The sequence below is a fragment of the Sus scrofa genome, chromosome 17 (genome assembly GCF_054392235.1).
Source record: "Sus scrofa isolate SSC_HxYL_T2T_F1_AM1 chromosome 17, Sscrofa_HxYL_maternal_Yorkshire_Landrace_v2.0, whole genome shotgun sequence".
NCBI lineage: Eukaryota > Metazoa > Chordata > Mammalia > Artiodactyla > Suidae > Sus > Sus scrofa.
Window position 1 is genome coordinate 59,114,142 of NC_139399.1, and position 142,472 is coordinate 59,256,613.

Genomic DNA, 142,472 nt, shown 5'->3' on the forward strand with positions numbered 1-142,472 from the left:
TTTAAGACCCACAGCAAACAATGGAATGTAAGAACTCTTCTTATTTTAAAAGAACTGAGGCACAAAGATTAAGTGACTTGCCCAAAATCACATGGAAAGTGAGAAGAGGAGTTCCTGTTGTGCCTCAGTGGAAACCAGTCTGACTAATACCCATGAGGATGCAGGTTCAGTCCCTGGCCTCGCTCAGTGGGTTAAGAATCTGGCGTTGCCATGAGCTGTGGTGTAGGTCGCAGACGTGGCTCAGATCAGGTGTGGCTGTGGCTGTGGTGTAGGCCAGCAGCCAGCAGCTACAGCTCCAATTTAACCCCTAGCCTGGGAACCCCATATGCCGCACGTGTGGCCTTAAAAAAAAAAAAAAAAAAGGAAAGAAAGAAAGTGAGAAGAATTTTATTACCCATTGAATCCATCACTGGCAAAGAAGTGAAAATGAAAGACATTAATGTGATTTGCTTGGACCATGTAAGGGGTGTGTGTGTGTGTGTGTGTGAGAGAGAGAGAGAAGATAAACAGGTATACGTGCACATCACTTGGACACAGAAACACCGCGGATGGGGAGAGGTCCCAGCTTCCCCTTAGACACATGGCAATTCAATCCCCACCTACCCCACACTGACGTTCTGTAAGCAAGAAGGGAGGGGCAAGACAGTTACTAGACAGGCAACCACCAGTTTCTGCCACAAACCCCCTCATGTTATGGATGGGAAAGGCCCTACAACAAGCCATTTGGCAGGACTGGATCCTGCACCCATGATCTGGGCCAGCAGACTCCACCCGGCCTGTTAGGACTGGGAGCTGATTGTCTATTGGAGGCTGTTTCCTGAGCAACAGCACTCAGCTGCTGGCCACGGTCACCCAGGAACCCCCTGTCCTTCACCAACCCGGTCCATAAGAAGTCTGATCAGCACCCCCTGCTTGGAGAACACGGGGTAACCTTCTGGTCACTAGGGGACTCTGTCCACAAAAAACCATGTGAGTCATTCTACAAGGCTGGGGCCCAATCCAGAAAGAAATAAAACCTTGGCTCAAGGCCCAGACTTTCAGGGAAACCAGCTGGCCTGCTGGGGTCAGGCAGTTGCGGGGGAGAGGTCACCTTGAATTGAGGCCTTTGGATGGAACTGTTTTCTTATTTAATCATTCATTCATCAACTATTTATAGTTATGACATTTATTCCTTTATTCAATAAATATTTATTAGGAGAAGCAAGGTAACTCTCAGTTTTAACCATATACTTTTGAATTGTTTGCATTTGTTATTACAAAGAACATATGCTGCTTTTGTTTGTTAAGCTTGGGTTTTAGTTAATTTTTAATAATGAGTGATACCTAAGTACACGCTCGTTGTGACCTCCATGATGTGAGCTAACTTACACCATGACGCATAGATGGTATTTTTCCAACATTTTTTGTGCATTTCCATATAGACCCATAGAATATTATAGAATAATTTTGTGTGTACGTGAATATACGACACCATGAATTAGTTTGTAATTTTTTTGCCTTTTTAGGGCTGCACTTGCAGCATATGGAGGTTCCCAGGCTAGGGGTTGAATCGGAGCTGTAGCTGCCAGCCTATGTCACAGCCACAGCAACTCGGGATCCGAGCCACATCTGCGACCGACACCACAACTGACTGCAATACCAGATCCTTAACCCACTGAGAGAGGCCAGGGATCAAACCCATATCTTCATGGATACTAGTTGGGTTCACTAACCACTGAGCCACGACGGGAACTCCCTAGTTTGTAATTTTTTTAAAGGAATGAAAGTTGAGAGTTCCCACTGTGGCTCAGCAGGTTATGAACCCAAGTATAGCCATGAGGATGCGGGTTCGATTCCTGGACTCGTTCAGTGCGTTAAGGACCTGGCATTGCCATGAGCTGTGGTATAGGTCGCAGACACAGCTCAGATCCTAGGTTGCTGTTGCTATGCCTGTGGTGTAGGCCGGCAGATGCAGCTCCGATTTGATAGCTAGCCTGGGAACTTCCATATGCCACAGGTGCGGCTCTAAAAAACGCAAAAAAAAAGGAATGAAAATTGAAAATTGAATTTATTGAGGCGCTATTATGTGCTAGGGATGGCTAGGGCTAGAGATACTGAAGTAAACAAAGTACAACTGCTCCTTGACTCCTGTGGGGGATACAACTGAACAAAGAGATCATTATAATATAATCTAATAAATGTAATGAAAATGGAGAAAAAAGAGTACGGAGTTCCCATCGTGGTGTAGTGGAAACAAATCCGACTAGGAACCAAGAGGTTTCGGGTTCAATCCCTGGCCTTGCTCAGTGGGTTAAGGATCTGGCGTTGCTGGGAGCTGTGGTGTAGGTCACAGATGCAGCTCGGATCCGGCGTTGCTGTGGCCGTGGTGTAGGCTGGCAGCTGTAGCTCCGATTGGACCCTTAGCCTGGGAACCTCTGTATGCCGCAGGTGTGGCCCTAAAAAGACATACCAAAAGAAAAAAGAGTAAATGAGTGTCCCAAAGGGTATCCACCCCAGCTCAGGGTGTGCATGGGGTCAGGGAGTATTGGTCAGGTGGACGCGTGTTGGAAGAGAAAGAATATCTACCAAACTATGAAATAAAGTGGGAGAAGGTGACTTACTATGGTTTAGGAAACTGAGATGCAAAACTGCCTTCAGGCATGACTCGAGGGTCTCGAATAATATCAAAAATATATCTCTTTGCACTGTAAATCAACTATAATAGAAAAAATAAAAAACTTTAAAACATTTTTTAAATTAAAAAAAATGAAAACCTTTTGCCAGGGAAAAAAAAAATATATGTGTGTGTGTGTGTGTGTGTGTGTGTGTATACATCTATGTCTCTTCTGTCATCTCTGTCTTCATCTCTCTCTTTATCCCTCTCTATCTTCCAGCTCTGCTTTTCTCTGTTTTGGATTTTCTTTTACACAGGCTTTCTGCTCATGGTGGCAAAATGGCCAGCAGGAACACCAAGCTTGCTTTATTCTTGTAACTAGTAACCCCAGAGGGAAGGGAGATCACCTGTCCCAATAATTCCAACAAAACTCCCAGGAATGAGTCGCATTGGCCTCAGTGGAAAGACATGCCATCCAGGAACCAATCACCGTGGCCGGGGGAATGGGATATGCTTGTTGGCCAGGCTCCTTCATGGAGCCAGGGGCCCCTATCTGAACCCCATGGATAAGAGTTGGGAGGGAGTGGTTCCCCAAAGGAAAACTGAGATGCCGTTTTCTGAGCCAGAAGATATAAATGTCATGTAGGTAAGACAGAAGATCCCCACTGCAGAAAGCTTCCTGAGAAGCTGATTTCTAATCCCCAAACTCAAGGATGAAGGGGACTCTGCTAGGTGACAGGGAGAAAACGAGAAAGGGTACGCCTGGCAGAGGAAACAGCAGGTGCAAAGATCTGGAGAGCACTGCTTGCTTGAAAAATTGCGAGTGGTTTTCTCTGACGAATGGGTCGTGTAGGAGGAGGGAGAGGAAGTGATGAGGTCAGAGAGGAAGGCGGGACCTGCGATTTCATCCAGCCCCTCCCACTCCTTCCCCGCTTCCACGCTCCCATCCCACTCCAGGGACCATGACTCAGTCATGGGGTTTTCACACTCTCTTGCTTCAGGCCGGGCACTGTTTCTATATTTCAGGGAATGTGTCATTCATCAGCAGATCATGTCACCCCACTGAAACACTCTCTGGGTTCCTGAATGTCAGCTGATCATCACAGATTAGGCCACAAATCTTCCAGAGTTATGAAAGGCAAAGGAATTTCAACTTGAAAGTCAAGGGAGCAGTAATACGTACGTTATAGCCCAGTGCACAGAGATGTTCAGGCGAGTTTTGCTCAGTTGGAAAGAGGAAATCGCATTATAACTACAGCCGCTTTTCACTGTGTGTCCTCTCTAGCAGCTGAGTCTCCTTTCTTCCCTAGAAAAACCCTATGAAGAAAATGCTTTGGGAGTTCCCGTTGTGGCACAGTGGTTAACAATCCGACTAGGAACCGTGAGGTTGCGGCTTGATCCTTGGCCTTGCTCAGTGGGTTAAGGATCCGGCGTTGCAGTGAGCTGTGGTGTAGATTGCAGATGTGGCTCAGATTCCGTGTTGCTGTGGCTCTGGCATAGGCCAGCAGCAACAGCTCCAATTAGATCCCTAGCCTGGGAACCTCCATATGGCGTGGGAGCGGCCCTAGAAAAGGCAAAAAGACCAAAAAAAAAAAAAAAAAAAAAAAAGAAAATGCTTTGGCTTTCCCCACTTCACATATGAGAACTGAGGCCCAGAACTTAAGATACTTGCTCTAAATCTTATATGCATGAACGCTTTTTAATTCTCACAACAATGTATCCCCATTTCAAATAGGGAAAGCTGAGGCCCAGAGACCTGAAACAACTTGTAGAGTTACACAGCAAAGGTGGGGACGGGGGCTCATGCATTGGCTGGTGGAGATATAAAATGGTGCAGCCACTTTGGGAAACTGTTTGGCAGTTCCTCAGAAGGGTAAACAGAACTACCAGATCACTCAGCAATTCCACTCCCAGTTTCACACCCAAGAATGGAAAATACATGTCCACACAAAAAAATATGAAACTGTAGGTTTACAGCAGCATTATTTACTATAGCCAAGAGGAGAAACAGCCCAAGGGTTCAACAACTGGTGAATGGATAAATAAAACGTGGTAGGAGGAGTTCCTGTCGTGGCTCAGTGGTTAATGAACCCGACTAGCATCCGTGAGGATGTGGGTTCGATGCCTGGCCTCGATCAGTGGGTTAAGGATCCGGCGTTACTGTGAGCCATGGCGTAGGTCGCAGACGTGGCTTGGATCTCACGTTGCTGTGGCTGTGCCATAGGCCAGCAGCTATAGCTCCGATTAGACCCCTAGCCTGAGAACCTCCGTATGCCGCAGGTGCAGCCCTAAAAAAAGCAAAAAAAAAAAAAAAAAGTCCAGAAGAGGTATATGTATTGAGACAGAGGTTAGATTGCCTCTGGTCTCAGGTGAGGTGGGAGGGTTGGAGGCAAATGGACAGTGACTAATGATGGATACGAGATTTCTTTTTAGGGTGATGAAAACATTCTAAAATTGTAAAGATGAAGCGTGGCTCTGAATATATATATTTTTAAAAACCCACTGAATTGTACACCTTAAATCACTGAATTACATGGCATGTGAATTATACCTCGACAAGGCTATTAAAGGAAAAAGTTTAAAAAAGAAAAAAGGGGAAGGGCCTGCATTCACGACCGAAACTGCAAGTGTTGTTTGAACATCTACTCCTACTATGTGCTTAACTAGCCTGAGTCAACAAAAAGGGGAGAGGGACAGAATATATCAACTCAAATAATGCAAGAGTCCACAGGCATTTCAGGTATGGCTGGATCCAGGATTCAAGCAGTGTCACTGGGCTTTGCTATGCTTACATTTGCATGTATTGCCTTTCTTCTCAAGCAGGTGACAAAGATGACCTCAGTAGGCTGCTTTGCTCTTATCACCCCACCTTTTTCTTTTTACCATCCCCACAGTTTCTTTCTGTCTTTCTGCCTTTCTTTCTTTCTTCCTTTCAGCCATGCCCACGGCATGCAGAAGTTCCTGGGCCAGGGACTGAACCCATGCCACAGCAGCAGTGACCTGAGTCACAGGAGTGACAATGTCAGACACTTAACCACTAGGGAACCTCTCTACATGGTTTTTAATAAAGGTTTGAGGGAGGGTTCTCATGGACCTGGCTGAGGTCACCTTTGCATCAATCACCATGGCCAGCTCTGAAGGGCCGGGACTGGGTGGCCAAGGGGCGTGGTCACCTTCACCCAAACCACATGGTCCAAAGTGGAGGAGGGGAGGAGTTCCAAAGGCAAGTTGGGATTGTGAACAGATGCAAACTGCAGATGCCCACAGTACTGGATGACCGTCAATGCACTGCCCAAGTTCGATTCCCGTTTCCTCCACATGCCAGCTCTGTGACCTTGGCAAAGCACTTAATCTTCCCATGCTTCGAAGTCTTCACTTGTAAAATAGAGGTAGTAACAGTATGTCCCTCATGGGACTATTCTAAGGCTTAATGAGATGAATTCAGTAAATTCAGGCTTGGGGATGCCTTGCATACAACACATATTCATTATATTTTCATTATATTTTCTAATGCTACCACACATGTAATATAGAGCCGTTGCCAGTTGCCCATGTCACTTTGGGGACAATAAGAAAGCAGATAATAAAAACATCAACTCCTAGTCAAATAGGAGATTGGGGGCAACTGTGAGGAAAGGGAGGAAGAGAGCCTGACTTTGGGAGTGGCCAGGTCAGGTCTGTCTACGGTACCTCTACTTCCCCTTGCAGAGCATGTGCCCCTGTGTTATGTGGTTACCATGGTTTTATTTATTTATTTATTTGGCCTCACCCATGGTGTGTGAAAGTTCCAGGGCCAGGCAAGGGATCAAACCTATGCCGCAGTTGCAGCCAGAGCAACAGCAGTGACAACGCCAGATCCTTAACCCACTGAGCCACCAGGGAACTCCTGGTTATGAGTTTTGAGGTTCACGCAATTCTAGAAAAAGAACACAATCTATAATATGAAACAGATAAGAAAGTATTTATTGACAAAACCCAATAACTCACCCCAAATTATTAGACACTTGAAGAAGCAACACCCTTTCTTCTGAAATCTCTTTAGGCAGTTTACGCGAAAGGCTTCTCAATTATGCTCTGGCTGCCCCTTACTCACTCTGGAAAATTTTAGAACTCCCAATACCGCCCAGTACTTGTAAATCATAGTAAATTTGCCTTTGAGCCCAATAAAGATTTTCAATAAATGTTTGTTGAATGACTAATTGGTCAAACAGCTACACCCCCCAATTAATCTTCACAATGGATAACCCACACCCACACAGTAAGAGCCAGATGCTTTTTTTTTTTTCCTCATACTTTAAACAATGAAGAAGGTTTTGAGAAATCTCTTCTTTAAGGCAAAGATCCTACCCAACTGACTTTCAGGCCTCTGAGATAAAACGGACCTGGGTTAATTCCTGGTTCTGTGTTCTGCCTTGGGTGAACCTCCCTTCTTGGCGACTAAGTTTCCTCCTCCACGCAATGGGCATAGTTAAGAGGAATAAATGAGAACCATGGAAGTGGTAACACAGTGCCTGGAAAGTGTGTCTAATACATGAACTTTAGGTATTTTTCACTTTTAGTTATTTATTTGACCAGGTAATACGTCCAGAAAGTATAAAAGGGTAAAAAGTGAGTCTCCCCTCCTCCCTGTTCTTTCTACACTCCAGACGCAACCACAATTATAGGCTGCAAGATAGTTTCAAATTTATAGGAATGTTGCAAGAATAATTTAGAGAACTCTAGTACGCTCTTTAATCAGATTTACCAATTTTTAATATTTTGCAACTTTTAAAAATCTTCTCTTTCTTCATATGTATGTATTTATCCATTGCTAATATTATATATAAATACATATATATATATATACATACACACACACACACATATATATGTATATATTTTTTTAGGGCTGCACATGCAGCATATGGAAGTTCCCAGGCCAGGGGTCGAATTGGAACTGCAGCTGCTGGCCTACACCATAGCCACAGCAATGCAGAATCTGAGTCTTGTCTGTGACCTACACCACAACTCACGGCAATGCCGGATCCTTAACCCACTGAGCAAGGCCAGAGATCAAATCCGCATCCCTGTGGATACTAGTCAGTTTCATTACCACTGAGTCACAATGGGAACTCCTACTAATATTTATTTTTCAGAAACATCTGAGAATAGATTATATACATCATCCCCCATTTACCCCTTAATATTTCAGTATATTTTCCTAAGAACAGGATATTTTTTAATGTAACTTAGCTTGGTTACCGAATTCAGGAAATTTACCTTGATATAATACTTTAATCTGCCATCCACATTCTGATTTTGTCAACTGTTACAATAACATGCTTTACAACCTTTTTTTTTCTTTCAAGTACGGGATCCAGTTCAAGACCATGTTTTTAGCATTTAGTCGTTGTCTCTTTGCTTTAATTTGGAATGATTCCTTAGCTTTTCCCTGTCTTTTATGACATTAATGTTTTTGAAGAAAACAGATTAGTTATTGCATAGAAGGTTCCCCATTTGAGATCTGCCTGCTTATATCTGGGCCCTCTGCTGGAAACTGAAAGGCCAGGAGCTGAAATATCTGAAGGCTCATTCACTCATATATCTGGCAGTTGACACTGCCTGCTGGCTGGAGTTTAGCTGGGGCCATTAGTCAGAACACTGACAACAGGCCTCTCCATGTGCACTGAGCTTCCTTAGTGATGAAGGGAAGGCTAAGTATAAACGGAAGAAGTCCTGCTGCCTTTTATGATCCAGCCTTGAAGGTCATGCACGGCACATTCACTGCATTCTATTAGTTGAAGAAGGTACAATGTTCTGCCCAGGTTCAAGGACAAAGAACAGGGAGCCTACCTCCAGAAGAGACATATCAATGTCATCTCATTAGAAAAGCATTTGGGATGGGATATAAATGGTGTGACCTGGAAAATACAGTCTGCCCCAGTTTGTTTCATGCTATGCATCCCTGGCTGAAACATGACTTAAGTGATGTTGCATCTTTCTCAGGGCATCACGTTTGGACAGCCGTGATGTCATCCGCCTCTCCTTGGTGATGGAGATTTTGATTTCCTGGTGAAGGTATACCAGTTCTCCTCGAAACTTATAAGTAATCTACTAGGGGCCATGTGAAGACAATGGAATCGTTTGTTCCTCATAAATTTCTTCAGATTAGCATTCGTTAATGATTTTTGCCTGAATCAATTTATGATGATTTTAAAACATATATTTTTACTAACATAAGTAGATGCAGAGCTGCACCTGGGATTTTGGGGGGTTTTGTTTGTTTGTTTTTGTAAAAATGTGTGTTGGATTGCATTCCACCTTGACACAATCTTTTCCAAGGGTGGCTATTATTTTATTTTATTTATTTATTTTTGTCTTTTCTAGGGCCGCTTCCCGCGGCACATGGAAGTTCCCAGGCTAGGGGTCTAATCAGAGCTGTAGCCACCGGCCTACGCCACAGCCCCAGCAATGCAGGATCTGAGCCGCGTCTGTGACCTACACCACAGCTCATGGCAACGCCAGATCCTTAACCCACTGAGCAAAGCCAGGGGTTGAACCCACAACCTCACGGCTCCTAGTCGGATTCCTTAACCACTGTGCCACGACGGGAATTCCAAGTGGCTATTATTTTAATAATGAGGAGTCATTTTTATTTTAATGATGGTTGCTCCTGCTCAGCCTCCTATGCTGGTTTTCTCCTGTCTCTCTGACCTTGATTGTGTTGCATGTGCCCCACAGCTCAGTCCTCAGAAACCTTGTCCCATCTAGTCTCCTGCCTTGAGATACCGTCTAAGCACTAACATCCTTGAATGGATGTCTTTGGCCCAAGACCTCTGTCCTGAACTTCAGGATCAGATCTTCATCTGCCTCTTCCCCATCTCCACTTAGAGATCTAACAGCCATCTCAAAATGAACATGCCCAAAATCCAGCTCCGAACTTTCTCCCCACCCAAGGTGCTCTGTCTTCTTACCATCTTAGTTAATGTCTCCTTCAGCCTTCTATTTGCTCGAGCCAAAATCCTGAGCACCATCTTGGATTCCTTTCTATCTCTCACCCCTCACATCCAGTCATTAGCCATGGCTCAGCATCTCTGCGTAATTTTTCGTTCATCACCATCTAACATGCTGTATATTAATTTATTGGTTGTCTATCTCCTGCCACTATTAAGTCAGCTCCAGGAAGGCAGGGATCATGTCTGTTTTCCACACAGGGGCATCCCTAGTACCTAGCACAGTACCTGGTAGGTGCTCAATAAATATTTATTGCATGCAAGAATGAAACATCTTTGTACCAACCACAAACCTTGTCTAGAACTACATACATAGTGGGTGCCCCCCCCCAAGTGTTTGGATTAATGAAATAAAGAACGAGCACCTCCAATGCCACTTGTATGATCAATGCAATAAGGCCACCATTCCTGGTAACTTATTGACATTTCCCTGTCCAAACAAGTCTCTCCCACAGTCCAAGAGCTGATAACATGGGCAGTCAGGCTGGCTGGCACCAGACTGACCCGGATGTGGTAATCAGGCCACATCACAGGGGAAGGGGAACTTTGTGGCCAGAGGCTCCAGGGGTAGAGGCCAAGTTGAGCATTTAGAGGGGAAGCTGATGCCAGTAACTCGAGCCGAAACAGAAACTGTGGTGACTGGCCAGGAAGGATGCCTCCACCTGTGCCTCTTGCCCCCCGCAGCCGCTGCTGTCTTCTAAAAGACCACAAATATTTTTCGGAGGAAACTTTTCATTGAAGTGTAACATACATATAGAAAAGCACACACACAAGTGACAACTCAATAAAATTTCACAAAGGCACCACACTAGGATAACCAGCCCCCAGATCAAGGAACACTTCCAGGCCCCTAGAAGCCCCCTCCAGTCTCTGTTGCCACCAGCATGGTAACTATCACCCTGATTTCCAACCCTAATGATTATTTTTGCCTGTTGTCGAACTTTATTGCTGGCATAATACAGCATTAATTATTTCACGTTATGACTTCTTTGCAGATTATGTTTGCAGGAACAGGCTTTTGAAACTTGCCTCTTCTTCCACAAACTCTAAATAGGAAAGTGAACCTAGTAATAACTCACCTTGCTGCTGGTTTCAATATGTCAGCAATTCCTTGGAGCCTGAAGCCCATCCAGGAGGCTGGAATTGTTATTGCTCCCATTTCACAGATGAGGTGAATGAGGCACAGAGAGGTTAAATAGTTTGCCCACCTAGGAATTAAGAGTCTGCGTTTGAACCCAGGTCTGTCTGATCTATGAGCTCATGTTCTTATCTATCATACACATGTCTTATCAATAAAATGACCATTTATTGAGAACCCCCTTTGGGCTGGACATTGTGCTTGAGCTTTATGTTCATTGATTTTCCCAGCCCCTGCATGAGTCATATGTCTTTATCCCTGCTTGACAGATGATGAAAGCAGGATTCAGAGAGGTTAAGTAACTTATTCAGGGTCACACAGCCTAGAAAGGCATGAAAATAGAGACTTAAGCCCTATTGCACTGATTCCAAAGTTCAATGCAGGGTGATATCCACATCCAGTATTTACGTGCATCTTTCAAATATACCTACTGGTTTTTTCAAAGAAGAGACAACAATAGCAGTTATCTTTTGTAGAACCTCTCTGAAGCAGATGCTTTGGGCAAAGATTATGAATAATCCCTCTAATATCTGTTCCTGCCTCCTCTTTCCTAGTGAGAGAATGCCTGATTTTTAGCTGGACCCACAGCTTCCCACAGCTTTACCACATATCCCAGGCTTCTTTGAAGCGAGGTGGAAAAATGTGACTAAGTTACAGCCAATGGGAAGCTCCCCTCCTATATACCCCCTGGACCCACTTCTGGGTCCTTTTTATGTATATTTTATTTCAATTACAAAAACAATTTTTCCCTTAGTAAGCCAAGGTTACTTTGGGTCTCTAGTTTGTACTCTCATATACAGCACTTTATTATTCATAATCTTTATTTCTCCAATCAGCCTCAAGACGGGGGGGGGGGGGGGCGGGTCTCTCCTTTATGGTTGAGGGACTGAGGCTCAGGGACAAAGGGATCTGCTCTAGATCAGCACCAGAGTCCACCCCCTGGGACAGCAAATCTTCTGTTCTTCCATTCTACCAGGATTGGCACACTGTGGCCTGATGGCCCTTGCAGCTGAAAACGGTTTTAACATTTTTAAAGGGCTGAAGCAAGGAGGAGGACAACGAGAGGAACAGGCAACAGAGACCTTAGGTGGCCTGCAAAGTCTAAAATATTTACTATTTCACCCTTTACAGAAAGAGCTTCCCAACCCCTAAAATTTTAAACTCTCAGTTTCTCTGCCTGGGAAATGGGGGTTCAGACATGTATTTAACAAACGCAGGAGGACATGTATTAGAGTCACACAGGTGATGGAGCGAGGAAAGAAGCTAGAGCAGGAGAACTCTAATGAGTGTGCATTGGATAAACCAACCCTGTTTATTGAGAGAGAGAGGCCACCAGCCTCTGGAGGAAAGATGCTGGGATAAGATAGGAAGTTAGTCTGCTGCTGTCTTAACTGAATAAGGTTGGGCAAGTCCCTTACCTCATCTGGTGTGCTCTTTCTCATCTACAGGGGGGAGTTACAAATGTCCTCTTGGCTTTACCTACTCAGGACCCAATTCCCCATCCCCTTGTAATAGCATCCCGATTTCCCCAAGCTCCTTCTTTACTCCCTGTCTACATAAGGCACATGGAACTAATTCTGTCCTTGGCTCCTGAGACCAAATGCCCTACAGCAGCCAATCAACACCTCATCCCTCTGCCCAGAGAGACTGGCTCAGGGATGGGCATGTGCCCCAAGTGGACCAATGAGTCAACCCTTGCGTTTCTGGTGGCATCATTGGCAAAGAATTATTTCCTTCCCGCTGTGCTAGACCCATCTGAAAGCCTGAAGCTTAAAGGCAGCCACTACTGAGAGCATTAGAGAGAGACTGAGGTCTGATAATTTACGAGCCCCTGAATTTAGCTGTACGTGGATGCCAGCACATCCCTGCACCTGTTATTCTCTGTGAGCCAATATGTTTTGGTTTTTCTGGCCTAAGTCACTGCAGCAGATGATGCTGATCCTCTGCCCGTACCCCCTGCGCAATCATCATGTTGACGCTTGGTGACCTGATGGCTTCCAATTCCCAGCCCTGTGCTTCCTGTCTGAGGGCTTGTCCCTCCCGTGCCCTGAGTACAGACCAACTGAGAATGCCTGGGGCGGGGTACCCTCCCCAGTGACCGACAGGAGTTTGTGGACAAATATTCGGACTCCCTTGCCCCTGAGGGGACAGATGTGACGTGTGTCCCACCTTATCTCCAGGAGACCCACAGTGGGCTTGAGCCTCAGGTGCCCAGAGTGAATACCTGCTCAGTAACTCACTTTCTATTGGCTTCTTTCCCTTCCTTGTCGAACTTGCCACCTCCCCTGTCAGTGCTTCGGAGAGTCAGCTCCCAAACAAACTACTTGCGCACAAATCCTTGTCTCAGATCTACGTCTGCAGGACCCTCATTGAAGCGTCTCCTCAGATTGGTTTTCTGTCACTCACAGCCAAAAGGGCTCTGGCTGATAACAGAGTTCAAGCCTTCTTAGAACAGACCTGCCTCATAACTTATTTTTCTAACACGCTTTGCAGCTGAAAAGCAGTATGCGCACTGGCCTGTTGTGGGCCCCCTAAGAGACCCCCCCCCCCATGGCCCTGGGACAGCTCAGTGACCCACCCCGCCTCCACCCTCTTTCTCACATGTCAGCCTTCCCCAAGCCCAGTCCGTCCAAGGCTCCAGCCAGCTTCCCAGCGGGCCCTAGGGACAGCCCCAGTTCCTTCCTAGGATTCTCTTTCATCTACAAGGCCTGCCAGTGATAAGAGATTCCGCGTCATTCTCCTGTCCCTGACTTTTGAAAGAAAGGTAACTGCCTTGGGCTTTTGACGTTACCACTTGGGGATAAAAGCAGTGGGAAAGGGAGGTTCCTAAGAGGTTATCACTCAACCGTTCATTTATTTATTCATTCATTCAACCAACATTTACTGAGTGCTTGGGCAAGGCATTCAAAATTGCACACGATAGAATCAACTAGAGGCAGCTTAAGCCACAAGGGATTTATTAAAGGTGTTCCTACCGCAGATGCTAAACAAGCCCCGTGTGGCCAGAAGCATCAAAGCCAGGAGAAATCCCAACTTCACTGCTGAACTGTCCCAACAGAAACATCACGGCGGCCACTGCCCCCTCTGCTTGGGACAAAGGGAGCTAGGGGACTGGCAGCTACACCTCTGCTGCTGTTCCCCTAGAAGAACCAGATATCTCTACCACTGTGCTTGCCAGAAGATTCCACCATTTGATAGCTCACTATTTGAGTTTGTTTTTGCCTCTAAAGCTCACCAGGGGATCCTGGGCTACGTGAGTCACTCCTGCTTCAAGGAAGTCTGGGCAACGATGTCGTTTTGCACATTCTAGCTGTTTTAGAACACGAAGCCACATTAGAAGGGGACTGGGACCAGTGCTGAGTGAGCCCAGTCCGTGATGCCGGCCACAGGCCCACAACAGTGATGAAGTCAGAAAAGCACCCTGCTTTCCAAGAACTCACTGTTGAGGAGATCACTAAAGACTTGATTCCAGGAGGGATAAGCATTACTTAAGGGAAATTTGTAAAAGTTATCAGAACCTAGACCAGGAAGCCTAACCCGTTCCAACAGGGCCTCCTGAAAGATGTGTCATTGTACATGATTGCGAAGGTGTTCAGAAGCTAATCAAGTAAAAGAGCAGGAGGAAACCGCATTTCAGGCAAGGGAAAATATGTGCAAAGGCCCGGTGGCAGAGAAGGCCTGGAGTATGGGAGGAACTGGGAGAAGGCCAGCTGACTGGAGAAGAAAGAAAAAGGAGAAACAGGGGAATGAGAGAGCAGGGTGGGATGGGGACAGACCGTGACCTTGTAGTCCATGTTGAGGAGTTCACCCTGTCTCCTATGGGCACTGGTGAACCACTCAAGACTTACAAGCAGGGCAGTGACATAATAGTAACTGTTAATATTACTCAGTGCTAGAGTTTTCTAAACTCTTAACATGTATCATTTACTACATATTTGCAATTATCCTATAGGTTAAATTTTACAGACCATGAGCAAGTTCTCAGGCCCTCTATGCCTCCGTTTTCACACATACACCAATCACCAATGGAAGTATTAACTGACCTTACCACCCAAGCTTATTATGAGACTATGGTGAGGACGATGGGACTACGGGGAGAATTATGGCTGGCACATGGGAAACTATGTATGGATAGTTAGCTAAGTATGGAAAAGTTAGCTTTTCCAACTATTATTCCCATTTACAGATGAAAAAGCTGATGCCCAGAGAGATTAAACTTTCCTGACATCACACAGCTGGTAAGTGATAGAATGGACAGAACAGGGGTGGGGAGGCTGGGAGAGCTGGGGAGCACAGAGAAGCTTTTTTTTTTTTTATCCCGGAAGCAAGGACACCATGGAGCACCGGTTGGGGCCCACGTCGTCAGCCTCTGCTCTGATTGGTCAGCGCCTGGGTCATGCCAGTTGTTAAATATTTCAATATCACCCCTGCTATTACTACACATGTAATATGGTTTTGTGGCTTTAATATTTGCATAAACGGTATCAGCTAAGTTTCTCTTCTCATTCAACATTACGTTTTTTAAGACCTATTGAGATCTAGTTTATCCATTTTTACTGCTCACTGACATTCCTTTATGGGGATAAGTCACAGGTCATTTACCTGCTCACCTGCTGATACCTATCCGCCAATTCTACTTTTGGCCCATTATGGGCGAAGCCACCACACCTGTCCTTTCAAGTGTGAAAGCTTCTCTAGGGTGGATACCTGACAGTGGATTGCTGGTCACAGGGTGCATGCCTTTCAAATGCCAAAGGGCAGTGTATGAAAATGACTGTTTCCCACTTCCTCACCAATAATAATCCACCATCACACTAAATGTATCCCAAACAGCTTTCTCAACATTTAGCATGAAATCACCCATGTAACCCTCTCAAGATGCTTTGAGTTAATTATCATCCCCATTTGACAGAGAAATGGAGGCACAGAGATGTAACTAGTCCCAAGTCACCCAGCTGGGAATGGCAGAGCGTGGTATGAACCCAAAGAGGCTGGCTCCAGAGGCTGAACTGTTAAACAACTTGGTGTTTTGTGATTTTCAAATTGTTGCCAGCCTACAGGTGTGAACCGTCTCTGAGTGTTTTAACCTGCATTGCCTGCTTTGGAGGGACCTCGAGGCTCTTTCCAACCATGTGTTGGCTAGTCAGGTCTCCTCTTTGGAGAAATGCCTCTTTATAGGCTTGGCTACCCCTGCATTTCTGATCTTCAAAGCCAATGCTCCTGGAAGCCAGGACTGCAGGCGGGGCCTGGCACAGAGTGGACGCTCGTTAAAAATGGACTAACTGGCAGTGTCTCTCACCTGCCCTTCCTCCCAGAAGCCTGATGCTACTTAATAAAACTTCTGCTTGGATTTCTGCTGATCACCTGTATCCTGGGCACAGGAGCCACTGCTGGTCCCCAGACCCATTTCGCCCTCTGTAAGCTGACTCTAGTCTACCTCCCTGGCCTCGTCGCCTTCGACTCCTGCCTCCACTGTTTCTCATGAACCCCACTGACCACCCTCCTAACTCCTTAGTCAGCCAACTTCACTCCACCTCAGGGCCTTTGTAGATGCTACTCCCTCTGCCTTCTTCCAGTGGGGGGCTCCATCTCATCCTTCTTGTCTCGGCTCAAATGCTACCTCCACAGAAAGGCTTTTCTGACTACCCCATGCAGAGGAAACAGAAGCACCAGGGATTAAGCATAACTGTCAATAATGATACAGCTGGAGTATTGGTAAGATTTTTAGAGTATGCTATTATGTGCCTATATTTCTAATATTTATTTATTGCTTTTTAGGGCCACACCCACAGTATATGGAGGTTCCCTGGCTAGGGGTCGAATCAGAGCTACAGCGGCTGGCCTACACCACAGCCACAGCAACGCCAGAGCCCACTTAACCCACAGAGCGAAGGGCCAGGGATTGAACCTGCGTCCTCATGGATCCTAGTAGGGTTCATTAACCACTGAGCTACAAAGGGAACTCCCCAATATTTTCTAAAGTGGTGATGTATTCCCTAAACGAATTTTTTTAACCCAAATTTAAAATTAATGAAGAGTCAATCCTGAGAGGACACATGAGTTTCCAGGGGTCTACTTCCCAATCTTCCCGGCTTAACATGTCAGCAGGGTTGAAATAACGGCCTCACATTTCACAACCTTCAGGATTTCCTTACTTCCCAATGCCACCCCCATCTCCTTCCACTTGACTGTTGTCATAAATCGGGAATGAAAGCCTTAGATCCAAAAGCCCCTCCGCTAAACCACTTCCCCTCCCTTATGGAGGCTTCTGATCTGCAAAACGGGGATAAAAAAAACATTTATTTTACAGGGTAGTTATGAGGATTCAGTGCTTAAAAAATTATCTAGCAAAAGGAGGGCTACTGCTGTGTGGAAACCACACTGCCTGATGAGTCTGGAATCAGACAAATGCTGGATTAAAGCCTGGCTTGCTGTGTGACCTTCAGTGATTCACTTGATTTCTCTGAGCTTCAGTTTCCCCATCTGTGAAATAAAGATTTAAAAATCCACACTAAGTTGGGAGTTCACATTGTGGCACAGCAAAAACAAATCCAACTAGTACCCATGAGAATGCAGGTTCAATCCATGGCCTTGTTCATTCGGTTGGGGATCCGAAGCTGCCATGAGCTGTGGTGTAGGTTACAGACGTGGCTTGGATCCCATGTTGCTGTGGCTCTGGCGTAGGCCGGCGGCTACACCTCCGATTCGACCCCTAGCCTGGGAACTTCCATATGCTGCAGGTGGGGCCCTAAAAAGCAAAACAAAACAAAACAAAAATCCACACTAGGTCCATTAGAATGCCTTCTGCTAGAAAGGAGCTAACTCAAACTGGCTTAACCAAAACAGGCTATCCTGCCTCCCCTCCCCAGACATCCAGGTCAGGCCCACGGTGGGACAGAGCAACCTAATGATATCATCAAGGACCCAGGTTTTCCCCATCTCTCGGTTCTGCTGTCCACAGTGTTGCTTTCTTCCTAAGGCTGGTTCTCCTTGTCATTGCAGGATGACTGCCATGAGCTGTCAGTCATTCATTTCCAGCAGGAAAACAAGGTCACTTCCAGACCCTGTCCTGAAAGAGGGAGGACTGTCCGAGAATCCGGTGGCAAACGTCTCCTCACTTCTCATTGGCCAGACTTGGGTCAGACCTGGCCGTTCCCAAACCAATCTCCAGCAAGGTGAAGCAACTGGCTGACACCAATTGGGTCCCAGGGCTGTGGCTGGGCTGGAACGAATGTCAAGGAGTCTGCCACAAATGTCCACTACACCTGCCTCAAAGTGTTGAAGGGGGGATGAAATGAGATCATGCTTGCACAACGTAGCACAGTAGGTGCTCAACAAGTAGTAGTCCTTTTTACTATAGTTATCAGCATCAGCATCATCCTTGAGGGGCTTTGGCATCAGATGACTTCAATTAAACACCAGTTCCTCCATTTCTTAGCTATGTGGCCTTATGAAAGCTGCTGAACTTCAAACATACTCTGTAAAATGGAAATAAGCGTTGCTATTCCCTGCCAATACTGTGCGGCAAATAGTTAAAGCTCAGTCTGTGCGGATGATGCACTTTTTTCAGGTCCTTCCCAGTAACGACTTGAGTGGTCTTCTCTTCTCTGCAGATGTGCTCCAGACTCTCTTTTCTGGCTCCAGGAGTGGATCCATTATCTCCACCTGGCTGCCCACCTCCCTCAGGCCAATGTGATTGGCTCAGAGAGAGCATGTGATCCAAAGTGGGTCAATAACAGGCAGCTCTGCAACCCTACAGGTGTTGCCAGGGTAAAGGGTGTTCTTCTCTCTCGAGGATCACTGAGATGGGAACACAGTCACTGGGAGCCTCTGGAAACATCTTGGTCACTTCATGAGAAGAGCCCGCCTGAGAGTGAAGCCAACAGAAGGGTAAAGCAGAGATGGGAGATGAAGAGAGGCAAAGGGCTGTTGACACTGTTGAGCTCCTATGATACAGCCATGCCTGAACCAACTATATCCCTGGACTTTTCTCTAATGTGAGCCAATAGATCCTCCTTAAAACTAGTTTGAGGTCCTGTTACTTGCAGTGATGAGCCTGGAGCCCAGCCCAGTCCAGGTGATGTGGGGAATCAGAAAAGGAGGGTCCCTCTGAGGGCAGGACCATGCCTGCCTGGATCAGCTAGTGTCTGGGGAATTTTTCCCAGGCCAATGCATAGAACTCCAGAAACACCTGGAGTTAAAAGCACAATCTGATGACTATCTCTCTGGATTCTTACTCTACGCTTATAATAAACTTTTTACAAAAGTGGAATCACACTGTATATTTTCAGTTCAAACATCACCTCCTTAGAGGGGCCTTCCATGACCCCCCCTTCTAAGTAGCTCCACCTCCTTCCCACTCCCTTGTATCATAGCAATTTTCATTACTTAATTTATTTTGTTTTCTTGTGCACTCTTTCTCTTCTTCCAGAATTTCTGCTCTATAAGGGCAAGTGTTTTTCCCTGCTCATCACTGCTATCCCCAGGGCCTTAAACAGAGTGGCCAAGTATTTGATACCTATTTGTTGAATAAATATCATTCTGTAGTTATTTCCTTTATTTTCACCGAGTAGTGTGATCACAAACATCTTTTCAGGGTGGTGGATAGTGAACCTGCCTCGATGAACACATGGAATTCTGTCGTTTGGATGGAGCGTGTTTGTTTCCCAACCTCTTGAATGACGGTGAGTGAAATAAATGGCCAAGGGAACCAGGGGATGAGTGAGTCAGCACCTCCTCCCCTGCAATACAGAGCTGAGCTGGGAGCAGGAGAACCGCCAGCCTTTAACAGGCTGATTCACAGAGAGAGAACTTAAGCAAACAAGGATCACTTCTTATTCTCGCAAGAATTTCCCAGGCAAAAACAGTCCTCAAACACACAAAGGCAAAGACAGGCAAATAACTCATTGGTCACCTCCACAGTGGAGGGTAGAATTGTTTATTAAGACCCTACCTCCAAATGGAATTAGCTTAAACATTTTTTTTTCTGGTTACAAAAGTAGTATTGGCTTATTACTATTAAATTTTTTTTCAGACAGTACAGAAAAGCATGAAGAAGAGAGTGAAAAACAGTTATAATTTTAGAGCATTTTCTAAATTATCTCATAGCTTTTTTTTCAATGCATGGAAATATATTTAAATCCTAAAGTCTATTTGTGTTACTTTTTTTTATTCAAGAGTAACGGCTAAGTTGCTCCCTGTGTATTATTAATTCATTTTATCCTAACAACAGCTCTGTGTGAAAAGCACTGTTATTTACTCTTTCTTACCAATGAGGAAACTGAGACTCAGAGAGGTTAAGTGATTTAGCCAACATCACACAGCTATAGGTAGGGATTCAGACACAGAAAGACTGGCTTCAAGGCCCATGACCCTAACCACTATGCTACACTGCCAAGACAGAGCACAGGCCCTTTCCTGAGTTATTATCCACAGATGCGAGTCATCATTTTCAGTGTCTGCATATAACATCTGGGGTGGGGGTGGGGGTGGGGGTTACTTTTACTTGAGAAACATCCATAAGGTACTTACATGCCTGGCATGATTCTAAGACTTCATTAATATTAGTTCACTTAATCTAGAAATAATACCCTGAAGTGCATACTGGGGAAACTGAGGCATGGGGAGGGTAACTTGCCCAAGGTGACAGAGTAGTAGGTGGCAGTGCTGTGGTTTGGACCCTGGAAATTTGGCTCCAGCGTCTGGTTTCTTAACTCCTATTCTAACAGGCCTCAACCTACCTGCTGGCCCAAGTGAGCCAGCCAGCCCTGGGGTCCTCAAAGCAAGCCTGCATTTACCGGGGGACTGCAGGCAGAGAGGTGGACACCTTTTTTTCCTCTCTTCTAAACTACTTCCAGGAGTTCCCCTCTATCTCAGTGGAAATGAATCTGACTCACATCCATGAGGATGCAGGTTTGATCCCTGGCCTTGCTCAGTGGGTTAAGGATCTGGCATTGCTGTGAGCTGTGGTGTAGGTCACAGACGTGGCTTGGATCCCGTGTTGCTGTGGCTGTGGTGTAGGCCAGCAACTATAGCTCCAATTTGACCCCTAGCCTGGGAACCTCCATATGCCGCTGGTGTGGCCCTAAAAATAAAAAAATTAAAATTAAATATTAAAAATTTAAAAAAAATAAACTACTTCAGCTCAGAATTCTTAGGTCCTCAGTCCACATAGGCTCTGCTGTCTTCTACGTTCAGGGTCTCACAGGGTCAAGTCCGGATGGCAGTCTGTCTATGGCCTCATCTGGAGGCTCTGGAAAGAATCTACTTCTAGGCTCACTTAGGTTATTGGCAGAATTCAATTCTTTGCTGTCTAGGAGTGAGGTTCTGATTTCCTTGCTTCTCTCTGCAACTAGACACCTCTCATAGTCCCTGTCCCATGGTCCTTTCCTTTCTATTTTTGTTTTAATGGCTGCATCCATGGCATCTGGAAGTTTCCAGGCCAGGGACTGAATGCAAGCTACGGCTGTGACCTACACAGCAGCTGTAGCAACACTAGATCCTTAACCCACTGTGCAGGGCTGGGGATCGGAACCCACACTTCTGCAGAGGCCTGAGCCACTGCAGTCAGATTCTTAACACATGGTGTCGTGACAGGAATTCCCCTTTCACTTTTTTATTTAAGGTGAATATCTTAACTGTCCCACAGATTTGTCCTGAATAAGAATGAAAGGAAGAGGGAAACCCCTGAGAAACAGGTGCTCCTTCCTTGTTTCAGTATTGGTTGGGTCCCCTGTGCTGGTGTCAGGTGTCCCTTTCTAGAGAGAGCCAGATCTTGTCTGCTGGGCCAAGAAGGAGGAGAGACTTCCCCAAAGCAGCCCACTAATGCTTGGCCATCTCCTTCCTTAAGGATGTATAAGGGAGAGACCTGAAGATCACTTAGGAAAAAAATAAAGATTAGAGAGAGTTTCCCTGGAGAGAGCTTCCTGTGCTCCTGGGTACATAGCACATAATAGGGCTTGACTTATGCTGGCACTGTTCTATGCAACAGAGCTTCTGAGAGTCTAAAGGGGATGACGGGGAATAAGGAAGTAAATTTTTAAAGGAAACAGAATATTACGCGAAGTGTAAGAAGCCAGACACAAAAATGCCACATATAAGATTCTACTTCTATGAAATGTTCAGGAGAGTAAACTCATAGAGACAGGAAATAGATTCGTTTCTACCGAGAGGGGATGAGAGGAGAGAGAAAGACAGCTAACAGGTACAGGGTTTCTTGTCGGGGATGGAAACGTTTGGGAATCAGATAGTGGTGACAGTTATACAACACAACAAATATATTAAAAGCCACTGGACTGCACCCTTTTGAATGCGAAAGTTTATGTTATATGAATTACATCTCAATAATTATTTTTATTTTTTTGTCCTTTTTAGGGCCGCACTTGTGGCATAAGGAGGTTCCCAGGCTAGGGGTCTAATCGGAGCTGTAGCCACCAGCCTACATCACAGCCACAGCAACACAGGATCCAAGCCGAGACTTTGACCTACACCTCAGCTCACAGCAACGCCGGATCCTTAACCCACTGAGCGAGGCCAGGGATCGAACCCAAAACCTCATGGTTCCTAGTTGGATATGTTTCTGCTGCGCCACGACAGGAACTCCTTAAAACACTTTTAGGAGTTCCTGTCGTGACTCAGAGGTTAACAAGCCCAACTAGTATCCATGAGGACGTGGGTTCAATACCTGGCCTCGCTCAATAGGTTAAGGATCTGGCATTGCTATGAGTTGTGGTGTAGGTCACAGACGTGGCTTGGATCCCAAGTTGCTGGGCATAGGCTGGCAGCTACAGCTCCAATTGGACCCCTAGCCTGGGAGCCTCCATATGCCACAGGTGTGGCCCTAAAAAGGACAAAAAATAATAATAATAATAGTAAAACATTTTTAAAAGAGAAAAACAGGATAATTTCACATGTTGATATGTGCATTGAAGACAAGAAAGTAAAATGTTGGAGGGGACAGCAAACTGGTTGGAGTTCCCCAAGCTGACATTTGTGATGGAGTCTGAATTACGACTAGAAGGCACTATATAAGTATCAAGAAGAAGGCAGATGATGGGTCAGCATGTGCAAAGGTCCTGAGGTGGTGATGAGCTTGGCACATTCAATGAGCTGGAGCCCACAGAGTCTGGGTGGAGTAGAAAAGGCGTAAGAGGTCAGAGTCCCAGGGGCAGGAAGCAGACCACACCGGGCACTGTACACAACTAAGAGGACTTGAGGTTTTGCGTGCAGTAAAATGGGAGTCATAGGATGGTTTTGAGCAAAAGAGTAATATAATCTGATGAAAGTTTAAAAAGGGCCACTTGGACTGCCACATAAACAGCAGGTGAGTGAGAGCAAAAGTATAAAATGTTAGGTAAAGCCCTTTGACATTACTCTGTGACTAGGGACATTCAGTAACTGCCAGTCATCTTTCATAAACTAGAAATATGCCTGCTTGTCATATTTATTTAAAAACAGGAAGTCAAGGCCATGGTTACTTGATATTTCTGTCTGTGACACTGCCTCTCCTCCCTTTCTATGAGTCACCAAGCTCTGTCAATCCCCCCATCCCTCCCCCCCAACCTTTGTATCCTTTTCACTGTCCCCACTTTGAGACCTGATGACAGATGGAAACACTGGTTTCCAGGATACCCCCACACAGACCTTTCCTTTTTTCTCCTTTTAAAAAAACATCATTTTTTCCTCATTTCATGCCATATCATTTGCAAACCAAACTTATTTAAATAATAACAAATAAGAAAAAAGGGGGAAAAAGACCCATGAGCCACAACTTAGAAACAGCCACTATCAAAACAACACTTTAAGATACGGTACACCTGTCCTTTTTCATTTTTTTGATTTTAGATTTTATTTGTATCAAGGCTATACATGCACATGAACTGAAGAGTCAAATTTTCTAAAAACAGAAGTCCCCCTGGAGTTCCTGCTATAGCTCAGCAGGTTAAGAACCCAACTAGTATCCATGAGGATGTGGGTTCAATCCATGGCCTCTCTCTCTGTGTGTTAAGGATCCAGCGTTGTCGTGAGCTGCAGGGTAGGTCTCAGACATGGCACAGATGTGGTGTTGCTGTGGCTGTGGTGTAGGTGGCAGCTGTAGCTCCGATTCGACCCCTAGCCTAGGAATCTCCATAAGCCACAGGTGCAGCTCTTAAAAAAAAAGTCCCCAATTTACTTCCTCCTCCCATTTCCCCCTCCCCAAAGGCAATGATCTTGACTGCTTTTTTTTTTTTTCTTTTTTTTTTCTTTTTAGGGCTGCACCCACTGCATATGGAAGTTCCCAAGCTAGGGGTCAAATTGGAGCTGTAACTGCTGGCCTACACCACAGGCACAGCAACACAGGATCCAAGCCACGTCTGCAACCTACACCACAGCTCAAGGCAATGCCAGAATCGTAACCCACTGAGCAAGGCCAGGGGTCGAACCTGCGTCCTCATGGATGCTAGTCAGATTCACTTCCACTGAGCCACGATGGGAACTCTGTGACTACTTTTAAACTGATTTTTTAAATCTGTAATTCCATGCCTCTAAATAACATACTTCTACTGCCACTTCTAAATTCTTCAGTTTTCAGAACAACGTCCTTTCCCACTCTAGGATGAGGGTTCTGCCCTCCTTCCTGCCCTAACCCTTGGCTCCAGCACATGTATACACCCTTCCCGCTCCTCCACCCTCTCATTGTGGGTATATGGTAATTTGGGTGAGATCACTATTTCCTATTCACAGAATTGTGCCTATGTAAGTGTCATTCACTGCTAAACTCCATGGTAAACTATGATGTCCTTTTGTTTTTCAGGAAAGTAGTTTTTAAAGTTATTGTCTTGTCCCCTGCCCTCGTCCCAAGTGGACTTAATTTTCTCAGTACTTGTTATCAGTTCAACTCCAAACTCTGCCTGTGGTCCTTCCAATACATTAGAAATTCTATGGGTTCACCTTCTTAAGGAAGTCTCCCTGGAGCTCTCAGACCTGCTGGAATCTGGACTGACTCCCCCTCTGATGCATAGCTGTCATCCTAGGATCTCCTTTCACCACCACTGGGGATTCCATTAGCTTCTCCCCTGTGCTGGGTTTCTGTTTAAGGGGGTCCTGTGCCTTGTTCTTCCTTGTCTGACCACACCACACTCCTTTCAGTGTAGAAGAGCCTCCAGGAACTCCCTGAGAAAGGGTTTGTGGGAAGCAGGGATTTTTCGGCTTTCCATATATTAAAATGGTTTTTATTCTATCTGCTCCCTTAAGGTTTGGCTGGGTATAGAATTTTAGGCTGGAAATCATTTTCCCTCAGAAATCTGAAGGCATTTATCTTCTGCCTTCTCATGCCTGCTTTTTGGTGAAGTCCACGATTGTTCTGTTCTTGATTGCTTTAAATGTGACCTGATTCCCTTTGCTTTGCAAGTTTGTTCTTGGTATTTCGAAATTTCACGATGATGTTCCTTGCTATGGATCTATTTTTGTCCAGTGTGCTGGGCACTCAGTAAATTCTTTCAATCTGGAAACATATGTCCTTTAGATATGGAGAAATTTTGAGAATTATTTTACTGATGGTTCCTTCCATTTCTCTCCTTTCCTGATAAAATGCCTATTTTTCAGATGTGGGATTTCTTAGACTGGTCTCCTACGCAATTTATCTTTTCTCTCCCATTTTCTAGCTTCATCTTTTTGCCCTACTTTCTGAAACAAACCCTCATATTTATTTTCTATCCCTTTTATTAAAGTTTAAAAGTCTCCGCTTTTAATTTCCAAGAGGCTCTCTATGTTCTCAAAATATTCCTATTTTTGATAGCATCTTGTGCTTACTTCGGGGTAGCTCTCTGAAAAGTTGTTCTGGGTTTGGTTTCTTCTTTGTTTTGTCTTCTCCCTCCTGTATCATCTGTTCCTTCTAGTTACTTTCTTATATTTGTTTTGGTCTCAATTTTTCATTTAAGAGGGTATTTTCAGATGCCTGATATTTCTTGATTTTTTTGCTCATATTTAAGAGTAGGGAATCAAGAAGCAGCTCATGGTATATGTTGGGGAGGTAGGCTGTTGACACTGATCTGGGTCATTTGTTGGGGACCCTCTGATGTTAAAACACTTTGGAGTTCCTGTTGTGGTGCAATGGAAATGAACCTAATATCCATGAGGATGCAGGTTTGATCCCTGGCCTTGTTTAGTGGGTCGGGGATCCGTTGTTGCTGTGTGCTGTGGTGTAGGTCGCAGACGAGGCTCGGATCCTGCATTGCTGTGCCTGTGGTATAGGCTCCAGCTGCAGCTCCAATTCATCCCCTAGCCTGGGAATTTCCATATGCCCTGGGTGTGGCCCTAAAAAGCAAAAAACAGACAAACAAAAAATATATATATCTTTAGATGATTCCTCTGAGTCTAGTCAGATTTTTTGGAGAAGACTTTTCCAGCCTTCTACCAGAAATGGAATGGCCTGGGAAAGACCACCACATACAATTGCCTGGCCCCTGTATGTGAGCAACGGGGCCAGACCTGCTGCTGTGATAATGGACTGGAACCGGCTGTCTCAGCACTTAGGCCCCCGAAGCCCCCCCTCCCCCTGCCAAAGGTATCCATGGTAAATTCTTAGAACCAGTGAATATTACCTCATTTGTAGAAAAGGGTCTTTGCAGCTGTGATAAGTTATGGCCTTTGAGATAATTCTGGGATATAAAGATGGGCCCTAAAGACATCACAAGTGTCCCTTTTTTTTTTGGCCATACCCACAGCATATGAAAGTTCCTAAGGCTAGGGGTCAAATTGGAGCCATAGCCACTGTCCTACACCACAGCCACAGCGACACAGGACCCGAGCCACACCTGCAGTCTACACCCACCACAGCTCACGACAATTCCAGATCCTTAACCCAATGAGGGATGGAACCCACATCCTCATGGATGCTAGTCAGGTTTTTCACCTGCTAAGCCCTAACAGGAACTCTCCGGTCCAGGTACTAAATCTGAGCCACAGCTGCAACCTGTGCCACAGCTGCAACAATGCCAGATCCATGATCCACTGTGCCAGGCATTGAACCCATGCCTCCACAGCGACCTGAGCTGCTGCAGAGAGGCCAGGTCCTTACCGCGCTGTGCCACAGAGGGAACTCCATAAGAGTCCTTGTCAGAGAGGCAGAGGGAGATCGGAAACATGGAGAAGACAATGTAAAGATGAAGGAGACAGAGATACAGCCACAAGCCAAGGAATGCTGAGACACCACGAGCTAGAAGAGACCAGGAATGGAATCCCTCCAAGAGCCTCTGGAAGGAGGATGGCCCCGATGACACTTAGGTTTCAGGCTTCCGGTCTCCAGAATTGGGAGAGAATAATACACTTCCATTGTCTGTGGTAATTTGTTATAGCAGTCCCTGGAAACTAAGACACGATCTTCCTGTTTTCTTTTTCTTTCTTTCTTTCTTTTTTTTTTTTTTTTTTTGCTTTATAGGGGCACACCTGAGGCGTATGGAAGTTTCCAGGCTAGGGGTCAAATTAGAACTGTGGCCGCCAGCCTATACTACAGCCACAGAAACACCAGATCCAACCCACCTCTGTGACCTACACCATAGCTCACAGCAACGCCAGATCCTTGACCCACTGAGTGAGGCCAGGGATCAAACCCACCTCCAGCCTTTTGTGGAGGCAGGTGCCCAGTTACCTAGAGTCGGTGCCTAGGAAGATCTGGAAATCTGACTGCTTCGCAGACTTTCAGGCAATTTCCTCTATTTCACACCCTCCTCTCTGCCACTTGCTCCCCTCCTCCATTCAATTTTACTTTCAGAGATATCTGGTTCCACCAATTTCAGAGGCTTTGGGAGGGATTTTTGGGTGTAAATCAGGTTGGCCTGGGCTTTCCCCACTGCTACCTGAGAATGCGGCATCTGCTGATTAACTCATCTGCTTTCTGTTCTCCAAAATGTTTTTCACTATTGTCTCTTTTTTTCTTCCTTTTCTTTTCTTGCTTTTTAGGGCCACACCCATGGCCTATGGAGGTTCCCAGATGAGGGGTCCAATTGGAGCTGTAGCTGTCAGCCTATACCACAGCCACAGTAACACACGATCCAAGCCACATCTGTGACCGACACCACAGCTCACGGCAATGCCAGATCCTTAACCCTCTGAGCGAGGCCAGGGATCAAACCTGCATCCTCATAGACACTAGTCAGATTCATTTCCACTGCCCATTCCCTCACTATTGTCTCTTTTCCTGTTCTCCAGTCCTTAAGGGTTTATGTCTTTAAAAAAATAAATCCCTTGGAGTTCCCTGGTGGCCTAGTGGGTTAAGGACCTGGCATTGTCACTGCTGTGGCACAAGTTCCATCCTTGGCTGGGAATTTCTGCATGCTGTGGGCATGGCCAAAACAACCCTTTATTGTCAACCTAGTGGGACCAAAATGGTATAGCAAAAGTGAAGTCTGTGTTTAGTTGGCCCTCTTTTCCTAAACGTCTCAATGGGCTAATCTTAAAATGAAATGCTCCACATCTGCTGAAATTCCACTTCCTCCTTCCCTAGAGGGCCATGCCTGATTCATCTCTCCACCCCTGATGCCTGCCACATGGTAAGCACCAGGATTTCTTTTTAAACAGGCTTATCTTCAGAAGTCGTTACCACGTCTGATTACCATAAGAAATTCTTGAAGGGATTATCCTAGTTTGCCCAGATGTAGGAGTAGAAAATTAATATAGAGAAGACACAGAAGTTAGTACAGGTATGTTGTCTGTCAATTACATCTCAATTAAATATATGTGTGTGTGTGTATATATATATATATATATATGGAGTTCTCATTGTGGCTCAGTGGGTTAAGGATCTGGCATCGCTGCAGTGGCTCGGGTCACTGTGGAGGCACGGGTTCATGCCCAGGACAGTGTGTTAGGGAGCCAGCATTATCACAGCTGTGGCATAGGTCATAGATGCGGCTCAGACTCAATACCTGGACTGGGGAGTTCCTGTTGTGGCTCAGCAGGTTAAGAACTTGATGAGTATCCATGAGGATGTGGGTTGATCCCTGACCTCACTCAGCGGGTTGAGGATATAGTACTGCTAAAAGCTGCAGCATAAGTTGCAGATGTGGCTCGGATCTGGTGTTGCTGTGGCTGTGGCGTAGGCTGGCAGCTGCAGCTCTGATTCAACCCTAGCCCTGGAACTTCCATATGCCACGGGTGTGGCCTTAAAAAAAAGACCAAAAAAAAAATATATATATATATATATTTTTTAATCTGTAGAGCGAGCATAAACAGTCTTAATTTTAAGATTCTGATATCAATATGATTGTAAACTTCACAGACACAGAAAACAAACTGATAGTTACCAAAGGGAAAGAGCGGAGGATGAAGTAGGAGGATGGATTAATAGATACATGAAATAGATAAGCAACAAGGATTTACTATATAGCAAAGGAACTATATTCAACAGCTTGTCATAATCTATAATGGAAAAGGAAAAAAGAAAAAAAAAAAAGAGGGGCATTCCCGTCATGGTGCAGTGGTTAACGAATCCGACTAGGAACGATGAAGTTGCAGGTTCGGTCCCTGCCCTTGCTCGGTGGGTTAAGGATCCGGTGTTGCCGTGAGCTGTGGTGTAGGTTGCAGACGCGGCTCGGATCCCACGTTGCTATGGCTCTGGTGTAGGCCAGTGGCTATAGCTCCGATTCGACCCCTAGCTTGGGAACCTCCCATATGCCGCGGGAGTGGCCCAAGAAATGGCAAAAAGACAAAAAAAAAGAAAAAAGAAAAAAAAAAAGAACCAGGAGTTCCCATTTCGGCTCAGTGGAAATGAATCTGACTAGTATCCATGAGGACGCAGGTTTGATCCCTGGCCTCGGTCAGTGGGTTAAGGATCGGGCGTTGCTGTGAGCTGTGGTATAGAACCTCCATATGCCATGGGTGCAGCCCTAAAAAAACCAAAGAAGGTGGGGGGGATCAGAAAAAAACATAGGTATAACTGAATCACTTTGTTGTACCTCTGAAATTAACACAATATTGCATATCAACTACACTTTATTATTATTATTATTTTTTTGGTCTCTTTGTCTTTTTAGGGCTGCACCCATGGCATGTGGAGGTTCCCAGGCTAGGGGTCCAATCGGAGCTACAGCTGTGAGCCTACATCACAGCCACAGCAATGCCAGATCCAAGCCATATCTTCGACCTACACCACAGCTCGCGGCAGTGCCAGATCCTTGACCCACTGAGCGAGGCCAGGGATCAATCCCAACCTCATGGTTCCCAGTCAGATTCGTTTCCACTGAGCCACGACGGGAACTCCTGGAATTTTTTTTTTCCCCAAATATTTTTGATCTGCCATTGGTTGAATCCAAGGATGCAGAGCCCAAGGATATGAATGGCTGGTTGTGTGTGTGTGTGTGTGTTCAATGGGTCACCACTGTGGGCAGCTGGAGCTTAACCCCACTAGGAGGGTCTGGGAAACTATTTAGACTATGACTTCAGACTTGTCCCATCCAAGGGGCAAAGGAGTGGGGGTATTTAGCCTCCAAATCTTGCCAGTCACTGGTTGAAGGCTGTTCTGGGAGCCTCAACTCCCCAGCACTGTTGGCTTGCGTTGTGCTGAGAAGAAGGCCTCAGGCACCAGTGGGACCCTCCAAGACATTCTGAGCAGGCACCAGCAGAGTCTGGTAAGGGGAGGGGAGAACTGAGAAGAAATTCAGAATCCTAGGCTCCATGGCCAAGACCCAGCAGGTCTGTGAGAGGACTGAAATATGAATTTTTTTTTCCCACAAACTCTTAGGCATATCTGTTGCACCTGACGCCAATGAATTCTATAAGCCCAATTTGGTAATTCTAGTGCCTTTTACCTGCTAAGTGGTCAGGGCCAGATTACAACATTAATGTCCACATACTTTAAAAAATTATGTCCAGTTCTCCCCCATGTGTAAATCAATTTGAAACAATACTAAATGGTAACAAAAAATACAGGGAAAACCAATATAGAACATATTTTTCGCACGGTATGGTAGGCAGAATGATGCCTCCCAAAGATGTCCATGTGCTGATCCCTGGACCCTCTGAATATATTATGTCACATGACAAGGGGAACTTAAGCGTGCCAATCAGCTGACCTAAAGACAGGGAGACACTTCTGGATTATCTGGGGTAGGGTATGGATGGCCCAATGAAATCACTGGTCTCCTCCTAAAGGAAAGAAGGCAGCAGAGTCAGAGTCAGAGGTGAACTAATGACCAAAGCAGAGATGGGAGGGATGTCACTAATGCCTTTGAAGATACAGGATGAGACCACAAGCCACGGAATGCGGGCAGCCTCTAAGAGCTGGAAAAGGCAAAGAAAGACATTCTCCCCTAGAGTCTCCAGAAGAAATGGAGCCCTACTGACACCCTAGGTTTAGCCCCATGACACTTCTTTTTTTTGTTGTTTTTTGGCCACGCTCACAGTATGCAGAAATTCCCAGACCAGGGACTGAACCTGCTCCACAGCAGTAACCCGAGCCCCTGCAGTGAGAACGCAGGACACTTAGCCTGCTGTGCCACAAGGGACTCTGTCCCGTGACACTTCTAACCTACAGAATTATAAAATAATAACTCTGCAGTATTTTCCTTGCAGTAAATCCCTTAATAAATATCTCCCATTGGTTCTACTTCTCTGATTGAATCTTGACTGATAACTGTGTTGATTCCCTTTTTAAAAAATATGAACTATCAAATCTGTTAATAAGTTTTCATTAGTACCTCTGCTTTGTTGACAGCTTCAGCATTTTCTAAACTCTGGGAAAATAGAATGATGAACAAGACATCAGGTTTCCACAAGTGTAAATTGGGCTAATCAGAGTACCTCATAGGGTTAAATAAATTACCGAGCATAATGTACCTGGAATAATGCCTAGTGCAGAATAAGTGTTCAAGAAATGTTAGAAGAGATAAAGGCCAGAAGAAGGATAAGAGAGAGAGAGAGAAAAGTTCCCTGTTTGATGGCACTTATATTCTAGAGGGGGAAATGGATGATAAACTCAGGAAGGAAGGAAAGGAGGGAGGGAGGGAAGAAGGGAAAAAAATATCTGATAGTTATAAGGGTCTCAGAAACACTCATGTTTAAGACTAGACCAGGGTTCAACTATAATAAAAAAAATTTTTTTAAATACTTGGGAGTTCCCGTCGTGGCGCAGTGGTGAACGAATCCGACTAGGAACCATGAGGTTGCGGGTTCGGTCCCTGCCCTTGCTCAGTGGGTTAAGGATCCGGCGTTGCCGTGAGCTGTGGTGTAGGTTGCAGACGCGGCTCAGATCCTGCGTTGCTATGGCTCTGGTGTAGGCTGGCGGCTGCAGCTCCGATTCAACCCCTAGCCTGGGAACCTCCATGTGCCGTGGGAACGGCCCAAAGAAATAGCAAAAAGACAAAAATAAAAAATAAAATAAAAATAAAATACTAGACCAGGGGTCGGCAGCCCACAGTGGGCCAGATCCAGACTGCCACCTGTTTTCATATGACCCAGGAGGTTTCCACATTTTTAAACGGTTGAAAAAATAAATAAAAAGAACATTTCATGACATGTGAAAATCATAAGAAATTCAAACTTCAATATCCACAGAGTTTTACTGGAACACATCCATGCCTATTTAAATCATCCATGGCTCCTTTCCCACTGCAATGGCACAGTTGAGTGGTTGCCACAGATCAGAATGCCTACAAAGCCTAAAATATTTACTGTGTGGCTCTATACAGGAAAAGTTTACTGACCCCTGCTTTAGACTGAGTGGTCAGGGAGGGCCTCCCTGAGGAGGTGACATGTAAGCTGAGACCTGAATGGCAAGAAGGAGGAAGACTGGGTTAAGAGGGCAGAGAGAACAGAGAACCAGGGCAAGAGCTTTCTTTCTAATCCAAGGCTCTGAGGGTGCTGTGGTGTCCCAGGGTGACAGCGTCCTGAGTTGGGGTCCAGAGGACAGCCTGGCACCAGAGCCTGCATGCCAGCCCCTTCTCAGCCAGGCATAGCACAGGAACCCAGAACTGCAGGTTGAAAGGCTATATTTGCCTTCCAGGGGGCAATGACAAGGGGTCCTAGATTTATTCCCAGGAGCAGGTATAGAGGGCCCGGGATTGGCCCACAGTCCCGAGAGCCACTGTTCTATGGTCTCCTACTTGCTAACAGGTTCATGAGAGCAGCAGAATCTATGGTGAAGGCCGTGGGTGGGACGGCAAGTACAATGAGGCAGCCCCTCGATGAATTCTGGGCCCCGCTTTCATCCCGACTGGCCCACAGCCTGCAGCCTGATGCAAGGAAGCCAACACCCAGCCCACAGGGGCCCGACTCCAGCCAGGTGGGGTTTTCTGGGGCTGGAAGAAGAGTAACAGCCTCCGCTTCTTGGTTCATAAATGTGGTTCAGGCTCAGAGACAACCCCGTTCTCAGTACTTTACATGCCAGTTCATTCCTGCCAAGCTCTGGGCTAAGGGAGGAAAGTAGGCTGTTAGTCCCATTTTGGACCCAGAGAAATTAAGGCAGTGACGAGCAACAGGGGGTACTGGTTAAAAACAAAGACTGTACCTGAATCCCACCCTCGATACTTGCCAGCTGTGTGACTTCGGGCAAGTGTCTGGACTTCTCTGCACCTCACCTTGTGGGCGGAGGATAGTATCTGCCTGAAAGAAATGTAAAGAATTAAGGAAACAATAGCCCAGCACCACACCCACAGGAAGAACATCCATTTTCTCAATTAGATTTGACAACAGTCTTAAGAGGTCTTAGCGCAGCAGGGGAGTCCAGCTTTGAGCCAAACAGCTCTCTTCTCCACCCAGTTCCTCAAGGGCCAAAACCCTGACATCATCCCTGACTCCCCTCTTTCTTTTAGGTGACACAGTCCTTCAGCCAATCCTGCCTTCAATATCTACCCATAGTCCAACCATTCCTGCCATATCCATGCTGTCACCTTGATTCAAAGTGCCATCAGCCCTCACCTGGATAACTGGTTTCCATTCTTGCCCGTCCACTCCGCCACCCCCCCACCCCCAGCTTTCCACAGTACTCCTCTTTTCAAAAACTTTCTGTTTCCTAACACTTCTGGAATTGACTAACTTTTTACTTATTCAAGGATCATTTGTTCTTGAGTATTTACTACGTGCCAGGTATTGTTCTCAGCACTGGAGATAAACAGAGAACAAATGCCTCCGCATTCCCAAGTTTACATTCTCGCCGAGAGAAGAGACTATAGGAATACATGAGTAAAATATACAATATGCTCACTGTTATGGAGGAAAATAACACAGAGCAGGGGAGAGGGTTTCGATTTTAGATAGGATGGTCAGGGAAGGCATAACGGACAAGGAAAGGATAAACCGAAAGCCTGAAAGTGGGAAAAGTGGGAACCAAGGGGAAACCTAGGAGCCGAGTATTCTAGAATAAGGGCTCAGCTAGTGCAGAGGTGGAAGCGTTCCCGGTCTCAGGTATTCCAAGGAAGGCACTGTGACTACAGTGGAGAGTGTGCACCTCAGAAGGTAGAGGTGATACGGTTGGGTCCTGTAGGTTCTCCAAAATTTTTCCCCTCTGATTAAGACTGGAAGCCAGTATAGGCTTTGAGCAGCAGAGTGACTGGGAAGTTTAAAAGGATCACTGGGACAGCTGTGTGGAAAAGCTGAAGGAATAAGGGCAGATAGGAAGCTATCAAAGCTGTTGAGATGTGATGGTTTCAACCAGGAAGGGAGGTACCAACTCCCCTGATGGGGTCCTTCCTATCCCTCCAACCTCACCTTGTTCCTTCCTGTATCCCCACCCCTACAGACCACTGCCAGACACAAATAGGCGTCTAATGAGCATCTGCTGACACAGGGAAAAAATAATGAATGATCCATCTCTAGGTCATTATCATCTGCTTTAAGGATAGGCGTAGAGTGAGAACTCAACGTTGACAGAAGGATATTGCACAATCCTGCACAAACACAAGTGGCTAGTTCTCTTTACGGCTGGGGAAAACAGATTGGGTAAGTATACCCCTGGGGTCCCTCTACGTTAGAAGCTTCCTTCCCAATTTTAGCATGGTGAAGCCCTGGCACTGGATGGAAAGAACTTGCTCTTAGGGTGAGTCACAGTGACCTCACAGGTCAAACGTCCCCCAAACGTCCCTACCCTGTGGAAGGGCAAAGCCGGAACCTCGTGAGGCCCCAGGGTCAAGAGACGGAGGCCGGACACACATCCTGAAAGTTCCCACAGATTTCGCCCCCGCCCCCCACGAGTCTCCTCCCACCCTCGGGCCATAGAGACGAAGGGACAGAAATGCCGCCCTCGCGCAGCCGAGACCCCGCCCCCCGCTCGTCGACCCGCCCGCGCCTCCAGCGGAAGCCGGAAGCACAAGCGGGCCCGCTAGCCCCGCGGCTCCGAACTCGGTGGTCTCGGAGGCTCGGCCGGATGGGGGAGAAGATGGCGGAAGAGGAGTGAGTGGGCTTTTCCCGGGCGGCGGAGGCGGCAGGGCTGGGCCCCATCGGGTGACGGCGAGCACCTCAGGCCGCCCTCCGGCCCCCGAAGGCGGAGCTCCTTGTGCTGGTTGGCCAGGACTGACCGTGCCGGCCCCTGCGAGGAGGGCGGGAGGGACGGGCCTGGGCCCTGCAGCCTCCTTGAGGTTGGACCCTCGGGCTGGGGATCGGCTGCCCAGCGTAGGTCTCGAAAGCCGTCTTGCGCAAACTGCAACCCAAATTTCACTTTCCCAGTTTTCGGTCATCTGATTTCGCAGCGCTCCGCCGCCTCCAGAAAGTCACCCACGCGCTCCCCATAAGTAGCCAGCCGCCTCCTCCATTGTAACGATCATTTTTCATATGTTTCTTTTCACTGAATCTTATCTGTTCATTAACTAGCCATCTAATCTTTTGCGGCCCCTGGTCTCATGGTAGTGACGGAGGCCGACCAGGAGCGGCTCTCAGAGAGCTTCCGTGTTAGTGGGGAAAAAAGACCATAAATAGCATGCTTTCAGTGCTCTGAAAGAAACGCAGTGGCATTAGGGTGCAGGGGGCTTCTCAGAAAGAGGTGGTGTGCCAGATGAAACCTTTATGACCAGAAGGAGGGGTGGGAGAGGAACAAGCAGGTGCAAAAACCTAGAATCTAGAAAGAACTGAGTGCCTTTTTGAGGGACGAAGGCAGGATGGCAGGAGTGTAGTGAGCAGGGGGGCTAGCTGTACAAGATGAGGTAAAGGGAGTGGGGTTATCTGTCCTCCAGGTACTTCTGGAGAAGGACCACTCTTAGTCCATCTACCCACCTGCCAGGCACAGTCTATTGCAGGTTATAGATGCCCTATCTATGTTTGTGGAATGAGTATGTAAAAAGTAACAAGGAATCAACCAGTGGTTGAAATTTGACTTCCTCACCTGACAACATTTCATGTATGTCTTTTGGCCTGGTGGTCATTTTATTTAGTCAGCTTACTTCGGCATATGGAAGTTCACAGCAACACCAGATATGGGCTGCATCTGCAATCTACACCACAGCTCATGGCGACGCCAGATCCTTAACCCAGTGATCGAGGCCAGGGATCAACCTGTGTCCCCGTGGGTACTAGTCAGGTTCGTTGCTGCTGAGCCAGGATGCGAACTCTGTAGTCAGCTTACTTGTTGATCATCTTCTCTGTCCCAGACACTAAACTGGGCCTCAGCAGCACAAAGCAAAAGAGGTCATATGGCCCAGTGATTTCCAGTTTGGTTTCAGAGCTTGTTTCTGCCGATAACAGTGATATTTGCCAAGTTATATGTTTCAGAGCCTGCTATTCATGAGTGAAAGAGAGAAAGTAGTAGTACCCTACCTCAGACTTGTTATGCCTATTAAGTAGGTTATGTTAAGTAGATTGTGTGTTATCTGGCCCCTGGAATAAAACATTAGTTGTTCTGGAGTTCCCGTTGTGGCTCAGTGGTTAACGAATCCGACTAGGAACTATGAGGTTGCGGGTTTGATCCCTGACCTCGTTTAGTGGGTTAAGGATCTGGCGTTGCCGTGAGCTGTGGTGTAGGTTGCAGATGCGGCTTGGACCTGGCATTGCTGTGGCTCTGGTGTGGGCCGGCAGCTGTAGCTCCGATTAGACCCCTAGGCTGGGAACTTCCATATGCCGCAGATGCGGCCCTAGAAAAGACAAAAAAAAAACAAAAACAAAAACCCTGAGCATTAGTTGTTCTAATCACAATTACCATGATTGTTGTGTCAGTGTTGGGCTAGTTTACAGTCCCAGCACAATGTGAGATAACTGTGAGGAACACGGGGGTGGGGTGGAGTGGGATATTGCAGAGGGGCTTACACGTGGGCCTCTTGAACTCAGAGGAGGGTTGTGTAAAGTAGCGTGGGACATTCTGACCAGATCAGCAACTGGGCAGATTCAGGTGGTTTCTTCAGTTTGTAAGGGGTGGCGGGGGAATCCCAGGGAAAGAATGTCCACTGGAGAAATAAAATACGTAAACAGTAATGGGCTTCGGACTGTCACCGGATTCTAGTTTGCTTCCACTTAAATCCCCCGTTAAGTGCAAAGAGCAGGCAGCATTTTGTTTCTACACCCGCCCTGATTCCCCTTTCTCTCTGTCCTGTGGCTCTGTCAGAGCCCCTGAGGCTGCTGGTACCTTGCTGCTGTGGCAGGCAGGGATTTTCCTAATCATTTTCCCTCCAAGGCCTTCCTGTTGGTTGCAAGACTTGTGAGTCCCATAAAGCTCTGTGCCCCATTCTCTTTCTGGTTTGTGCGTGCATTGATCCTGTGGGGCCCTTGTCCCTTGTCTAATTCTGCTGCTTTTTATGTTCTCCAACAGGTTCCCCAATACAACTCACGAAGGTTTCAATGTCACCCTTCACACCACCCCAGTTGTCACTACGAAACTGGTGCTCCCGACCCCTGCCAAGCCCATCCTCCCCGTGCAGACAGGGGAACAGGCTCAGCAGGAGGAGCAGTCGAGCGGCATGACCATTTTCTTCAGCCTCCTCGTCCTAGGTGAATGCATGCAGAAACACCACCTGCTACCCTTATGAGTGTCTGTGTACCCTGTCTATATGGTTAACCCCATGTCCACTGCTGTTGACTTTTTTTTTTTAATTTATTATTTTTTCTTTTTTTTCCTTTTTTTTCTTTTAAGGCTGCACCTGTGGCACACGGAAGTTCCCAGGCTAGGGGTCGAATTGGAGCTGCAGCTGCCGGCCGAAGCAGCGCCAGATCCAAGTTGCGTCTGTGACCTGTGCTGAGACTGGCAGCAACGCCAGATCATTAACCCACTGAGTGAGGCCAGGAATCGAACCTGCATCATGGGTACGAGTGGGGTTCTTAACCCCATGAGCCACAGTGAGAACACTATCTGGTGTTGACTTTGTCAGGTCTTCCTCCCATCTGGTTCACTTCAAACGCTGAGGGTCAATGATCAGTCAGTTCATAACATCATCACAGGATACTCCTTTTTTCTTTGTAAAGTCATTGAACTTAGCAATTTTGAAGAGCCCTTTCTTTATGTAGCATCTTAGATGTCCTCTGAAAGAAAGAATTAAAGAATCTTTGATCTTGAAAGAACCTTTAACGTCTTCTAGTTTAGTGTACTTCAGACTCTGCTGACGAGTGTCCACCTATGGGGGGCCGGGTGGCTGGGTGGGTGGCAGTAGCTGGAGGGGGTGTCAAATGGAAGAGCCTCTGACTTTCTGACCAGAGCAGCACTTTGTCTCTTGTATCTATTAGGCCTCTGTGTAAAACTTTGATTAGTTAAGGGTTTTGCTGTTGAGTAAAAGATCAGACACCTTTGCCCTAGCACGCTGTTCGCGTTAACCTCTGTCATGACAGTTAACTGGTCGTGACTTTTGCTGTAGCTGTGTACCACCCGAGCTGTTACTGACTTACGTAATGTTTCTCTCTAAACGGATTCACTTTCCCAAGCTTATCTCATTTTATTCATCCTCCTTTAACAGGTGAAATTTAGGCCCAGAGAGGTTAAGTGATTGACAAACCTGGTTTGAGGGAGACTAGAGAGTGACATCCAGGTTGTCAGACATGGATTGAGAAGCTTAGATAGAAGGCAGTAACTTAGATGCCTTCCAGAGACTCTGGACAGTAGATAACTGTTTTAAACAAACAAACCAAAAAACCCCCAGTTGACACTGCACAATCGCTTTGGATTAGCTAAGAAGAGAGAGCTTAGAATATGAGCCTCCAAAGTCTTGTTTGAAAGTTTACACTTTCTGCTCCTCCATAATGATACTGGATCATATTTCTAATTAGATCTTTTCAGAAGAGTGGAAGGTACAATTGGACGGAAAGGTGCAAAGTATTTCTCTGATGTCTGTTAGGGCTGTGTTTTTGAGGAAAAGTGTAACTTCTTTCACATTCTCTTCAGACTTGGTTAATTATTTTTAATAAGATGGTAATTTTATTTAAAATCCCAGGATTTGTCCTTGTTTTCATAGATTTTTTTAAAAACTTTTGAGTTGGATACTAAAAAAGTACACCAACCACAAGTATACAATGTCCATTTAGATTTAGTATGCCAAGTAATTTTTTACTGTCAGTGTAATTGAATTCTATTTCTAGGATTACTTCTTGTTTTGTTCTTTGGTTTGCTTTTTCTTTTGAAAAAGGAAACTTTGTAGTTGAATACAAGAAGAAAAGCAGTTCTTTCCTTGTTCAAGAAGTCTTTAGTATCTTAATCCTTAATCCTAGTATTATTAGTCTGTTTACATTGTTGTCAGCATGATATGTTAGCGAATATAAAAGGCAGGCCTGGAAAAGAAAAACTTTTATAATCACTTTTTTCACAGGAGGGTGAAAAGGCTAAGTAAGACTTTCAAAGTAATTTTCAGGGTGTGGAGTATCTAAGATTAGCTTGTGCCAGAGACCAAAGAACAGGGTTTTTGGTTTTTTGTTTTGTTCATACCTGAGGCATGTGGAAGTTCCCAGGTCAGGGATCAAGTCCAGGCTGCAGCTGCAGCAGTGCTTGATCCTTAACCCACTTTGCCACAGCAGGAACTCCCCCAGATTTGAGGGTTTTTTTTATATATGTGTATATAATGATTTTTATTTTTTTTTCATCATAGCTGGTTTACAGTGTTCTGTCAGTTTTCTACTATACAGCATGGTGACCCAGTTACATATACATATACATAGGTTCTTTTTTCTCACATTATCATGCTCCATCATAAGTGACTAGATTATAATGAGCTTTTTAATCTAAACAAAATGCTGATGTTTGACTTGTAGAAGCAATGGTGAATCGTTGTTATTGACTTAGGCTAGAGCTAACGATTGTCGTCATTTGACAGATAACATTAATTTGTAGGCCATTAAATTTATTTCTTTTTTTTTTCTTTTTAATGCTGCACCTGCAGCATATGGAAGTTCCCAGGTTAGGGAATCAAATCAGAGCTGCAGCTGCTGGCCACAGCCACAGGCACAGCAACACTGGATCTGAGCCACATGTGCAGTCTACGCCACAGCCTGCAACAACACTGGATCCTTAACCCACTGAGTGAGGCCAGAGATTGAACCTGCATCCTCACGGACCCTATGTCTGGTTCTTAACCTGCTGAACCACTAAGGGAACTTGGCCATGAAACTTAATAGAGTTGTTAAAATTCACGTGTCTATGTTTCAATATATTTTCCATAATTATAATTTCAGGCATGAAAAATTAGAAGCACATTAACTTATTCTCATCCCTCCATGCCACACACAAGTTCTTGTCCCTTCTTGCTCTGGTTTTTATCCAAGCATACTTGAAGACATGAACTTGTATGTGTATATACGTATGTACATTCATACGCACATATAGATGAGCAGGCATATATAGTTCAGAGTTTGTTTTAGTGCAGGTGGGGTCCTGTAACTTGCCTTTTCATCTCATAGAACGTCTTGGAGGTCTTTCCGTGTTACTGCTTTTTTTATCAACCTCATTCTTTTTTTTTAAGAAAAAGAATGTGTATGTGGTTAAATAAACATAACATAAATTTTACCATTTTGAAGTGTATAATTTGGAATTTTCACTGTGGTGCAGTGGGTTAAGAATCTGACTGCAGCGGCTGAGGTTGCTTCGGAGACATGGCTTTGATCTTCAGCCCAGCATATTGGGTTAAAGCATCCAGCGTTACTGCAGCTGTGGTGTAGGTCACAGCTGCAGTTGGGATTCCATCCCTGGCCCAGGAACTTCCATATGCTGCTGGTGTGGCCATGAAATAAGTAAAGTCTACAATTCAGTGGCACTTCACACACTCACAGTGTTGGGCAACCATCACCATTTTCTAGTTCTAGAACTTTTGTATCACCCCGAAAGGAAATCTTAATTCCCGTTAAAAGCAGTCACTCCCCATTCTCCCTCCCCTCAGTGTTCTGCTGTCTCTAGGAACTGGCCTACCCAGAATATTTCCTGCAGGTGGAGCTGTACAGTATGTGGCGTTTTGTGTCTGGCTTCCCTCACTCTGCATGAAGTTTTCAAGTTTCATTTGTGTAGCACGTGTCAGAATTTCCCTTTTATGGGTGAATAATATACTCTGCTTTATGTTTATCCATTCCTCAGTTGAAGGGAATTGGGAATGTGTCCACCTTTGGGCTATTGTAAATAAGTGCTGCAGTCAACATTGTTGTACAGGTTTTTATGTGGGCGTATGCTTTTATTTCTCTTGGGTATGTACTTAGGAGTGGAATTGCTAGGTTAAATGGTTCCTCTGTGTGTACCTTTCTCAGGAACTGCCAGACTTTTCCACAGAGGCCACACCACTTTACAGTCCCACCAGCAATGCACGAGAGGTCCAGGTTCTCTACATCTTTGCCAACACTTGTCATTTTCTGTTTTGTTTTTTAAATTTTTATTTTGGGCTGTGCCTGTGCCACTCGGAAGTTTCCAGACCAGGGGTCTAATTGGAGTTGCAACTGCTGTCCTACAATCCTACACCACAGCCAAAGAAACACAGGATCTGAGCCGTGACTGTGACCTGTACCACAGCTCACTTCAATGCCGGATCCCTGACCTGCTGAGCGAAGGCAGGGTTCGAACCTGCGTCCTCATGGATACTAGTTGGGTTTGTAACCCCATGAGCCACAACGGGATCTCCCTGTTTTGTTTTTGATTATAGCAATTAGAACCATCCTAGTGAGGGGGAAGTTGGATCTCCCTGCAGTTTTGATTTGCATTTTTCTATGAATTAATGGTGATGAGCATCTTTTCATGGGCTTATTGGCCCTTTGCATATATTCTTTGAAGAAATGTCTATTTAACGTCTTTGCCCTTTTGAAAATTGTGTTGTCTTTTTGTTGTTGAGTTCTAAGAGTTCCTTATGTACTCTGGACCTACACCCTCACCAGACATACGATTTACAAATCTTTTCTCCAGTTTTGTGGGTTGTCTTCGCAGAGCTTTTGCATGGCTGGAGATCATTCCCTGGCATTGATCAGCTCCCTGGTAGCTCTGGTTGACAACCAGTTTTTTCTTTTGTTCCCTTTTTTTTTTTTGGTTTTTAGGGCCACACTCCTGGCATATGGAAGTTCCCGGGCTAGGGGTCGAATTGGAGCTACAGCTGCTGGCTGTGCCACAACCACAGTAGCACAGGATCCGAGCCTCGTTCTGTGACCTAGGCCACAGCCCACGGCAACGCCGGATCGTTGACCCACTGAGTAAGGCCAGGGATTGAACCTGCATCCTCAAGGATCCACGTTGGGTTGTTAACTGCCAGGCCACGAAGGGAACTCCTTCACTTTTGTTCTTAAAGCTGCAAATCCTTGTTTGATTTATGAGAACCAGCTTTACATTTTTTCATCCGCCTTGGTGCAGAGAAAGAGCAGAAACTGATTCAACACCCTGGATCTATTTTCTGTCTAATTGTGTGCTCACATGCCTGCCTTTTTAGACAGTAGACGTGTTCATTGGTCATGTGTTGTGCTCATGCACTGGAACTTTTTTCTTGCTCTTAGTATTTAATGTAGGCTTTTTCTAACTAGGCTAAATATTTATAATAACACCACAGATTGATAGTTTAAAGCACAGAATGAAAGGAGGACAAAATTTCTATATTTACAACTGTTTCCTTTCTCTGGCCACCTGGTGCTTTTTGGTGGGACTAAAGATAATCAAATTTGTCAGGGTGGCCTCTGAGGGTGGCCGGTTAACAGCCATGTGCATTGTTTAAACATTTCCCTTTACCAAAAAAAGCCACACATTTATATCGAGGACTGTCAGGATAATACTTTGATTGAGGAGATGGCACACCTCCTCGGTGTCCAAGAAAGAAAAAAGAATTGCAGGCTACATTTGGGCCTTGAAGCCTTGATGTTACATTTAGGAGTTATTTGTGTGAAAGTTTGCTTTTTGTGGTCCAGAAATACTTAAATTCCTTTCAAATAGTTTTACATCTTTTTGTTTCTTTTCTTTCATGACAACACCCCTGTGAGGAGAGTCAGACATTGTTCTTCTTTTACTGGTTGAGGCCTGGAGGTCCCCCGGGAGAGAGGTGGTGGGTGCCTGTTGGTTAAGGGCACAGGGTTGGACTCAAGCTCAACTCTGCAGCGCCTTGCAGCAATGTGACCTCTCTAGCTTCAGTTTTTTCATCTTTAATCAAAGGAGATAGTGGTGATTATAGCTCCTTCAGAGGGGGTGTCGAGGGTCAAATGTGACAGCGTTTGGGAAGTGCTCACAGTGCCTGCCTCATGGGAAGCCCTCAACCACTGCCCCTCCCCCTCATGTTTAGGTTTCTGATGTTCTTATCACCAAACCAGTTTTGACTTGGTCCTGTTTGTGAAACCCCCTCACTTCCTTCTGTGTTAAAAGATAACCAATCACATGGTGGCAAAATACTTCATGTCGGCATATTCTGTTGCAGTTATGTTTGCATAAAAGTGATTGATTTCATTGACTTCTTTCTCCCCTTTTAAAGTTTTGCAATTGATGATTACTTCCAAAAAGTTGAGAACCATTTTTGAGAATCAGGGAAGTTTGAGTCATTTTATTTATGTATGTATGTATGTATGTATGTATGTATGTATGTATGTATGTCTTTTTAGGGCCACACTTTTGGCACATGGAGGTTCCCAGCCTAGGGGTCTAATCGGAGCTGCAGCTGCCAGCCACAGCCACAGCCACAGCAACGCAGGATCCGAGCTGCAACTTTGACCTACAGTCACGGCAACACCAGATCGTTATCCCGCTGAGCGAGGCCAGGGATCAAACCTGCATCCTCACAGATACTAGTCAGATTCGTTTCCGCCGAGCCACAACGGGAATTCCGGTTTGAGTAATTTTAAATGGTTGTTTCAGGTTTAACAGCTTAGAAGAGAGAGAGATGTCTCTTGCTCTTTCAGTAACTGGAAAACAAACTAGTTAAGGCATATAATGAAGTATGGATGACGTTCCCTGGTGACTTAGCGAGTGAAAAATCTGGCAACGTCACTGCTGTGGCTTGAGTCACTGCTGTGGCATGGGTTCAGTCCCTATCCTGGGAACTTATGCATGCCAGGGGCCCGGCCAAAAGAAACAAAAAACCAAAGTTGAGATGTTCTAACCATGCATTATTTTTTTCCCCACAGCTATCTGCATCATATTGGTGCATTTACTGATCCGATACAGATTGCATTTCTTGCCAGAGAGCGTTGCTGTTGTTTCCTTAGGTAAGTGCTTATTGGTGAGCCTGTGATAAAAGCAGTATCAATACCATATTTTGAGTGCCTCCAAAGTGCAGGGAACCACAAGAGATGTGGTATATATCTGAGCTCATTTCATCTTCACACAAGCTGCCAGAAGAGGGTTATGATCCCACTTTATCGGTGAGGACACTGGGGCTCAGAGAGGGGTGATGACCTCCTGCAGGTCACATGGAAGTCCCTCTATACAGCTGGAAAGCCCTTTCTCCTCCCAGAACTGCCCTCAGGGCACACATCCTAGGCTTTCATCAGTTTGCAATATTGTGGTTACTTTTGCTAGTTTCCACTTGCCCACCGATGATATTTAATTTTTCCTCATCACCGCTGCTTTATAAGTTGATTTTATATATATGATTGTGTATGCTTTATAAGTTAATTTTCTTTGCCTTATAGATCTGGTTTAGTATATTCAGTAATTCCTTCCCAATATGGCAGTGGTTTCGGTTAGCTTTGGAAAGGGGCATTCATGTTCATTCTAAGGTCTGCTACTAGGCTGTGCTGACACTCAACTAAGGCAAGTAATTGATACTTCAGAATCACTGAATTTTACAGTGGGAACAGACTTTCACTTTATGGTTTAGGACTGAGAAATGGCTCACTTTAATGTCAATCATATCTAGAGTCTTCAGAGAGCATTCCCCTCTACCTCACTTCTGTTTCCCTCTTTTGTTTCCTGTGGCAATTAACTGTTAACATAATTAGCCTCTGTTTAGCGTGTGTGGATCAGTGTAATAACATGTGAGCTCACTTGCAAGTTCATTGAAGTGGTTAACAAAGGAAGAAGCAGGGATCTATTCTCAGTAAGTATTAAATCAAGACAAAAATGTGGGTGGGGATACTTAATAGGGTTTTACTAAGATCAGCCAAAGCTTTCATCAGCTTGTTATATTATAGTTACTTTTACTAGTTTCCACTTGCCTACTGATGCTGTTTAATTTGCCCTTATCACCACTGGTGCTTTGTATAATTTTCTTTTCCTTGGATCTGGTTTGGTATATTTAATAATCCATTCCCAGTATAGCACTGGTTTAGGTTAGCTTTGGAAATGAACATTCAGACTCTGTTCTTTCTCCTTCCCCTGTCAATACCAGCATTCCTACTCCTCTGGTTCAACCCCTCCTGTATTTTCCCTGGACTTCACGGTACTACTAAGGATGTTAATAGTTTTGTGGTCAACTTACATAGTTTCTTAAAAATAAGAACTATAGTTTCTTTTTATTATTATTATTATTATTATTTGCTTTTTAGGGCCGCACCCACAGCACATGGAGGTTCCCAGGCTAGGAGTCAAATCGGAGCTGCAGCTGCCGGCCTGCGCCACAGCCACAGCAATGCCAGATCCAAGCTATGTCTGCAACCTACACCACAGCTCACGGCAACGGCCGATCCTTAACCCACCACAAGAGGCCAGGGATCGAACCTGCATCTTTATGAATCCTACTTGGGTTCATTAACCACTGAGCCATGAAGAGAACTCCAAGTTTCTCTCCATTTCTCAACAGTGCCTCCTTTTGTCTTGGCTTCCCTCTCAGGCAGGCTCTCTTCACCTGCTAAGCCTTGACAGCTTCAGGCTAACTTTCCTTAGCCTGGAGAGGTGGCCTCCTCTTCTCCCTGGTTCCACCAGAAGTTGTAGGATGAACTCTGACCAAATGGCCACCCCAGAACTGGACATGGAGTGCAGTGATGCTGGGAGTCAGCCAAGGCTCTCCATCCACAAGGTTTACTTCTTCGATGATGCTGTGCAAATAACCAGCCTCTTCAGCCAGGTCTTGGGAGGGGTGATGGCAAGTAAGTCTGGGAGTTCTTGTCATGACTCAGTGGTAGTGAAGCCGAGTAGTATCCATGAGGATGTGGGTTCGATCCCTGGCCTCACTCAGTGGGTTAAGGATCCAGCGTTACCGTGAGGTGTAGGCCAAAGAGGCAGCTCAGATCTGATCTTGCTGTGGCTGTGGTATAGGCCAGCAGTTGAAGCCCCCCGTTCAACCCTAGCCTGGGAACTTCCGTATGCTGCAGGTGTGGCTCTAAAAAGCAAAAAAAAAAAAAAAAAAAAAAAGAAGAAGAAGAAAAGATAAAAGAAAGTAAGTCTGACTTTCAGTACTTATCTGCTAACTCAGGTGACTGGAATGCTAAGAGCATTTCTAGGCAGAGTGCTAGGGTCTAGAAAGTATTTTTTATTAGAGGACATTTGATTGGAATGTAGAAATGCTGACAAAGCTATAAAATAGTTATGTATTTTATAAAGCCATGTAAATTGAAGGAAAACTTTTTTTCCTACTGGAGCAAAGTGTACTAAAATGTTGAGATATCCACCATTTCAAGAATTTCCAACTTTTGTGCCAAAAAAGAATTTAGATGAAGCTGCCAGAGAAATTGGGGTTTCATTCTTTCAGGGTTAAGTTTTCCTCCCCTACTTCTTCTGGCCAGAGGTTACTTATAAGTCTGCAGTCATTTAGAGATAGCATTGGCCTTTTGTTTTATGTAGTTAAGTGTTCAGAATTCCTAAGAAATTGTTGATGAAGAAAAGGGTTGTCTTACATGCTAAAAACACATTTCTGTCCTTCTATTTTATTGTATTTTCAAATGATGCTTAAGACTTTTTTCATCCTTTATAAAAACCTAGCATCAACATGAAGTTCTAAAGATATTTCTTTGGCCCTTGTTCAGAGCTTTCAAATACTTGCTATACTTAGGGAATTCAGTAGTTTGGGCTTTTTTTTTTTTTCAATAGAAATTTTTTTTGCACACTTAAAAAATAGATGTACAGAAAAAGAAAAAAATCCTTTTCTTGGACAACCAGCTGTTTTTATCATGCCTCATTCTCTTCCAAACCATGTGTAGACATACACATAGTGCTTAGATGGCTGGACTTGGTTTATATCATTTTTATGTTCTTTACTTTTATTGTTCTTTCCATGTATTAGTGAAGTTTACATAATTATTTTTATTAGCCATGTAGTGATGAGTCACTATTGTTATATATTTTGGCTGAAATTTATAAGGAATGAAAATGAAATAACTGTACTGCTCACTGTTGTATATATAGCAAAACAGGAAATAGAGGTTTTCTAGTCCTACTTTATTGCAAATCGAGGAAAGGCCAGAATGGGGTTAAGAACGGAAATTTGACTATCAAATGCCAAAGTTTAGCCTGAATACTGTTGATGGTTAGAGAAACCATGTTTTAACTTATAACTAGATTTATTTGTTTGTTTTGTTTTTGTCTTTTCTAGGGCCAAACTCGCAGCATATGGATGTTCCCAGGCTAGGGGTCTAATCAGAGCTGTAGCTGCTGGCCTACACAACAACCATAGCAATGCCAGATCCGAGCTGTGTCTTTGACCTACACCACAGCTCACAGCAATGCCAGATCTTTAACCCACTGAGCAAGGCCAGGGATCGAACTTGCAACCTCATGGTTCCTAGTTGGATTCGTTAACTACTGAGCCACGACAGGAACTCCCATTAACTTATAACTACATTTGATCAGAGTAAATAGGAATACGCAAATGTCACAACCTTCTTAACTATGTTTTGCTTTTAGTTATATTAACTCCTTGTTTTGACCAAAGAGTTGTAAAATTTTTTTGTCTGTTTTTTTTTTTGTTTTTTTTTGTTTTTTTTTTTTAAGGGCCACCCCTGTGGCATTTGGAGGTTCTCAAGCTGGGGTCAAATTGGAGCTGTAGCTGCCGGCCTACGCCACAGCCACAGCAATGCCAGATCCAAGCCACATCTGCGACCTACACCACAGCTCACAGCAACGCCAGATCTTTAACCCACTGAGCAAGGCCAGGGGTTGAACCTGAACCCTCATGGATACTAGCCAGATTCCTTTCTGCTGAACCATGACGGGAACTCTGTGTTTTTTTTTCTTTTTTTTTTTTAAGAATAGTGTTCTTGGAGTTCCCGTTGATGCACAGTGGTTAACGAATCTGACTAGAAACCATGAGGTTTCAGGTTCGATCCATGGCCTTGCTCAGTGGGTTAAGGATCTGGCATTGCCATGAGCTGTGCTGTGGCTCGGATCCTGCATTGCTGTGACTCTGGCATAGGCTGGCGGCTATAGCTCCGATTAGACCCCTAGCCTAGGAACCTCCATATGCCACAGGAGCGGCTCAAGAAAAGGCAGAAAGACAAAAAAAAAAAAAAAGAATAGTGTTCTTTTTTTTTTCTTTTTTGGGCTGTACCTACAGCATGTGGAAGTTCCCAGGCCAAACCCGCACTGCAGCAATGACAATGCTGAATCCTTAACTCACTGAGCCACAAAGGAACTCTAAGAATAGTGTTCTTTTTTGTCAGCAGTGGGGTTTTTATTTGTTTATTTAATATAATGATTTAAATTTTTTTTCATTGTAGCTTTTTACAGTGTTCTCTCAGTTTGCTATCGTACAGCATGGTGACCCAGTTATACATCCATGTATAGATTCCTCAGTGGGGGTTTTGAGTGGAAGATGATGCAGATAATTACTGTTTCTGAGTTATTGACTAAAAGTAATTCTGGAAAAATCAGATTCTGTGATTATATTCTAACTGTACTTAAGTTCTAAAAAATGTTTGGTGTTTTTTTTAAAGAAAATTTCAAGGGAGAATCCTAACTGTAACTGTAACAGTTCTCATTAGTTTTTAGACTATGAGAGTCTAATGCTGATGCATCTTAAGATATCCCATAGTGGAGTTCCCATCGTGACTCAGTGGTTAACGAACCTGAATAGGAACCATGAGGTTGTGGGTTTGATCCCTGGCCTCACTCAGTGGGTTAAGGATCCGGCGTTGCCGTGAGCTGTGGTGTAGGGCACAGACGCGGCTTGGATCTGGCGTTGCTGTGGCTGTGGTGTAGGCTGGCGGCTACAGCTCCAATTCGACCCCTAGCCTGGGAACCTCCATATGCCATGGGTGTGGCCCTAAAAAAAAAAAAAAGAAAAAAAAAAAGATATCCCATGGTAACTCTCCCTGCATCTTGGGTGCTTTGATTTTTTTTGGTTTTTTTTTTTTGTTTGTTTTTAAGAGAGTAGAAACCAGCATTCATTTGTTGGCACTAGTATAGCTATCTTACTGGTAAAGGCCAAAATTGGTGTCAGATTGACAAAATGGTCACCTTAGACTCTAAGGATTTTCCAAGCTGTGGCATTCCAAGGAAGAGTGCTAGCACTTTTGAGCCTCTGTGTTTCTGGAAACATGCATCAGAGGTGACAATTTATTCTTGGAACAGATTGTTGCTCTTTTGCTGCCATTAGCTAAATGCATGCTCTGTGTGTAATAATGCGTGCTTTTGCCTGGAGTCTTGCTTTAACTCCTTGTTTTATGGTCATCTTCCTTTGGCTCAGCATTTTATCATCTTAAAGTTGTCTTTTTTTTTTTTTTTTTTTTTTTTGTATTTTTGGCTTTTTCTAGGGCCGCTTCCCATGGCATATGGAGGTTTCCAGGCTAGGGGTTGAATCGGAGCTGTAGCCGCCGGCCTTTGCCAGAGCCACAGCAATGCGGGATCTGAGCCCCATCTGCGACCTACGCCACAGCTCACGGCAACGCTGGATCCTTAACCCACTATGCAAGGCCAGGGATCGAACCCGCAATCTCATGGTTCCTAGTTAGATTCGTTAACCACTGCGCCACGATGGGAACTCCTAAAGTTGTCTTTTATACTTACATCTCCTAGATATGCCAGAATAGTGAGGTAGTCTAAATTTTACAAGAAGAAAGGTTGTTAAAGAATTGCATTCTGAAACTTGCTATATGTGGGCTGATTTCTTTAAATTTCAGTGGATTAGAAAGGAATAACATTCCACTGAAAAAGTAAGCTACTTTCTTTATTTATTTTTTTTAGGGCCGCACCTGTGGCACATGGAGGTTCCCAGGCTAGGGGTGTAATCGGAGCTACAGCTGCTGGCCTACACCACAGCCACAGCAATGTAGGAGCTGAGCCTTGTCTGCAACCTACACCACAGCTCATGGCAATGCCAGATCCTTAACCCACTGAGCAAGGCCAGGGATCAAACCCACATCCTCATGGATACTTGTCAGACTCGTTTCCGCTGTGCTGCAACGGGAACTCCAAATAAGCTACTTTAAAAACAAAATATATAAACAGCATTTCCCCAGAAAACAGACAGCTCTGAGGTCCTGATTCCCATCTTCCTGGCAGGTCTTCTATCTTTCAAAATACTATCTTTGGAGTATCTATTTTAGTATAGGTAGCAACATCAAGGACTGGAATTTCAGAATTACCTTATTATAGCATAAGTCATTCTAAAATTATAGCTGACAAAATGTGCTAACAATATTTTGAAGTATTTTCAAAGAAATCATTTGTGGTCAAAAACATATTACATAAGGAATTACGTTCCTTTCTGCCCCATCATGTCTCCTGGTGATCAGAGGCAGTCATCCCTGCCAGTGTGGCAGCCTGCTTCTAGGCCTGCTAGGGTGTTGACACAAAGAGCCCAGAGTAGCCGGGCAGCAGCCATTGTAACTCTGACTGTGTGAACCGTAGTGGAAATATCCCCTTATGGTAGCCAGACCCTTTCAGGCCACTGAGCCTAGAGTTTCAGGCTAAGGAAGTAGCAATCCCCCAAGTCAGAATCTTCACTCCGCAGTGAGTTCCTGGGGGTGATGTTAAGTGGTGTACCCGTCGTGTGCTGTACCTGGGCTTGCCTATTGGGGATGGACCAGCCTGTAGTGGCCATTGGTTTAAGGAGAATCCTGCATCCTGGAGTGGTGGTCCATTTCTCACAGGATGTCATATCCAAGCTGGTGCCTCTGCTCCATCTTCTTTTTTTTGTCTTTTTAGGGCCACACTCGGCATATGGATGTTCCCAGGCCGGGGGTCGAATCAGAGCTGAGGCTGCCAGCCTACACCACAGTCACAGCAATGCCAGATCTGAAGCCGCCTCTGTGACCTACACCACAGCTTGTGGCAACATTAGATCCTTAACCCACTGAGTGAGGCCAGGGATCAAACCGGCATCCTCATGGATACTATTCAGGCTCTTAACCCACTGAGCCACAATAGGAACTCCCTCATCTGTATCTTTAAGAGGACATTTACCACTTTGGCTGGCAGGCAGCTTCTGGATGGTATAGTATATGGTACCAGGATAGTTAAACACCCACTTCTGCACCTCCTTTGCCATAAAGGGAGTCTCTTGGTTTGCCAGGTTGTTATACAGTGTCCCACTTTGGTGGCTCAGACACTTATGGGCCCTCAGATGGTGGTGCTAGCAGAAGACATCCAGGCGAGCATACACATCAGTCTCAGAATGAGTCACTGCCCTTTCTAGAATGGAAGGTATCTGATGGAATCAAGTTATCGTCATGTAGCTGGTTGGTCTGGCGGGGGGTACATCAGGAGATGAGCCTTGGTCTCTGTGCCTCTCCAGTCCTACACCCAGCAGTGGCAGTAGCTAGAATGGCCTTGGGCCATAGGGCCCTGCATGGCTCCCCTCCCCGCTATAGCAGCTACTGTGTTGATGAGCCCATCACAGACACTGAAGTGGCCAATGTCAGGCTGGCTGAGTCATGTGTGAACAAGTCTGGGTTTTTTTCTCCTGTCAACTGATCATAAAGAGCTCCCAGTGAGGCCCGATGTAGGAGCTGAGCCGAGAGAGGTGTTGTAGTAGCAGTGGATGGCACGGAGGTCTGGGCCACGAGTAGAAGCTTACTGTGCCTTTTAGACCCGCACAGGCCTGATGGCTAATGGAACACCTTTGTCTTAAAATGGATTACTCCTGGGAGTTCCCGTCGTGGCTTAGTGGAAATGAATCTGACCAGGATCCATGAGGATGCAGGTTCCATCCGTGGTGTCTCTCCGTGAGTTAAGGATCTAGCATTGCTGTGAGTTATATAGGCCAGTTGTATAGGTCCAATTTGACCTCTAGCTGGGAACCTCCATATGCTGCCAGTGCGGCCCTAAAAAGATAAAAAAAAAGGAATGCTCCTGGGCCCACCTGATCTTACAACTTGGTAGTTATGGCAGCCCAGCTTATGAAGGATGATTCTGGCCACCACGGCACTTGATGTCCCCTGCTTAGATACTCTGTCTCTACCAGGGCCCAAGAACATGCCAGGAGCTGATTGTTTGTTTTTTTTCTCAAAAGTGTTTTGAATGGTACTTGGTTCTCTTCTGAAAATGGCATGACCTTGCTCCAGAACCCTAGGGATCTATGCTGCGTGACCCTCCTTTTAGGGCCTGCCAGCCTCCCTTTCTACCCACAGATCCTTCTAGTATCAGGGGTCTGCCAGGTGGTATGGCACAAGCAGCAGAGCAGCTGGAACTGCAGCTGGCCTTTCCTCTGGGCCTCATCAAAACCATCAGCCTCTCAAAAGCCAATAACTGGACTGAAGTAGCTCCTCATGTGTGCAGTATATTGCCTCCAAAAGCTGGAGGCCTCCAGCTTCTTTATGAGGGTAGAAGGAACAGACCTTGGAGTTAAGGATCCGGTGTTGCCGTGAGCTGTGGTGTAAGTCGCAGACGCGGCTTGGATCCCGAGTTGCTGTGGCTGTGGGGTAGGCCGCCAGCTGTAGCTCTGATTGGACCCCTAGCCTGGGAACGTCCATATACTGCGGGTGCAGCCCTAAAAAGACAAAAAGACCAAAAAAAAAAAAAAAAAAAGGAGCAGATCTTGTCCTTTGCTTGGAGGGAGGGAATGTCTTGACATGTCCAGACCGCTTGACCCCCTAAAAACTTCCCAAAGAGGCAGGCCCCTGAGACTTTCTGTCCTGGGAAGCATATGTGTCTTACCAAGACATCTGCTCACCTCTGCGTGCTTCTCACATCCTGTTAGCATGATGTCAGTAGTGGACCACTGTGTTGTCCTCTGGAATGTCCATATGTTCTGTGACCTGGGGACTGTATTATGACGGAAAGCAGGAGTTAACCTAAGGCGCTTGCTTCATCTGGGGCTTCTGTGTCATCTTGAAATAGCCTGGGGGCTCTGTATTCCAGCAGGGTGGTGGCCCACTTCTGCAGGCCTGGAAGGTCCAGGGGAACCCGAAGGTTAAAGGTGTTCGTGGGCTTCACCCCAGGCACCCCCATCCCCCATCCGAGTCCCACTTTTTACTATCAGGGCGCTGATAGGAGAAGGCATGCGAGATTTGTCTTCCTGAATTCAACTTTCTCTGAAGACCTGCCACCCTTGCAGCTAAGACCTGTGCCACAGGAGACGAGGGTCTGTTGAAATGCTGCCAGGGAGGCCCTCTGACTCTCCCCTTTTGCGCTAAATTGGTGATTGCTTGAACATTCCATTTTCTCTTTTCAGAGCATCAGTGGCGCTCAGCAGCTACCCCAGTTCCACTGCTCTTACAGTGATTGTTTCCCCCATAAGCTCTCTAAGACCAAAGGTGTTGCATGGGTCGCCTCCCCCACCAGTGTCCCAACACAGGCCACCACGAATGAAGTCCTAGCAGTGGCACGGCTACCCCCAGTGAGGGACTAGCAGTATTTTACCTCCAGTGCTGGGGTCCTTTTTGCCAGGCAGCTGCCGAGTGATCCAACCCCAGAATCCCATCCTGTGCTTGCTGTGAACGCTCCACTCCTGGAACCAGACCCTGAGACAGGGGTTTGGGGACATGTAATTTATTGAAGGGGGCTTTTCAGGAGTAAATCCATAAGGGAGAGAGGAAACTAGACTAGGGAAGGAGAAAGCCAAACAATGGGTGTGATAACAGCGTGAGCCTAGGAGGGCTCTGGGGCAGGACCCACAATGGAGCCTGTCTCCTCTTTAAGGCAAGGGGGGGGGGACTTCTTTAGCCCCACCAGTTAGTCCTTGGCTATGAGCTGGTGTAGCGCAGGCACAACTTGCATGAGGAGGAGGCTTTCTGCAGCTAAAGCCAGTTTTCTGGAGAAAGGGACAGCTGTGAGCCCTGAGCTCACATAGATGGGGCCAGTGAAGGGGACTGGGTGAGCCTCACAGTGTCTCCCACAGAAGGCAGCTGGTAAGCTCTTTACAGAATTAAAAATGTCTGTTCCCCTGACCTGGCAGTTCTCTTTTAGTTTTGCCTATGGCTGCCCTTACCCAGGTGGAATGATGTACTTACACGGGGATGGCAGTGATAGCAGAAGCCTGGAAAACACCTGAGCACCTGTTACTAGGGGCCAGCTGTTGGATGGTACATCACTGCAGTGAAGTACACTGCAGCCGTTAACAAAACACAAGGTGTGGGGAAGCTCTTTCTGTGTTGATAGGAAGTAGTTTGTGAGAGGTAGTGGTGAGTTAAAAGAAAAAGATCACAATAGTGTAAATACTGTACTACCATTTGTCTTAGAATTTATTTTATATGTTCATACATATGCGTGTATGTGATTTTAAATATACAAACACTTTCAGCAGAAATGTATATTATAGGAGTTCCTGCTGTAGTGCAGCCCAGTGCAGTGGGTTAAAGGATCCAGTGTTGCCAAAGCTGCAGCATAGGCCACTACTGTGGCTCGGATCCAATCCCTGGCCTGGGAACCTCCATATGCTGTGGGTATGGCCATAAAAAATCTTTTTAAAAGAAAGAAATGTATATTATAATTGTGACACTGGTAACACCACTGCCCTCTGGGAAGGAAAAAAGGAAACAAGGGTGGGAGAGAGATTTAAGTTTTTACTGTATACTCTCTTGTGCCTTTTAAATTTTGTATCTTGGGCATCTGTTACATAATCAAGTAAAAAATAAAGTAATTCATTTTTAAAACAATTCTGGACCTGCTATTTACTAGCTTGGTGATGCTGGTCCTTAGCCTCTGTTTCCTTATCTGTAAAATATAGGTTACAGTGCCTTCGCTTCATAGGACTGCAGATATTAAACAGGGTAATGCATAGAAATCACTTAGTATAATGCCTACTAAGTAATCAGTAGCTGTTAGCTGCTGCTGTTATTATCATCTATATTATTATGGTTTATTACCTTGTGGGGTGATTGCAAGAATGAGCTTAAATAATGTTTATTGTATACCTTAGCACAATGCCTTGCCCCACAAAATGTGTGTTTCTTTTTAACACAGTGCGAATAAATGTGTGTGTGTGTGTGTGTGTGTGTGTGTATATATATATATATATATATATATATATATATATATATATATATATATGGGGGGGACTAGGATCCTGTTCTACATACTATTTTGTAACCTAATTGTTATGCTTAATAACATTTTCAGCATTTTCCTACAATGTTCATTTTCAGGAACACTCACATTTTATAGCGGTAATGATAGACCAGCAGTGCACTCTGGGAGGAAGGTGTTAGCAGTTCATAGCAGCAGTGCAGGTGGGCTCCAGCAGTGCAGTCTCCCTGCGTCTCAGCATCAAGAGATGTAGAATGTACTGGGAGCCAGCAGTCTACTGTCACTTACTGGCCCTGAGCTGTCAGAAAAGCTGTGTAAACTCTCTGAGCCTTCCTACCTGGAGCATTCTCTCAAGGAGTGAAAATAATTTAAAGTGACAAATCCTGGGAGAAGGGGCTCAACAAAAAATTATGAATTGCTCACAATGTTTTGAATTAATCCAGTGGTATCCATTAATGAGGTATATGCAAAAGATCTGTAGGGGACAGAAGGAAATATTAGAGCTTACGTTTCTGTTTAATTTGAATTTTTGCAATCTATATTTTATATATTGTTTTAAAATATATTGTTTAAAAAGTAACACCTTTTTATAATAAATAATAATTTGGGCGTTCCTGCTGTGGCGCTACAGGATCAGCAGCATCTGCAATGCCAGAATGCAGATTCGATCCCTGGCTCAGCACAGTGGGTTAATGGATCCCGTGTTGCCACAGCTTCGGCACAGGGCTGCAGCCTGGCCCCGGAACTCCATATGCCACAGGGCGGCCAAAAAAAGAAAAAAATATTGTAGCTCAAAGGTGCGTGCTCAAATTCGTTTTACTGATAGGAATATACAAAGGGAATATATTAGGGTATTATTTCTAGGGTGTCCAGTTGTGTGATATGAAGTACTTTCTTTTTTATAGTAGATTGATTTGATCTAACTTTGAACCTCAGTCTCGACAGGTAAAGGTGTAGTTTGCCAATTTAATATTGCATCGTAGTTCAGTCCTAGGACATTTCAAAAGGACTACTTAATAATAATAGTGCTAGACGTAATAATATTACATTGTATTTTATGGAGTTTTCCAGTGCCTCATAAATAATATAGAAACAAGCTTAGGCAATAGAATAATCACCGATTCTCACATATAACTGCTTCATGTGTCATAACAAAAGCATTAATCCTGGAGTTCTGTGCTGCAGCAGATTAAGGATCCCATGTTGTCACTGTAGCTGCTCAGGTTGCTGCTGTGGTATGGGTTCAGTCCTTGGCCCAGGAACTTCTGCATGCCACAGGCATGGCCAAAAAAAATTAAAAAGTGAAAACAAAACCTGAAATCGTGAAAGAAGTTCCCATTTCCCTAGTAATCAGGAATGACTACTGAATGCAGATTGACTGTAAATGCAAATTGAAACCTTAACATTCAACTTCTTGCCCATCATGTTGGCAGAAGTGTTAAAGTCTGCTGATTTTCTAGGATTGGTGAGGATGCTTTCTTTGGTGCAGTGGTTTAAATTGGCACAGCCACTTTAGGACAATTTCAGAGATAAAAATGCTCATGCCATTGTCTCTGCATCTGCCCTAGGGAAATATTCTTACACAAAGAGGCGTGTACTAGCCTGTTCCCTGCAGCTGTTGGCAGCAAACAGTTGGAGACAGCCATCTTTGGGGGAATGTTAAAAAAAAAAAAAATAGTGATTTTTTTTAAAAAGTTAAAATAGAGTTTATATACAATAAACTATAATTTTAAAGTGAACAGTTCCGTGCTTTTTAGTATATTCACAGGGTATGTGTATGAATATATATACGTATATATCTGAGTGTATATATGTATATATAGCCACAGAGTTGTGCAGCAATCACCACTATCAAATTCCAGAACATATTTATCACCTCCAAAAATACTCTTTACACATTAGCAGTTACTCCCCATTTTCTCCTTCCCCTTTTCCTGCAGCCACTAACTTCCCTCCTGTCTCTAGATTTGTCTGTTCTGGAAGCGTACCATCTGTGGCTTTGGGGAAGGGGCAGGGGGGTAATAACCATTTTATTGAGATTTAATTCATATACCATTACAGGTTACATTTTAAATGTACAATTCAGTGGTTTTAGTATATTCACAGAGTCGTGCAACCTTTAGCCATCACCCCCAAAACTTGCCTCCCCGAGCCCTGGGCAACCATTTCTGTCTCTATAGACTTGTGACTATCATGTAAATGGATCATAAAACTCGTCTTTTGCATCTGGCTTCTTTCACGTAGCATGTTAAGATTTATCCCATTGCATCATGTATTAGTACTTCATTCGTTTTTATTGCCGGGTGATATTCCATTGTGTAGAAAGTCCACATTTTGTTTATCCATGCTCTTGGGTGGAATTGCTGGGTCATATGGTAACTGTTTTACTTTTCGAGGAATTGCCAAATTTTTCCATAGCAATTGGGCCATTTTACATTCCCACCAGCAATATATTAAGGGTTCCAATTTTTCTGTATCCTTGCCAACACTTGTTATTTTCCATTTTTTAAAAATTGTAGCCATCCTAGTGGATGTGAACTGGTATCTCATTGTGGTTTTGATTTACATTTCCCTAATGACTAATGATGAGCATCTTTTCTTGTGCTTTTGGGCCATTCATCTTATCCTCTTTGGAGAAATATCTACTTCTCATTAACCTGTAGCATCATTATGTTATGCTGTAGAGCTGTTAAAAAGGAATGAAGCAGGGAGTTCCTGTTGTGGCTCAGGGGTAACAAACCCAACTAGTATCCATGAGGATGTGGGTTTGATCCCTGGCATTGCTCAGTGGGTTAAGTATCCTGTGTTGCTGTGGCTGTGGCACAGGCCAGCAGCTGCAGCTTCAATTCGACTCCAGGCCTAGGAACTTCATATGTCTCAGATGTGGCCCTAAAAAGCAAAAAAAAAAAAAAAAGAAGAAGAAGGAATGAAGCAGATCTATATGTAGTAACCCCTGATCTTAACACCGAGCAAAATAGCAGGTTGTAGAAAGATGCACGATGGTAATATAAATTTTGTGTAAATACACACAGGTGTGCCATGTGTGTACATATACACACACCCTAGTACTGTATGGTTAATATAAATATGTAAGAGGATAGAGATGGGTCTAGTAGAATAGTGTCCAGACTTATCAGGATGGTTGGTTACCTTGGGGAGAACTAAGGTGGGAGTAGGGGTGGGATCTCATCAAAAGGGACCTTTGCTGGAATTCCCACTGTGACGCAATGGGGTTGGCAGCATCTCTGGAGCACTGGGATGCAGGTTCGATCCCCAGCCTGGCACAGTGGGTTAAGGATCCAGTGTTGCTGCAGCTTCGGCATAGGTTGCAACTGCAGCTCGGATCTGATCCTTGACAGCAAAAACAACAACAACAAAGGGAGCTTTGTCTTATTTATAACATTTTACAAAGTAGTCATGGACTATTTGGTTAATAAAAAATTGTATAAAGGCTCCCTAGGGGCTCAGTGGGTTAAGGATCCAGTGTTGTCACTGCTGTGGCACAGGTTCGATGCCTGGCCCAGGAACTTCTGCATGCTGCTGGTATGGCCACAAAAAGAAAAAGATCAGAAAAAAGAAGCAATTGGGGAACTCTAGAGAGGAGTTAGAATCAGGGCTTTCATGCCACGTGGCAAGAGAACGTGCAACTACTATGCTGAAAGCATGATCGTTGACTTCCTTTCTAGACCGGATCTAGTGTGTCTTTTTCCCTTTTCTCTTTATCAAAATAGTTTATTGTTGTTTTACTAATACATAACAATAAAAATAGTACAGAGGTTTATAAAGTTAAAATTATTTAGGTCCTCTCTTTACCTCAAGCGCCTCCTTCCCTGCAGCATTTAGTGTTAGTGCAGCTTCTTTTCCTAATAAATAACTTTTTTTTTAAGCCTTTTTTTTTTGCCACACCCACAGAAGTTCGTAGGCCAGGGATCGAACCCATATTACAGCAGTGACCCAGGCTGCTGTAGCAACAACACTGGCTCCTTAATCCACTATGCCTTCCAGCAGAACTTCCTTCTTAACAGACTTCACAGTACTTGTCTTTTCTCCTCACCCCACCCAATGAGATGTGTTTCTTTGCTTTCTGTGGTTGATGAGGAAAAGCCCCTTCCCCTGTAGGGAAAGGGAAGGCTTTGTCTTTAAGCAGGTGACTGTGGTGGTCAGCCTTGCTTTCTATCACCCCCTACCAGAGATTGTGGTTTTGTGGGTCTGGAGGGCTGCTCAGGTGTCTTTGTTTTATCAAAAGCTCCTGTGGTGATTCTCATGAGTCCACAGGGTTAAGAATCATTTATCTAGTGAGTACCAGAGCAGTTATAGATTGTACCCATGGTGCATCTTCAGGAATTATTTTTGGTAGGTTCTTTGTGAGAGAGTAATGAGCCTGTCAGCTCTGTGGAAACATGCCTGAACAACGATGGTCTGTTTTGTTCCAGGAATTTCACAGAATTTTTACTTTGGGTTATTTTCAGCATTGGGACTTTATCTCTAACTAAATACTCTACATAGAGCTGTCATCTGAGTCTGAGAAAGTGATCTTGGATTGCTTTTTGAAAACAGCAGGCATAAGCAGTACAGGGCACACTTAGCTTATAAGCCTTCTGTCATTTCACATCGAAAATGGGTGAATGAAACAAAGATGACAGGTGTTTATTCCCATGTCAGGCTAACCATCCCTAGGTCTTGTTTTGTAAAGCTGCTCTGACCCTGTGCCCGGTTTTTGTAGACTTCATAATAGTATGTTTGCCTGAGATACAAGGAACTCATGTGATTCATAAAACTCCACACTAACTTGCATTCTTATGTTTTCAGACATAAAACTTGCAGAAATCCATAAAAGCCATTTAGAGACGTCATAATAATCAATTTCTTTAGAATAGTAAGACTGAGTAATCTTTCTTGTATTTCAAGTTTTGTTAAACTTTACATTTTCTCTTCTAGGTATTTTCATGGGAGCAGTTATAAAAATTATAGAGTTTAAAAAACTGGCAAATTGGAAGGTAGGTTTACCCAGCTGTTCATTTTTGACATAACTACAATTCTTATTGGTTCTTAATTTTAGTAACATTGGTGGTTATGGTGACTTTCTTATCATTACTTGACTGTCGGTGAAGTTTATATTGTCTCTTTAATTTTTCAACATTCTATTAGATAATGGTTGGTATCTTTACATCTTGAGTTATTTATTTATTTATTTATTATTTATTTGTCTTTTTTGTATTTTCTTGGGCTGCTCCTGCTGCATATGGAGATTCCCAGGCTAGGGGTCTAATCGGAGCTGTAGCCACCAGGCCACGCCAGAGCCATAGCAACACGGGATCTGAGCCGAGTCTGTGACCTACACCACAGCTCACGGCAACGCTGGATCCTTAACCCACTGAGCAAGGCCAGGGATCGAACCCACAACCTCATGGTTCCTAGTTGGATTCATTAACCACTGAGCCACAACAGGAACTCCAACATCTGAGTTTTTTTAAAAAGACATAAGTCTCACACTGTTTCAAGTTAACATAGAAGCATTCAGTGCCATGTTTTGTTACTTATTTGCATTTTTATAATCTTAGACTAACTTGCTGTATAGGGGAGACAGGCTCTAATTAGCTTTAAACATTAAACAATGTTTATTACTCCTAATTCCATTCTGACAGCTGAGGATAATACAACATATCTGTCCAGCACTGTAAACCTTACAGAATGCTTTACACTGTAGCTTCTGTTGTGGTCATGACAGTCTGGAGGTAGATTGACCACATGTTACCCCTGATGAAGAAAGCAATCTCTGGAGTTCTCTTGTGGTTTGAAGATCTAGCATTGTCACTGAGGTGGCTTGGGTCCCTGCTGTGGCACAGGTTTGAGACCCGGCCCAGGAACCTCCACATGCCATGGGCGAGGCCGGAAAAAAAAAGTGACCTCTGGGAGGTTGGGACATGTCCAACATCACAGAGCTAGAGAATGGCCGGGTTAGGTCTTGCGTCCAGACCCTTTGGTCCTAGGTATTCTATATTTTCTCCACCACATCCTGCTGTCCTCCGTTTGTGGCTGTTCATACTTAGGTTTACACAGTGGTCATTAGAGTGTGAGCGTCATCTCGTTGTACAAGGACTAATTGAACCTTGAGTCTCAACTCAAACTTCAAGTGTCCATATTGAGTGTGGAACTTAACATGTGTGTTAAGCTTAACAAGTATGTAACAAAACTGATTATGTGGAAGGAAATAAGATACATTCCAAAATATTAAAAGAATTGCATGGTTAAAATTTATCACATTCGAGGAGTTCCCGTGGTGGCTTAGCAGGCTAAGGACCCAACATTGCCTCTGTGAGGATGCAGGTTTGATCCCTGGCCCCGCTCAGTGGGTTAAGGATCCAGTGTTGCCGTAAGCTTTGATGTAGGTTGCAGATGCAGCACAGATCCATGTTGTGGCTGTGATGTGGGCCAAAGCTGCATCTCCAGTTTGACCCCTGGCCCAGGAACTCCCATGTGCCAAAGGTGTGGCTGTAAAAAATAAAAAAAAATTAAAAATAAAGTAAATGAAATCATTTGGTCAGGAGTTCCCTGGTGGATCTGGCATTGTCACTGCTGTGGTGCAGGTTCAATCTCTGGCCTGGGCACTTCTGCACGCTGTGGGCACGGCCAAAATTTTTTTTTAATGAAATCAATTGATTAATATTGGAATTGATTTAAAAACAAAAAATTATTGGGAGTTCCCTGGTGGCCTAGCATGTTAAGGATCCAGCGTTGTCACTGCAGCAGCTTGGGTCAGTGCTGTGGTGGGGGTTCAATCCCTGTATGCTGCAGGTGCGGCCAAAAAAATCATTAGTTTTCCTTTTAAATATTGTTAATTTATAACAACATAACTCTGGAATAATATAAATTCTAGAAATTTCACATGAAAATGTGAACTTCTAGCTTCTCTCAAAGCAGCAGAAACTCTCAACACCAGGCACATATTCCACTCAGCAGAGATCCAAGGCGCTGAGCACAGCTGCTCCCCCGGGGAAGGCTGTGTAGCCCCGGGAAGCCCATGAGTTGGTGATCCCTGCTCTGGGGAGGAGGAGGAAAGGTTATCTTTCACTTTTAATATTATATGCTTCAGTGTTATTAAACCAGTTTTCAACAGATGTGAGTTTTTGAGTTAAATAGTAACAAAATATTTAATAGTACAGATGAGTGAACTGAAGTTGGATGGTGAATGTAATTAAGTGTCCTGAAGAGCCATCTAGGCAACCAGTGCTTGACCTCAGAAAACGGCAGCGTATCTAGGCTAAGATAGCTGGGCTGGCTTCTGGAGGAACAGGTGTTCTCGGAAAGCCAAAGCACGAAGCAGGACACTGGAAACCAGGTGCCGCAGGGAGCAGTGGGAGCTAAAAGCAGTGAAGGAGTCAGATGTTTTCTTTCCGTATAGCTTTGTTTCCAAAGTGTCCTGCCGGACTGCCTTCCACACGTATTGTTAACATGCTTAATATATTTTGTTAAATCAGCTTGGTTTTTTCATGTATGTACTTTTTTTTTTGGCCTCCTGGAGACATATGGAGTTCCCAGGCCAGGATGAGATCTGAGCCAAAATTGCGGCCTACACTAAAGCTGTGGTATTGCCGGATCCTTTAACCCACTGTGCCGGGCAGAGCAGGGATCAAACCTGGTGCTGCAGAGACGCCACCAATCCTGTTGTGCCGCAGTGGGAACTCCTACATACATACATTTTTGTAACAGCTTTTTATTTTTATTTTTTGTCTTTTTGTCTTTTCTAGGGCCATACCCATGGCATATGGAGGTTCCCAGGTTAGGGGTCTAATCGGAGCTGTAGCTGCCGGCCTACACCAGAGCCACAGCAACGTCAGATCCAAGCCGTGTCTGTGACCTACACCACAGCTCATGGCAACGCCGGATCCTTAACCCCCCTGAGCAAGGCCAGGGATCGAACCTGCAACCTCATGGTTCCTACTTGGGTTCATTAACCATTGAGCCATGACGGGAACTCCCATGTAACTGTTTTAAAAAGCTTTTATTGTGATGTGGAGTTCCCACTGTGGCTCAATGGTAACCTGAACCTGACTAGTATCCATGAGGATGCAGGTTCAATTCCTGGCCCCGCTCAGTGGGTTAAGGATGTGGCATTGCTGTGGCTGTGGTGTAGGCCAGTGGCTGTAGCTCCAGTTCAACCCTTAGCCTGGAAACTTCCATGTGCCGTGGGTACGGCCTTAAAAAAAGACCAAAAAATGTTTTTAAAAATATAAAAGCTTTTATTGTACTAAAATGTATGTAACACAAAACTTAGGATTTTAAATGCTTTTTTTTTTTCTTCCCTGTACTCACAGCATGTGGAAGTCCCCGGGCCAGGGATCAAACCTGCACCACAGCAGCTACTAAGACCAATGCAGTGACAATGCCAGATACTTAACCCGCTGCACCACAGGGGAGCTCCTCATTTTAGCCATTTTTAAGTGTACAATTCAGTGACATTAAATACATTCACAGTGTTATTTTATTATCACCACCATCTATTTCCAGAACTTTTTCATCATCCCAGACAGAAATCTACCTGTTAAACAATTCTTCATTCTCCCCTCCCTACTTTCTGGTTTTTTTTTTTTTTTTTTTTTTTTTTAGTAAATTCTGTTTGTTTGGGGTTTTTTTAATAGCCCCTATACTACTTTCTGTGTTTTTGAATTTGCTTATTCTAGATACCTCATATAAGTGGAGTAATATAATATTTGTCCTCTTGTATCTGGCTTATTTTACTTGGTGTGATATTTTTGAAGTTCATTCATTGTTGTAGCCTGTGTCAGAGCATCTTCCCTTTTTATGGCTGAATAGTATTCCGTTGTAGGTGTATATTGCACCTGGTTCATCATTCACCTGTTATTGGACCCTAGGGTTGTTTCCACCTTTTGGTTGTCGTGAATAATGTTATGAACGTTGATGTACTATATACGTTTATTTTAAAGGAAACATTATAATATTGTGTTCTGTGGGAAACCAATATTGTTTTTATAAATAAATACAATAAAAAGATGCTCGCTGACGCCCTGAGGTCAAGCCTCTGTCAAAAGGGAGCATCAGCACATCAGGGAGAGGCCTTAACATGGTAGCTCCAAACTGAGGTCTCTTGGGCTTAATTGGGATCGAAAAAGAATCCCAGAGGGCTGCCTTTCTCAATCCGTGGGGTCAGTGGTATTTGACGCAAACTGCTCAAGTACCACCTAAAATCACCTCAGACCACTTTGAGGGTGCTGTTGCCCTGGGACCTTTCTCTAACACTATTCACTCTAAGGTGGTATGTGCATTTCCTGTGGCTTCCATAACAAATTACCACAAATTGGGTGGCTTAAAACACCCGAGATTTGTTTTCTCGTAGTTCTAGAGGCCAGAAGTCTGCAGTCCGGTTGTTGGCAGGGCCACACTCCCTCAAGGGAGCGAATCCAGGCCCCCGGGGAGAATCCTTCATTGCCTATTCCATTGTCTGGTGGTCTCGGGTGTTTCTCGGCACTGGCAGCGTAACTCCTAGCTCTCCTCAGTGTGTCTTCACAAGCCGCCTTCTCTGTGGCTGTATGTCCCTTTCTGTCTCTTATGAAGACGCTCTCATTGGATTTAGGGCCCGTCCTAGTCCAGTACGATCTCAGCTGGATTCTCCCCTGAATTCCATCTGCAAAGACCCTCCTTCCAAATCAGATCGCATTCTGAGGTTCCAGATGCACAGGAATTGGGGATGGAGGACTGCAAGTTGGCTCTCCTTCTTCCCAGGGGAGGTTTGGTTTCTGAAACTCCCAAAGGGTCTCTGCAGTGGTCTCAGGGCACAGATCCTATGAATAAGTTGACCCACAAAACACAGTGATTGGCCCCATTCTTTTCACATGGCCCCCATCTGAGTCATGAGCTTGTTATGCAGGCGGTTATTTTAAGACTTAATAAGGCATTTTCAGAAGTCATCATTTGCTTCTATTTTGAACTTTTTTTTTTTTAATGTTATTTTAGTCTTTATGGTAACAGCCGTACATTTATAAGGATGCATTTATCATTCTTTTGAATAGGGATTTTGACAAGAAATCAGACTGTCAAGATTGTGTAGTGTGAAAATTTTCATATGAAAAGGGCCTGATTTTGCAGGGTTACAAAGACTGTGTATTACATGTAGTCATTTTGGGTTTGAGAACCAGTATATATTTTCCGCTAATCCAGCAACAGTTAGAGAGCTATATTAATATAGAAGATGAGATTATTATTTCATCCCCTCAAAGATGGCCACATTCTAGAAGTACCTTTCATAGCAGTACTTAATATTTGAATCTGGAAGCGTGACCGAGGCCTACTTTTTGGCCACGTCCCAGATTGCAAGGGCTTCAGGTGAGAGCTATCTCGTCACAGTCAAGGTTAGGAAAATGGCAGAGTTGTCTATGACAGGCAGAGAAAAGGCAGGGCTATTTCAAATATGAGTAGGGTTTCCTCTCCCTCTAAGTGGGTTGTTTTAGGGCTTACAGTTACCTTTTTCCTAGCGGAATCCAATTTGTGGACTTGTCTTTAAAAGTACTCTATTTCGGAGTTCCCATCGTGGCGCAATGGTTAACGAACCTGACTAGGAACCATGAGGTTGCAGGTTCGATCCCTGGCCTCGCTCAGTGGGTTAAGGATCCCACCTTGCTGTGGCTGTGGTGTAGGCTGGCAGCCGCAGCTCTGATTAGACCCTGGCCTGGGAACCTCCATATGCCGTGGGAGCGGCCCTAGAAAAGGCAAAAAGACAAAAAAAAAAAAAAAAAAAAAAAAAACACAAAACAAATAAAAGTACTCTATTTGAATTGAAATGTTTCTATATTAAAATTAATGTTCTTCATACGAATAAAAAGCATACTACCGTGTGTCTGGAAGTGACTCATTCTGTTCATTTCTCTGGTCACCTTTTAAAAATCATTTGCCTTAATTTTTAATGATTGATTGATTGATTGATTTTAATGTATTTTTGTCATTTAGGGCCCGCACTTGTGGCATGTGGAGTTTCTCAGACTAGGGGTAGAATTGGAGCTGCAGCTGCAATTAGGTTAACCCTAACCCTAACCCTACACCACAGCCACAGCAACAACAGATCCGAGCTGCACCTGCAACCTACACCACAGCTCGTGGCAACGCCGAATCCTTAACCCACTGAGCGAGTCCAGGGATCGAACCTGCGCCCTCATGGATGCTAGTCAGGTTCATTAACTGCTGGGCCAGGATGGGAACTCCTCTGTCCTACATTTTTAAATGTAGGTTTTGTTTTGAGGTGGTTGTTTATTCATGTTTGTTTGCTTTTGTCATCCCTTCTGTTTGATTTTATTATCAGGTAGTGATTTTAACATTGGATGTTTCTACTGGGCCAGGTTCTAAGAGAACAATTGCTTTGGCTCTTCACTGATGGATATATTTCTTAATTACGTAAATTTCACGCCTCTGAAAATACTCATTTTATATTTACAGGAGGAAGAAATGTTTCGTCCAAATATGTTTTTCCTCCTCTTGCTTCCACCTATTATATTTGAGTCAGGATATTCATTACACAAGGTAAGACTCAGGCTTACGGTAATGTCTTTGGTCTGGGTGCCCAGCTTCCCATGTTCGTGAGGCAAGTTCCTTAAGAGCTTGGGTGTTACTTTTCGGCAGGGGTGTCTCTGTGAACACCCTGGGGTGTGTGGTAGAAGCTGGACTGTCCAGCTGACTTATGGCCCAAACACGGTCAGTGGGCTGCTTTCATGGGTTCAGGCAGTGTGGCTTATTAAGCTAGTATTTTCCGTAGGGGGAGCTTTGCCTAGGAAGAGATGGCCAGAGTGTGGTCACTGGTGCACGGATGTTACATTGTCTCCTCTTGGACACAGACTGACCCGTGTTATGAGGACAGACTGTGTCCTGGGATGACTGGGACAGAGCCCCCAGCCTATTGGTCTTTTAGCTCATCGAATTGAGCCTTCCTTCCTCCTTGGACCCATCCGTCCTTCAGTGTCTCCCCTCTCAGTGCCCTGCCCTAAGCTTCAGCTCCCAGCTGACGTCCCCTCTGACCCTCGCGCTCCATTCCTTCCCCGTCTGTCCCTGGCCCAGCTTCTCCTCACCACACTGGAGCTCCGCCCTTTCCCCTGGTCTTCCAGCTCCTCCTGGCCCATTCACCTTCTCCCACAGTAGCTCCGCCCATTCTCAGCTACGCCCCCCGGAGAGGAGCATCATTGGCCACTGTCTGGTTCTCTGCTTTGCTCTGGCATTTCTGGTCTCAGTCCTCCAAGCTCAGGGTGCTCTTGCTGCCTGGGCAAGAGCTTCTCATTTTAACCCAGTTGGTGTGTCTACCTGAGTCTTTTCCTTGTCTTGAGTTTTTTTAAAATAGAAGTTTGAAGAAATTTACGTTTCAAAATAAGAAGGTGATTCAATGTAAAATATTAGTAATACATCAGTTATTTTATACATGTGATTTTAAAAAAAACCTAGGAAGATTAGAAGGACTAAGTTTGGCCTCTCTTTGGAGAGAGGAAAGAGCCTGGACTTTGGAGCCAGAGAGACTTAGGTCTAATCATGCGCTGCCCTCTACAGGTTCTTTTTGAGTTGAGTAGAAATTAAAAACGAAAAACAAAAAAAGGTCCCCCAAATCCTACCTGCTAGGTTGCTTTGAGATTTACATTAGGAGTTCCCATCATGGAGCAGCAGAAACGAATCCGACCAGGAGCCATGAGGTTGCGGGTTCAATCTCCGGCCTCGCTCAGTAGGTTAAGGGTCCAGCGTTGCCATGAGCTATGGCGTAGGTCACAGATATGGCCTGGATCCCGTGTTGCTGAGGCTGTGGTGTTGGCCAGCAGCTGTAGCTCCAATTAGACCCCTAGCCTGGGAACCTCCATATGCCATGGGTACCCTAAGAAGCAAAAGAAAAAAAAGAGAGACAGACAGATTTACATTAGATGAAAGAACGTGTGCAAAGCACTATCCAGCACATTAAATAATCGGTAGTGCTTCTTGTTATAAAATATAACTAGTATTATTATTAATAATAATAAACTTGAGAGTTAAATTTGTCATGAGAATTTTGGTAAAAACATACAAATTAACTTTTTCATTTTCTACCTGGATACAAAGCAAAATTATTCTAAGATGTGCAAGCCAGATTTTTTGTGTGTGTGTGTCTTTCTAGAGCCACACCCGCAGCATTTGGAGGTTCCCAGGCTAGGGGTCTAATCGGAGCTACAGCTGCCGGCCTATCCCAGAGCCACAGCAATGCGGGATTCAAGTTGTGTCTATGACCTACACCACAGCTCATGGCAACGCCAGATCCTTAACCCACTGGGCGAGGCCAGGGATTAAACCTGCAACCTCACGGTTCCTAGTCAGATTCATTTCCGCCACACCATAACGGGAACTCACAGATTTTTAAAAGTTGTTATTTTATTATACATCAATCAAAGGAAAAAGTGAAAAGGAAGTTTAATGTTAAAAAAAACCCACATCTTGGAGTTACCGTCGTGGCTCAGTAGTTAACAAATCCGACTAGGAACCATGAGGTTGCAGGTTCAATCCCTGGCCTTGCTCAGTGGGTTAAGGATCCGGCATTGCCGTGAGCTGTGGTGTAGGTTGCAGACGAAGCTCGGATCCCGCGTTGCTGTGGCTCTGGCGTAGGCTGGTGGCTACAGCTCCGATTAGACCCCTAGCCTGGGAACCTCCATATGCCGTGGGAAACAGCCCTAGAAAAAAAGGCAAAAAGACAAAAAAATATGTAAAAAAATAAAAAAACTCACATCTTATAAACCATTATTGACATCAAATGTTAGAAAACAAGCAAGAAGGAATTGAAGGTCAGTGCCTTTCACTCTTTCATTTTGTGAACAAATCTTAAAAGAATTGTAAGAAGATTGTGAAAATACTTCAAAACAATGTTGAGGAAAATGATTTGATTTTGACTTAACATGACTTAGATTATTATTTTAGAGCGTGCAAAGTTTTATTTTCTAATTTTTATGGATGGAGGGGAAATAAACATTCAAAATTTGAGAAAAATAGTTGGAGTTCTCTTGTGGTGCAGCAGGTTAAGGACCCAGTGTTGTCACTTCAGTGGCTCAGGTTGCTGCTATTGCCCAGGTTTGATCCCTGGCCTAAGAACTTCCACATGCTGCAGGTGCAGCCAAAAAATAAAATATAATCCAGCTTCTTTCACTCAAAATTTGAGGAAAATAGTAGTTTCTCTTTTTGGCCATGCCTAAGGCATGCCGGAAGTACCTGGCCCTGGAATCTATTCTTGTGCCCCAGCAGTGACTCAAGCCACTGCAGTGGCAATACCAGATCCATAACCTGGTAGGCCACCAGGGAACTCCAGTAGTTTCTTAAAAGAAATTTTTTCGGAAAAAATTTTGACAGCTTTCCAACAAAAAAATGTGACAAATTATGTGAAAGGGACTAGTGTGGGTTGGAAATGGGAGTTCAGAGACTTCTGTCCACTGCCTGCCCTTCCCCAAAGAAGATAGGAAGTCAACTTTGATTTTTGGGGTTTTTTTTTCTGTTTTATTATTATTATTTTTTTTTACTCAATGAATTTATTACATTTATAGTTTACAAAGATCGTCACAATCCAATTTTATAGGATTTCCATCCCACAACCCCAGCACATCCCCCACCCCCCGAACTGTCTCCTTTGGAAACCATAAGTTTTTCAAAGTCTGTGAGTCAGTATCTGTTCTGCAAAGAAGTTCAGTCTGTCCTTTTTTCAGATTCCACATGTCAGTGATAGCATTTGATGTTGATGTCTCATTGTCTGATTGACTTCACTTAGCATGATAATTTCTAGGTCCATCCATGTTGCTAAAAATGCCAGTATTTCTTTCCTTTTAATGGCTGAGTAATATTCCACTGTGTATATGTACCACATCTTCTTTTTTTTTTTTTTGTCTTTTTGTCTTTTTGTCTTTGTTGTTGTTGCTATTTCTTGGGCCGCTCCCGCGGCATATGGAGGTTCCCAGGCTAGGGGTCAAATCGGAGCTGTAGCCACCGGCCTACGCCAGAGCCACAGCAATGCGGGATCCGAGCCGTGTCTGCAACCTACACCACAGCTCACGGCAACGCCAGATCGTTAACCCACTGAGCAAGGGCAGGGACCGAACCCGCAACCTCATGGTTCCTAGTCGGATTCGTTAACCACTGCGCCACGACGGGAACTCCTGTACCACATCTTCTTGATCCACTCCTCTGTCAATGGACATTTAGGTTGTTTCCATGTCTTGGCTATTGAAAATAGTGCTGCAATGAACATTGGAGTACATGTGTCTTTGTGAGTCATGGTTTTCTCTGGAAAGATGCCCGAGGTGGGATTGCTGGATCCAATGGTAGTTTTATTTTTAGTTTTCTGAGGCATCTCCATACTGTTTTCCACAGTGGTTGCACCAATTTACAATCCCACCAACAGTGTAATAGGGTTCCTCTTTCTCCACACCCTCTCCAGCACTTATTGTTTGTAGACTTTTTGATGATGGCCATTCTGGCTGGTGTAAGGTGGTTCCTCATAGTGGTTTTGACTTGCATTTCTCTAATAATGAGGAATGTTGAACATCTTTTCATGTGTTTTTTGGCCATCTGTATGTCTTTGGAGAATTGTCTGTTTAGATCTTCTGCCCATTTTTTGATGGGGTTGTTTGTTTTTTTTGGTATTGAGTTACAGAAGGTGTTTATAAAATTTTGGCTATTAATCACTTGTCAGTTGATTCATTTTCAAAGATTTTCTCCCATTCTGTGGGTTCTTTTCATTTTGTTTAGGGTTTCCTTTGCTGTGCAGAAACTTTTAAGTTTAATTAAGTCCCATTTGTTTATTTTCATTTTTACTGTCATTACCCTAAGAGGTGGATCTGAGAAGATGTTGCTGTCTTTTACATTGGGGAATGTTTGGCCTGTGTTTTCCTCTAAGAGTTTTATAGTGTCTGGTCTTATATCTAGGTCTTTAATCCATTTTGAGTTTATTTTTGTGTATGGTGTTAGGGAGTGTTCTAATTTCATTCTTTTCCATGTGGCTGTCCAGTTTTCCCAGCACCACTTATTGAACAAACTGTCTTTTCTTCATTGTATATTCTTGCCTCCTTTGTCATAGATTAGTTGGCTGTAGGTGCATGGGTTTAATTCAGGGCTTTCTATCCTGTTCCACTGATCTATATTTCTGTCTTTGTGCCAGTACCATATCGTTTTGATGACTGTTGCTTTGTGGTATAGTCTGAAGTCCGGGAGCCTGATTCCTCCAGCTCCATTTTTCTTTTTCAGGATGTCTTTGGCTATTCTGGGTCTTTCATGCTTCCAAACAATCTTTAAAATATTTTGTTCAAGTTCCGTGAAAAATGTCCTTGGTAATTTGATAGGGATTTCAAGGAAATCAACTTTGAATGTTTTAATATTGCTGTATTTGCTGATGTAAATTTGAACTTGGAATAAAAATTTCAGTAAGATTATCATCAGTTGATATGCATTACATAGGCAGCTATTTGTTTCTTTAAATTATTAGTACCATACAAAGAATAGAATATTAATTATGTCAGAAAGAAGCAGATATATTTGCTTTATGTAGCAAAAGAAAGTTCTTGTAGTGGGATAACTTGAATTGAATACCTTTTTAACATCCAGTTTATCCAACTACATAAATTATATCAGAATTAGATTCCTATTAACAGACCAAGACTTAGTGTAATCTGTTTTTAAATAACAAAATAAAGCAGCTCTTTGCAAAGAAAAACTCACAGATAAAAGCCTTTTGTTTAGAAAGAAACCAAATCATTGTGTTTGCCTTGAGTTATCTTAAAGTTCTTTGTGTGCTAAAGATTGATATGCCAAACAGTATAATTGAATGTTAGATTATGGGCAGCCAAATCAAAATTGCAACAAATGAAACAAAGAAACTTCCTGAAGGGAAAAGCTTAGTGAGCTGTCAGTGTTGAGCCAAGGACAGTCTTTTAAAATGAGCTTTTAAAGTATCAGTTCCTGTTATCTATGGCTTGACAATTTCTGAGCAAAAGGATGGGATTCCTTGTCCAAGCCCACAATCATGGATCATCAAGCTTAATTCTAATGAATGGCTTAATATTCCTAATTTTATGGAAATTTAAAAGATGTCACCACGCTGCTTAGACGTAAATATTTTCTCTTAAATGCTATAAAGTATAAGTGGAAATATATTTTAATCTGTCATATTTGGTGATGATACTAATAGAGTGAAATAAAATTATCTAAAAGATGTGGGCAGCAAAAAAGCGTTTTTTGATAGTATAAGCTATATCTTGACATTCTTTGTAGTAACTCACCTTAATTAACTGAAAAATTAGAATTATATAAGCTTTGGCCTTTGATCACATGAAACACAGTTAATTCCTTTAGTACCTGTTCATTGGGCATCTTCCATCTGACAGGCATTGTGCCAGGGACTGTGTTGTACAAATCAGGTGTGGTCATTGCCCCTATTGAGCCTGCAGCCTAGTGGGAAAGACAGGTACCAGTCAAATAGTTACATAAATAAATGTAAAATTTCAGCCATGTCAGGTGATACCAGGAGAGAGTCATTTTGCATTGAGTGCATAGAATAGGATCTGACTTGGCTAAGGGATCAGAGAAGGCTTCCCTCAGGAAGAGCCAAAATGTCCTGAGGTCTTAGGATGACAAGCAAAGGGAAGGAAGAGTGGTCCAAGCCCAGGGAAGATGATGTGTTTGAAGAACAAAAAGCTACCAGTGTGACTAGAACCCAGAGAACAAAGAGGAGGTTAGAGGCCTTCACAAGGGTGGAACCATCCAGGCTTTGATTGGGTTTTAGCAGCATTTTGAGTAGAAGTTAGGGTCAGAGCACAGTCACATTTATCTTTGGCAATGATCATTCTAGAAGCCCTTGGAGAACAGAGGGCAGGGGTCAGGAATGGTTGAGACTTGTTTGAAGCTACTGCAGTGGTCCAGGGGAGAAATTATGGCATGTTTGGCAAGGCCAGTGGTGTTGGCGATGACGTGGGTGAAACAGGGCAATGCGAGTGACGTGGGGAAGGCAAAAACCACAGGACCTGTGTTAGAAGTAGGGAGAGGGAAGACGCCAGGCTTCCAGCTTGCCAGCCGAGGGGGGAGGTGGTGCCCTGTACAGAGAATCAGGTGTGAGGAGGGCCAGGTGTGGGGGGCCACACTTCTGCGGACTGGACCAGCTTTTCTAATCATTTGTCTCATTTCTGCTCTCTCAAACAGGGTAACTTCTTTCAAAATATTGGTTCTATCACCCTATTTGCTGTTTTTGGTACAGCAATTTCTGCTTTTGTAGTAGGTGGAGGAATTTATTTTCTGGGTCAGGTAAGAAAAACATCTCTGAAAAATTTTGAAAACCTTACATTCTTAGCGCTCTTGCAGTGAAGTGGGGTAGGGACACCTCATGGGGCCCGGCTTTCACCGTCAAGGTAAATACTCTCCTGCAAAGAAATCCAAACTCAAACAAGGCACAGTAAAGGCATGCTAAAGTTGTCTCTAAGTGCCCTCGAGAAGCTTTGGTGTCTGGAATTGAGTGGATCTTTTCTGTAATCTCCAAAATGTTTGATCTTATTTGCAAATCAGTATTGTCTTAAGTCGTAATACCTGACAATAAAGCAGACTGTATTACCTTCAAATTATAACAATATCAGTTATGTTATCAGACTGAATTAGTGTTAAACACAGTTTTCCATTAATAAAAATTTTGGATTTTAAAGATCAAGGATGATTCTGAATGTGTTCACTCAGTTCTAAGCTGTTCCTCCTGTAGAGTTATTTACCCTGGATTTCCCACCATTGCTAAGCCAATTCCCGGTGTCACCAGTTGAGTTTTATACCTTGAATTAACTTAAACCAGACCTACCTAGGAAGGTGGCATCTGTAGTTTTGCCTTCTGCATGTCTCTGCATGTCTCAGTTCTCTTCCAATATGGTCAGTTGCAGAAAGTTTGTCTGCCCCAGTTCTGCAAATGAAGTTTAAGAGTCAGGTCTCACAGTGACCGGCAGATTTCTCCTGCATGTGTCAGACGTGTTTGAGAAGAAAACTAGTTAGTTTGGCTTGACAAATGTAGCATTCTTTGTCATACTTTTATTGTATGATCAAATGCATGCTTAAACTGAAACTTAGAGTTTATTTTTCACGTGGTTTGAGGACTGAAGATTAATGTCCATATTAGTTTGTAGTAAAGCACTAATGGACATTTTAATCTTCTTGGCTGTTCTACAGGGGTTTTTTTGTGTGTGTGTGTCTGTGTGTTTGTGTGCTTTATTTTACAGGCTGATGTAATCTCTAAACTCAACATGACAGACAGGTAAATCTTTCATACTGTAACACCCATGTGGCTACTTTTCTGACTGGGGAAGCGTTTTCTCCACGTTGATTCCTGGGTGTGGTGCTTCTCTATTCTCTCTTTGTTTTGCCGATGATTTCTGCTGTAGAATCTATTCTGAATTAATTTGTGTCTCTGGAATGAGTCGAAAACATGGAGGAATTTTGAAGATCTCTAATCAGAGGGTTGCTGATTGAAACAATTGATTTAGTTTCAGCTTTGAAGGGAATAACTCTGGTTAGGTAACCATGGCCCCCACACCCACACCCACACCCACACACTGAACCATTGTCCTTTTATTAAGAATCATCTTCAGCTCATTTCTAAGGCTTTTCCGTGGCCATAATGAAGAGTTGTCTTCTTGATAGATTGGGGTGGGGGGGGAGTGGATCTTTACTCTGGAACCCCACCCAGGGGGCAGGGTGAGGTGAGGGAAGCAGGCAGGGCCAAGGGCCATGTCGTGGGTGTCCTTCTCAGTCTGCAGCCACTCCATCGGGCATTCAGAACTTCTGTCTGGAGCCCAATCCGGGAATTTCCATAGTCGCCTTAGCAAGAAGCAGCCTGGGCAGTTATCTCTTGGAAGGTACCAGACCTGGTGTTAAAAAGTGCATACGTAGAGTGCAGCCTGGCTTCCCTCTCTCTGAGAAGTCCAGGGGGCGTGCGGCCTCGCTGAGTGTTCCTACCAGGAGCAAACTGCGGCGCTCAGAAGAGGGGCCGGGCGCTCAGCCCCCGGTCTCTTTCATTGCGCCAGCCAGAGCTTACAGCCTTTAGCAGCAGCTCGGGGATTAGAATCTTGGAGCCGTTTTTGTGAGAAGCGTGCCTCTGATAACATCACGTCCAAGCTCATTTCTCCCCAGGAACACAAATTTCAAAGTGCGTGTTGTAGGATAGTCTTGATAGAAAAACAAGTCGAGAACATCACGTTCCTGTCCCACAAGGGACTGGAAGCAAAACAGAACTGATGCCCCCCGCCCCGCATTTTGTAGGTATTTTGCAACTGAAAAGCTGGTCAATGTGAAGATGTCACCTTTTTCAGTCCTTCAGCCTGTTTGGGGCAGCTGGTTGGACATGTAAAAAGCGCTTGACAAGTCCTTGTGAAGTTGAATTCAAGCGAAGGTTGGGGTGCTCAGGAAGAAAGGCGTAAAAGGGTTCATTGGCCCCCCGGACAAGCAGAGTAAGAGCCAGGCGGAATTTCTCTCCGTGTGTGCAGACATTTCCTTTCCTGTTAGAAAGTGACCGTCCCTCGGAAGCGGGGGGCGCTCTGGGGAAATTAGCCAGCAGTCGCACACCCACACAGCTGCAGGGCCTGGCAGAGCCCTTAGCAGCGGGAAGCCGGCGAGGTGTGTGTCTAGAGGTGGCGACAGTGGTGAACCAGAGAGCCCACAGCGTCTGAAGGGTTCAGCCACTTCTCAGCTCCACCTAGTAATTATCATGTGGGAACAGAGGCCCACAATAACCAGATACTTAATTGTTTTTTCCCCAAAGAGGTCAAGTTTCTAGATTTTAATGGGGAATTTTCACGTTTTTAAATGTTGACAACTTAATCCATTTTTCAAAATGCCATGCAGATCAAACCTGAAACCCACAGACTTCTGCACTATAGAAAAATACGGAAATAACTCCTGTTGCCCAGAAGATTTTACTCTGTCAGCGTAGAGTGCATCAGTTGGTTCACTCATAGTTATGCCCTGAATTAGTTCACACAACAAGATTAAGTGGCTGCTTAGATTCAGACCTCTCCATAATTCAGGCCGTTCATATTTCAGACTTTCCCTTTCACTGTCAGAAATACTGTGCCCCAGCGTAGATTCTGAATGTGTTGTATGGTTTATACAAAACATTTCCCCAACTTTTTAATTAAAATTTCAAACATGGGAGTTCCCTTTGTGGTTCAGCGGAAAGGAACCTGACTAGTATGCTTGAGGATGCAGGTTCCATCCCTGGCCTTGATCAGCGGATTAATGATCCGGCGTTGCCGTGAGCTGCTGTGCAGGTCACAGGTGCAACTTGGATCCCGAGTGGCTGTGGCTGTGGTATAGGCCAGTGGCTGCAGCTCCAATTTGACCCCTAGTCTGGGAACTTCCGTATGCCACAGTTTCGGCCCTAAAAAGCAAAAAAAAAAAAAAAAAATCAAACGCACAGAGAAGGTGAAGCACTGTACAGTGGGCAGCCCCAGCACCACCTAGATTTAGATTCTACAGTCACGGTGTCATTCGATCTCCTTTAACACAGACCTTTCCATCTCTCCAGCCCTCTGTCCCTTCATCAGTTCATCGTCTAGTTCCCGCTCTTTGACTCCCAGTTCAGGGTGCCACAGGGACTGTGACAGGGAACATCAGTCAAGTCTCAGTGCAACTGAACTAGTTTTAGGGAAAAAAAAAAAAAAAGTTTGTAGACCTAGAACTGAAGTATCTGTGGAGTTGATGGCTTCCAGGGCAACAGCCTCTAGGGCCTATGGTGTCAGGAATCCCTCCTCTCACTGCCTTAGCTCAGCTGTTCCCTGGTTGGCGTCACCCTCACCTTGGCAATCCCTGCCAGGAAGGCCAACTCGTTCCCAGTGCGCTGGTAGGCGGCCTGGCGATGGCGGTCTTTGACCAGCTGAGTCCCCCGCCTCCTCTGGAGCCCCACACACTACATGGATGGGGGAGGGTGGCCCACAAAGGAAAATTGGAGTGCCCTTCAGAACTGGGGGTGTGGGTGCTGTCACTCTGCACCTACCGGGGGATGGAGAGAGGGGCCAGCCAAGCCGCTCAAAGTCAGTGCCCAACGACCACTGGCCACGGCCCCAGGTTCCCACCCCTCCCTTCAGGATACACTTTTTAGACATTCTTCTTCCTTCAAGGCGTCTGTCGTGATGCTGTGGGAATGAGAGAAGGGGAGGAGAGACAAGAATCTCGTGTCTGGGTTGCAGAATGAGGGCTTTAAGGCCAGCTGCCAGCAAATCACAGCCTTCCAGGTTGGCAGCCGTTGGTGGAGTTCCCTTTCCTGCCCACTTCCCCTGTTAGCTCAGTGCAGCTCCTGGGGGCACACCCAGGTCTAAAGCACAACGCCCCCTCCCCCAGGACTCCCAGCGACAGGGGAGGCAGGTAAAGAAAGTCCCAGCTTGTGAGGCACTGACAGGCTCTTTGAGGGCAGGGCAGGTCTGGGAGCTGAAGTCTGAGCTGAGACCATCTTTTGGGGTCTGCTCCTCAGCTTGGGACCTGGAGGCTGGCCCATGAATTTGCATTACTCAAACTCACAGGGAGCTACCATGGAAACCAGAATGCCAGATTTTTTTTTTTTTTTTTTTTTTTTTTTTTTTTTTTTTTTTTGGCCACCCCCATGGCATATGGAAGTTCCCAGGACCAGGGATCAAATCTGAGCCAGAACTGCAACCTACACCACAGCTGCAGCAATGCTGGATCCTTAACCTACTGTGCCCAGCTGATCGAACTGGCATCTCCACAGGGACAAGCAAAATTATTAACCTACTGCGCCACAGCGGAAACTTCCTAGATGGCAGATATTGATTTACAAAGAGAATTGTAACTGGCAAGGCAGCCAAGTGTCCCCTCCCACCAGCACTTTTCTCACTGATCCCGGAGTCATGGAAGTCTGGAAGGCTGCTGGTGACAGTAGTATGGTGAACAGAACATGCTCTGGTCCCCAGGGCCAGTAGCTCCTCTTCCCTCCAGTCCACAGGCTTCATGAGGCAGGAGACGGGCGGATGCATAGTCCCTGGCTTATGTCTCTACCTAGGGCCGTCCCCTTGCAGCTCCATGTTTTGCCTTGTGTCGCAGAAAGGGGCAGACCTAACCATTCAGCTGAGCTAGAAGGAAAGCAGTGCCAGGAATCAAGGGCTTGTAGGAACTCGGAGGGCTGGGCAAATGATCATCTGGCTCCTTAGGTGGCCTACAGAGCCCGGAGGTGGTCTGGCCCTGCCCACCTCCCAGCCTCCAACATCTCCAGCCCTTCACCCTCACTGCGCAGCTGCCAGGCTCCCTTTTGTGTTTCTCAGGCAACCAGCCTTACTCCCGCCCAGTGCTCTTGTCACTGCCACCCGGTCTTGGCTTGGCCACCTGCCTCTTGTCGTGTAAGTCCTTGTTCAAATAAATGTCATCTCTTCAGAGAGGTCTTTCCTGACCACCTAACCTAAGTGACCTCTACCCATCCCCCTACACCCCCCCTGCCAGGTTCTCTCTCCCACCCCACCCTGTGGAACACTTGCCATTTTCTAAGTTGGCCTTAGCCCCTGGGTATCGCTGTATCCAGTGTAGTGGTTAAGCAGCGCACAGACTCTGAGTCAGGTGACCTGTGTTTGGATCCTGGTTCTGCCACTTCTTAGCTGTGCGACCTTGGATAAGTTCCTTATCTCATTGTCCCTCAGTTTTCTCCTGTGTAATTGGAGCAATAATAGTACCATTTCATCTGGTTGCTGTGTGGATTATTGCGTTATTATATGTAAAGTGCTTAGATCAGTGCCTGCAATGTGCTAAGTGCCACATGAATGTTTGCTGTTATCGCTAGTCTTAGTGCCTGAAACATATTAGGCAATTAATACCCATTTGTTGGAGGTAATTAACCTTCACGGGGACTGGGGCTGAGAGCTGTGGGGCTGGTGGGAGGTAGCACTGTGTTGGTGTCTGCCACCCAAACCGCCCACCCCTGAAGCGTGCCGCAGTGGCTGCTGATTTTTGGCACTTTCTTAGATGTTAGGCTGGGGTCGGTCACAGATGGCACTCTGGTGGCCTGGTGGCAAGGGACAAAGCAGAGATCGAGCCCAAGCACACATAGGCCACTTGGGGGAAGCCCTCCGAGAAGGCTGGGGTGTCCGTCACGTGTTTAAGCCGACATCGTCCCTCCGTCCTCGATCAACGTAACGTCTCGGTACCTGGAGTGGAAAAACCAGGCCATGCCTGACAACTCCTTGTAGCGTGTCGCTTGGCAGATGATGTAAGTGAGGAAGGTTTTTTAAAAAGACACCGTCTGTAACTTCGTCTGCAGTGTGTACTGTTATGTTGTACCACGTACAGTCTTTGACCTGAATGTTTTGCTCTGTGGACCCAGGGTTAAGCATCACAGGGTTTCCCCGGCCTTTTCTCTCCTTGACAGCTTTGCCTTTGGCTCCCTAATTTCCGCTGTTGATCCAGTCGCTACCATTGCTATTTTCAACGCCCTTCATGTGGACCCCGTGCTCAACATGCTGGTTTTTGGGGAGAGCATTCTCAACGACGCCGTCTCCATCGTCCTGACCAAGTAAGTGGGCTTTCCTCAGGTGACGAACTAAAGGGGCTTGTGGCAGAGGGCAGAGACTTCCACGCGGCTGGCTGCCTGCACAGCTGCTTGTCCTCTGGGTGACTGGTTCACTGCTTCTCCGTCCTTCTGTCCTGACAAGCCTCGAATGTGCCCCAGAACGTTCAAGACCTGAGACATTGTCAAAGCCCAGGGTGATTGGAGGAGAATCTGCCTTGCTAACTCTCTGTTAGCAGTGCTTTTAAATTCAGGCCAGCTTCTCATCAGCATCACTGGTGGTGCTTGTTAAATCTTGCGTCCCCAGGTGCCGCCCTCAGAGCCTCTGGTTCAGTGGGTCTGGGGTGAGTCCCCAGATGATGAGAGAGCAGTTGAGGGATCACTGTTTGGGCAGCATTGTTCCAGAAGAAAGCAATCCGCAGAGGCCCTGTTCTCCCACTTATGAGCGGGTGCATGTCACCTTCCTTGTCACAGCTGGAAGTTAGGCTGTGATACTAAAGGGTGTCCACCTTAAGATGCTGTGGTGGAGTTCCCGTCGTGGCGCAGTGGTTAACGAATCAGACTAGGAACCATGAGGTTGCGGGTTCGGTCCCTGCCCTTGCTCGGTGGGTTAAGGATCCGGTGTTGCCGTGAGCTGTGGTGTAGGTTGCAGACGCAGCTCGGATCCCGCGTTGCTGTGGCTCTGGCGTAGGCTGGTGGCTGCAGCTCCGATTCAACCCCTAGCCTGGGAACCTCCATATGCCGTGGGAGCAGCCCAAGAAATAGCAAAAAGACCAAAAAAAAATGATGCTGTGGTACGAAAGATACTTTGTTTTTTTGTTTGTTTTAATCTTTTTTATTAAAGTATAGTTGATCCACAGTGTTCTGTCAATTTCTGCTGTGCCGCAAAGTGACCCAGTCATACATGTATATATACTCTTTTCTCATATTATCTTCTATCACGTTCTATCACAAGTAATTGGATATAGTTCCCTGTGCTATACAGCAGATCTGAAAGCTACCTTGGAAACTGCAAATCTTTTTCAATTGTTCATTTGTATTACCGCCCTTGTTGATAGAATCTGAGAAATTGAAGATGTCTCATAAAATGTCAAGAAGTCACATTTGAGGGAGAACTAAGTTCATCTCAAATGCGTTTATCTGCAGCAGGGCCGTCTCCTCATACCCTGAGTTTTGTAGTGTTTGTTAGCAGGTATCGGTGGAAGGCCCAAACGGTTTTGCCAAAAAACAGAGAAGATCAGACAGTCAAAGCATTTGGAGAAAAGAGCCCTGGACAGCGTATCGGAGATGAACTAAGAGAATTTTAGGGGCCAGGCTGTGTGCTGTAAAAGAACAGTTTTTCCATTCTCTGAGTTTAGACATGTTTCCTTTGTTGTGGGGTTTCTTGCAAAGCATAACCACTCTGGTAGTCAGCATTTTCTTAAAAGCGTTACTCTGGCCTACATAGACTTGTGTTGGAATAAAGTAACTTTTTTTTTTTTTTTTTTTTTTTTTGCCACTCCCGCGGCATATGGAGGTTCCCAGGCTAGGGGTTGAATCGGAGCTGCAGCCACCGGCCTACGCCAGAGCCACAGCAACGCGGGATCCGAGCCGCGTCTGCAACCTACACCACAGCTCACGGCAACACCGGATCCTTAACCCACCGAGCAAGGGCAGGGACCGAACCCGCAACCTTATGGTTCCTAGTCTGATTCGCTAACCACTGCGCCATGACGGGAATTCCTAAAGTAACATTTTATAATGCAAAGAGCCCAGGTCGTGGAATCAGGCTGACCTGAGTTCAAGTCCCAGGGATGGCCACTCATAGCTTTGTGACCCCGAGTCAGCTCCTTTACTTCTCTGAGCCACAGGCTGCTCAACAATACAGTGAGGGTGATAATGCCTCAGCCTAGGATTGCATTCGAGGATTGCGTAGTTAAACATACTATGTGAGAGGCATTTGCCATCCATTAATGTCAAATCCTTTCCTCGTCTGCTTCTGTCCCCCAGCAGTTGTTTCATATGTTTGTCCTGTTCTTATCTGATTTTTGCAGGAAGAACTTACCAAATATTGCTTGATCGAAAGAGGTGCTCAGCAGACCTTAAACAAAACAAACATGTACATATATATAAAACACATATTTTACATATGCAATTTGGAAAACTCACAAAGAAAGAAGAAAAGGAAAAATACATGCATTGTAACTCCGGAGAGATAATTATAATTAACAGTTTCAAATATACACGTATCTTATGTAGATAGGTATATACTGTGTGTAACGTTTCCGTTGAACAGAGTTGATAAAATGGTCTTCTGCATCATCCTCTTACTAGTTGCCGAGTATTCCTTCTGCGGATTTACTGTGGTCTATTTGGCCACTTCCCTCTTGTTGGCTCTTTTACATTTCTCTTGGCAAAAATTTCCATAGCTTTCATAGGAAATCATCATATATCATGCTGTAAGACCTTTAAAAAAATATGATGGCAATGTTTTTTCTCAAGATCTACTTTGAAAGCTCCTTAGCTTTCTGCTTTTTACTTTCATCTTTTGTCCTGGTTGTGAATATTGAACATTCATGACAAAGAATTTTGCCTGTGAGAGTTCCCATCGTGGCTAAGGGGTAGCGACCCTGACTAGCATCCAGGAGGACACAGGTTCGATCCCTGGCCTTGCTCAGTGGGTCAGGGATCCAGTGTTGCCATGAGCTGTGATGTAGGTTGCAGGCATGGCTCAGATCCCAAGTTGCTATGACTGTGGTGGAGGTGCCTCCAGCAGCTGTAGCTCCGATTCGACCCCTAGCCTGGGAACTTCAATATGCCACAGATGTGGCCCTAAAAAAAGGCAAAAAAAAAAAAAAAAAAAAAAAAAAAGAATTTTGCCTAAATTGGAGATGACATCATGAGTTATTTTTATATATTAAGAGCTAAATTCAACTGCTTTGTCCCTAATTTTTTTTCCTTAAATCTATCAGAAGTAGGATCTTTTCTGAGCTTTTCCAGGTCTCTTTGCCACAGAAAGGTTAAAGGTTAGGAGCTATTTTCTTTTTAAATGAGAAATAATGGAGTCATTATAAGTAGCCAAACATTCTTCCTGGAAAAGTACTTTTGAAGGCCAAGATCACCTATGATGACAGTTCCCAAAATGGATCAGTGGACCACATGCTTATGTGATTCCCATCCTCCACCCCCACGACTGGCACACAGGCTGCGGGAAGAGTCACCGACTCCGCCATGTCCAGACATGCCAAAGTCTGGTCATCAGCTTTCAGAGGGCTTTCTGTGTGCCAGACCTGCTCAGAGAGTCGTTGAATTTGATGAACACCGTCCAAGGTGGGAGAAAAATGCTCGTAGAAAAGTGAACACAGGGGAGTTCCCCAGTAGCCCAGTGGGTTAAGGATCCAGCGTTGTCACTGCTGTGGCACAGGTTCATTCCCTGGCCTGGGAACTTAACGCATGCCTCGGATGTGGCCAAAAAAAGGGAACACAGTGCCTTGGGTCTGAGGGGGAAACACGCACTGTGAAGGGTTTTGAGGAAGGATTTGAGGAGGGCCATTCAGACGAGTCACCTGTGAGCTGGGAGGCACTCTGAGGTGGAAGAGGGAGATGCGGACGGGGACGCGGCAGGCCGGTCTGGGTTTTACAGCATAGGAGGGAGCTGTTGTCAGCTTTCCTTGCTTACAAGGTAGAATCACATCTTGTTTTTAAGGATATATTTCATAAATGACCATTTTCAAAGTGATCTGATGACACATTTATCTTTGTAACTGACTATGTCAGTGAATTATCCCCATTTTTAATGTTTTTACTTTCCTGAGTGCCAGAAAGCTAAGTACCTTCTCTTTCTTTATTAACCTTAATTAAATTATTTTTAGCTTTGATTTGTTACTATGACAATCTATTCTTACAATAATTGCTGTAGCGGAAACCTTTTGTTCTCTGCAGCTGCAGCTAAAGCTCATGAAATGGATCCTGAAGCAGCACTATCTTTTATTCTTTAAGGTGTGAGAAACATAACCTGAAAAAATAAAATGAGCGAAAAATTACCAGGCCAGAAAGAGTCCAGATTCTACTTTCATTTATCTTGGGTTCAGAAGCCATTGGCCTCAGCTCTGAGTCTGCTGTTAATAACCATTGGTGTGACCTCACCAGCTAGCCCCTCTCTGAGCTCAGCCCCCTTTGTATGAAAACAAAGCATAACACCAGCTAGCATCCCAACTGGAGTAATGAAATGGGGTGGGGGCTGCACCCCATTTGGGAACTAGTGAGATCTTAGCCTTCAAAAGCACTTTCCCAATAAGAATGGTTGTTAGCTTCCCGGTGTTCCCCGACGTGGGCTGTCAGCCTGTGATCTGCTGGGAAAGAAGGGCAAGAGGGGAGACTGGGCATTCAGGTGAGTTAGGAAAACATTTTTTTGCTTGTTTGCTTTTGGCTGCGCCCCCAGCAGGTGAAAGTTCCCAGGCCAGGGATCGAACCCACGCCATGACAGTCACAGCTGCTGCAGTGACAACACTGGATCCATAACTCATTGCACCACAAGAGAATTCTGAGTTTAGAAAACTTTTATGTGAAAAAAGTTAGTGTTCTTTTTTGCAGGACTTCTCAGAACCTTTCTTATGTTTTAATGTGCTATGAATCACCATGAAAGGCTGAGGGTATCTGACCAAGCCACCCTTTTATCAGAGATTATCCTGCTGGCCTAGGAATTTCCACGGGTGCGGCCATAAAATATAATAAAATAAAATAAAATAATACCAATTCATGAAACACTGATTAATGAAGCTGAATATTACTGTTGACAAGTCTTTGTTTTGTTTACCGATTCAGCAAAAATTTGTTGAGTATATTCTATGTGCTGGGCTGTGCCTTAGGCCCTGGACATGTGACAGTGACCAAGATGGACACAGGCTTGGTCCTTATTCATTAGTTCCACACAGCGTGGATGAGAAGCCAGGCACCAGGAGAGCCTCTCAGTGGGCTGGGCTATGTGAAGGCTGGTGTCCCTGAGAAAGTGTCACAGACCCTGTGTTCTGAGAACAGCCTGGAGTCGGCTGGAGCCTGGAAGAGTGAACTAGGACCTAGAGGGAGGCGCCAGTGGAGGTGGGGCCCAGCCTGAATGAGGAGGAGATGGGGGAGAGGTCAGGCGCAGAAGACGGGCTCTCCTCCTAAACGCAGCAGGAAGCTGACCATGGGCTTTGAACAGGCCGATGACCTGATCACATATGCGTTTTCAAGGGATCATTCCGGCCACCGAGTGGAGAATGGGTTCTTCTTGGAAGACCAGGATGTACAGCGAGAGCGCCGAGAGGCAGAAGCCGGGGATGGAGGAAAGCAGGGGAGGGAGGGGACTGGAGAGAAGCTGGAATCACCAGGAGGAGGGGAGTCAGTGAGAGTAACTCCATTTTGACGGTGTAATGGCTCTACCTTTGGGGATAAAACCAGCAATTGCGTTTAAGGGCTGCCGACACGGTACTTTGCTCGGTTAGAGTGAAAGCCAAGTCCTCTGCTTTCGCTTCTTGCTCCGGATGCCTCTCGGCCTCACCACTGACACTGCTGCTTCTCTAAAGCAGGGACTCCGTTCCAGTCTGACTCGCTGCCTCAGCCTCTGCTTCGGCTTTTCCCTCTCAGGATCCCCACTCCCCCACCTGCACCCCGAACTGAAAACACTCCCTGTGACTCCCCAGGGCCTTCAGGCTGACGTGCCCGCTCCTCAGCTTGGGTCGCCAGAAGCCTTTCCCAGGGCCCGGCACTGCCTGCTGCTCTTGCTCCTGTCTCCCCGCCGCATCCGGTCCCTGCGTTTTGTCACGGTTCTCGGTGACGGTGCCGCAGGGATTCTCTGGCTCCTGCCTCTGGCTCCACACGTGCTGTTCCCTCTGCCTTGGGCGCATCCCTCATTTCTTCCCCTGGTTATCTCTTTATCCGAATTCTAAACCCAGCCCATGGGTCATGAAGCGCCTTCCTTGACCCCCACGGGTCAGAGTTAGATGCCCACTCTGTGTTTCCTGCAGCTCTTGGCTCTTTCCTGAGATGGTCCTGGCTCCCACCTTGTTTCCCTCCCGCATTAGACTGTAGAGCCCGCTCCCTGAGGGCAGAGTCTTGCTCTCATCTCCAAATCCCCAGAAACTAACACAGTGCCTGGAAAAAAAGGGGGGAACAAATAAATGTTTGACGAACGGATTGAGTGATGCAATGAATGACTGAGAGAAGAAGCCAGACATAAGTTTTGAGTTCTAAGTCAATTTCTAATAACTTTGTCTATACCATTTTAACGTCTCTGTTTTATTTCCTAGCACAGCTGAAGGTTTAACAAGAAAAAATATGTCAGATGTCAGTGGGTGGCAAACATTTTTGCAAGCCCTTGGCTACTTCCTCAAAATGTTCTTTGGCTCAGCAGCACTCGGCACTCTCACTGGCTTAATCTCTGCATTAATATCCTTTTAATATGATGAGCACGCGTGGCTGAGAAGATTATTCTTAATTACATCCATCTCTCATCATTTTCTCTAGTTCCTTAAGGGGGCCAATTTTAGTCTAAAGTCATATTTAAGGAGGATTTTTACGTTTAGTCTTGATTTGAAGAGCACTTTAAACTCAAGGATTTTAAATTTTAATATGTCAAATTTAGGATGTCACTTTTCAAAGCTTAAAAAACATGTACACTATTGAATATCAGATCTGATTTGGGGGGCTTCTCAGTTCCCAGAGAATAATAACTGCATTCAGATGAATTTCATTTTCCGCCGTCTCATTTTTCACATTAGGAAAATTGGACATTAATTTCCTTTGAAAATGTCAAATTGAGAAAATCTCTGCCCTACTGAAAGTATTTGTCTGGAAGGACGGAAAAGAGACTTTCGAAGTGAGCTCCCTCTAAGTTATCTGCTCTGATTTTGTGGCTTAACAACCTATAAGCTTTTCCAGCCAGAGAAGCCAAGAGCCTTGTTAAGGCTGCTGACACCTTTTTTGCTATAGCAAATTCATCATGTTTAAAACAGGAACAGGCACCAGACCATTTGTGTGTGAGCCTAAGCCTGCGTGTGTCTCAGGAGACAGGCCCCTGGTCCTCCTCCACGAGCAGTTTGTTCCCCAGATGGCCAGCAAAGCCTCTTCTGCCTGAGACAGGCATGTCTGTCTGCCATCCTGTTGAATTTTCCCTTCAACTCCTTTGTCCAGAATTCTAAAGTCTCTGTTGAGTCGGCTGACAGCTTCTCATGTTGTACCAATAAACAGAATGGAAAAGAAGAAAACTTTTTCCAGTTCAGCATTTCCCTCCGTATTTAAAGGGGGGGAGAAAAATCAACTCCTGTAATGAAGCAAGTGAGTGGGTGCTGTCAGAACAACATTTGAATATGTCCAAGACGCTCCTGCCCAGGAGCATGCGTTTATAAATGTCCAGGAATAGGAGAGAAGGACCTTCAGTGAGGCATTGGACCGCAGGGTTCCGGAAACCCCGTTAGTGATCACATCTGATGTCGCTGGAGGAGTGGAAGAGGGACGTGGCCCTGGAAGGGGCCTGGCAGAGTGGGCTCCTCAGTCCGTCTGCAGCCCCGGCTCTGCGCCCTGCAGCTCCCAGTCCTCCAAGTCAGCATTTCCAAGGGAATTGACTTGGAGTGGTTTTAATTTTCCCCAACCATTTGTCTCAGGAATTTCAGTCTCTTAGTGTTTTGTCAGATTCCCTTTCTTGAAAGAAGGGTCTCTCTGCAAAGAAAAACAATCTGTAATGACGAACTTGCACCTGTTACCTCGGGATGTTCCCACATCTCTGTATCCTGTCTATTTTTTGTATTTGGAAGGCAGTCGTTTTTTGACTTTTCTGGCTCACCCCCAGCTGACTTTTGAGTCCTTCTCCTTGACAGCTGTCCTTTACGTGCTGAAGCACATTGACTTGAGGAAAACGCCCTCGCTGGAGTTCGGCATGATGATCATTTTTGCTTATCTTCCGTATGGGCTCGCGGAAGGGATCTCGCTCTCGGGTAAGTCATGGAGAGCATTGACGTGCTGGAGTCGATGGTGTTTGGTCCTGCCTAGTGAAAGACGCTTTGTCACTTGGGTCACTTTCAATCATAAGAGATGGTCATAACTCAGAAGAGCTTAAGCAGTAAAAGGGATTCGCCGGCTCCGTAGGGCCACGTCTGGATTTAGACAGGGCTGGATCCAGGAGCTCAGTGTTACCACAGCACATTTGCTCTCGACCCATCATTCTGTAGCAGAGATGAAACCGTTTCTTCCAATGTTGCCTCTCTGTCAAAACCAGGGGTCAGACGGACAAGGACAGTCAGTCCCTCAGGGTCCCTGGACCCTGCCACCCACCCATCGGCATTCTTTCACTGTAGTTTTGCCTTTTCCAGAATAGAAATGTCATAGAAAGGAAGTCATGTAGCATGTAGTCTTTTGTGACTCGTTTCTTTCAGTTCTCATACTGTTCTTGTTTTTGCTGTATCATCCTCATTGAGCCCATTTTTCCATTCGCCATTTGAAGGACATTTGGCCTTTTCCAGGTTTTGGCTATGAATGTTTGTGCTTGTATACATTTATCTTGGTTGAATACCTTTAAGTAAGTACAGTTGCTGGTAGTATACATTTTTACTTTATCAGAAACTGCCAGGTGTTTTACAAAGTGCCTGGACCACTTTGCATTCTCACCAGAATATATGAGAGCATTCTAGTGCTTCATATCCTCACCAACAGTTAACTTTAATTTTTAAAACTTCAGCCAGTCAGATAGGTATGTGGCAGTTTGAATTTGATGTGCCTTGGTGTGCTTCTCTTTATACTCCTCTTGGGATTTGTTTACCTCCTTTGGTTTAGTTTATGTAGCTTTATACCTTTCATGATATTTGGTAAATTTTTATCCATTTTTTGACTTTTTTTTTTATTCCTCCTCTCTGCTATCCTGTTTGGGCTCCAATTACAATATGCTTTACCTTTTTAAAAAAAAAAAAATCTTTTTTGGAGTTCCCATCGTGGCTCAGCGGAAATGAATCCGACTAGGAACCATGAGGTTGCAGGTTCAATCCCTGGCCTTGCTCAGGGGGTTAAGGATCTGGCGTTGGCATGAGCTGTGGTGTAGGTCGCAGACGCGGCTTGGATCCCGCGTTGCTGTGGCTCTGGTGTAGGCTGGCAGCTACAGCTCCGATGAGAACCCTAGCCTGGGAATCTCCATATGCCGTGGGTGCAGCCCTCAAAAAGAGCCCCCCCAAAAAATCTCTTTTATTCTGTTGCCTTTTTGTCTGCCATGCTTAATCTCCTGTTAATCCCATCCAACATTTTTCGTTGTAGACCTTGGATTATTCCCCTGCACAAGTTCACTTTGGGTCATTTTTACAATCTTCCATTTCTCCACAGCATGGTCATGATTGTCTGTATATTCTTGAGTCTCTGGAGCATGTTTATTAAAACTGTTTAATGTCCTTGTTTGCTCATTCCATCATCTTGGTCAATGCTAGGGCTGTTTCTGTCCATTTTTCTTCTGTGTGTAAGTCACATTTTCCCAGCCTCCCACGACTTTGATCTGGCTCTTTCAGCAGCACTGAAACTGCTGGGCTCAGCCCTCAAACTCCATCCATCCAGTAAGCTGGGCCTGCGGCCTGGGGCTGGAGTGGCCTCCGTTTTGTCTCTTATCTTTTATCTGGTTTTCTAGTTGTTTATGGCAGGACAGCCATTGTGTAGCACTTATTTCTTCATGGGAAACATGTACGTCCTGGCCCTTTCTACTGACTCTTTCAAACAGAATTCCCCTCCCGGCAGGTCACTGTCTGGAGGCACCCATGGGCTCGCCGTGAGGTCTTGCCAAGGAGGTGGCAGAGAGGACCCTGGCCATTCTTGCTGAAAACCTCAGGGTCTTGTTTATTTTGAATCCCAAGTCCGTTCTCTTGGATAATTTCATGCCAGTGTCTGCCATCCCGTGGCTCCCCTTATCTTTCCTGAATTTTGGCACTCACAGGAACACTGCCCGTGAGTCATCTGGCTCTAGCCGAGCTATTTTTACCACTGTTTTTCTAAATTGTTCCCCACTCCTTTGAGATGAACACTGAGTACCTGGTGACAAAGATAGATTTCATGCAGCCATTTGAAATTTGGGATTAAAACTAGGGAGTGTTTTTCTTGTCTTTTCTTCAGAGAAGCAGGTTTCCGTTTGTAGGGGTTTCGTTTCCTTGGCGACCTCTGCTCTCCACACCGATGGGGCCAACAAGAACACGTGCAAGCCAAGAACATTCTTCCACCTCTGGGTGGTGGGCTGGCCCTGCCCACACTCTGCCCTCGGGGTAGTTGTCACGCAGGGTTTTCAGAGAAGGGTAGGATCTCCCTGTACTGCTCGAGTACAGACGGGAAAGGTGACTTTGGTGCTGTCCCCTCCTTCCTCTTGGTGTTCTGTCACAGTGGACTGAGTGAGTGGTTACCAGGAGCACTAAGCAGGACTTGCTCCCTCCAGATCATTTACCTAAATCTGAGTGTAGAACACAGCAGATACAGACACCAGACCTGGCTTTGAATCCTGGCTCCACCTCCAATTAGCTGTGTAACCTCAGGCAGCAGACTTAACCACTCTGAGCTTCCACTTCCTCATACAAAGTAGACAGGATAAAAGTGCTGCCCTAAGGCTTGTGAACATTAAAGGCAGGAATGCACGTAAGCGTCCCGGCAGGTGGTGTGTGGTGTTGTTAGGGTGATCGTGTGTCCTGGGTGTCCCTGACACCCTCATTTCCCCCTTTTGTCCCAACATGATAAATTAATAACACCCCCTTTCATTCTCGAAAGTGTCCTGGTTTCAACAGCACATTGAATAGTCTCCCTGGGAGTTCCTGGTAGCTCAGCAAGTTAAGGATCTGGCGTTGTGACTGCCGTGGCTCAGGTCAGTGCTATGGCTCGGGTTAGATCCCTTGTCTGGGAACTTCCACAAGCTGTGAGCACAACCAAAAAAACCCACAAAGTCTCCCTAATTATTACTCAGTAAGCTTTAGCTATTTTCCAAGTCTTTGTTCCCATTCTATCAGTGTTAGCTATTTCTGTCATTCATTAAAGTGAGTTTTGAGGGCGGCTTGCCCTCTGGCTCTAAAGATTCAAAGATGAATAGATCCCACCCTTGCCAGTTCAGCCGACTCCTCGCTGAAAGGGGGTTGGGACGGAGCGACTCTGTCCAAGTGAGTCATAGAGGCCAGAACTTTGGGGGTGGAAGGATGAATTTGTTAGATGGATCACAACTTAACAGTTTGTGTGATATGTTGGGAAGATGCTGGCCACAGATGGAATGTATCACACAGTGCTCTGTGCCCAGGTGTGTGTCCAGGGAATTCCTTTGCAGCACTGCCTGCGAGAGGAAAACTGGAAGCAGCCACGTGGTCTTTGGTAATGGGAGAGAGCGTACGCATTGAAGTCCATTCTTCCTGTGGCATATACTAGCAGTCACTTAGAAAACGAGTCTGACAGGTTGTACTGCCCTGGAAAGAACCCCATGATACAGTGTTAGATTTTTGAGAAAGAAAGCCCTCCTTCATTCATCCATTCAGTAAATACTTATTAAATGCTCACCCTGCTCCAAGAGTGCCCCTTGGTCTCCGAGCTGCAGTAGCGAACAAGAGATCAGGGTTCTGCCTGCAGAAGAAAGACAGGAAGTAAGCAAGCCCGAAGGCTCCTGTCGGGGGCAGGAAGGCTCCCTGGGGCTCTGGGAGTGGGTGCTCCCGATGCAAAGGCCCGGGGCAACTTCCACACTTCGCTGCTGTCCAAGCTGACTGACCAGAGTCTTGGTGACGTGATGTCAGGACTCCTGTGGGCTGTGGGCAAGACAGCGATGTGAGTGGAAGGCCACTTCTGTCACACCTCAAGTGTGGCTCAGGCTCCTGCCGGGTAAGCACTCCAGAGTCTCAGCTTAGCAGTGGGTGAGGACCTGCCCAGAGCCGGTTGCTGGGACAGAACCCTTGAAGCCCAGAAGCCAGAGTCCTCTAGCGCTGGCCTGTGCGGGAGGAGGGGAGAACCTCAGGGTCCGTTCCATAAACGCTGACGTGTGTCTGCCCCGAGTTCTCCTCCCTCAGCCCCACTGGTCGAGTTCGAGTCTCAGCCCCAGCTTCTAGTCACTCCCTGCTCCACCTCATGTTGCCAGTGGCCCCCGCAGCCTTGTTGCAGAGCCAGGAAGGAGAAGCCCGTGGTGGTCACCTGCAGAACTTACTGCGGAGCAGGTGAACAGCCAGAGGTTTTGGCTAGGGGTTTATCTAGCAAAGCAGAGGCTCAGAATGACTCATGACTTCCAGAGTCTTCTCACTGCTCTGAAGTAGCAAGCAAAGAAGCCTCCTGTCCTCTCCTGTCCCTTCTCTAAGCTTGTCAGATGTGGCTTGTGGGCAATGTTGCTGGAATTTCCCTGTCTAGCCCCCTTTGTGGGAAAAAATGAAAGAGCAAAGGAATTTGCTCTTTCCTAAGAGGACTAGGAGTTGAAATGGTCCAGCTACTGCTCTCTCCGGCCAGCGAGTACCTATTGGGCACCACAAAACGAGTAGGGTTTTCCTATATTTTGTAAGGTATGTTTATACAGCAAGCTTAGCAATTGAAACATCTCCAATGCAATTCTGTGATTTTCACTCCTTTCTAAGTGGAAAGTTAGCCAATAATCTGTTTCTACAGAATGGTGGAAGTGAGTTGAATTTTTGCTCATAAAATTTGACTTGGAATTCATGTATCTTGGCAGCTTGTTTAATGACTTTGTAAAAAAATCTCAGCTTCCTTACATGCAACAAAGCCCACTTTGCTGCCTGGCCAGGAGACACTGAGGAAATATAAACGGCTTCAGCGGTGACTGGGGCAGTGGGCAGAGGTTGAGACTGATCCTGACTACACAGCAGAAGTTGTAGACTCTCTCAGGGAGAGCTTTAAAGAACAGGCACATCACCCTTTTAATAACACATCTCTCTTGTCATATTATGAAGTTAATTCATGGTGATCATGGGAAAATTCAAAATTAAAGTACAAAAACATAAATCAAAGTCCACCTGTTCTCCATGCCCAGATTCTTATGTTTCCTTTTGCCCCAAGGGTAGTTCATCTGCCCCCTCTGCCCCATATCCATGAATGACAGTGACAGCTCACACCTGTTCTGCCCTGGTCCTGTGATGGGCACTTTTCATGGCCTAACTTCATTACCTTCCTTGTGGTTCCATAAACAGATGCCATTAGCCCACTGTACAGATGAGAAGATGGAGGCTTGGAGAGGGAAGAAACGTGGCCCAGAGTCACCCAGTCAGTAATGAAGCTGCCAGAGAGAAAGGCCCTTAGCATTTCTCTGCAGCCTCTTGGGGGCCTCGGGTACTGTCGCAGGGCCAGTGCTTTTCTGCTCTGTTCACGTCTGTGCACTCTGCCCCTTTGTCCCTCTCTAGGCATCATGGCCATCCTGTTCTCAGGCATTGTGATGTCTCACTACACACACCATAACCTGTCCCCGGTCACCCAGATCCTCATGCAGCAAACCCTCCGGACGGTGGCCTTCCTGTGTGGTGAGTCCTGCCCTCCCCAGAGCTGACTGTTCTTCCCACCCTGTTCTAGGAGCCCGTTGAGACTTTCCCCGGCAGAAGAAGAGGCAGCAGAATTCCTCAGGGCCAAATACCGCACCCCCTTATCTTTCATTTGTTACTCTGACTTTCACAGTCCATAAAGTAAAGCTAATACCTAGTAAATGGAACTTATGATGCCTATAATTTAATACCAAAAATAGTAAGAACTGCTGGTTATGAATATATGAGAGTCATGTATTTGCAATATATTAAAGTGGCATTTCCAAAAATGCATTCCGTGGAACTAGATTGATGAGAGTTAGGTAAAAAAAAAGACTCCATAGTCAGAAAAGGATTTGGGGAATCCTGGGGTAAAGTTGAACTGTAAGACTCTGCAGCTAACATGTGTTGTGAATTTCTAAGAGGAGGACGGGGTTACAGCATTTCCCAAACCTGCCCACAGCACCCTTTTCATAAGAGCATCTTAAAGGACGTGTCTCGGGCAGATCCTGCATGAGAGGTGTCATTGTTGGGCTGGGCTGACACTGTGATGACTGTTTCATTTAAGCAGCACACTCTGATGGACCCATGTACCTCCTCCTCGTTTATACCTGGGAGTGGAGGAACTGCTGTCCCAATGGCCCCTAAGTGGCTCTGCCCTCATCAGCACCTCCCTGGCGTTTCCATGGGCCAGCTTATGTTGAAGCACAAGTTCTACACTGTCACGTGCTAGGAGTCAGGGCCAGGCTGTGCAGAGACTTAGGAGGCTCAGGTGCCAAAAGGTCAGATGATTTGCACACAGTCTCGTGGCTAAGAAGTGAGTCTGGAAGCTGGTCAATCTCTTCCTGGTCTAGTAGGTACTGTTTCCACAGCACCCCTCCCAGAAAGCCATGGCTAAAGACCCTGACTCTCTTACCATAACGAAGTATGACATAAAACATCCATCCAATTCTCTTTTGTACCCATCAGTTTCTAAGTTTGATGATGGCCTACTTCAGGCCAAAGTATGTGGAAAACAGGCCCTGTGGACTGGCATGTACATTGATGCCCTCTTTTTTGGAGAGTCATTTGCAGCATCCGGGTGAACTTAGAAGGCACATGCTCGTTGACGTAGTGATTCTACCATCAGGAATTTAGCCTGTGCACAGGGGTGTTGTAATATTAGAAATAGAAACAATCTAACTATTCATCAAGGGTTCATTAAATTAACCGTGCCGTAATGGTATTTACGCTGCCAGGGAAGAGTATAAAGTAGATCTGAATGTTTTCTAAATGAGCTGCTTTAGAAAGATGACAAAAAATGTTCGATGAGAAAAATATTCAAGGAGAAGGGTGAATATACGATCTAGTTTGTGGACTTGTTCTAAAAGGATACACATTTGAAGAAAAAAACCTTGCTGAAGTGTTTAAAAGTGACCATGTTGTTTTATGATGTTCACCTTTTGAAAACAGAGCTTCTCTCTCCGGAGCATTCCCAGTCTAAGCAGGGAGCCTGTGCTAGAAACATACATGGCGTTTTTTCCTGGGATACCCAAGTGACTGCTGGTACAGCAAAAGTAAATGTCAGATCTTTTTGACTCCTGGAGTGCAGCCAAGAGTTGGAAATGTAGCTCTTCCTGCGTATCTTGCCGGGTGTCTTCTAAACTTTGTGGCAGCATTAAATATGTGAGGTCAATCATTTGGCCCGGCCTGCCTGCCTGCTCTGGCAAGAAGTTAACAAAGAGCCTTTCACACTGGTCACGTGGTGTCTGCAGTCATTTGCTCTGAATTTTTGCCACTTTGCCGCAGTCGAATCCTTGCTAATCACAGTGTTCAGCAAATGGGCAGATTCATATATTTATAATCATCCCCGGATGGGGGAGTATTTATTTCCGTGGGTATTTGACAGCTGGCTCATTACGTTAGGAGACTCTGAATAGCGAGCACATGTTGCTTGTGTGATAGAGAAGAATGAGAATCAGAGTTTAAGTTTGACCAAGGTACTGTTTGCAGGATTTTCCAGAAAATAAGCAGTGTTATACTGGGTGCTGATTTACTTCTGAATGTTTGATTGCATTACAATTCCATACTATACTGGAAGAAAATAGTTGAGGCTGAATAATCCATTCTTTGGTTTGTTTCAGAAACATGTGTGTTTGCATTTCTTGGCCTGTCCATTTTTAGTTTCCCTCACAAGTTTGAAATTTCCTTTGTCATCTGGTGCATAGTAAGTATTTTCCTTGTTTTTCATTTTAATTACTTATTTGTAGATCCGTAACCACACATTCTAGATTCATTTATGTAACTGTTAACTGCTTGAAGTCAACAGCTACATAGGCAACTGTTTACAGTTTCTTTTGTTAAAAAAAATCATGAACATACAATAAATAGAAAGGGATGGAATTAAGTAAATAAATACCCCCAGAAAAGGATTTTTGCTTGGTTTTAAATTTTAAATGGCCTTTAATTATTATAGTCTTCTTTTAAAATTACCAGCTTTTATGTGAGGTGGTAAAAGCAGATTTCAGAATTGAATGTCTAATTGATAAAAACAGCACACACAGAAAAAAGAAAATATGTAGGAAAATCAGGCTGTTTATGGTGGTTGTAGAACTGGGGATGATTTCTTTTTCTTTTCCTCTTTTGCTGGATAATTATAATGACTATACCTGAGTCTTACTATACTTTTCTTCAAATGTATCCATTTATAAGCATGACTTTGGACACTTGTTCCAGATAAAGATTATGAGGCCATTTCCTCCTGGAGGTTTATCCAGAGGAATCATCCCAGGTGCTTCTTACCATCAAGACGGTTTGGGGGACAGTGTTATAACTGTGGGGGGGGGGCATAAGGAGACAAATTAAAATATACCTTTAAAAAAGGATAATAGAAGTGTAATCGTTTACAGTAAAATCAGATCTTGCAAATGGGTTGGGGAATAGGGTGGGAGGGAAGAAAATGTTTAGGATTTAAAAGAAAGGCCCAGGAGTTCCCATCGTGGCGCAGTGGTTAACGAATCCGACTAGGAGCCATGAGGTTGCGGGTTTGGTCCCTGCCCTTGCTCAGTGGGTTAAGGACCCGGCGTTGCCGTGAGCTGTGGTGTAGGTTGCAGCCGAGGCTCGGGTCCCGAGTTGCTGTGGCTCTGGCGTAGGCCAGCGGCTGTAGCTCCGATTAGACCCCTAGCCTGGGAACCTCCATATGCCGCAGAAGCGGCCCAAAGAAATAGATAAATAAATAAATAAATAAATAAATAAATAAAAGAAAGGCCCAACTCCCGCAGGCAGCTGGTCAGTGATGGGAATGGTTTCCACCATCTGTTCCCATCCCTGGTTTGATCTCTTTGCTGTTTTTTAGCCTCTCCATTAACTTCAGGCACTTGTTAATGCCTGAACAACACCTTGTTGTTGAGCTGTCATAATTCATCTTCAGTTAACTTCTATTACTGCCAACTCTGCCTAACAAAATGCAGCTCTTGAGAGGCAGATTTTTCGAATCACTGTCACCTACCATGTGCCAAACCTACTTGGTATATCGGGAACCTGAGGCAGAGAAGATAAGGAACCCTAAGGAAAAAGATGTTTCCCCTTGCAGTCTGGGTGCTTCTGCCTTAGTTGGCACGAGCTCATTGCTCTTGTCACTGTTATCTGTTCTCCACACTCAGGTTTCAGGACAAAAGAACAGCAGCAAAAGTCTTTTGCAGCAAGTATAGTAGCCTTTAGTGTGCTCACTGGGTGAAAGGGGCCACATTTGGTCAAACTTGAAACACAAGCGTAGGAACAGAGGGTTGGATTTCAGTGGGTGAAACAGGGAGGTGACTATCTCGGCCATGGGCTGGGAGGAAGGAAAAAAAAGGCGGATGCCTGGGGTAGTAACTGCTTCCCCTGAGCACCTGTCAGGCTGGCCCTCCCTCTCCTGGAGGTGGCCTCTTCTGTTCCAATGGGGTTTCCTTAGACTCAGTAGTCAAGGCCACGAGCTTCAGGGACTGAACCAGGTTTGGGATTTGGCTCCACCACTTCCTGCCTAGGTCACATTGGACCAATTACTTTTTTTTTTTTTTTTGCCATTTCTTGGGCCACTGCCGCAGCATATGGAGGTTCCCAGGCTAGGGGTCGAATCGGAGCTTTTGCTGCTGGCCTACGCCAGAGCCAGAGCAACGTGGGATCCAAGCCGCGCCTGCGACCTGCACCACAGCTCACAGCAACGCCAGATCCTTAACCCACTGAGTGAGGCCGGGGATCGAATCCGCACCCTCATGGAGACTAGTCGGATTTGCTTCTGCTGCACCACGACAGGAACTCCGACATGTCGCTTCTAACAAAACATAGCTTTACGTAAAGTTTACATCTCATCTGAGTGGATTCTTAGAACTGTTTATTAATTTACTTCCGTTGTCTTCATCCTGGTCCTCACCACAGCTAACCTGAACAGGCCTGGGGCCCTAAAAGACAAAAAGGCAGAAAAAAAAAAAAAAAAAAAAAGATGGAGCTGGTTAGGAGCCAAGAGCCAGGGCCAGCAGCCGGCTTGGCAGGGGGGTGACCTCCTCGTGGAGCCTGCCTGCGCGGCCTTTGGCTCGGAGAGCCGCACTTACGGGCGCAGGGAGGCCTTTCTCAGTCTTCCCTCCTCTCCCTGAGGAGTGGGGCCCTCACCGGAGAGGCAGGAACACCTTGCCTGGCCCTCAGGGCTGGCGCATCGGGGATGAGTAGCGCAGGCCTGTCCCACGGCGGAGCCCTTTCGGGAAAGCCACACTGCCGTAAATTAATCTCTGGGTGCTTACACGCGGCCTCTTGACGATGCTAAAGCCGTCACTGAGGCCTTGCTAGTCCTCTTCCTCACAGTGGAAACAGCGCACAGAGCTCTGTCGTCTCCCAGACACAGAGAAATTGGCCTCTCCAGCCCCACACCCCTCCTGGGTCTCCGCCGGGCACTGTGCTGTCACTGTTCATGCCTCTGATGACAGGGGAGGCTGCCTTGATAATGGGTGTGTTACCAGGCCTGTGTTAGCCTAACGAGCTTCAACTTGAAGAACCAGAGGTGTCCGTGTAAGACTTAATTGTTGCTGTTAACAGGTGCTTGTGCTGTTTGGCCGAGCGGTGAACATTTTCCCTCTTTCCTACCTCCTGAATTTCTTCCGGGATCACAAAATCACACCGAAGATGATGTTCATCATGTGGTTCAGCGGTGAGTCCAGTCTTTTTTTTTTTTAAAACTGGAAGGCTGGTAAGTGGGACCTTGAATGAACTTCAGAGGGAAAACGCCTGTTATGAAGGCCCAGGCCTTGGAGAGAGTGCCCACGGCCGTCCCTGAGTGCCCTTTGAGACCAAGCCTATCTGCTAAGTGCCACGTTACACAGGCTCCCATTTAAGGGCACCTGCTGTAACCCAGGCCCTGGGAGAGGCCCTGGGAGGACAGTCCCTGCCCACAGCACGTGAAGAGGTGGTACGTGTCAGTTCCACAGATGAGGAAGTGCAGGCCCAGGGACAGAGCACCTGCTGGGGTTTTGAGTGGCCACGGCGGGTGGGGCAGAGTCAGGCTTTGCCCTCCTTCCCTCCCCTCTTTCCTGCACAGATGGCCCAGGACGGCCGCTCTCACCTGCATGCTTTCTAGGCAGAAGGAACAAGGGGCTCAGAATAAAAAGGTTAAAGTTTGAACCTGATTTATTGCAGGCTAGATTTGGAATTTTTTTTTTCATTCAGTCCTAAGTTCTGATAGTTTATTTGAACATTTCAGTTGCTGTTCAATCTCATATTCCTCCACTTTTTTGTTATTTTTTGGTTTTTTGCTTTTTAGGGCCACACCCACAGCATATGGAGGTCCGCAGGCTAGGGGCTGAATCGGAGCTGCAGCTGCTGGCCCATGCCACAGCCACAGCAACATGGGATCTGAGCCGCATCTGTGACCTATGCCACAGCTCACTCACAGCAATGCTGGATCCTTAACCCACTGAGCGAGGGATCAAACCTGCAACCTCATGGTTCCCAGTAGGATTCGTTTCTGTTGCACCATGATGGGAACGCCTATTCCTCCACTTTTAAAGGATAGAAATGACTTCATAATTCTGTGGCTCCTTTAGAACTGGATCCATAGACATCTTTAAAATTATTTTTGAGCAATACATCCTGTTCTTTGTGATTTAAATATTGTAACTAAAATATTTTTGAATGGGTTGGGGTCTAGCAACATGTTTTGTGAGCTGTTTTCTGTTCAAGAGCATATCTGTAAGTTTTTTGCAGATTTCTTTTTTCTGAAAGGCCTTTTAAAAATATATACTGTGGGAGTTCCCGTCGTGGCGCAGTGGTTAACAAATCCGACTAGGAACCATGAGGTTGCGGGTTCGGTCCCTGCCCTTGCTCAGTGGGTTAAGGATCCGGCATTGCCGTGAGCTGTGGTGTAGGTTGCAGATGCGGCTCGGATCCCGTGTTGCTGTGGCTCTGGCGTAGGCTGGCGGCTACAGCTCCGATTCGACCCCTAGACTGGGAACCTCCATATGCTGCGGGAGCGGCCCAAGAAATAGCAAAAAGCCAAAAAAAAAATATATATACTGTGTATTATGACAGATATAGGTAGGTAGGTGTGTATGTATATATGTATAATGAGAAAACTTTTTTCCTTAATCTTTCATGCCCGGGAGGGGGGAAAAATGTAAAATAGTTGATCCAGGGTCTTGAAAATCTCAGAAAGTCTAAGAAATGTGTCAGGCATTTTACAAAGTATGTGTGCCCTTTGGGGGAGGGAGGCATGGTAAGAGAACTCTATGGACGGAGTTCCTGTGTGGCAAAGCAGGTTAATGATTCGGACTTGTCACTGCAGTGGCTTGGGTCGCTGCTATGGCACAGGTTCAGTCCCTGGCCCGGGAGCTTCCACATGCCATGGGCACGGCCAAAAAAAGGGAAAGGTTTCCTGTGGGGAAGTAGGTGGTGGTTCTGAACAGCGAGGGCTCTTGGCTGCGGGGATTCTCCCGCAGGCTGTTCCAGACCCCTCTCCACCGACTCCCTCCCGCTCTCCTGGACCTTCAGCCGGTCTCCCCCATCCTTTCAACAGTTGATAAAAACCAGCAACGTCAGCCGCAGTCCCTGCTCCTCATTCCCTCCAGCTGTTTCCTTGTCTCCTGGCCAGACCTTCTCAGTGGACTTTTCTGGCCCATCTCCTTGGCTTTGGGCTCCTTCCTCCCACCAGCCTGCCTGCTGACGGGTGGGACACCCTCTTCCTCTCTTCCCTCGTCCTCTGGCTCCTCAGGCTCTTGTCCAGCTCCCCCTCTTCTGTTAGCAGCACCTCAGTAAACAGTGGCTTCCTTAGGACTCAGCATCACCTCTTGAAGTCTCACTAGCTCAGCAGTCCTGGGGCCTCACTTGCATCTAGTTCCCCGCCTCCCAGAGCTCCTGCCTCTGCCCCAGACCTCGCCTCCGCAGTCCAGACTCCTAGGTCTGAAGCCTCCTCGGATGCCGTGGCGCCACTGCAATCTCGTCTCAGGACTAAACTGACCTTCCTGCCCGGCCGGCTGGTTTGCCAGCGTCCCCCTTCCACAGAAAACAATCATGTGCTTTGTAGCAGAGGTGTGGCCAGCTCTTCCTCAGAGTTTGCTGTGCACATGCTGTCCTCAGCCAAGGCCTTTCCTCCTCAGGCCACCAACCTGGCAGGCCCCGTTCCTACTTCCTTGGGAGGGGTTGAGTCACTCGCCCCCAGCCTGGGAGGCCCCATGGAAAGCCAGGGAGGGGACTCGGGAGCCAGACTCCCAGCCCCGTGCCTGGACCCCTGCACAGCACAGCCTCCTAGGACCTGGGCGTCCTCCCGGTCCTTCCCTTCCCTGTCACCCCACCTTCCACTCCCTCCTGGGGCCTCTTGCTTCCACCCCCTCCCGTCTCCCGCTGTGTCCCCTTGTCGGGTCTTCAGCAGCCCCCACCCCACCCCATCACGCTGTGATGCATCAGCCCCCACATCTAGGTCGGATCCTGTCGCCACGTTCTGCCCACCCACCTCCTCCCGAGGGCTCTCTCCATCACACGAATCCTTGTGGGGTGGTCCCCTTCCCTGCTGTTCTGGGAGCCCCTGTTCCCCCCGCCAGGGCACAGGCAGGCCAGGAAGCTTTCATAGAGAACATGCTGTTCCCAGCTCTGTCCACGCCCCGGAGTCCAGCCGGCAGCCCCCCAGGGGACCAGGACAGGGAGTCAGGGCGAGGCTGTGGTGCCGCCACGTACAGCGGGCGTGGGGCAGATGTCCTGTGCCTGTCAGGCGTGTGGCAGTCTCGGCCCTCACCTGTGTTCCGTGAGGATAGCAGGACAGTTCTGCCGGCTCCCTGCCACCACTGGGTGAGACTGCACGCGGAGCCCACGGCACGAGGCGGGCTCAGTCTGCACAGCCATCGTGTTTCTAACACGTGAGCACTGGGCTTGCTACATCCTCCCACACACATACACACACCCCTCGCAGCCTGGCCAGGTCACCGCCCTGTAAAGTGAGACCGGAGGTGAACCTCCCCTCGGCCCCGCTCCTCTGCGCCTGCTTTTCCCACCCCCAGAAGCTCGCAGGATGAGTGCGCAGTCTCCAGTGGGATCTGTTAGAACATTCCACTGGCCATGCTGCCGGGCCAGGCCCGGGTCCCCCAGAACCGGGTCAGTGATGCCGCGGCCGCCTCCTGCCTCCCTCTGTCCCTCTCACTCCCTTCACTGCCCCGCAGGCCTGCGGGGAGCCATCCCCTACGCCCTGAGCCTGCACCTGGACCTGGAGCCCATGGAGAAGCGGCAGCTCATCGGCACCACCACCATCATCATCGTGCTTTTCACCATCCTGCTGCTGGGCGGCAGCACCATGCCCCTCATCCGCCTGGTGGACATCGAGGACGCCAAGGCGCGCCGCCGGAACAGGAAGGACGTCAACCTCAGCAAGACGGAGAAGATGGTCAGTGCCGGCCTGTCGGGGTGGGGGCCCCGTTCACCACCAGGAATGGGGACATGAGGCACGATTCGGGGGTGCTCAGCCCTGGGCACGCCCACAGGTACCAGCATCCCGGGCCGAGGAGGAGGCGGGACTCAAGTTCTGCAGTGTGGCCCTTTGGGCTGGGTGGTCTGCCGGCGTCGTGCAGCCATGGAGGCTGTGGCGGAAGAGCGTGGACCCTACCGCTCTCTCCCAGGAACTCTCCTCCCCTGCCAGTGGCCACAGCACTCCATCAGGCTGGGGCTGGAAGGACGGTTCCAGAGACCACCAAATGGCAAAATCAGAGTCCTTCCCCGGCACGTACTGAGGTCCTCCGCCAGGGCCTGAGGAGCGGAAGGTGCTCCCGGTGGCTCTCAGGGCCACTGGAGAGGGCCCTCCACGGAGGACGGCGAGGGCATGATTTAGGGCTGGAGGTGCCCAGGGCCAGCCGCAGTGAGCCTGCCCACCTCTGCCTCCTCCGAGCCACCTTCCTGCCCTGGGTCAGCTGCGATCAGGCCTCTCCTGCCCTGTGTTCACTCTCAGGCTGTGTGTGCTGAGCCCTGACCTCTGGCACCAGCCCCTGCCCCACACGCACATTTCTGGAACTGCCTCTTTTCTAGTTCCCTTGTCTGAGGCCACAAGCAGCTTTATAATCTATCACGGAAGTCACAAAAATCCTCAGGCACCAGACGAGGAAAGGGGATGTGTGTTCTCATGCCAGAAGGTCCAGATCTGGGGTCTTGGCCTCGAGTCCCTGGCCAGGGCCTCTCCAGCCAGGGTTGTGCTGCTGAAGGGAACCTTCAGGTGACCGCAGACTTGGCTGGTTCACACAACGTGTCTCACTCTCAACAGCAGCACTTCTCCCTGGCCCATCCACCCGCTCTCTTGTCTGTTTTTAACCAAAGCGCAAGTAAAAGTTCTCAAACCTTTTAGTGGGTGTCAGGATTGGTGGAGGGCACCAGGGGCCTGCAGGTCTGGGGTGCAGACCCAAAGAATTTGCATTTCTAACTTGTTGCTAGGTGCTGCAGCCACACTGGGCAAAGCACAGCTTTTCTAGAACCAGTACATTTGCTCAGATGGGGAGCAGCCACTATTTAGGGAATGTTTTCTGTGGCACCTGGGCCCTGATCACCTGCGGGAAGCAGATGGTCGCATTGTCCCCATTTTGCAGCTGAGAGCGCTGAGGTCACGCAGACTCTTCACCACCACTCTCTCGGGCAGTGCTCCTCAAGCTGGGCTTCCTTGACCAGCAACATCAGTGGGAACCTGTTAGAAATGCAAATTCCAGAACTGCTGAATCAGGACCTGCAGATGGGCCCCGTGGGCCCGGCATTATGCAGCCCCCCAGGTGATTCTAATGCCATAGCAGGGCGTGCCCTCTTTGCCCTCACCTCTTCCACCAGGGGCACACCTAAGTTTGGGTGTGCAAAACTGCCTCGGGTCGCCCCCTGCAGAGGGTGGGGAGTCCCTCTCTTCCTCCCTTTTCAGATCCTGCCAGGATTCTTCTCTCCCCGCATCCGCTTACCCAAAACGGGCCACAGCAGGCAAAACCCGACAAAAGCCGCCTCCTTTGTTCAGTTCCCTGGTAAAGAGACAGTCTAGAACAGTTCCCAGTCCACCTGCACGCGAGAACCACCTGGAGAACTTCCAGGCCAGGCCCCAGACTTCCATGAATTTACACGCTGATTTCCCTGGGTTTCCATCAAGTGCGGGTACATCTTCCTGCCTCCCTATGGGCTCCCAGGAGACCCTTTGCTGCTGCAATGAGGGCTGGGGACAGGAGGGGCCAGGGGCAAGGGCTGCGAGGCGAGCTGGCTAGTGTGCCTGCTGACGGCCGGCTGCCATCCCTCCCTGCAGGGCAACACGGTCGAGTCGGAGCACTTGTCGGAGCTCACGGAGGAGGAGTACGAGGCCCACTATGTCAGGCGGCAGGACCTCAAAGGCTTCCTGTGGCTGGACGCCAAGTACCTGAACCCCTTCTTCACGCGGCGGCTGACCCAAGAGGTGGGACACAGGCTGGGGTCCCTTGCCTTCCTCCCTCAGGACCCGCAGTGGCCAAGAGCGGGGTGGGCGGGGAGGGCACGTGCTGAGCGCTCAGCTGTCTCTCCTTCCCCGGGCTCGCGGGCCCAGTGGGCCTGTGGAGCTCGGCATCTGCTGTTTTTCCTCTTCTTCCCGATTTAGTGCTAGTTCAGTAATAGACTTGTTAACGCGGTTTAGTTTTCCTGGAGGATAGACTTGGGATGCGGATCAGCCACCGAAGCTGGAGCTGAGGAATTTCAGACATGCAGGGCCTCCCACGGTGGCCCAAGGCTCAGGCCCTTGTTCCATCCCTCCTGGCACCACTGGCCTCCAGTGACAGTGACACACTCTCACAGGGACCAGCTTGGGCCTGCTTTACTGAAACCGTCACCCTGCCCCAGGCAGGGTGGGGGTCTTCCCGCTGCCGCCCTGCCTCTGGTTCTGCCCATTTCCCCTCCTTTGGCTGTCACAATCGCTGTCACCCTGACCTTTTATGGTGAGCCAGGCCCTGCGCCAAACATTTTTCATCATTGCTTCATTTCATTCTGCCAACAACCCCTGCAGTAGATGCAGCTGTTAACGCACTTGACAGCTGAGGAGACTGAGGCCCAGAGAGGTGAAGGAACCTCCCGGAGGCCACACGGCCAGGAGGTGGCAAAGCTGGGAGCAGACCTGAGTGTGTCCCAGTCCAGAGGCCAGGTTTTTTTTTTTTTTTTTCTCAACATCCCCTCCTGCCTCATAGTCCTGTTTCTGAGTGAGACCTGCCGGTATCTCCACCCCCACAGAGAAGAATCCTGCTGGCAGGAAGTTAGCACATTGAAATTGCCTGTGGCCATGCCCCCTGCCTCCCATCTCCTACCACAAGTACAGAGCAGCTCTCCCTCCCTTCCTTGACCCTCACCCAGACCCAGACCCACTGACAAGGGCTTGGTGTGTCTCCTGCCCTAGGACCTCCACCACGGGCGCATCCAGATGAAAACCCTCACCAACAAGTGGTACGAAGAGGTGCGCCAGGGCCCCTCAGGCTCTGAGGACGACGAGCAGGAGCTGCTGTGACGGAGTGGGACCCCGTAGCTTCTGGGCAGGCCGGGCCGGAGCCTACCACCCGGCCTCCCAAGACCGACACCCACCCAGCAGGGGCGTGAGGCGCATGCATTTGGCAGCTCTCAGGGTGGATGGAAGCAGGACGAAGCACGAACCGTCTTAACCCAGGACTTCCCAGGACTTCCTGGGCCTTTGGGGCCAGCTGGCTGCTCCTGGAGTGTCCTCTCCCCACTCCTCGCTGGGCCCGACCTCTGCTCTTGGGGTGGCTTCCCAGCCCGCAGGCGGGGTGAGCACCTGTGCAGGTAAAGTTTCTTCTTCTGCAGCTGGGGGAGCAGTCATCTGTCTGAGGTGCCTGAGAGAGATCCTGCTGGGGACCTGCTGTGCACGAGTCCTGGGGAGCGCCGTGTGCGGGTTCCGGCACTTCTGGCCACTTCCCTCGTCCCAAGGGCGAGGAGCCAGCACCCTTTCCCTGAGCGTGTCACGGTGGCCCTGGCCCCAGCAGCAGCATGTCTCGACTAAGCGGCAGGGTCAGAAGCCTGGCAGGCCTCCTGCTCCCCTGCGTGGTGTTGCGCGCGCTCACTGAGAAAGAACACCTGAGTGACCTCTCTTTCTTTACTTCTGATGGGCACCTCACAGGCTGTCTCCCTGGGGGGCAGGCAGCTCCTGCCCTTCTCTGGGAACGTTGCAAATGTTTACACTGGTACCGAGCCCGAGGCCGCAGCCCCTCCCTAGAGCCGCAGTGGAAGCGGCATCCCCGGGTTTTGCCGCTGAGCCCGCCTGTGAGGTCAGAGCGCCCTCTGGAGGGAACACCTGGGGGCTCAGGGTTTATGCTGGCCAGCCACTGCTGTCTGTCGGAATTCAGTTTCAATTCATGCACTTTTACAAAGAAGCAAGAGCCTAGCAGTCCCCTCCCTGCCCTCGATTCCTCACCCAGTGGGCCTTGTTTGTCCAGAGGCCACTTTTCCTGGGCTCTGTGGGGGGGTCTGCCCATCGTTCACATGCTGCACCTTCACTGCTCATCAGCAGTTTTTCTTTCCTTCTCCCAGTTTTCTACCATCTTGGGTCCCATGGGTCGCCAAAGTACTAGAGCAGGGGCCAGAGCAGCAGTGCCCTGTGCTCCTCCCTGCTGTCCCTCCCAGGGCACCAGTGGCCCGGAGCCATATGTGGCTGAGTCTCAGAAGTTCCCTTGTGGCACAGCAGGTTAAGGATCCTGCGTTACCACAGCTGTGACATAGTTTGCACCTGCATCTCTGATTTGATCCCTTGGCCCAGGAACTTCCACACGCTGTAGGTGTGGAAAAAACAAAACAGATGCATCCAAGTCTCACCTGCCATCCCCAAGAAGCCACCACTACCCCAGGACTCAGAGTGCTTGCACATGCTCTTACACACACACACACACACAGACACACCCCTGCCCGCTCCCTATGGTCTCAGCCCTGGAGCCATCTCAAGGTGAAGACCTGGCAGCACACACACACACACACACCCTGCCCGCTCCCTATGGTCTCAGCCCTGGACCCATCTCAAGATGAAGACCTGGCAGCACACACACACACACACACACACACACACACACACCCTGCCCGCTCCCTACCACTACCCCAGGACTCGGAGTACACACACACACACACACACACACACACACACACACCCTGCCCGCTCCCTATGGTCTCAGCCCTGGAGCCATCTCAAGGTGAAGACCTGGCAGCACACACACACACACACACCCTGCCCGCTCCCTATGGTCTCAGCCCTGGACCCATCTCAAGATGAAGACCTGGCAGCACACACACACACACACACACACACACACCCTGCCCGCTCCCTACCACTACCCCAGGACTCGGAGTACACACACACACACACACACACACACACACACACACCCTGCCCGCTCCCTATGGTCTCAGCCCTGGAGCCATCTCAAGGTGAAGACTGGCACACACACACACACACACACCCTGCCCGCTCCCTATGGTCTCAGCCCTGGAGCCATCTCAAGGTGAAGACCTGGCAGTCACATCCAGGTGACATGGAGTTACTGACTCTGGCATCCACCCCCTCTCTGGCCCTTTACCTGCTGGCTTTTGCCCTCTACAGGCCTCTGGCAATTCCCATAGGTGGCTCAGGGACCCAGCTGGAGCCCTGGGACTCGGCATCCCCTGGGGTGGTTTCACTCATATGCATGGCCTTGGTTCTCTGTTGAGGACACAGACGCCAGCAGAGACCCTGGGCTGGCAGCAAGTTTGTTTCCATCTTTTCTGTGTCAGGCAGCTTGGCTCTGGATGAGAGCAAGGACTGACCTCAGGACCCTCCAGGACTCACAGGCCCAGCCCGCGAGGCCAGACCCTGGCCCTAAGGCCTTCCCTTTCCCCAAAAGTGTACACAATGGGGAAAGGGAAGCCAGGCAGGCAGGAAGCACAGTTTCCTTTTTATGCATGAGAAGTAAATTTGCACTTCATAGAACTAAAATGATTTTTCTTTTTGTAACCTCCCACCTTAACCCCATAATTTGAGCCAAACAGGATTATTTTACTCCACCTAATGCCCCACTGGAAGAATAATGCTGTGCGTTAAGTCTGGTCTCCATCATTTCCTGTTTCTTTTAAGTGGAAAAGTCAGAGAAGCAGTCATACCGTGGCGGGTAGGGGCAGGAATCAGAGACCAGTCTCTGATTCGGAGTAACTTCCTTTTCCCTCTGAAACTCAGTCTCATCTCCGAGGTGTAAGTTGCATTGTAAACTCAATAGCGTGCCAGAAAAGAAGTCTTTTTGGCTGAGTTCATAAAGTCCTATAAACGCCATCTTTTCAGTTCAGGCTGCCCTTTGTCACCAGCCCCACCTGGCCTCCCCCCTTTAGCTGAGACCTGAGAATGACACCAAGAGAAGAGGGGGAGGATTTGTGGAAGGTCCCCAAGGCTGTGTGGAGGTGGCTGCGGGGAACCTTTCCAGACCTGGACCCGCACCAGCCTGGATCTCCTGTGGCCCTCTTCTGCCCCCTGCTGGCCATGTGGGGTTAGCAGCGTGCAAGGAGGGTAACCCGTATGCAATCCCTATACACTTAGAAACAGGCCAAAGCCCATGGGCATATTTTTCTGGTGAACTTTTTTCAGATGTCTTTGCCCAAGAATCAAAAATTGCTGCTGTCCACCTTTAGCATTCCTAATAATTCTATCGTTTGAGGCAATAAAATGCCTGGAAGATTAAAAAAATGTCCAGCATAACTATAACTTCCCACATATTATAGGTCTAGGCCATGGGCCAGGAGAACCACAGCACACAGAGAAGGTCGTACTTTAGAGTGAGGTGAAGGCTGTAAGGTCAGCGAGTGCCTTTGGGGGGCTGGCTGCTCAGCCAGTGAACACCGAAGACACGCTGCCTGGGAGTCAGGTGGCAGTAAGAGCCCCACCGGCAGTGTCTCCACAGACTCCCTGTGATTCTGAGCTGCTGGGATAAATGACATGCTTTCTGCAGCCCTGGGACTGTAGACTCCTGGGAGTGACCACATCCAGAGGGTGTGAGGTCTTACTGGAGAAGAAGCTGGTTTTTCCTAGCTCCCCAGAGATCAGGTTTGGGCTGACATGGAAGAGGGCCCAGTTCCTTAGTCAGGCTCAGACACTCAGGCCAGGGGCAGGCTGAAGCCCGCCCACCCTCCCCCAGGCCAGCCACCCTTTTCCCAATAGGAAGGCTGGCTGGGCCCTGGCTGACATAAGGCCAAGGGCCAGGGCCTGGCCCAGAATGTTGGCAGCCCTGAGTACCCCCACGTCAGCCTGAGGAGGCTCTGATTTGCCTGTGGATTCCTTTGTACGCAATGGAACGTGGAAAGATTGGTGGGTAGCCTTCTCCTTAAAGCCCCTGTCAAAGGTGGCCTCATGAGGTCTCAGGTCCACACTCCCACTCTCACAGGGGTCACATTTGGCAAAGTCCCCAGCGAGGTGGCCACAGCCAGGATCCTTCTTCTGCTTTGGTGGGGGAGGTGGTAGCGGACCTCTCCTTGGCCAAGTTAGCGCCATCAAAGGTACAGGTATAGTTTAGGTTGGATCTGGCCTTAGAATTGATCCAAGGGAGTTCCGTGGTGGTGCAACAGGGTAAGAATCCTGCATTGTTACTGCTGTGACTCTGGTTCAATCCTTGGCCCAGGAACTTCTGCATGCTGTGGATGCAGCCAAAAAAAAGAGAGAACTTATCCCAGATCCTAGTGTAAGGAGGAATCTCTCAACAGCAATGATCTGCCATCGATTAGGACTTTTTTTTTTTTTTTGGTCTTTTTATCTTTTCTAGGGCTGCTCCCATGGCATATGGAGGTTCCCAGGCTAGGGACCTAATCAGAGCTGTAGCCACCAGCTTACGCCAGAGCCACAGCAATGTCAGATCTGAGCTGCATCTGTGACCTACACCACAGCTCATGGCAACGCTGGATCCTTAACCCACGGAGTGAGGCCAGGGATCGAACCCCCAACCTCATAGTTCCCAGTCAGATTCGTTAACCACTGAGCCACAATGGGAACTCCAGGACTTCTTTTTTTTCTTTCTTTCTTTCCTTTTTTTTTTTTTTTTTTGACCATGTCCTCAGCATGCAGAAGTCTTGGGCAAGGGATAAAACTGGAGTTACTGCAGGCACAGCACTGGATCTTTAGTCCGCCAGGCCACCAGGGAGCTCCAATTAGGACTTTAAATGCAAAAAAAAAAGACCGATCCTTTGCTCTTTCCCCATTCCCTCCAGGATTTCTGGAGGCATGTGTTTCTCCTGCTGGGTGGTGGATATGAAACCAAATTCCTGATGGAGCAGCCAGAATCATTAAGAAGTTGTTCCACTGGGAACCCAGTCTCCAAAGCCCCAGGCAATATGTTTTAAGTGAAAACACCACAAGTCAGAGTGAAGGCTCCGAACAGGCAGCCACACTCCCTTCCATTTAGCCTCCTGTCATTTTGCATACAAATGGCACTAGATATTCAGGGACTTCCGCCTCCAAGTTACAAAAGAAAGACCTTCTCTTTCCTCTGGCCCACCAATTTCACCCTTTCCCACCCCAGCCAACATTGCCCCTAATCCCAGAGGGGGGTCAAAATCTGTGGCTTTTCCTTACCTGGGAGCCGGTCTTGCAGCTTCTCTGCAGGAGCTTCCTGGCTTTAGGGCAAGAGCTCTGCTCCAGACCTGTGGCCCTGTGATTGAAGGGGAACTCGGCTTGGTGGTCAGAGGAGAAAGGTCACCTGTCCAGGCAGCCAGTCCGCTGGGAAGAGCTGCATCGGCGCCTTCCTGGCACTCACCTCGCCAGGCCCCAGCCCTGCTCTTAGGGGCCGTGGGGGCGCCCAGGCCAGGGAAGGCGCCTCACCCCCTGGGCCGCTGTGAGGTTCGTGGCTACCAAAGCCTTCAGCTTCTCTGGTGCAGCTCCTGCAAAGCTTGGTTTGTTCTCACCGTTAATCAGAACCTTGTATTCTTTTGAGTAATTTTCTTTGTGAAAATGAAGGATACTTTTAAGTACTGCTTTTTGATTTAAGGACCATTGAGAAGGTCAGGCTTGTTCTTTTGTCCTCCCTCAAGTAAGCTGTGAGAGGCGTTCATCAGGTCCTAGTTCCTGAGAAATGACTTGCTGCTCTTCCTGGTGGGGTTGCGGGCTGGGGAGGGGCGCATGGGTGGAGGTGGAGGGACCTGTAGCTGCTATGCTGGAGCCTCTTCATCTCACTGGACTCTTTAGAGAATTAAAACATGGATGGAAAACAGTAGTGTCTCTGGATACTTATTTAGAAATAAAAATGAGTGCTGCCACTCTCTGTGTTTGTGCTCAGTGGCTTTGCAGACACGTGGTGCACAGGCCCCTAGACTCTGTCAATGCCTGTGACCCTCGCGGCCAAAAGCCGGCAAAACACAGTGGTTAGTGAGCAGGAGCCTGGGCTTCTGGATCCAGTCCTGCCTCCATCCCTGCTGGGCTTCACCCCACAGGCCTGCAAGCCTTGTAGTTGAGACCAAAGAAAGAGCCCAGTGACAGTGACAGAGACATCCATGGCTCATTGGACAGAGGATCTTACATGAGGGGTCCTGGAGCGACAGCCCACCGTGGTCGGCAGGACGCAGCAGCAGGCTTCACGACTCACGGGGAGAAGGAGGCTGCCATTTAAAGGGGGGGATTGCTGTCAGGAGGGCTCAGTTACCAGGACCTAATTAAGCCCTGTAATTAAGAGGACTGGATAGTCACGTGAGTAACGCAGGCCTTGGTTGAGCAGGGCATGTACAGAGGGCAAGAGAACAGCCATCTTGAATAGCCTAAGCATACAGCCCCTGTGAGGACACGAGGCCAAGCAGGAGGGCTCAGCTCGGACCCAGCCTCATGGGTGCGAGGGACTCATCTTACCCCCATGCTGGGCCAATCACCCGCTGCCACCTGGGGTTGCAGACCAGCCCCTGGTGGGCCTTTGCCCGGCTGAGACCAGGCTCTGAACCAGGCAGGCGTCTGAAGGAAGGTAGTGGCATTATCTGTGACAAGTCTCGAAGTTCACTTTGAAACCCTCTCATACTTCTAGGAGGCTTCCGAAGCTGCTAAGCAGGCACAGGTGCAAACAAAAAATACATGTGATACGAAGCAAAACCAGGCAAGAGAACCTGTCCTGACCCCAGGCGTGAACCTTCTAGCAGGTTTTCCTTAGTTCCTCACAACCCTGCAGTGTGAGAGTTCCCGTCGTGACTCAGCAGAAATGAATCTAATATCCATGAGAATGCAGGTTCGATTCCAGGCCTCGCTCAGTGGGTTAAGGATCTGGCGTGGCTGTGAACTGTGGTGGGCTGGCAGCTGCAGCTCCAATTCCGCTGGTGGCTGCAGGGGAGGCCAGGAGCGTGTCTGCCTGGATGAGATGGAGCTCTGGGAGTAAAGGAGAGCCGAGCCTGAGGGCAGCTGCGTATTTTCACTCACATTTCAACCTTCTCAATGTCTAGAAAAAGCAAGCACTCAGGTGAAAGGGAGCAAGCCAGGGAAGGTGTGTTTTCCTTAGAGGCCAGAAAGCCGCAGGGGAGGGTCACACAAAGTTGAGAGCCTCATAGCCCCCAGGGCTGAGGGGAGACAAAGCCATGTCTGGTCACTCCTTACCCCTCACGACTGCGAATGCTGAGGGACGGGCCTGGGACCCAGTTCCACAGGAGAATGAAGCGACCTCCTGAAGAGTTTCCAGGACTGTCTCCGCACACACACAATCATTCAGAGGAGGGAAGCAGCGTCTTCCCCTGCCTGGCCTCGGCCTCCCGCTGTGAGGGCGCCCCCACCAGCCTGCTAAGCAGAAAGGCCGAGGGCCGAGTCCTCCGCCCTGGACCCGACCGACCTCCCTCCGGAGCCCTGTCACCGGGGGAGACAGTGCAGCCTCACTGTTTATGCCATTCAGGCTGGGCTTTATGTCATTCGCAACAAAAACAATTCCGATAGAGCCTCGCGAAGCCGGACGAGCAGATTCCAAAATAATATATAGAGCATCAGCCTCCAATAATTAAATTAATGGTGTGTGTGTGTAGGAAAAAATCTGGAAGGATAGGTGCTGCGATTGAGGGGACTTTGATTTTCTGAGTGGAAGGATAATGGGTACCTTCTTTTTAGGATCTCGTCTCTATATATTTTCTATTTTTTTTTTAAATGAGATTTGCAACGTGTGTGTGGGGGGGTGTATGTGTGTGTGTTTCTTTTTTGCCACACGGGCAGCATATGGAAGTTCGTGGGCCAAGGATCAAACCACACAGCAGCAACCAGGGCCACAGCAGGAGAATGTAGGAGCCTCAACCTGCTAGGCCATCGGAGAACTCCTATTTTCTTTTACAAAGAAATTTTATTCAATGATAAGGAACACATGGCATGTTATGTTCACTTTTCAAAATGTGATAAGAAATGAAACCAGAATGAGAGGAACAAGCCATTAAACGGAGAGATTTGATGCAATATCAAGAGCACGAGGGAAGCAGGAAGACTTGTCATGCTCTGGCAAGAGCCCAACTTAATAGAATCACTTTGAAAAGCACCTGGCATTGCCTAGTAAAGGTAGGGACACCTGTGACCCTTGAACCCAGCAAGTCCTTAACTAGGTTCATGCCCTAGAGAGCAAGGAGGGGCAAACTACTGGCTAAGGGCCAAGCCCAGCCCGCCTGCCTTTGTACCACCACAGAGCTGACAAGGGCTTTTACCATGTTCACACAGTTTTGAATTTTGTAATAAAAAATTCATTGAAGTTCGTTTTCTCTCTTTGTTAGTTAAGAACGCATATCTGTCTCTCTCTCTCTCTCACACACACATACATACATACACATTTTGCCTCTTGACTCCCAAAACACTATTGGTCCATTTACAGAAGACGTTTGCCCTGGAGAAACTCTTACATACTCGTGCATACATACTCAGGAGTACCTCCAAGGATACCTGTAATAGCAAATTACTGGAAACGAGCGAAGTGCTTCCCAGTAGGAGAATGGACAGTGTGCAGTCATGTAGGGAACACCACACAGCGGAGATTTCAGGTAAGACCAATGGATGGATGATGGATGGATGGATGAAACAGTAACACATCAACATGGTAAATCTCAAAAGCTGAGATGAGGGGGAAGAATAGATGACTCAGCACATGTCCACAGAAAACCCGGCAAAACAATGCTGCGGAGCAGTGGTGTGTCAGGCTGTAGCCCAGCGCTGCGGAGTGTGAAGAAAGGCTGGAAAGTCAGCCCCTTTCTTAAGGTCAAGGCTCCAGTGGGGCAGGGGCAGGGGAAGGAAGGTGAGGAAGAGCACGTGGACCGCGTCACACCCACCCTGGCTTTACCTGTACCTCTGATGTTTCACTTCCTAGTGGAGCCATGGGCAACCAGGAGTTAATCACGTGCAAACTTGCAAACGCTCCTCTGAGCCTCAGTCCTCCCAGCTCTGTGGCGAGTAACTGAGACACTCTCCGAGGGCCACCCCTTGTATCAGGATCAGATCTAGCTGTGGTGACAAAAATTGAAATTTGTTGTGGCTTCCCTGGACTCCTTGAGAACCAGGATTCTCAGTGTGAGGATAAAAGAGAAATGAAGGGAGTTCCTGTTGTGGTGCAGCGGAAACGAATCCAACTAGGAACCATAAGGTTGCGAGTTCGATCCCTGGCCTCGCTCAGTGGTTTAAGGATCCGGTGTTGCCGTGAGCTGTGGTGTAGGTCACAGACGTGGCTCAGAACTGGGGTTGCTGTGGCTCTGGTGTAGGCTGGCAGCAACAGCTCTGATTAGACCCCTAGCTTGGGAACCTCCATGTGCCACAGGCACGGCCCTAAAAGGACAAAATACAAAAGACAAAAAAATAAATAAATAAGAAATCAAGTTGAATAAAAATCCTGCAGTCCTGAACTTTAAAGTATAAGTACGAACCTACCATGGTTTTTTGTTTTTTGCTTGGGCCGTGCCCACAGCATGTGGAAGTTCCTGGACCAGGGATCAAACCCATGCCACAGCAGTGATCTGAGCCACGGCAGTGACAATGCCAGATCCTTATGCCACCAGGCACCAGGGAACTCCTTTATTTATTTATTTACTTACTTACTTACTGTTAGGGATGTAAGCCTGTTCCTAGCTCTGCCCATGGAGAAGACCTAGAAACAATGACCAACCCAGTGGCAGAGAACACCCTTAGCTCTCGGACTGCAATTTCCAAATGTCATTTTGCAGTATAAGGGCCCAGGGCTCTTTGGAGAAATGTCTGAGTCCAGGGCTTAGGCAGGAAATGTGCAGGATGAACCTGGAGCCCTTGTCATACCAGACTGAGAGGAAGCAATCAGAGATTTCAGGAGCAGGTCAGAGGACGAAGAAGCCAGCTGGAAGAGGTTCCTACTGGCCAAATGGGAATTTGAGCATCAATAACAATAATGCAATGCGTTGTTGAAATACTTGAAATATACTGAAATCAGAGTTCATACTACTTTTTTAAAAAGTCAGTCACTGTTGGGGGACTTTAAAGCATCAGTGATTATTCTAAGTAAAAATAAAGGGAAGGAAGTAAGCGTTTATCCCGCTTTTCTTAAATGATACCACTGGTAGTCAAACACAAGATGAGGGACATTTCTTTATTAAAATCACAGATGTAGGCGTTCCCGCTGTGGCACAATGGGATCAGCGGCTTCTCTGCAACACCAGGACGCAGGTTTGATCCTCTACCAGCACGGGGGATTAAAGGATTCAGCATTACCACAGCTGTGGCATACGTCACAAGTGTGACTTGAATCTGATCCCTGGACCAGGAGCTCCATATGTCACGGAGTGCCCCACATACACCAATTTTTTTTTAATAAAATAAAAAGGAGCTATTCTTAAAAAAAAAATCATAGGAGTTCCCATTGTGGCTCAGCATGTTAAGAACCCAACTAGTATCCCTGGCCTTGCTCAAAGGGTTAAGGATCTGGCATTGCCACAAGCTGCAGTGTAGATCACAGACATAGCTCAGATCTGGTGTTGCTTTGGCCATGGCATAGGCTAACAGCTGCAGCTTTGATGTGACCTCTAGCCCAGGAACTTCCATATGCTGCAGGTGTGGTTGTAAAAAGAAAAAAGAAATCATAGATCTATAGGAAGTTGCAAAAATGGTACAGGAAGGTCCTTTGTACCCCTGTACCCAGTTTCTCTCAGGGGTTAAGATCTCACACAACTACACGACAATATCACAGCCAGGAAACTGACATTGGTATAATCCATAGAACTTGTTCAGATTATACCAGTTTTACATGCTCGTGTGTGTGTGTGTGTGTGTGTGTGTGTGTTCTATGCAGTTTCGTCACCACCACAGGAAGAGTTTGTTTTTACAGAAGTATTCCAGTTGCCAAACAAGGAAGACTAGAATTGGAATATCTCCATTTTGCAGGTTCCAGTGAAACAATGGATCTAAGTACTGAGAAACAGCCTTAATGCCCGTTAACAGCCCAGAGGGAGACCAAGTGCTTCCTGATGAAAGAAGCCAACATCTATCAAGCATCTGCACAACAACAACCCATATCTGAGCAAGCCTCAAAAGTCAACTACCACGTGATATATCATAGGAACAGGATGAAGGACAAAAACCACACGATCATATCAATTAAGGCAGAAAAAGCATTTGACAAAATTCAACACACTTTCATAAGAAAAACACAGACTAGGAAGAGAAGGAAACTATCTCAACATAATAAAGGCCACATATGAAAATATATGTGCCTCAGCTAACTTCATACTCAGTGGGGAAAGACTAAAATCTTTTGTCCTTTTAGCTTAGGAAAAAGGCAAGATGCCCACACTTGCCTGTTCTATTAAACATGGTACTAGAAGTCCTAGCCAGAGCAACTGGGCAATCAATCAATCGATAATAGCATCCAAATTGGAAAGAAAGAAGTAAAACTATATCTGTTCTCAGATGACATGATCTTATACATAGAAAACCCTAGGAATTCCCTAGTGGAACAGCAGGTTAAGGATCCGTCTTATCACTGCTGTGGTGCAGGTTCAATCCCTGGCCCAGGAATTTTCACATGCTCTCTGGTTGTGGCCAAAAAAAAAAAAAAAAAAAAGGGAAAGGAAAACTCTAAACATCTCTCTCTCACACACACACGCACATACACATCTGTTAGAACTAATAAATAAATTTAGCCAAATTGCAGGATACAAAACCAACACGCAAAAATCAGTTGCATTTCTATACACAAACAAAAAACAGTTCTACTTACAACAGCATCAAAAACAATAAAATACTTAGGAATAATCTTTTTTTTTTTTTTTTGTCTTTTTAGGGCCGCACCCATGGCATATGGAGGTTCCCAGGCTAGGGGACCAATCAGAGCTGCAGCCATTGTCCTATGCCACAGCCACGGCAACACAAGATCCAAGCCACATCTGCGACCCACACCACAGCTCATGGCAATGCTAGATCCCCAACCCACTGAGCGAGGTCAAGGATTAAACCCTCAACCTCATGGTTCCTAGTTGAATTCGTTTCCACTGTGCCACAATGGGAACTCCCCTAGGAATAATTTAATCAAGGAGATGAAAGATCTGTACACTAAAAACTGCAAAACATTACTAAAAGAAATTAAAGAAGACACAAAGTAATGGAAAGACATCCTGGGTTCATGAAGATTTAATATTGTTAAAATGTCCATAGTACCCAAAGCAAACTGGGATTTAATGTAATCTCTATCAAAATCCCATTGGCATTTTTGCACAAATGAGAAAAAAAAAAAAAAACCTAAAATTTATACGGGATCTCTGGGGACCTTGAATAGCCAAAACAATCTTGAAAAAGAATAACATTGGAGGCCTCACACTTCCTGATTTCAAAACACATTACATACAAAGCTACAGTAATCAGAATAGTGTGGTACTGGCCTAAAAAGAGACACAGAGACCAATGAAACAGAATAGAGACACCAGAAATAAGCCCTCATGCATGTGATCAAATGAACTTTAACAGGCTCCCAAGACCACTCAGTGGGGAGAAGGCAGTGTCCACGAGTGGTCTAAATGCCAAAGAATGAAGTTAGACCCTTACCTTATACTGTACAGCAAGCTGAAAATGGATTAAAGATCCAAACGTAAGACATAAACTATAGAACTCCTAGAAGAAAACATAGAGAAGTTTCACAGTATTGGATTTGGCAGTAATTTCTTGGATGTGACACTAAAAGCATAGGTAACAAAAGCAAAAATAGAAAAGGGGGCCACAGCACACTCCTGCACATTCAAAGGATGGCCCTTCTCTACTGCTCAGCAGCCTCACCCACGCCACTCAGGTCCCTGCCCCACTGTGAGGGTCCGTAAGCCAGTTCCCCATCCCTCCATCTGCCTCGGCCTCACTGGGGGCCCTCCAAAGTCAGCAAGCTGAAGGCCGTCTCCGGAGATCTGGCCGAATCTGGAGATTCTCCAGGCATAGGGACTTCTCAGAAACAGGGTTCTCTCCTGTGACTGACTTTCGGTTTCTCTTTCCTTCCTGTCTCTTTCCTTCCTGGCACAGGTCCTGGCTCACCTGGTTTGGCGACTGGCCCCACCCACTCATGCCTTTGCAGTTAAAGTGGATATTCCTATTTCCATTTGCCTTTTCACTTTACACACATCAGTTGGGACTGCCCAGTGAGCCTGGCTAAAAGTGGAGCCATGGGGCCAGAGAAGCAGTTGGGATTTAGCCATGACTACAGCTTGGCTCCTGGTGTTGGCGACTGTGATGCTGGACTTGGCCAGAGCTGGCCCTGTCCCCACTTTCAAGCCCACCACAACCAGGAAGGGCTGCCACATGGGCCAGTTCCAATCTCTGTCACCACAGGAGCTGAAGGGCTTCAAGAAAGCCAAGGATGCTTTGGAAGAGTCACTCTCACTGAAGAACTGGAGCTGCAGCTCTCCCCTCTTCCCCAGGACCCGGGACCTGAGGCAGCTGCAGGTGTGGGAGCGCCTCGTGGCCTTAGAGGCTGAGCTAGACTTGACTCTGAAGGTCCTAAGGGCCGCGGCTGACTCATCCCTGGGGGTCACCCTGGACCAGCCACTTCGCACGCTGCATCACATCCACGTCGAACTTCAGGCTTGCATCAGGGCTCAGCCCACGGCAGGATCCCGGCTCCAGGGCCGCCTCAACCACTGGCTGCACCGGCTCCAAGAAGCCACAAAGAAAGAGTCCCAAGGCTGCCTTGAGGCCTCTGTGACATTCAACCTCTTCCACCTCCTCGTAAGGGACCTGAGAAGTGTTACCAGTGGAGACTTGCACATCTGAGAACCTGAACCCAGCCGCACCCCGTCTGGGGCCCTGACCTTATTTATGCACTAAGCTCCAAGCCTGCCATAACTTATTTCCTCTCACCCCTTATTTATGGAGCTGAAGCCCTGACTCATACCAATAAGAAATGTTTATTTTTCTACTTTTGTACAATATGCGCAGATAAACAGTAAGGAATTAAAGGAAAAAAAAAAAAAAAAAAAAGAGCCCACTACCAATTTTCAGGAGGTTGAGAGAACAGAGGAACCCATTAAACAACAGCAGAGGCTGCAATCAACAAATCTGCAACTCTGGCAAACGCTGAAAGACAAACAATCTGATTTCTTCAACAAATACATTTCAAGGGGAAAAAAGAGAAAGAGAAAAGTGGGGCCCCTTCCTCACCTTTAGGGTAGAGGTGATTTAAAGGTCTACCCACCAATTGCAATATGAGATCTTCTTTGGGCCCTGACACAAACAAACTGTTTTAAAAATATGGATTTATAAGACAATTGGAACTGGGAACACCAAACGGATAGTTGTCACGATTAAGGAATTGTTATAAAAATCTAGATGTGATATTGCTTTCAAAATCCTTGTCTTTTAGATACATGTAATAAAATATTCACAAATGAAACATATGTCTGGAATTTGCTTCAAAGGAATTCAGGAGTGAGGGAAGTGGACGGACAGGTAGAGAAAAAATCAAGTTGGCTGGAAGCTGTTAACTGTCAAAGCCCTGGATTCAATGGACATGAGGGGTCATTATACTAGTCCTGCCTCTTCTACAAAAAAAGTTTTCTGGGAGTTCCCATTGTGGCTTAGTGGTAACGAACCTGAGTGGAATCCATGAGGACACAGGTTTGATCCCTGGCCTCGCTCAGTGAGTTAAGGATCCAGCATTGCCACGAGCTGTGGCGTAGCTCGCAGACACGGGTCAGATCCCACATTCTGTGGCTGTGGTGTAGGCCAGCAGCTACAGCTCGGATTGGACCCCTAGCCTGGGAACCTCCATATGCTTCAAGTATGGCCCTAGAAAGACAAAAAAAAAAAAAAGAAAAGATAGTTTATTTCTCTCATATAAGAATCTGAAGCGGGGGGGGGCGGGGGTGGAGGTGGACAGGCCAGGTACCCGCCTAAGCATGAGGAAGCTTCCTAAGCATCAGAGACCCAAGCCCTTCCAGCTACTGCCTCTGCCTCAGAATCTCACGTGGCTGCTCCATTTCAGCCAGCACAGGGTGGGAAGGGTGGGAAGGACAAGTGCCTTTCTTTGAAGGACATGTCTTAGCAGCCACCCAGAGCACTTTTCCATCCCGGGGACCAGACACAGCCATATGCCCATGCCCGGCTGCAAGAAAGGCTGGGAAGAGAGTTGTTAATCTGGACGGCCGTATGTCTAAAAGCCAGGGCTTCTGTTATCAAGGGAGAAGGGGACAGTGAAGACTGGGGTGCAGCTGGTAGTGTCTGCCACAGCTCTCATCCCTCTGAGCCTGGTAATCATGCACGTGGGGTACCACAGATTGGTGCTCAGAGTTGGCAGCAAGGCCAATGTTGTACAGCTGGTGGGCCTGACGATATTTAAATATGCTTGTCATTGACATATAAAACTCAGCAATCTGCTCCGAGTCTCTGCTCCACTTTAGATTCAGGAGTGAGTGTCTGGCTTCCTTGGCTCCCCCAGGTTGGCTGTTCATCTCTAGGAAGCTGCTGTTCTGGGCAGCCAGGATGGCAGTGCCATTTCCCTTACTGTCACGAAAACCAAGCCCAGTACCTGGGCCTTGGTGTGGCCCAAGGCCTGGATATTGGTTGAGCCAGTGCACAAGATGGAGAAAACTGTTCAGTCTCTTCCATGACAGCTGACTGGACTTTCAGGGGCCAACCCAGCAGAGCGGTTGGTGTGGTGGGCAGAGACACAGTGTCCCAAACCACAGCTGCTCTTAACACTCCTCGTAAGATTTCTGCTATATTTTTCCTTTTTTTTTTTTTTTCCTTTGGCCATACCTATAGCATGCAAATTTCCCAGGACAGGGACCAAAGCTGAGCCACAACAACTCAGCAGCAAAAAAGCCAACCCAATTGAAAAATGGGCAGAAGACCTGAATACACGTTTCTATAAAGAAGATATACAGATGACCAACAAGCACATGAAAACAAGCTCAACATCACTGATTATTAGAGAAATGCAAATCAAAACTACTATGAGGTACCACCTCACACCAGTCAGAATGGCCATCATTAATAAGTCCACAAATAACAAATGCTAGAGGGGGTGTGGAGAAAAGGGAACCCTCCTACATTGCTGGTGGGAAAGTAAACTGACACAATCACTATGGAAAACAGTATGGAGGTTCCTCAGAAAACTAAATATAGAACTACCATATGACCTGAAAATCCCACTCTTGGGCATCTATCCGGACAAAACTTCCCTTGAAATAGACACATGCACCCGTATGTTCACTGCAGCACTATTCACAACAGCCAAGACATGGAAACAACCCAAATGTCCATCGACAGATGAATGGATTAAGATGTGATACAGATACACAATGGAATACTACTCAGCCGTAAAAGAAGAAAATAATGCCACTTGCAGCAACATGGATGGAACTAGAGACTCTCATACTAAGTGAAATAAGTTAGAAAGACAAATACCATACGATATCACTTATATCTGAAATCTAATATATGGCACAAAAGAAACTTTCCACAGAAAAGAAAATCATGGACTTGGAGAATAGACTTGTGGTTGCTGAGAGGGAGGGGGAGGGAGTGGGATGGACTGGGTATTTGGGGTTAAGAGATGCAAACTATTGCCTTTGGAATGGATTAGCAATGAGATCCTGCTATGTCTAGTCACTTATGATGGAGCCTGATAATGTGAGAAAATAGAATGTATACACGTATGTGTAACTGAGTCACCATGCTGTACAGTAGAAAATTAACAGAACAATGTAAACCAGCTATAAGGGAAAAAATAAAAATCATTAAAAAAAAAAAAAAAAAAAAGAAAGCTAAGCCACAGCAATAACAATGCCGAATCCTTATCCGCTGAGCCACCAGAGACTCCCCATATATTTTGCTTTTAAATCTACCCTCATTATTTATTTATTTATTTATTTTTGAAGTATGGTGGGTTTTCATTCTCTTCTTTTCTTTTTTTGCTTTGTAGGGCCACACCCAGGCTAAGGGTCGAATCAGAGCTACAGCAGCTGGCCCTCACCACAGCCACAGTAATGGAGGATCTGAGCTGTGTCTGCGACCTACACCACAGCTCATCATGGCAATGACAAATCCTTAACCCACTGAGCCAGGGATTGAACCCACAACCTCATGGTTCCTAGACAGATTTGTTTCTGCTGTGCCATGACGGAAGCTTCTGGATTTTCAATATTATAATTAGTTTCAGGAAACTTTATTTTTAAAAAACACCTTGGGATTTCCCACTGTGGCTCAGCAGTAATGAACCCAACTAGTATCCATGAGGATGCAGGTTCAATCCCTGACTTCACTCAGTGTTAAGGATCAGAGTTAAGGGTTAAGCCTCAGGGTTAAGGATCTGGCATTGCTGTGAGCTGTGGTGTAGGTCGCAGACACGGCTGGGATCTGGAGTTGCTGTGGCTGTGGTGTAGGCCTGGCAGCTACAGCTCCAATTCTATCCCTAGCCTGGGAAATTCCATAGGCTGCAGGTGCATTCCTAAAAAGAAAAATAAATGAAATGAAATAAAACGCCTTAAGTTGATGTTTAAAATCATCTCCTATCACTGCTGTAGGTGGAACCGTAGTACGGCCTTCCCTGAATAGAAGGCAGCTGAACACCTAAGACCCTGCCAAAGGCTCTAAGCCTGATGCCCACGTCCTCTTTGTTAGAGACGAGCTAGCATTACACTGACCAGGATCCTCCTTGAGGTATTTAAATTGAAAAAAATCAAAAATTAAAAATGGGGGAGTTCCCTTGTGGTGCATCAGGTTAAGGACTTGGTGTGACTGCAGCAGCTTGGGTCACTCTAAGTGCTTAGGTCGCTCCTATGGCATGGGTCTATTCCTGGCCCAAGAACTTCCATGTGCCGTGGGCACGACCAAAAAATAATTTTGTTAAATGTGATTAACTTTTTTCACAATGTCCTTCAGTGTTATTTAACGTCTGTCACCACTAACAACCATTTCTTCTGGAGGCTGCAGTCCCACTCCTGGGAAATGTGGCTGAACTCTGTACACCTTGGTTTCCCCAACTGTAAGACAGCATCATAACAGGATTTATGTTACCTTATAGATATGAGATCATGAATATGAAGTCTCAGCATACAAAATGCCTGAGCACTCAAAGCTGGCAATTGTTGTTTGTCAGTTTCATGGAGGAAACCACGTGAGTCCTGTCACCAAGGAACTAAAAACAGCTTAAGCAAAAACCAAACACAAGAGAAACCCAAGTAACCCAAATTTCAAAGCAGCAGGGAGAGGAGGACAGAAAAACCCCAAACTCTTCATTTAACAATGGAAGACACTTTATTATTATTTTTTTAAATTATCTCTCAACATTTCAACTCTTGGTAGAAATCAAAAGCAAAACATCTGCATTTTTAAATTAGCATATATTTAACTATCTCAATCACAGCAACCTCACACAATAAGATACACACCAAGGAGGAGCATAGTCATAGCATTTCCTATTCCAGTCCATGAATACAGTATTTCCGTGATGATACACACACTGGACTTTCTCTTCTAGGACAAGTTAGTTATTTCTGCTTTTGTCTGCCGTGTTGAAGTTACGTGGCATCACGGTTGGTTAAAAGAGTGTAGTGCTAGAGCGGTCTGAAAATGGAAAACCAGGACTGGGACAGGCATTGACACTTCTGAAATGGGAAAAGGAAGAACATCAAAGATGAATGCCCCAGAATGGGCAGGTCTTAGTATTAAAGTTGGTTGAAATTCAGCTTTATATACACAGTGAATTATCTACATGTAATCTACTAGATATATAAAAAAAGAGCCATAGAAGATTTTGAAAACCTTAAAATCACTCGACTGAGTTGGAAGAACATCAGCAAATTCACAGTGGCCTCAGGATTCAGCCAGATTTAAATCTGCTCAAGAGCTGAATACCTCATTCTACCAGAAAACCCACTGCATGTAAATTCCTATAACATTCTGTCCATCACAAACACTTATGGCTAAAATATATTGTTAGTTCACAAGGAAGCAGTTTCATCTTCAAATTCTCGCCCCACTCCTGCTCTGCACCCCAAAAGGAAAATCCGGGGTAATTCACAAGAGGAGTTTAAGGGGGGCTCTGGGTCTAGAAGCGCTGAGGCTCGGCTAAGCATCTCAGGAGACATCTGTCTGATGGGCACTCGCCGACTCCTGCTTACTTTAGTGCAAAAAGGTTGCAAATGTTGCAGAGGAGTCCTGGAAACAGGTGAAGAGAAGAGGACTGAAATGGAGGGGTAGTGGGAATCCCAAATGACTTTCCTTCAGAAACGAGACTCAAGAAGTTTGGAGTGCAAGGTTCACGCTCAGCCAGTGGCAAAGACCAGGCTGGAGATCCACAGGGTGAGGTTCCTGAATCGTCACTAGGTTGTCACAGTCTGCAGGTGCACAGACCTCTCGGCCCGGACTAACCCCCTAAGTGCGCACTGGAGGTAGGTGTTAGAGATTTATTGTAGGGAAGACAGAGGCTCTCCACCAACTCAGGGGACGAGGGGACATCATCTCTGTTCCTCCTCTGCCCCCACACTCTCCCTCAGGCTGTGGTGAGTGGAGGACACAGCGTGGAAGGGCATGAGCCCCTCCCTTGGAAGACTAAAGAACCCAGGGCATCTTTATAAATAGCTACATCATTAATATTTTAACCACTTTGAAACACATGGCAAGTTGAATATTTATTTAAAAATAAATCTCAAAAATATCTATTTACAGTACAGTAAGAAGGGCATGTGCAAACAACAGAAAAGGGGCAAAGTAGTCCTGCTGTGGAGGGCCACACCTCAGAGCGCTGGAGGAAAGTTCCCAGACCCCACAACTGAGCTGAGCTGTGGAGGCAACTGGATGCCATTCAGCAAATCCTGGACTCAGGTCACCTTTGACACCTAGAGAGGCAGGGAAATCCAGCAAGGGGTGCAGGTGGGGATCCTCGTGTTTGGGAAGGGGTGGTGGAGGGATGAGCCAGTGGACGAGGCCCAGTGTGGCAGGAGGGCTCATTTCACAAGCCAACAGGCCTCTAGCTCGCCACTCCAGGTGGGCATTTGGAGGGGACCTGGAGGGCCCTTCCCAGTCCAAGTTGGCTTTGCCATAGGCGTGGCAAGAGTCCCAGAGATAGAAATCCTCTTTAAAAAACAAACAACAACAACAATAACAACAAAACAGAATAGGGAGTGGAGAGACTAGCAAAAATGAATCTGAACGGAAGTGCCACCCTCTCCCTTGCCAGGCGACAAAGCAGCTATCAGTTGAAATATCTGAGTCACTAAGGGATCTCCCACATGGTGCGGCTGGTCCCAGGACCCCCGACAACCAGATGGTCAGGTGTAGATCTCTGCTTCCCAGATCCATGCATCGGCATTTCTTTCCTATGAAACCGAAGTCAGTGGTGTAGCCCTTGTGACAGGGAGATGCAAGGTCAAGTCTATCTGTACACGAGATGGGAGAACTGGGTGGACTTGTAGTTCAGCTGGTTGTTGGGCATGAACTTGTGCAGCTCACTCTTTTTGCAGCAGGGGTCGTAATGGTAGGCGCTGAGGCAGGTGTCGCAGGAGACTTTTGAACACTGGGTGCAGGTGTTGGTGGCCCCGGGGCGGTTACAGAAGCCACAGCGGGAGGTGGCCGAGGCGGAGGGCTTCGATTTCGAGTGGAGGTGCGGGGGCCGGTCAAGGCCCTGAGTCTGGCCTGCGTACTTCTCCCGCAGAGACGACCCGTGGGCCAGGCTGTCGTGGGCAGAGGCCTTGCTGGGGAAGGCGCTGGGCTTGGAGGCCGGGGAGCAGGCAAGCAGGCTGTCACAGCGCTGGCAGAGGGAGGAGCTGCAGGACAGACCGCAGTTTTGGCACTTGGAGAGGGAGGACTCTTTGGCAGGGGGCGAGCGCTTGTGGTAGACGGGGTGGGCGTCGTTCCTGACCACCCAGACATCCGGCCGCAGGGCGTCCTGCCTCCGGTAAGCGGCCCTCGGCTCCGAGTCTGTGTAGAGATCCACATCATCCTGAGCGGATAAGTACGAGCCGCGCAGCGAGCCGAGGCCATTGTTGGGGGAGGGGGCCGCCAGGTCGTCGGGGCTGCCGTGGGGGGAGGTGGACATGGTCAGGAGCGAGGGCGACGGCCGCATGATCTCGTCCTTGAGGTCGTCCCCCACGTCTGCGGCCGCGGGCTCCTTCCGCAGGCTCAGCGAGGCCTTCAGGGGCGGCTTGCGGCTCTCCCAGTAGCTGTCGTAGGCGTCGACCGACCTGGAGGGCTTGGTGACGCGGGGCTTGTAGTAGTCCTTGGCTGCCCGCTCGCTGGCCGACTTCTGGAGCACCACGCGGGCCATGGAGGCAGTCAGGTGCTCCCGGCCTTCCGCCCGCCGCCGCAGGGCGTCCGAGCAGCCACGCACGTCCTCCGTGCTGCTCTTGCGCTCGCTCACCACGTCCAGCTCAGAGTAGCCCTTGTCCTTGACTTGGGAGTGGATTTCCAGCATCTGCTCACACTCCACCTTGGCCAGAAAGAGTTCAAAGGTGACCATCTTGACCTGGAGGGTCTCCACCAGCTCTTTGAGCTTGTACGCCGTCCCTAACTCGGGCACATAGCCCATGTAGTTCAGGATGGCTCGGATGTCCTCTTCCAGTAACGTGGACTTGACATAATAAACAAAGGGGCCCGTGTAGGTCTAGGGGAAGGAAGAGGGTAGAAAGAGAGGCGAGTTTTTCTCTCGGAGGCACACAATGGAGACTGCGGCAGAGCGCAGCCCAGCACGTCCGAAGCGGAGCGGGCAGGGAGGGGAAGCGGGCATCTCTCCACGGCGGCGGCAGCGGCGGCGTCTCACTCCGGCAGCCAGAGGCTAATGCTCAGCGACAGCGCGGCCACGGGGAGTGAGGGAAAGGACGCACTGCTCCTTCCTCCCGCACAGGGAACAAAGCCACTAGCTTTCTACAGGGGGCGTGGCGGCTCTGCTCCACGAGGGGGAGCAGGACAAACATGGGTGAAGGAAGGGGACCGGATCGGGGGCAGAGCTCCCATGAGCAATGAGGATGTGCCTCTCTGGCACTTCTACAAAGATGTAGAAGACTTAAGAGACCGACTGGGTGGAACCTCTCCTGAGCCATCACTGCCTTTGCAATAATTCAGAATTCTCTCTCTCGAATTCATCCTCCTGCCTCCTGTTTTCCCCAGCTTGCAGACCTGCAGCAGCCTGCTAATGGTCTCCCCGCCCGACTCTTGCCCTGCTACAGTCTACCTCCCACATGACAGCCAGAAGGATTCTTTTCCAACATAAACCTGGTCCCCGCACTGCCTGCTTCCCAGGCCCCCTTAGACTAGAGCCCAGCCCTCTGCCCTGGGCTTCCAGGCCCTGGCTGGCCAGGTGCTGCCCACCTTTCCAACCTCAAAGTTTCCCATGTTAGCTGCCAGGGGTGGGGACCCAGTTAAGAGATGACACTAGACTGAGAGGCCAGGTGGGGAGCTGTGGGGTCACTGCAGTTGCTACCTCAAAGGCAGTGGGGAACACAGGAGGGCCTGCTGGCAAAGGAGGGGTGGGATCGGCTTGGCACAAACCGTCTCAAGAAGGACTAGAAGGGGCGAGAAGGGAGACTGGTGTGGAGCGCCTGTCCTAGACCTTACCTTGATGCTTCTGAACTCCTTCTTCCACGGGTAGAGGAAGAGGTTGATGCCCACCGTCTCAAGCACGCTGAAGGCGCAGTGCAGAGCCCGCAGGCTGGAGGAGCTCAGCGAGCGCAAGGAGCTCTCCACCACCTCATAGAACTGGATCAGCCGGAATCGATAAAAGGGATCCACCTTGTGCAGGCTGAGCAGGGTCGAGGCTGCCACCCGCAGGTATTCATCACTGCCAGGCCGCTGCTTGCTGGGGGTGGTGTCCACTTTGCCCTCATGGAACTGCACGTACTTCCGAAATAAGTCATCCTTATATTTTGTATCCATTGAACTGGGCTTCCCCATCCGATCAGATCCAGGGACCGGGGCTACCTTATCTCCTCCATGGCTTCTGGGTTACAGGCAGGGACATCACTAAAAGCACTGGCATGTCACCTGCCTGGACCAGCAGAGTGCTCTGGAAGGAGAACAAGAAGCACGTCATTCCTCCAAGTGGTCCATGTACCAGCTTGTGGCTGCCGAAGCCAGACAAAAACAGAGCTGGCCTGAGCTATACTGGGCACCACCAGCCCCAGACCCCTTTCTGCTCGCTGACACATGTACTGAACACCTACTGTTTGCAAGGCAGTAGTGGAAACAAGGCAGACAATGTCCTTAACTTTGCAGAGCTCACAAATGAAAAATATGATTGGGGCAGCACCTAACCTGGTTTTGTGGGGATGCAGGGGTATTAAAAAGTTCCCAAGAAAGTGGCAGTTAGACCCAAAGGATGAGGCGCTGGCAGGGAGGAAGACCCTGAGCTAACACCATCAGCGCTTCCTGTGTGCCAAGTACTCATATGTACTAACTCGCTCCATCTTCTTAACAAACTAGGACAACTACTGTTATACGCATTTGACAGATGTGAAAACTGAGACGTGGAGACACTAAGAAACTTGCCCAAAAGTTACAGGACTATAAGAAGCAGAGCTGAGATCAGAGCCCAGGCAGACTGGCTCCAAAGTCCATGCACTTAACCACTACACCTTGCTTTCCTGAGGCCAGAAGGAGCCTGGCATGGGAACAGAAAGAAGGATGGAGTGGCTGAAGCAGAGAGAGACGGGGATTGACAAGAGATGAAGTTGCCAGCAGAAGCAGGATCCCGATCCCCAGGTCTCAAAGAACTGTACATTTCATTCAAAGAGCCACATGAAGTCCCTAAAAAGTTCAAGAGGGACACAATCATATCTGCAATTTTAAAGAGACCGACCACTCTGAATGCTGACCCCTGAAAGTGTTTTTATACTTTTTTTTTTTTTTTTTACTGGCAGCACCCATGGCATATGCAAGTTCCTTTAACCCATTGTGCTGGGCAGGGAATCGAACTCACGGCTCTGTGGCAACCTGAGCCACTGCAGTTAGATTCTTTTTTTTTTTTTTTTTTTTTTTTTTTTTTTTTTGGTCTTTTTGCCATTTCTAGGGCCGCTCCAGCAGCATTATGGAGGTTCCCAGGCTAGGGGTTGAATTGGAGCTATAGCCGCCGGCCTACGCCAGAGCCACAGCAACGCGGGATCTGAGCCGCGTCTGCAACCTTCAACACAGCTCGCGGCAACGCCGGATCCTTAACCCACTGAGTGAGGCCAAGGATCGAACCCACAACCTCATGGTTCCTAGTCGGATTCGTTAACCGCTGCGCCACGACGGGAACTCCATGTAATCAGATTCTTAACCCACTGTGCCACAGCGTGAGCTCCTGCCTTTGACATCAGCATTTGTTGTTGTTTACAGTCCCCTGTTGGGAAAGGGTAGAACATTCTGAGCTGGGACACACAGGAATTATATGTGCTTGCTGTCTCCTTGGCCATTTGTTACTGCCACAATGCTGGGAGCGAATTTGGATTCATCGAGGGATGTTAGGGCCAGGGGAGGCGACATGGCACAGGGGTTATAGACAGACTGCAAAGCTAGACTGTCTGGGTGTGAACCCTTGATCTGCTTCTCGAGGTTACTTGGGCAAATTACTCAACCTGGGCCTCAGTTTTCTCATCTGAAAAAGGGGGTTAATAACAGAACTTACAGCCCATTAGACTTGGTGGAAGGATCACATGCAATCAATATAGAAAGCGCTTTAGAAAGCCAGCTCAAAGTAAGCCCTCGATACACACGAGCAGACATTCCTGGTGCCTGATGGTGCTACACCTGCCAAGATGGCAGGCATCCTCAAGGAAGTAAGATCAGAATGAGGCAAATATCTCTGATTGTGGGCAGATATGCATCTTCACACTCACCTGTGCTGACCACAGCTCCATGGGTGCAGGGACTGTGACCCAATGACTCAGGAAGGTGACCTAAGCACAGTGCGGGGGCAGGGTATCTGCTGCATAAATACCTGCTATGAGTGAGGAGGGGGCCTGCTGGCTGTGGGGGATGGTGAGAGGCCAAGAAAGAAGCTGCTGTGGGATGGGACAGACCTGTGGACTCTCTTAGCTACATGTGAATTCCCTCAGGAAGTCCTAAAGGTCAACAAGTCTGGCAACTCTCGGGAGGGCAGTCAAATCACCCACGTCTCAAGGAACCACTCCTCTGCTTCTCTAGTTTTGGAGAGACGCTTAGGGGCCTTAATCATGGGGCGAGCGGTAAGAATTCGGGACAAAGAGAGGCTACCTCCTCCCACCCGCTGCCCTGCCGAGGAAGCCTCAGCCTTCTGCAGCAAATGGAAGGAACAGGCCCGAGGAGCACACAAATCCACTTGGGACCAAATTCTACCTCCTGACCAAGGCCAAAGGCTCTCGGTGCTCCTCAGAGCAGTCTTTCCCTTCCCTCCAAGGCCCGCCCACATGAACCCTTCTGTCTGCTCCTTAAGCACCTCAAGCTTATTTCTATCCGAAATCTTTGCACACGTTCCTTCTGTGTGCTCTTCGAGTCCTCCTGTCGCTCGCTCGCTCTCATCACACAGGCCACAGCTCACACATCATCCCTCTCTCTGAGGCCCTCCTTGACCTCGAAATTTCCTGACCCCAGGAAATCCCACCTGCCGTGGCCTGTTATCCCGTTACGCTGGGGTGAACACCATTTGAAAATATCAACTGTACTCATTTACCAGCTTCTTCCGTGTGTCTCTGCGCAACACACAGTAAACTCCACAAAGGCAAGGTCTGTGTCTGTTCTGTTCACCAGGATGCCGAACACAGTGCCTGGCACATAGTAGGTGTTTGAGAAAACATGTGAAAAGAAATGATTCAGAGCATGTACGTCTCCATGATGCTCCAGTTTGTCACTCAGCTCTCTGCAGAATTCTGGGAGACCAGCAGGAGCGAGAAGAAACCGAGGCTCCCTGACGTGATCTGCTATATATATATAGATGGCTCAAGTTTAGAAAAAGATGGACCCCAAATTCCAAACCTGACCTTATGACTTGAAAAAACCTGTGTTCCTCCTACCATCCCATGATTCCTGAGCTCAACAAGTATGTAGCGCCTACCATGTGCCAGGCCCTAGCCTGGCCAGGGGGGTGGGGGGTGGGGGGGTGGGGGACAGCAGAGCCCAGCAATTGAGAAGGTTTCCAGCCCAAAGAGCTTACTGCCCAATATCCAAGTACATATATTCTCTTAAAAAATAAAACTGTACTGCAAACTGAGAGAAAACATCATTGTCCTTTCTAACAAAAAACCACATACATTTACCATTTTGTATTTATCCAAAAGAAATCTGGCCCTGGCGACTGTTTTTAGTACCTCAGGGAACAGTTTTAGCAGAGGAAATCAGGCCTCTTAAACACTGCTGTGATTTTTCTCCAAGGAAGTCAGCCTCGAGCCAATGGAGACTGATTTTTTTTTTTTTTTTTTTTTTTTTTTTAAACAAAGTCAGCCACTCTCAAGCTCAGGGTCTGCTGCTCTGTAATCACAGTCCATTTGTGGCTGGCAAGCAATAAATAAGGAAAAGCAATCCAAATAGCCCATTTGGGAGTCAAAGTCCCAAAGTCAAGGACAGGAAACCCATCTAAGAAGAATCTTGAACCAACCTAGGCAGGTGAGGAAACAAGTGGAAAAAAAATGAATGCTAAAAGATAGCTAAAGAAAGGAGAAAAAGGAAACTTGCAATTTTTTTTCTTTTTATGGACATACCTGCAGCATATGGAAGTTCCCTGGCCAGGGAGTGATTTGAGCTGCAGCTGCAGCAACACCAGATCCTTTAACCCACTTAGCTAGGAAAGGGATTGAACCTGCACCTCCCCAGTGACCTAAGCCAATGCAGTCAGAATCTTAACCCACTGTCCCACAGTGGGAACTCTGGAAACTTACAGTTGTTGAGGTCATTCTATGCGCTAAACACTGGGCTTTCCATTTTAACTGCATCATCCAACTTAATCCTTAAAACAATTCTTGAGGAAACAAACAAAAGCTCAGCCATTAAATAACCTGCCCAACAGAGCTTGAAAGGGTCAGAGCTGGAACTTGAACTTGGGTTGGCCGGCCCTGTGGCCTATGATTTTTCTCGTTTATCTCACTCATTTACTACCATTAGTACCATTCACCAAGGGATTAGTACATAACAGCCCTCTGCTAAGTGTACCATGAAATCCACACGACGACCCCGAGGTTAAAGAAAGAAAAACCCAGGCTCAGAGAGGCCAAGTCCCTTGCCCTAAGTCCCTTGCCCTAAGGCTAGGAAGACGTGGATCTGAGATCTAAACCTAGGTCTGATGCCAAAACCCTGACTCAAGCTCTGAGCTGCTCTGCTTTTAGGCAAAGCTGCCCTGCTGCTGGACAGCTCTTCTTGAAAGGGCTCGACTAAGTCAGAAGGCCCTTTGGCAGGGCAAGCAGAGTTGAGTTCTAAAAATTCCTGTAGCAGCAAAATTGACCTCTTCTCACATAGAATGCGGCTGGAAGAGCCACAGATCTCTTTATGATGTAAGCTCAAGGGCCAAGAGGAGAGGCTGGCCAGAGACCGGCCAGTGGTAAAGCAGCTGACATCATCTCTCCTGAATTCATTTTCTGAGAATACAGGCTGCATTGTAGCTGGTCATAGCTGGTGTCTCTTCTGAGCAATTTATTCCTAGCACTCTGCAAGAACAACAAAAAACACGCTCTCTGCAAAAACAGCGTGGTTACAGGAGACCAAGACAGCACACTGACAGAAGCCGTTAATTTCTCCAAGCAACCCAAGGATTGGAACGCCAAGATGTGCCAGTCTGGCGGAAAAAAAAAAAAAAAAAAAAAAAATGGCACGGTGAACATCCCTAACAGAATCAGGCGGGTGCCCAGAGCCAAGAGGCCTGGTCAGCACTTACTGCGCCCACAATCCCGGCCCCCTTTGAAAAGCAAATCAATGATGAGAGAAATATCGCAGTCAGGGAGTCAGCAGCTGTTTAAATTATTATTTTTTGTAAACACCTCAAAGGAAAGCTGTATGTTTAAAACCCCACTGAACGGAATGGAAATGATTTTGGATAGCAAAGCATGAGCTTGGCTTTACCTCAGCTGGCCCATTCAAGCAGAAACATTCCCCAAGCAGCATCTGAAGGCGCCCCCTCCCTGCACAGGCAGAAGCTATTTTGGGCCCAGCACGGCCCCAGTGCACAGGTTTACCAGCTAGCCCAGGGATCTAGCTAGCTTCAGGCAGCTCAGAGTTCCCTTGGCCTCTGAACAGCAACAAGGGGAGCTCAGTTCAACCCCCTCCACCTCCGCAGCCACTCCTCTGCACTCATTCCAAGCCAGAGGCCCCTGAGACACATCCCAACCAGTCTTCCACTCGTTGTGAAACGCCAGAGGGTCCCCACACCCCAACTCGATTCCAGGCAAATTCAGAGAGGGCTTCCAAACCTCTGAAAATAACCTCAGTGAAGCTGAAACCGGGCTCCCTCAGTGGCAGCTGCCACCCTCAAAGGGGCTCTAAAGGAACCAGGGTCCCCTCCCTGCAGAGGTCAGAAGCTGGCGGCTGCTATTCCCAGCCTGATAATTCCCACAGCCTCTTAGGGCCACATCGTTGTGAAAAACATCCTAGTCCCTAACTCAGGCCCTCCGCACGGGTCTGTGAATGAATAACAGCAACTGTCATTTACTGGACGCCTGCTGTATGCCAGACTGCTTCACGTGCATCATCTCGCCTCGTCGCCACCACAGCCCTATAAGGCAGCTTCACTCCCCGTTTAACTAATTTTAGGCAGCTGAGACTCAGAAGATAAAGTGACTTGTCCAAGGTCACAGAGTGAGTACAAACCCCAGAGCCTGCCTCCAGAGCCTGGGCTGAGGACCACTGCGCGGTAACTGCCTCACGGTGGAATCGGGGTGTCCTGCTGCTGTTAGTCGCCGAAGAAGGGGTGTTTCTCCTGACTGCCCGGAGCCACCCATGGCCGGTCGCAGGAGTCTGAGAGCCAGCCCGTGCCGGAGAGACTGAGGATCCTGAAGACTACTAGCTGAAGGGCCCAAAAGGCGGGCCGGCCCGTCGGCCCCGACGGCCGCGAAGGGACGAGGCTCCCGGGCCGGCCGAGCCCCGCCGAACAGGCGCCCCCTCCGCCCGGGAAAGCCCCAGAGGCCGTTTCCGCCCCGGCCGCCCCGCACTCACCCCGGCACTGCAGCCGAGGACGCCCCGGACGAGGGGAGCAAGAAGGAGCCGCGGCCGCCGCCGGAGCCAGGCCCGGCTGGGCTCTCGCCGCTCCGGCCGGCTGCAGGGGACCGAGACCAGTACCCCGGGGCCGCGGCGACCCGGAAACACTCAGCTAGGAAGTGACGTCTGTCGGAGGCGGGTCCAAATGGAGGCTGTGCTGCGGCTGCGCGCTGGGCCGGGCAGAAGCCGATACCCGCCCGCGGCGGAGGAAGAAGTGGAAGGCCGAAGAGTGAGTAGAGAAGCCGCGGAATCCTGCTTTAGGGTCTGAAGGACCGCTACCGCGTCTCGGGCTCGGACCCGGAAATAAACGGACAGGAAGTGACGTAACCATCGGCCCGGGAAGGTGGCCGGCCAGGTTGTCATGGGAACCGGCCTGGAGCCGGGATAGGATTGCTCAGCTGCAAGCGCAGACTGCCTCCACCTCTCGGACTTTCCCCTTGCAGAGACGATCTGCGAACTGAACTCCCAGCTGCGCCTGGGCAGGAGCTGACGGTTGGATCCCTCACCCCCATTGTACAGGTGGACATGCCGTAGGCTTCGAAAAAGTGAGGAGTTCCCTGGTGGTGCAGCGAGTTAAGGATCTCGGGTTGCCACTGCTGTGGCTCGGGTCGCAGCTGTGGCGTGGGTTCGATCCCTCGCCCCGGAACTTCTGCACGACCCCCCCCCCCAAAAAAGTAAGTCTGATGCCCAGTATCATGCGAGACTGAACTCATCCTTGAGAGGACTGTTGATGCAGGGTGTGTTTAAGAGTGAGGGGGGAGTTCCCCCTTGCGGCCCAGAGGGTTAAAAACCGGACTAGTATCCATGAGGATGTTGGTTCCATGCTTGACCTCACTCAGTGGGTTAAGGATCTGGCCTGGGCTTAGGTGGGAACTGCAATGATTGGGATCTGATCCCTGGCCAGGAGCTCCAGTAGGGCGGCCAAACAAGGGAAAAAAAGAAAAAAGAAAAAAAATGGAGGTCCCGTTGTGGCACAGCAGAAAGGAATCCAACAAGTATCCATGAGGATGCGTGTTTGATTCCTGACCTTGCTCAGTGGGTTAAGGCTCCAGCATTGCGGTGAGCTGTGGTGTAGGTTGCAGATGCAGCTCAGAGATGCAGCTCGGATCCTGCATTGCCGTGACTGTGGTGTAGGCCGGTAGCTGTAGGTCCCATTGGACCCATAGCCTGGGAACCTCCATATGCCTCCGTGCGGCCCTAAAAAATAATGTATAAATAGTTTGTTTTTAAAATCTGGTTACTGTTTAAGAAAAAGATTAAATTCTGCCCTCAACTTCCCTAAATGGAAGCCAGTGTTAGGAAAGATCGAGCCAAAATATTGCCTCCTTGCTTCGTGACTTTTTTCCAGACATCTTCAGTATAGACCACACTGGCATCAACACTGGTGGCTTGTCACTTCACTTCATGGATCTGTCTCCCACCATGTTGCTCTGAGCTCTGGTTTTGTGGTTCACCCCTGCTCTAAATCCTTGTGCTTGCAAAATACCTAGCACATACTCAAGACTTTGTTGATCGTATCTGCCATTGAACAGCTCGTTCTAACTTAGCCTCTTAATGAAGACTAAGAGCCCACTCTATGCTAGGTTCTCTTTCCCTAACATGGTCTTGGCTCTTGGCACTTACCATGCTCTTCTGCCCCTCTGGCCTCTGTGCCTCTATATTGCTGTTCCCTCAGTACAAATGTTCTTCCTTTCCCCTCTTCCCTTCCTTGCTTTCTTGGCTTCCAGCCCCAGCTCAATCCACGCATCCTTTCTGAAACTTTCTCAGATTTCTGCAAGCAAAGACCTACCTTTCTCTGATTCTCCACAACTGCACTGTCTTTCATAATTTTTTTTGACTGTTTTTTTTTTTTTTTTTTTAGGGCCCAAGGCATGTGGAAGTACTCAGGCTAGCGTTCAAATGGGAGCTATAGCTGCCAGCCTACACCACTGCCACAGCAGTGCCAGATCTGAGCTGCATCTATGACCTACACCACAGCTCACAGCAGCACCATATCCTTAACCCACTGAGCAAGGACAGGAATTAAACCCTAGTCCTCAGGGATACTAGTCGGGTTCGTTACCAGTGCACAACCACGGGAACTCCTGTCTTTCATAATATCATCTCAGCTCTTATCACAGTGGATTTTTACATAGGTTTAAACCTGACAACCCCCCCCCCCCCCAGAACACCTGGAGCTCTTTATTTATCTGTATTTCTCATGAGCTCTGCACACGTCTGATCAGGAGGTACCCAACAGATGTTGCTTGATGGCAGGATTCTCTCAGCCTTGGTGTCCCCAGTTAAAGTCAGTGGCTCTTGGCTCAGGAGTCCACAACCTAATATATGGAGGAACATTGGAGAACCAGCAACCTGCTATTCAAACAGCAGTAGTTACTACATTTATCCTTTGCTGTCTAGCACCACTTAAGGTCTTTGTGTATTTCAGCTTTTATCATCTCATGTTTAAACTCTTTTAATCACCTGTAAGGTGATGGTGTTTACAGGAATTCCAACTGAGGAAAACTGTTCCACCCAAACTCTTCCTTTGCAACAACTCAAAACTGTCCTTTGGGATTTCCCATCGTGGCTCAGTGGTTAACGAACCCAGCTAGTATCCGTGAGAACTCGGGTTCAATCCCTGGCCTAGCTTAGTGGTTTAAGGATCCAGCATTGCCATGAGCTATGGTGTAGGTCAAAGACAGGGCTTAGATCCTTCGTTGCTGTGGCTGTAGCATAGGCCGGCTGCTACAGCTCCAATTTGACCTCTAGCCTGGGAACCTCCATGTTGCCGTGGGTGCGGCCCTCAAAACCAAAAACTAAAACAGAACAAGAAAAAAAGCTATCCTTTGAAAACTCTTACAAGACTGCCTGAGGCTGCTAATAAGTCCCCTCCAGCTCTGTGGTTCTGTGACAGCCAAAAAACCAAACATTTTTAAGAAGCCTTTATAGGTAGGAAATGATTCTCGGTGACATTTCATATCAGAAAAATACCAGAGTCTCTGAAGAGAGCCATGTTTCTCATCTTTTAAATAGGGCTGAAGGCCTTAGATTTCTTTGCTTGGTGACTTGAAATCACGGGAGCATCCTTGTCAGATTTTATTACATAATGATTAGATTATATAACAGCCATGTGACAATGATTAGGCACCTCTACTTTCTAAGAGCCGACAACATGAACAATCTACCTACTTCTTTCTATTTTTTAGTGTTTTTTTATCACAAAAGTAACACATGAATCCCAATGACACAGACGTACATAGAACAAAAAAATGAAAAAGAAAAGCAACCCTATGACCCAGCAATGTGATTTCTTGGAATTTACCAGAGAAAAAGCACAAGTGCACAAAGAGACCTGTTGCATCATTGCAATGCAAAAACAAAACCCCCAAGCATTCTAAATGTCCATGGATATTTATGGTGCAGCCATACTAATGACTACTAGGTGTCATTTTAAAAGAATGATGTAAGCCTGCATAACTCTGCAAGACATACTTTGGAAGGAAAAAAGAGACATACTCTGAAATGGGAAACAAACATCAAATATACATAAAATACTATATATTTTCCAAGGGTGCATATGTATGTATGCATAGGTATAAAGTCAACCGGCGACAATAATGCAAATCTAGATCATGTTTTTAAGTTCCCGTCGTGGCTCAGTGGAAACGAACCCTACTAGTGTCCATAAGGACACGGGTTGAATCCCTGGTCTCCTTCAGTGGTTAAGGATCCGGCGTTGCCATGAGCTGTGGTGTAGGTTGCAGACATGACTTGGATCCCACATTGTTGAGGCTGTGGTGTAGGCCGGCAGGTACAGCTCCGATTGGACCCCTAGCCTGGGAATCTCCATAGGTGCGGCCCTAAAGAGACAAAAGACAAATAAAATAATTCTACAGATACTTGTTACATGATTTTTATTAATACCTTTCTGCCCTAGAAGTCAGACAACTCTGTGAGGACAAAAGTAGCATATCTGGGAGTTCGAGTCGTGGCTCAGTGGTTAACGAATCCGACTAGGAACCATGAGGTTGCGGGTTCGATCCCTGGCCTTGCTCAGTGTGTTGTGGATCTGGCGTTGCCATGAGCTGTGGTGTAGGTTGCAGACGCAGCTTGGATCCTGCGTTGCTGTGGCTGTGGCGTAGGCCAGCAGCTACAGCTCCAATTAGACCCCTAGCCTGGGAACCTCCATATGCTGTGGGTGCGGCCCTAAAAAGATGACAAAAAAGGGGGTGGGGGGAAATAACAAGTGTTGGCCAGGATGTGTGGAGAAATTCGATGAGGTCAAATTACCGTATGACCTAGCAATTCTAGTCCTAGGTATATACCCAAAATAATTGAAAACAGGGACTTGAGCAGAATATTATATACCAATATTCATAGTAGCATTATTCACTCTAGCCAAAAGGTAGAAACAACCCACGTGTCCATCAACAGATGAGAGAGTAGATCTATAAAATGTGGTATATCCACGCAATGGAATTGTATTCAGCCATAAAAAGGAATGAAGTTTTTATTTTTGGCCACATCCATGGCCAGGGATCGAACCAGCGCCACGGCAGTGACTCAAGCTGCAACAGTGACTATGCTGGATCCTTAACCTGCTAAGCCACAGATAACTCCTGGAATGAAGTTCTGACACAGGCTACCACATAGATTAACCTTGAAAACATCATGTTAAGTGAAAGAAGCCAGTCACAAAAGGAGGAGTATTGTGTGATTCCACTTATGTGAAATGCCTATCATAGACAAATTCAAAGAGAAAGTATATTAGAGGTTACCAGAGGCAACCATAATATCTATTTTTCAGTGAGAGTGCTTGTCAGGTCTTACTAGATCCATGTTGTTTTTAACCTCATTACATGGCTGACCTTTGATATAAATTGTAAAATGCTGTACAAAAGCAATGAGCTGGTGGAGTGACTGATGAACCGCAATTTTCTGGAAGCAGCATTTTTATGTGGTCATCCCTCTGTGGCTTTTCTGTTTGTTTGGGGTTTTTTTTGCCTTTTTCTAGGGCTGCACCCTCAGCATATGGAGGTTCCTAAGCTAGGGGTCTAATAGGAGCTATAGCCGCCGGCCTACACCAGAACCACAGCAACTTGGGATCCGAGCCTACACCACAGCTTACGGCAATGCGGGATCCTTAACCCTCTGAGCAAGGCCAGGGATCGAACCCTCAACCTCATGGTTCCTAGTAGGATTTGTTAACCACTGAGCCACAATGGGAACTCCTGTCTTTTCTGTTTATATCCAACTTATTCACTGTCATTTTCCTAACACCTGTCAAGAGACCCAGCACATAGAAATTATTGGTCAAATAGACATTCACATGCCAGTGTCACTCGTGTTAAAACTCTTTACAGTCCGATTCTGTGTCCTTTGTGTGTGTGTGTGTTTTTCGTTTTGGTTTTTATTTCCGCACTTTGTACAGTAAGGGTAGGGGCAGTAAACACTTAAGGAATGGTGAAGAGCAAGGGAGGCCATGTTCACCCTGTAGGGCCGGTGAGCTGTTGTCCGTGAGATACTCATATGCCCCCTAGTGGTGCAGGTGGGAATTCCTCCTGGCTCCCTGTTAGCAGTTTGGCAATCTTGAAGAACTGGCTGAAACTGAGATGAAATTATCTACCCATAGATTAATAAATGTAGAAATGCATAATGGTGTAAATTCTGCTTACTTAAGATAAGCATAGTAATAAATTTTTCGTGTGATCTGAGGCTGAGATAAGACTCTGAGGGTTTCTTGATTTGAGGGCTGGGATCATGTTTAATCCATCTCAACTATTCTCCCACAAGGCCTAATGCACAACTGTTTACTTTTTACTTAACAAGCAATGCATGAACTTGATAGAAAACTTTAGACAACACAATAGGGAAGAGAATGACAAGTAAATCTTGCTCCAGGCCTAGGCCCTCAGCTTCCCTTCCTGGTAATAGTCACTGGTACTAGATTCTCTGGAATCCTCCCAGGAGGGTGATTAACTCATCCTACCGTGCCTGGGACTTTCCCGGCTTTATCACCTAACGCCGCACGTCCTGGGAAACCCCACAGCCCCGGGCAAACCGGGACATTGGTCATTCTACCTTCCAGAGACACTATTTGTCATACCCATACATATACACATATCAGTTGCATTACTCAGCATCATGGTGCTGGTGTTATCGCCCTTAAAAATATATTTCAGGGAATTCCCAATGTGGCCCAGCGGAAATGAATCCAACCAGTATCTGTGAGGATGTGCGTTCCATCCCTGGCCCCCCTCAGTGGGTTAAGGATCTGGCATGGCTGTGAGCTGTGGTATAGGTCGCAGACGCAGATCAGACCCGGCTTTGCTGTGGCTGTGGTGTAGGCCAGCGGCTTTAGTTCTGATTCAACCCCTAGCCTGGGAACTTCCATACGCCACATGCGTAGCCCTAAAAAGCAAAAAATATATATATGGGTATATATATGTGTATATTTCAAAGACCATTCCATATCAGCTGTATATTCGTTTAACAAATACCTATGGAGTTACCTACCAGGCGTTCGGCACTGTTTTTGTTTGTTTGTTTTGTCTTTTTAGGGCCACACCCACGGCATATGGAATTTCCCAGGCCAGGGGTCAAAGCGAAGCTGTAACCACCGGCCTACACCACAGCCACCGAAATGCCAGATCCCAGCCGCGTCTGCGACCTACACTACAGCTCAAGGCAACACTGGATCCTTTAACCCACTGAGCAAGGCCAGGGATCAAGCCTGCAGCCTCATGGATGCTAGTCAGATTTGTTTCCACTGAGCCATGATGGGAAGTTCCTAGGCACCGTTTTATTTTTTTCTTGTTTTTTTGGCTGTGCCCGAGAAGTGTGGAAATTCCCTGGCTGAGCCACTACAATGACAATGCCAGATCCTTTACCCGCTGCGGCCACAAAGGAACTCCTATGTATAGTTTGGGGAGCTGAATATACTATAGTAAGCAAAATGGACAAAAATCCCTTTCCTTGTGGCATTAATATACCAGTAATTGTATCTGTATTTATCTAATCACTTTGCTGCTGTAAACAATGCTGCCCCGGATATTTGTGTTTACATATCTTTCCCACGTGTCAGTGTGATTCAGGCTGTAACGGAACTTTCTGTGATGGTAGAAATGTGCTTTATCTGCTGTGTCTGTGGCTACCTGGGCTACTGAGCACTAGAAACATGACTAATGAGGCTGAGGAACTGAATTCGTAGTTTTATTTTATTTATTTTTATTATTATTATTATTTTGTCTTTTGGGGGCTGCACCCACAGCATATGGAGATTCCCAGGCTAGTGGTCGAATCAGAGCTTCAGCTGCCGGCCTACACCGCAGCCACAGCAACATGGGACCCAAGCCATGTCTGTGACTTACACCACAGCTCACGGCAACCACGGATCCTTAACCCATGGGTCGAGGCCAGGGATCGAACCCACATCCTCATGGATACTAGTCAGATTCATTTCTACTGTGCCACAAGGGGAAATACCGAAATTTTTAAATTTAAACAGCCACAGTATTGGAAGATGCAGGTCTATGGGATAAAGTCCTAAAAAGAGAAAAAATAAAGGGTATGTGCTTTTGAAACTTAGATAATTATAGGCAAATCATCCCCATGAAAGAGGTTGTATTAGTTATTTGTTGCTCCATAACAAATGACCATACCTAGCAACTTAAGCAACACCCATCGATTATCTTACAGTTTCTGTGGGTGACAAGTGCGGGTGTGACTGGGTCACCTCACACTGGAGCACATCTGCCTGTGACTTTCCTTAGGATCGATATTTAGTTGAATTTTTTTTCTTTTGTTCTTTTTCTTTTTCTTTTTTTTTCTTTCTTTCTTTTTTTTTTTTTTTTTTTTTTTTTTTTTGTATTTTTGCCATTTCTAGGGCCGCTCCTGCAGCATATGGAGGTTCCCAGGCTAGGGGTCTAATCGGAGCTATAGCCACTGGCCTACACCAGAGCCACAGCAACTTGGGATCCAAGCCACGTCTGCAACCTACACCACAGCTCACGGCAGTGCCGGATCCCCAACCCACTGAGCAAGGGCAGGGACCGAACCCACAACCTCATGGTTCCTAGTCGGATTCGTTAACCACTGCGCCACGATGGGAACGCCCCCAAATAACTTTTTAAAGCATCTGTCACCAGCCACTTACCTCACCTTACCTAACAGAGATCATGTCTTTCTCCCTCGCACCACAT

General features: G+C 46.9%; 3 protein-coding genes and 3 long non-coding RNA genes across 39 annotated transcripts; 2 read left to right on the forward strand and 4 right to left on the reverse strand.

Moving 5' to 3' along the window:
* Positions 1-32,237: 32,237 nt before the first annotated feature.
* Positions 32,238-34,870, reverse strand: LOC106506057 (uncharacterized). Its single transcript, XR_014832587.1, has 2 exons — positions 34,779-34,870; positions 32,238-33,298 (listed from the first exon to the last, which is right to left on the reverse strand). It is a non-coding gene; the product is annotated as an uncharacterized LOC106506057 (long non-coding RNA).
* A 173-nt stretch (positions 34,871-35,043) lies between these two features.
* Positions 35,044-110,993, forward strand: SLC9A8 (solute carrier family 9 member A8). 31 transcript variants are annotated; one of them, XR_014832522.1, is made up of 17 exons: positions 35,044-35,083; positions 37,425-37,603; positions 44,156-44,236; positions 60,249-60,307; positions 66,756-66,839; positions 73,491-73,592; positions 74,543-74,577; positions 79,687-79,830; positions 86,091-86,229; positions 87,668-87,773; positions 93,162-93,278; positions 95,399-95,481; positions 98,322-98,433; positions 101,927-102,147; positions 104,020-104,166; positions 105,130-106,680; positions 106,922-110,993. XR_014832522.1 is itself a non-coding variant. In XM_085004214.1 (16 exons), exons 2-16 carry the CDS (start codon positions 37,573-37,575, stop codon positions 105,235-105,237), a joined length of 1,569 nt encoding a protein of 522 aa, XP_084860340.1. In that variant the 5' UTR covers positions 35,044-35,443; positions 37,425-37,572; the 3' UTR covers positions 105,238-110,993. The 31 variants fall into 31 exon arrangements, 16 of the variants coding, with proteins under 16 accessions (XP_084860340.1, XP_084860341.1, XP_020933614.1 ...); XR_014832523.1 differs by having other exon boundaries at positions 105,130-106,661; positions 106,904-110,993; XR_014832525.1 differs by having other exon boundaries at positions 35,044-35,443; positions 106,922-110,947.
* LOC146395364 (uncharacterized) lies at positions 77,105-82,674 on the reverse strand. The gene is made up of 2 exons (XR_014832586.1): positions 81,528-82,674; positions 77,105-80,342 (listed from the first exon to the last, which is right to left on the reverse strand). It is a non-coding gene; the product is annotated as an uncharacterized LOC146395364 (long non-coding RNA).
* Positions 86,022-91,463, reverse strand: LOC146395365 (uncharacterized). The gene is made up of 2 exons (XR_014832581.1): positions 91,330-91,463; positions 86,022-91,238 (listed from the first exon to the last, which is right to left on the reverse strand). It is a non-coding gene; the product is annotated as an uncharacterized LOC146395365 (long non-coding RNA).
* Positions 110,994-118,356: 7,363 nt separating the features above from the next.
* Positions 118,357-118,932, forward strand: IL29 (interleukin 29 (interferon, lambda 1)). Its single transcript, NM_001142837.1, is given in 1 exon segment — positions 118,357-118,932. A coding segment is annotated over 1 exon segment (576 nt).
* A 4,466-nt stretch (positions 118,933-123,398) lies between these two features.
* Positions 123,399-134,365, reverse strand: SPATA2 (spermatogenesis associated 2). 4 transcript variants are annotated; one of them, XM_085004231.1, is made up of 5 exons: positions 131,808-132,746; positions 130,784-131,030; positions 129,972-130,101; positions 127,714-128,161; positions 123,399-126,763 (listed from the first exon to the last, which is right to left on the reverse strand). In XM_085004231.1, exons 4-5 carry the CDS (start codon positions 128,047-128,049, stop codon positions 125,537-125,539), a joined length of 1,563 nt encoding a protein of 520 aa, XP_084860357.1. In that variant the 5' UTR covers positions 128,050-128,161; positions 129,972-130,101; positions 130,784-131,030; positions 131,808-132,746; the 3' UTR covers positions 123,399-125,536. The 4 variants fall into 4 exon arrangements, with proteins under 4 accessions (XP_084860357.1, XP_020933618.1, XP_020933619.1 ...); XM_021077959.2 differs by lacking the exons at positions 129,972-130,101; positions 130,784-131,030; positions 131,808-132,746 and adding an exon at positions 134,248-134,365; XM_021077960.2 differs by lacking the exons at positions 129,972-130,101; positions 130,784-131,030; positions 131,808-132,746 and adding an exon at positions 133,903-134,365.
* Between the last annotated feature and the right edge of the window lie 8,107 nt (positions 134,366-142,472).

Coding starts and splice junctions, on each gene's coding strand:
- SLC9A8 (XM_085004228.1), top strand. CDS start 35,058: ATGGGGGAGAAGATGGCGGAAGAGGA. Junction 86,230..87,667: donor CTGGCTTAATCTCTGCATTA/ATATCCTTTTAA, acceptor GCTGTCCTTTAC/GTGCTGAAGCACATTGACTT. Junction 98,434..101,926: donor GTTCATCATGTGGTTCAGCG/GTGAGTCCAGTC, acceptor ACTGCCCCGCAG/GCCTGCGGGGAGCCATCCCC.
- SPATA2 (XM_021077959.2), bottom strand. CDS start 128,049: ATGGGGAAGCCCAGTTCAATGGATACAAAATATAAGGATGACTTATTT. Junction 126,764..127,713: donor AGGAGTTCAGAAGCATCAAG/GTAAGGTCTAGG, acceptor TCCTTCCCCTAG/ACCTACACGGGCCCCTTTGT.